The sequence below is a fragment of the Telmatherina bonti genome (assembly GCF_933228915.1).
Source record: "Telmatherina bonti genome assembly, chromosome: 17".
NCBI lineage: Eukaryota > Metazoa > Chordata > Actinopteri > Atheriniformes > Telmatherinidae > Telmatherina > Telmatherina bonti.
The window spans coordinates 15,782,440-15,900,304 of NC_136615.1; the positions used below are offsets into that span (position 1 = coordinate 15,782,440).

General features: G+C 37.8%; 2 protein-coding genes across 10 annotated transcripts; one reads left to right on the forward strand and one right to left on the reverse strand.

The window, feature by feature from the left end:
• Positions 1-15,436: 15,436 nt before the first annotated feature.
• On the forward strand, positions 15,437-40,075 carry mapk10 (mitogen-activated protein kinase 10; the record flags this gene model as incomplete). 6 transcript variants are annotated; one of them, XM_079256250.1, is made up of 13 exons in its annotated part: positions 15,437-15,508; positions 19,500-19,669; positions 24,006-24,135; positions 24,605-24,663; positions 25,123-25,261; positions 26,471-26,636; positions 27,183-27,254; positions 32,510-32,692; positions 35,245-35,369; positions 36,073-36,099; positions 37,193-37,256; positions 37,458-37,535; positions 39,933-40,075. In XM_079256250.1, the coding sequence occupies 13 exons, from the start codon at positions 15,443-15,445 to the stop codon at positions 40,073-40,075; spliced, it is 1,422 nt and encodes a 473-aa protein (XP_079112376.1). The 6 variants fall into 6 exon arrangements, with proteins under 6 accessions (XP_079112376.1, XP_079112378.1, XP_079112377.1 ...); XM_079256251.1 differs by lacking the exon at positions 27,183-27,254 and adding an exon at positions 31,354-31,425 and having other exon boundaries at positions 15,443-15,508; XM_079256252.1 differs by lacking the exon at positions 36,073-36,099 and having other exon boundaries at positions 15,440-15,508.
• A 4,463-nt stretch (positions 40,076-44,538) lies between these two features.
• Positions 44,539-110,634, reverse strand: arhgap24 (Rho GTPase activating protein 24). 4 transcript variants are annotated; one of them, XM_079256657.1, is made up of 10 exons: positions 110,209-110,634; positions 100,339-100,554; positions 86,970-87,057; positions 56,373-56,495; positions 52,131-52,338; positions 51,003-51,135; positions 49,907-49,980; positions 49,707-49,828; positions 48,439-49,618; positions 44,539-46,570 (listed from the first exon to the last, which is right to left on the reverse strand). In XM_079256657.1, the coding sequence occupies exons 2-10, from the start codon at positions 100,537-100,539 to the stop codon at positions 46,306-46,308; spliced, it is 2,394 nt and encodes a 797-aa protein (XP_079112783.1). In that variant the 5' UTR covers positions 100,540-100,554; positions 110,209-110,634; the 3' UTR covers positions 44,539-46,305. The 4 variants fall into 4 exon arrangements, with proteins under 4 accessions (XP_079112783.1, XP_079112786.1, XP_079112785.1 ...); XM_079256660.1 differs by lacking the exon at positions 110,209-110,634 and having other exon boundaries at positions 100,331-100,390; XM_079256659.1 differs by lacking the exons at positions 86,970-87,057; positions 100,339-100,554; positions 110,209-110,634 and adding an exon at positions 71,682-72,077.
• Between the last annotated feature and the right edge of the window lie 7,231 nt (positions 110,635-117,865).

Below are 117,865 nucleotides of genomic sequence, written 5' to 3' on the forward strand. Positions count from 1 at the left end.
TTTACCTTTCCACGCAGCATTTAGCTAAACAGAAAAGTCCTCCACGCTGTAGATATATCTGTTTATGAGTCGCTACAGTTAAAGTAAGATATAATTTAAAAAAAAAAAAAAAAAAAAAGCCTTCTTGCGTAAAAGTTGCGTTTAATGGCCAGTGTAAAGCTCTAAGTTCTCCAGCTAAGCAGCCAAGTTACCATTTCTGTGGAGGGGCGGAATGAGCCCTCCCTCCGCCAGTTAGCGTGGGCTTACTGGGAGTAACCAGACACCTCAGCTCAGCCGCCCATTGGCTCTCTGCTGGGGGACTGTCATTTAACCGTTTCTATGGTAACGCACAACTAGGCGTAAAATGTACAGCGTTTCTGGATCATGTAGGCACAATTTGACCGATTAAATGTGATTCCCTCCCCCCCTCCTTTTTTTGTTACTGCTGCCCAGTTTGTTTTGGGTTCCACTTGATTTTTTTTTTTTTTTTTTTTTTTAAAAGACGACGGTGGCCCCGAAGTACTGAACAAAATAGCTATGTACAGGGTAGCAAAACCAAAAACACGACAAAGTCATATACAAAAAAAAAAAAGATTTAATAATTATTCAATGACAAAAATATTTTGGAAATATTATTTTATACCATGTTTAGAGTTTTGTAAAGTTTTTTTTTTTTTTTTCCTTTCCTGCATTCTTTTTATAGTGTGTGAAACAGCTTTCTTGTTTGCTGTATTTCGGTTGTGTTATGTTTGTTAATACTTTTTACAGAGATTACATTAAGCCTTAAAGGTATATATATATATATATATATATATATATATATATATATATATATATATATATATATATATATATATATATATATATATATATATATATATATATATATATATATATATATAAATATATATATATATATAAAATAGATAAATAAATGAAACAAAAATACAATAATTATTTTATTATTTTACCAAGAAGTTCAAGAACAACAAGAAATAATAAGTATTTTTGCTTGTTTAAATCAATGGAATATTGAATGTATGTAATACATTATTGTTATGCAATATGGGAAGTATATCTGTTATGTAATATGTTTTATAAGATGATAATCATTCCCTTAAATCAGAGCAGAATAAAGATACTTTCTAAACTCATATGTTTGCATCATGTAATGTTCTTTAATCCTGTCTGTGTGAATGTGTGTGTGTTTTTTTTAAAGGCTAACATTTCAGAGAAAAATCAAGATTACCGAAATTTTCTGTTTTCCCACAGCTTCAAACTGAATCATGAAAAGAGTCAGGAAGCAATTCATTGCTGAAGGACTTCCTTCCTATAGTTTCGAAGCTCAAACGTTTATGCTTTATCTTGCGCCATCTAGTGACTACATTTAATAATTACATGCTGTATGGCAGTAACGTTGACTGAATGTAGTGAAGTTTTTCACTACATCCCTAGATAGCCTTAACCCATTGATATAATTTTTGTTATCGTTCTTGATGAGGTTGATGATTTTTGCATTGACCTTAAGATAATCAGATCTAAAATTAAATATTCATGATCTCTAGTCCAAATGCTTCCTCTTTGACACAAAATCTTTTGAAGAGTTATAAAATACGATAAAAAGTTGAATCAATACTTCTATTAGAAACCATTAGCACCACTAGATAACCTGTGTGAAGCTGGTCGCCACATTACTTTGCTTTTGTCTCAGTAAAATAACCGAATAGAAAGAGAATACTTTTATTGTTTTTTTTTCAAAGAGTCTAATTTCAAAGAGTCTAATTTTTTTTTTTTTTTTTTTTTTGCATACAAGCTGCCGTAAATCCTGAAGAATCTGCCAAGCTGTGACTTCTACTCATAAAGCTACTGGCTCCTTTTGGGGTTTAAGACGTTGAGGGTTTGACATACTGCTGTCAGAGTGGTCCAATGTGTGCTGTGATCCCTTTGACTCTGCTGCCTCTAATCTTTTCACAGAACCTGCAGCAGAGATATCCCCATCAGGAGGCAGAGTTTGGAAAAATAATGTTTCATAATGTGTAACCAAGGGGATGTAAATTTTAGTTTTAGCCTTCCTTCTATTTCTGTCTGTCCTTAATACCTCCTCCTCAGGTCTGGTCTGAGCCCCCAGGGCAATTTGCACTAAAACCTTGAAAGAGCAGATATGCCTGTCAGGGCAGTCTTGGATACAGTATGTGAGGCACCTGGTGTTGTTAAATGAAGACATATGTTTAGCTGGAGCATTAAAATTTTTTCTGAAGCCCTTTGGCACCAGCTTTGAGATGAAACCTAGTGTCTGCACAAAGTCTAAATATAAAACTCGCTGTTGATGACATGAACTTTCAGAAAAGCTGAGATAATGTTTGTATAATCCTAAAAAAACAGCCTCTGGCTCTAGTTCTTTGTCAGCTTGCTTTGCAAAGCTGCAGAATTTTCTTCAGTTTAATCAGGTAGGTTTTTTTCCCCACTAGTTAAGACAGAAAATGTCAAAAGTGTGTCAAAAGACAAACGTTCTGAGGCAATTATCTATTTGATGTGGAGCAACTGCAGAGCTAGTACCCAGCGGGTGGAGATAGGCAGATTTAGCAAGGAACACATCTTTCCACAGAATTTGATGAAGACCAAAACATTGTGATTAGTGTTTATCTTTTTCAAAACTTACCAAAGACTTTTAGAAACAAGATGATTAAAAAGTATTCATCAGACTGAAAACATGTTCAGTATTAAGGGGTGAGGTGAGCAGAGTTTATTGATAAATGTCATGAGATTAATTGAAAACGAAAGATAGTATTGCAAAAATATTTTCAATATAGGAGCCAAGCTGCCTCTCAGAACAGCAGCTTCTTACAACTTTCTGATTACATCCCATTTAGAAAATTCATCAAAATCATCAAAAATTCCTCTGAACCGAGTTCAAACAAATGTAATCTTCAGTAAAACATTTTGAGTGGCGGTTTCTATTAACAATGTTATCTTCCAACAAAATATTGTTACCTTATTATATTTTAGATGGAGATTACAATCCCAAGTGCTACTCAAGACTTTACACTGCTGAAGTGTGTGTGCTACTTCTAATCTAACGGGACATTAACTGACTGCTTTTTCTGTTCCCTGTTTTGTCTAAACATGCAGTGACAAAGGATAAAGGATAGATAGAACACAAAATGAAAACAAATACAAAAACAAACTCTAAGTGACAATAATTCAGATACAACTACAGCTAACAGTTTCCAACTCTATGGTTTTAGAGTGCATGGGGAAAAAATGCAGCATGACCAGAAAAGTGTCATGAGAAGAGTGATACCACTGTAAAAAATGAGCAAGACAATGTCACATAGAAATGTTATCCAAATATTTGCTGAAAGTGAAAAAGAAAAAAAGTGAAAACTACACAAAATTTAAAAAGTATCTTGTATCTAAAACTGATTGGAAGCAGGCTCCTACAAACAGATGACACACACAAATATAGTACAACATCATCGATTTGTTTGAAAATTATTTAGATTCTGACTCGATACAAATCTCTTACTCTGTGTAATACAGAGGAACATATTTTATATATATATAAAACATATATATATAAAACATATTTTGTTTTATATATATATATATATATATATATATATATATATATATATATATATATATATATATATATATATATATATATATATATGTGTGTGTGATAATCTCGTGATATGTCATAAAAATGTCATGAAAAAGACATGATAATGTCTTTTTCACTTTCTGAGAATCACAAGGAAAGACATGTATTTGCACTTCTACTGTTATTTTTAACTTTTAAAATGAAAATAAATTATTTGTATTGCAGTCCCTCATTCAAATTTTTTCTTTTTCAAATTTCCTTAGTGTTTTATTTATTTATTTATTTTCTTAATGATGATCATTTGCTGATGAAAGCATTAATGGTTGAGGGATGAGAGACACACCTAAGTGGCGACAACACCCTGCTCCGCGCTTCTCATTGGTCCTCGTGATCTCAGCAGCGGGACGGTGCAGGATGGGATCAGAGGGATGTTGCATGCGCCTCCTCCCATCCGAGGAGACAACAGCATCCATGTGATCACTTCCTCTCTCACCCTCTCTGCCTGGGCTTTGACGTCAGACGTGCACAGGAGCGGTTACCACGGTAACAACCCCCCCACCCTCTCATTCTCTTCCCTCCCTCTCCGTCTCTTAGCTCTGGTAGGTCCATAATGGTACAGCCAGCATCTTGCAGCACAATGGTTGCAAGGTGGTGAGCTGGTAGAGTGATTCAGCATCAACAAACCTCGGTTGTTTTCACCTCTGCTTTTTTATTTTTATTTCTTCGTCATCTTCTTTTTTTTTATTTTTATTTTCATTTTATTTATTTTTTTTGGGTCATTTTTGCGCCATTTCGTCATCCGTATGAACGGCTTCATTACGCCTTTAGCGATGGTCGCCGCAATATTTCTCGTCGGAATGTTTTGAAAGGAACTGGGACCGGACTGGGATCATCATCAGCTGGCACGGAATGGTAAGGCCGCTTGATGTGGATGCGATGCTTGGACCATCAGCTGCCAGGAGGGTGGAGAGATGAACATTGATTGGAAGGGAAGGTTAATGAAGTCTGATGCCTCGGTGGGAAAATAAACAGCAATTTAAATAAGTAAAAAACAAACAAACAAACCAAAAAAAAAAAAAAAAAAAACCAAAAAAAAAAACCAGCCCCATCTTGATAGTCACAATCACTGCTGTTGTTTTCTAACAAGTAGCACCATTATGGCGCAAGTCCTGACCTAACAAGATGCTGCCATCCTCCTACTCTCCCAGGTGCCCTATAATTACCTAAAATATCAGCTGTGTCCACACAAAGGATAGCACCTCATATTGGGCCGATCACCAGATACCTCTTTTCAATATTTGGTTTGAAAACAGAGGAATATAACCATGCATTTATGTGAGGCATGCGCACATATTGCTCTGGGAAAATAACTCTTGACTGCTTTCAGGGACATTATACATATTTGATTGGAAGTGCAAATGGATGATAGATGAACGATGCTGTTCAAAACACAAGCTTTACATTGGCTACATTCTGTGGGCCTACATGCAGGGCTGGCTCGGCCCTCCTCCTCCTCACAAGTCAGCTGCGCACCTTGTGCATTATGCAGAGCGTTGCCACTTCACCAGGGTATGGGACCGGCCTCAGATCTGTCATAAGTCCGAGGAAACCAAAAGTACTGTTTTTAGATCACACACAAGTATTTTGAACTGGTAGAGATGAATTGGTTATATTTCAGTTTGGCTTTGGATGCTGGGGATGTGTTTGTGGTGCGTGTGAATGGAAAGTTTAAGGGATCTTTGGTGACTTTGTCCATTCTAAATGAACTTGAACCATTCTTTTCAGAGAAGAGCTGGAATGTTTCGCACGCTAATGTGGGCTACACCGTGCTGGATTAAAAGAGGCAGAGTTAACAGAGGCAGGTTGATTCTGTAAATCAGCTTTGTTTTGGGCATCTGTCTGCACATCACTGGATCACTGGAAAGGAACCTCATTAAACTGTAAACCCATCTGACCTATTACACTGATTGCACAAGTATGCAGAGGTAGACTGTGGTGCATCGTTTAGCTTTCAGAGCTGCTTTGGGCTTTTCCTAAAATATTAAATGCTTCCTTGTGCGGCGTAAGGTCCAATCACAGACTAATTACTGGTGTTGGAGAATGAAGTCAGTAAAGGTTTAAAGGTGTCACAACAAACTCTCCACATTAAAGACAGAAAAGAGGGAGGTTTGAGTTCTGTGACCTTGGGTACTGAATTATTCAGGAGCGGGCTTCCATGCTTATGAAAGCGCTGCAGGGAACAGAGCTTAACAATTAAACAAAGCTTTATGTGGGTGTTTCTGCAGTGGCTGAAGAGAGTGACATCTCTCTTCAAGATGGACACTTTCATGTCTTTATTTTTTGTTTATTTTATTGTTAGAAGAATGTGCTTATGTGCAAATATCTGAATATTTCAGGTAAATGCCAAAACACTGGCGACATCAAACTATCTGCGCCTATGTAGCCATTGCAGATTTATACAAACTGATAATGAATGGTATTGATTTGCTGAGAGGTTGCTTGTTTATATGATGAAGAATCATCAATGGAAACAACCGACAGCAAACTCATGTTATGTTGAACTATAACACTCATCTTTCAATTCCATTTTGTTTGGCAGAGTAAGGAGCATCACTGTGCTAATCCGTTTGTTGTGTAATAATAAAAAGGGTTTTTTATTAGGATTAGACTGTGCTGGAAAAGTAAAGAATCTTCTTATAAAATGATTTAAGTGGGCAAAAAACCACAGTCCAAGGCAATGCCATTTAATATTTGTCTTATCCAACGTGAATCCAAATCTCAAATATCTTTATTAAAAGCATGTGCAGGACAAAAACAAAACTATTAAAATACCATTAAACAACATTTACATGCTACTAAAGGTCTGATGGGACTTTCTGCAGTTACTGTTTTAATTACATGGAAGGTCAAGGTCATCATTAGGAAAGGATGGATAGGTGCAGACACTGTCGTCCACCACCTCCCACTTGGCAGTCTAAACATATTCTGGCTCCTCGCTGTGCGTTACTGTAATCTTAATTATCCACCCATCACCCCCACCTCACTAGCTCAAAAGTTGTTTCATGATAGCCAGTTAAAGTAGGGGGGGAAAAGAGGATTGCAAAGGGATTCGGATAAGCTATGAGGTTTTATGAGAGACATTAAGGAGGCAAACAACCTCAAATAAAACCTGAAGTTGATCGAAATGTCTTGAAGATATTTGAAAACTGTGCGCATGATCAAATATGTGGTATTGCACAAACAGGGAAATATGCCAGCAAATGAAAATGGACAGTTACATAATTGGATTTAATATGGCAAACATGCAGATTTTTACATGCTTTTGCAGAAAGTGGAGTGTGAGACTTTAAAGCTCTGTTAGCTTTGGTTGCAGTCTCCCAGCTGTCATCTGCAGAGAGAATTAAAAGTGCCCAGAGGTCAGAGATTGTTGCAGCTCAGGGCCCATCAAAGGATTTTAGAGGGGGAATGAAATCCAGACAAATTACAATGTTCGAAACTTGCTTAATATCACTAAATGTTCTCTCAGTGCATTTAGAGACATGTATAATTAAAACATCTTTTATTTTTCATGTGAGCAGCTACACCAGTGTAAAATCCAACAACTTAATTATTAGGATGCATATTTAAGTGCTTTGCTTATAATATAAAAATATGATACTTTACAGCAGTTTTCACTTTCTGAAATCTCAGGTGAGGTTATTTTACAGAAAAAATGTGCTCTACAGCTGAACTCTTCTTTTAACCTACTAAGTATGGTTCATATTTAGTAAGAAAAGCTGTAAATCATACGAATGTGCTCAGCACCTGCCAGAGCCGTGCATGTTGTTACCATGTAGCTTGTCAGAAAACTGCAGAGTAAGCAGGTTTTTTAAGCTAATGTGCCTGTTGTTTTCTTGAAATGAATCAAGGGAAATAAGAGAGACAACAGATGAGCAGAAATATACTGTAATAGAGAGGGAGGTGGGTTTTATTTTATTTTATTTTTTCAGCGGTGAATAAACAAATCAATAGATGCCGGAGAACATTCTTGCAGCCTGGAAATGAGCTTGGGAGTCTGAGCACTGCCTTGTTTTCCTGGTTGGGCCTGCAGCTTGAAGTGCTTCCCTTCCCCTCCCCTGAGCCCAAATGGGAGGCTGTGCAGCGTTTGGCTCAGGCTGCACAGTAACAGCAAGGCAACGCTGCATACTGCAGGAGTGAGGCTGCTGAACCAAGCACTCACAATGGAGCTCAGAGGTAGGGGGAGGGGAGGCGGCTGCAGTGAGGCTGGGAGCCTGGGAGCAGGAATGGTGGGAGCGAGGGAGGGACAAAAGGGAGGGAGGAAAGCGAGGTTCTCATCAATGCCAGGGATGGAGGGGAGAGCAGAGACATAGATGGGCATGGACAAGGTTGTGGTGTTCATTGTGTGAGATTCATGTGGAGCGGAGCTTTCAGGCTTCTGACAAAGAAAGAAAGAATGATAACAGGAAGTAAAGATGAATATGACTGTGGAGGCCGATGATGTTTGGACCTGTTTTTTTCTGCTTCATCATTACCACTGAAGCAGTCGAGCAACTTCAACGCAGACATAAGACGTTGCCAGTTTCAATTCTGTATGGGCTAGACCTGAAAAACCTATTTGACAAAATGCGAGTAAGCTTGGTCAGAAACAGCCTTTAAAACACACTAAAACCCAAACAATTAGAGGCAGCAAACTGCTTCTTTCATTTATTGCCTCAAAACACCTGAGCTCTTGTCGTGTGAGGTTTCCTTGGACATACACCAATCTCCTATTTGTTGACATGGCAACAGGAGATGCTGATGCTGTGCTTGGCAAGAGGACTTTAGAACCATTTAATCCAACGAAAAAGGCATCAGAAAATGCTAAAGTGGTCGATGTTATGAATGCCAGTATTGGATGAGACTCTTTTAGACCTGTAGATGTTGTTTTGTTGCTGCAGAATAATGAAAGAATTTTCTCTGTTGTCTCTGAGTGGAGCTTCACACTGAGGGGAAGACACCTTTGCTCAGTGCTGTCAGAAGAAATTCACACTGAACTACTCTGCCGGTGAGGGGAGACCAGTATGATGTGAAAATGTATATGCATTTGGCTTGGTGTTAAAAATGATAATATTCAGCAACTTGTTATTTTTTGGTGTTGTTTTGGTTGTGTGATACTTTTCTGTTTTTTAAATGGCCTGGATGTTATTAAGGAACACAAGGGGAAAAGCCCTGTGTGTTAAAACACTATGTGTTTAAGGACTTAGACAGAGGAAAATGTTATTTTTCCCATGAATCCTTGCGAAACCAATACATACCTGTCATTTTTTAAATATAAATTTCTATAAGTACCAGGGAGAAAAAAAATAGAAAAAACAATAAAGCAAACATTTCCTAAAAAAAAAAAAAAAAAAAAAATCAGGTGCAATATTTAAGAAAACATTTCATTTTGTTTGTTTTTTTCCCCCAAAAATCCACTTTAGTCTTTCAGCTCAGTGCTTTTTGAAACTTTTTGTTTCCTGCAGTGATGTTTTGGTCTCTTCTTACGTTATACTTTGTGAAGTGTTACCTGTTCTTATTCCATCCATCCATCCATCCAACCATCCATACATCCATTTTCTTAGTCCAACTAAGAGTCCCGAGGAAACTGGAGGGCATCCTAGCAATCACTGGGCGAGAGGCAGGGTACACCCTGGATAGGTTGCCAGTCCATCACAGTCTGTTTGTTTTTGTGTGTGTGTGTATTTTCTCAAATGTTGTTTTATTTTTGGACTTTCTGGTTTTTTGCCCAAGCTTTTGCTGTTTTCTGCCTGCCACCTCTGTGACACTGAGTTGCAACCACACCTTTCATCAACAGAGGCTCTCCTTGCTGTACATATTGGCATTATGTCCCCTGACTCCACTTGTCCAACATGTAATGAAGTGGACTCATGACACACAGGAAAGAGTGTGTCCTCTCACTGCAGTCTGTGGGATTATAAACTTAAGAACAGCTCTAAGTTAAGATAAATGGGCCCAGATGCTCTTCATAGGCAGCATACAGACCGTACAGGACACAGTAACTAATCTATATTGCATGGTGATCTATTTTTTATTCCCAGTCACAATGTTACTACTGAATAGACTTAAAGAACCATAACTTTGTTATGTTATATATATATATATATATATATGGGCAGTTTGTGTTTTGCACACAATGTTTGGAAGTTATGTCCAATTTTAGATCATATTAAATCTTTATCCATTTTTTTTGTCTTTGTTTTGTTGTAATATGACATTTGCTTGTTGTTTTTCTTCACCAACAAACCATTTTCCATCATTTTTTTCTGTCATGTATGCAGACGGATCACAGATTAACCAATCAAAACAATGTTGAGACTGTGTTGCCATGACCAGTGAACCAGAATGCAACAACACAGCCTTAAAAATGGTGTGTTTGACAACAATTCGGTGACTAGTGAAGATGGGAAAGAAATGAGTAGAAAAGTGAAATAATTCTTAATATAATGTAATATAGTAGAAATCCATGATTTAGATTTCATGCAACATGAAAATATTAGTAAAAATCTTCAAGTTGGCTCAAACTTGTGAATATGGAATAGGCAAGAAAAGACAGGCAGAGAAGGTCAGATGAATAAAGCAAAGGTGGTGGGGAAGGTTACTGGATAAGCCTTTAATAGAAGCTGAAATTCCAACCATCAGCAACGACAAGTATTTTTATGTTGCAGTGGGGTTAAGAGCTGCAGTGGTAGAAACAGAGTCTGCCCCTTGAGTATGTGGGATGATCACTGACCTACCTGAGCCATTGGCTATGAATGTGGATGCAACATCACGTGTTGAATTTCAAATAACAAAAACCAGCAACAAGTATCGCAGAAAACACAAAATTACTGCGCTCAGATGTATTCTAAGGCCGTGCTTGAATTTCCTCAATTTTCTCTTGATCACAGGTGTTAAATCAGCTCTCCAAGCCCAGATTTTTGTAATTCTACAGTATTTGCTTTTTCACAAGAGTGACTCTGTGTCTGTGAAGGCAGCAGTGTGTTTCTCTGTCTGAGGCACAGAGCTGCAACTGCAGTTTTTCTTAACATGACCCCAACTTTATATTTCTTTAATCTGCATTAATAATATTTCTTTTGGTGTCATGAAGTGATGTTGTTTGTTTGGGTGTCATGTCAATCCCCAGTCTGGGTGTAAATTGTCCCATTTTGTTCAGTTATTCATAATGCTTACCCACACATGGCACAGCAATTACATGTTCTTGGACTGGGCTCGATTGGCGCACTTGGCTTCACTGGTTCTGCATGAAATTACTTTGACACAGGCTCGGAGTTGTCTCCTGCTGACTGGGGAATTGAAAATACACGATATCAGACATCAACAGTCAATTCCAGAAAAACAACATGGCAGCTCTACTTGCATCCTTCTGACCGCTACAAATTGGCACTTTTATGCAGTGGCTAGTAGTCAGAGTTCTCTTCACCCTGCTGCTGCAGCCTCTAAATTTTGATGCAACACTAAGCAATGCTCTGAAGCAAGCCTCAACATTTTTAAATGCTTTGCTCATGTCATGGAAAAGTTGTCTACTAATAACTTGAAAATATAGTGAGGAGCAGATGAGTTTAAAAAAGTTTAGCTTTTTAAAAGTGAAAACTTTCTTACTTTGATCTACATTCACTAAAAGCAAAATATCGCCAAAGGTATTTCTATCAGCAACAGTCTTGTATTCACAGAAGCACTGAAAAGATCATCAGAAAATAAACAAAATTAAAAGTTGAATGACTTGAGAGAGGGACTGAGGTGTAGCTTTGTAAGAGCCCTGATTCACTGTGTGTTCCAGTAGATTTAAGCTGAACAGCAGTTTTTAATCAGATGTTATAATGAGACTGAGACTACTCATACTTCCCTCCCACCACCACACAACACTTCCAGCAAATCTTCTTTACAAGTGAAGCTTAGAACATTCCCATGTTATTATTTATTGTAGACATAGTGAAAAATTACGTAATTTTTTAATGTTAATTTTTTATCTACCTTATTGCTAAAATGATTTTAAGAGAGTTTAGATCATGGAATTAATGATTCATTAGTACCAGGATACATTTTTGTTGACTTTTTTTTTTCTTTTTTTAAATAAAGAGCCTTTCATGGTCTCGGTTTTGAAAGCTCTAACTCTTCTGTGAAAAGTTTAAATTTACCGTAAACATCAACAGTGTAATACCATCCTTTCTTTCACTGCTTCTTTTCATGGTTTTAACTCAGAAGAAACTTATACAGAAAGAATCTAAATCAAAAGTTTTGGATGGGTATGAGTAATTTTTTGAGTTATTTGTGTGCAAGTAGTCAATTTCTCATAAAGCAGTCTTGGAATATGCTGAACATCAGCCTTTTTTTTTTTTTGCTTTTTCCACCTCTCAGTCAGCTTACTGATGAGACATATTGCAGTCAGAATGATGTATGAGCAATTAAAGGAATGCTGCTGAGTGTAGTTTGTGTGTAGCTTCAACCAAAGCAGCATTTTAACCTTATCAGTGGGATCCATTGGATGAACACACACAGACTCAGGGTGTGCTGTTTTTCACTTCCTGTTGGCTTCATAATATCGGATTTACAGGACAGCAGCAAAATTAATTATTTTCAACTTTTATGTAGTAATTTTAAAGATCTATTTGTAGCATTCACCATATTAGCCTTTTTGCTTTTACCAAGTGATCTGATATTTCTGAGATGCCCGAGAAGAAGAAGAATTACTTCTGATCTAATTCGGATATTTTTTCACAATGTTTTTGGGCTATGCATTGTTTACATGTGTAAGACTGGATCGAACTAAACAGAATCCAGGTTTAGATAGGACTGTCTCATTGCAGCATTGTGTATGTTTAGCCACCACACTGCTTATAATTTCCTTCAGGGTGGATGATATTTGGTGTTTGAATTACTGTGGTGTGTACCACTGGAAAACATCTGGGCCTGAGAGGGATTTATTATATTCTGTGCACAGATGGCTCAAGATTATAGCACTAGCTTGGTGCCAGGGCTGATCCAGCGTTGACCTGTTAGATTAATAGCAAATTTTGTGGTGGCTTCTGTGGGGACTTTGTTATCATGTCAAACATATAGATGTGATGTGACATTACTATAGCGGCTTGAGGGACTGTGAATGATGTATTGATCGCGTGTCCTCATAACCTCATCCTTAGCTTTGCTTTATTTAGCAGTTTTTATTTACTCTGCTCCCTTCCTGTCTCACATCTTCTTCTCTTTTTTTTTTTTTAGCTCATTTGATGAAATTTGAATATGTGAATGATTATTAATTCTAATGCCGTGCTTTAATTGGACACACTGAAATGGTTTGTACAAGAAATTTGGACTGTAGGAATCTCCTGCTGTGTAAAAGATGAGGAGAAATAAGCCAAACTAGAAATTTCCATCTTCTGTGTCCCAAGTAGCTTAAGTAGTGACAGTCTTACAAGACTGCTGGAGCTACTGACACATTTATGTCCAGAAAGTTATGGATATTCCTCTTTATATGAAACTGTACAGCTCTTATTAGCTATTCTACATTTTGTGAACATCCTTCAAACTCTTTTGGGACATTTGTGGGGGTTTTATGACCACACATCCCAATGCTGTCATTAATATAATGTACCATTATGTTGAGGAGGCATGGTCATTAACACATTGTGAGCTTCATTACCTAAAAAAACCCTCAAGTCATTTTGTGTGAGAGCTGCAGTCTATCTCACTGTGGCTTAACGTGGTGCTGCCTACGTTCAGATCTGTCTTTCATCCTTCTTTTCTTCCATTTTGAAAAGCTCTTGAAAATTTGAAAAGGTACATTTAGATCAAATAGACCTGTTAGCTGTTTTTGCACCATAGCCTTTCAACTTGCCAAAATTATTATGCAAATAACATCTCTGAAACAAGCTCTTTAAAAGTTTAATACTTTGGGGAAAGAAGAATTGAATATATATCTCTGAAGAAACTCTCTTATAGATCCATCATGTTTTTTTACATAATGTTCAGACATGACTTTGGATTAGTGCTCACCATCATACTGGATAAATGTCATCCGTTTGCATTGTGCATTTTCTGCATGTCTTAAAAAAATGAAAGTTTTTTACTGCTGTGATGCTGATCTATATTTAGCTTGGCTCGGTTGTTGGTGATCGGTAGATTTTTTGGCATCATTAACTGAGGTGTATCCTGTTTCACTGAGGACTTTGGTGTAATAATCCTTTCAGAAACTATTCAAATCAAATCTTAAACCAAATAATGTTTTTACACTTGATGACAAAGGCCTTTTCTGTGTTCAGCAGTTATTAATGTGTATTGCTGATTTTCAGAACTGTCATATTTATGCTTGGGAATATTGTTGTCAAGCTTTGACAGTGAAATACCACCATCAGCTTTTTCACCATCTGTGGATTTATTCTCTGACACAATACTAGAAACAGTGTGGAAAATTATGTAAATATTATAATGACATGTAGTTTGTCCTTCACTTGTTGGTATACTGTTATAAGGTATGACTCTGAGGTACATGGCAATATTTATTGAATTTGCACATGCTGTAAGAGCCAGAAATGCCTGTGTGTAAAATATATCCTTAACAATATAATGCACAATTAAGTTAATTCCATTTTTTTCAATCAACACAACTTGGCCTCAATTTTTTTCTGTTGCAGCAACATAAATGCAAAATTTTAAAATAAATAAGAAATCTCACAGAACTGCCTTAGGTTGGGGTTTAGTCCATGTTTTAAATAAAACTAAATTATACATTATCTTTATTCATTTGTTTGGTATCACTGTAGCATATGGCTGCATTACAGGATTCCTCAACATAAAAATGTAAAGACTTTGAAGATCCCACCATACACACTATATAACATAATCAAAAGATGAAATGAGATGAAAGAGAGAATCAGGGAGGAATCTCTGTAAGCGTGGGTCAAGGCCAAAGGTTAACTCTGGATCTTGTGATCTTTAGGTCCTTGGGTGACATTAAATTAAAAACTTAATTTTCAACCTCAAATCAAAAATGCTTTAAATTTTACATGGCATCCCAACTTTTTTACAATTGGGGTTGTACTATTAAACGTCACTTTGAATGGATATAGTGTACAGGTTTGCTCTGCTGAGTGAAGCAGACTGGCTTCTTCTCTATTTCCAGTCTTTGTGCTGAGTTTAGCTGAATGAGAATGTAGCAGTGTCACTACTGTAGGGATTTTTATTTTAACATGTGAGAAGAAGACCAGGGCAACCAGCCAGGTTGTCTCAGCTCTGAGTGTTTTCTTAGGGCTTCGGCATTGTACTGCAGATGAAGACAGATCATGATTAGACATAAATGACTTCACCGCAAGTCAGCCTCACCTGCCACTGCTCTCTGAACCAAAACCCCCCCACTCCAAAACTGAGCTAGAGCCACGCCCACCACCACAGACGGACACGATGCCAAGTTTTTCTTGTCACCCTGCTGTCTCAGAATATGGGAACATTGGTCATCGTAGTGCTGCTGTATTGTTCTCTGATGAAGAATTGACATATCGGTCTGTTTATATTTATGGAGGGGCGGGTGGCGTTGATTTGCAGTTTTTCTGATTTTTATTGAGAATGGTGGCAACAGAAAGAGAGAAAATGGTTGTGAATTTACTGGGAGCATTCAGCCCCTGCAGCAGGTGGGGGTTTAAGTGACTGAAATGACAAAGAAAAGGGTTCTCAGATGGACCACAAAGAAATGAAATCACTTTCTAACATATTATTCCGAATGGAGACAACTTTATGTCATCACATATGTAAAAGAATTGCGACAAATTCCTGCCACTCATCTCCACCTCTCTCTGGCTCTGCTTCTCCTCTGTTTGTGTCTTTCAGGTATTTATGAGCAGACATTTCTTATATAACTGCAGCCAACCAGTCCTGGATGTAAAGATAGCCTTTTGTCAGGTGTGTGTTCCTTACAGGTAAAAAAGGTACAGTACCGATTCACTTCCATTTCCCCTCTTTGCTCTGAATGCTGTTTTTTCTGTACATACAAAGGGATATGACTCTACAGTGGCTTGTCCTCACAAACATTAGAACAATTTAATTAACAACAAAGATGAAATCCAGCAAAATAGTTTAATTTGCTGTAAATATCCTTTGGGAATTTGTTTTCCAAGGTTGAAGAGCTTTTAGCCTTGTGTTAATTATTAATTATGCAAAAGATAAATAATTTGCATCTGATTTTTTGATGAAAGTTCAGTACCTCAAATGTTTATCTGGAAGAAAAATATTTGCTAAACTGAAGCTTAATTGCCTTCCTCTGTTTGACATTTAACAGTGTAAATGCCAAACTCATTTGAAAACTATATCTAGTATGCATATGAGGACTACTCGTTACTGCACTGTAGCTTCAGTAACTCTTGGCTTTGCATGGGACGCTTGCATTATACGTGCATGTGTAGCTGGATGTTTAATGATTACTGTAGATACCGCTGCCACTACAGTAAAGGCTGTAGCCCAATGTATAGAAATAATTAGATTATTGGTTTGGATGACCTGTCAGCCACGTTGACTGTAAATGACTTTCATTATAATGTTTATTTATTTCATAAATACAAGAGATTTTCTTTCATATTTTGTAGTTTAGCATCAAGTAGTTTGGCTTCCTGAGCAGTAGCATAATTACAAAGGCTGTAATTAACTTAAATGGTAATTTTGTTGTGCCGCTATTTGCACGTCTGCTCTACCCAAGTAATTACAGCCTGATAATCATGTGTGTATTTGTAGAATAATAATGTCTGTAGCTGAGTGAAGACATTAGCCACACTAATGTCATTTCATGGCTATAACACAAGTTTACATTTCTGCATGGAAACAGTTTGAGTGTAAACTCAGCTGTGTGTACTTTAAGTCTGTTTATACTGATCCATAGTTTTTTATTAACTACAGTCATGAAAAAAGTAAGTAAAGTTTATTCATTACAAAGGTTATCCATTACAAAGGACAGAGTAAACAAAATCAGCTGGTCCTTAAACAGTATTAAAATGAGATCAATAAATAGAAATGAATGGCAAGACTTAACCTATTAGACCACACTGATATTTATAAATATAAAATAAACTTATAAAAAAAAACCTTTTGTAGCAAGCATTTGAAGTACTTGGTTTTGTTTGTCATGTAACACATCATTTTGAAGGAATTTTAATTAATTTTTCTTCACAGTGTTTCTTATTGTTGAAGTTTGCAGGGATTTGTTTGGGAACATTTCAGTCAGGTTTGAACTTTGACTGCACCACTGCAACTCCTCGACTCTTTGCTTTTTCAGCCACTATGTATGTTGTAGCTGCGGAAATGATCGTTCTCCCATTTCAGCCAAGTTTCAGCTATATATGCTCAAAAAAATAAATGGAACACTAAAGTAACACGTTGTAGATCTGAATTAATGAAACATTTTTATTAAATACTTCGTTCTCTCCATAGTTAAATGTGTTGACAACAATATCACTCAAAAATTATTGATGAAAATCAAATGTATCAACCCATGGAGGTCTGGATTTGGAGTTATACTTAAAATGAAAGTGGAAAAACACACTAAAGGCTGATCCAACTTTGATGTAATGTCGTTTAAACAAGTCAAAATGAGGCTCAGTAGTGTGTGTGGCCTCCGCATGCCTGTAAGACCTCCCTACAATACCTAAGCATGCTCCTGATGAGGCGGCGGATGTTCTCCTGAGGGATCTCCTCCCAGACCTGGACTAAAGCATCTGCCAATTCCTGGACAGTCTGCAACTTGGTGTTGATGGATGGAGTGAGACATGATGTCCCAGATGTGCTCAGTTGGATTCAGGTCTGGGGGAACAGGCAGGCCAGTCCATAACATCAAAGCCTTTGTGTTGCAGGAACTGCTGACACACTCCAGCCACATGAGGTCTAGCATTGTCTTGCATTAGGAGGAACCCAGGGCAGTGCTCCTCATGTTCCTCCTTGCACAAAGATGGAGGTAGCGGTCCTGCTGCTGGGTTGTTGCCCTCGCACGGCCTCCTCCACGTCTCCTGATGTACTGGCCTATCTTTTGGTAGTGTCTCCATGCTCTAGACACTACGCTGACAGACACAGCAAACCTTCTTGCCACAGCTCGCATTGATGTGCCATCCTGGATGAGCTGCACTACCTGAGCCACTTTTGTGGGTTGTAGGCTCCGTCTCATGCTACCACTAGAGTGAAAGCACCGCCAACATTCAAAAGTGACCAAAACATCAGCCAGAAAGCATCAGAAATGAGAAGTGGTCTGTGGTCACCACCTGCAGAACCACTCCTTTATTGGGTGTGTCTTGCCAATTGCCCATAATTTCTACCTGTTGTCTATTCCATTTGCACAACAGGATGTGACTGTTGCTAAACGATAATTGATTGACAATAATCTAATTGTCAATCAGGGTTGCTTCCTAAGCTGACAGTTCCATTTCACAGAAGTGTGGTTGACTTGGAGTTATATTGTGTTGTTTAAGTCTTCCCTTTATTTTTTTCAGCAGTTTTTGGATGCACTTTCCCATTAGATTCAGTGGAAAAGTGTGTTAAACTTCTGACTGGTACTGTATATGGACTTACTCGTGCAAAATGTGTATACGTTCTATGAAAGTGGTTGACGTTTTCAATGACCTTGTGGACTTAATAGTGGCACATAAGTGAAGATTTTTTTTCCTTGATTTAAGAATCATGAAAGTCATAGTATTATTATTCGCATGTAAAAAAAATAAAAAAATAAATGGTATAACCCATGTCCTTATTATCAGATAGATTAGGTGCTAGCAGTGAACGAGGGGTGAGCTCTGTTCTGTTTGAACCCATAACTTATACATCTACTAAGAACATCATCAGAGGAATGGATTTGGAAGGATTAACAATTGATCCGGGACTTGCCACCCCAGTAAATTACGGCCGTGATTCAACTGTTTGATGAAAACAGTCTCAAAGAAGCTGAAAATTTCATTGGAAGATTTGCAGAATTGGTGCCAAATGTTAAATCTAGAATAAGAATTAATATGGCAATAACTTTCTTTTATGTGTCATTTCACATCTGATGTTACTCAGTTAAATAAATGAATAGTCTAAATGTTATAAAGCTCTGTCAGATGATAAAAATAATATTTTAAAGTCGTGCAAATAAACATCCCACCATGTTATCTGCTTGTCTTAAGACAGTGGGCTTCAGTAATTCAGTCTCTGACCTTGCTTTAACATCCTCTGCAAAGACAAAGCAAAAGTCTTGAAACGTGGAGCATAGAGGTAGAAAGTTTTGGTTTGAGGTAGATTTGCTGCCTTTGGGACAGCTGTTGCTATCATTGAAGAGAGAAATCTGTGTCATATCACATAAAGACAATGCAACATCATCTGTCTGAAAGCTAAAGTGGAAAACTTTAGGAAAGTACAAGAAACAGAGCTAAAGGACTTTTGCACAAAGTAATTGTCAAAAGTGTTTAAACAAACAAACTGTTGTTGTGAAAAGCAGACAATCACCAGGAGCACCTATAAGAAGGCAAAGTGGAAAAACAGGAATAACAAAAACATGAATAATAGCACCACCAGTATTGTTAGTGGAAAAAAGCATTCAAAATACAAGTATTATCTGACATCTGAGTATACTTAGATTTTTGTCCAAAAAATTAGATAAAATGAAATAAAATAAAATAAAATAAAATAAAATACTTGATAATTGGTGGCTTCACACATGTCACTTTTATCTTTAACCTTTATTTAAAAAAAAAAGTCTGCAATTTTTTGTCTTCAAATATGTTGAAAAAGTCAATAGTTTCCATGCAGTGTGTTTCCTCATTCACATAACGGTATTCTGATTGTTTACTTCCAGATTTTTTCTTACGTGTCAACGAAGATGGCTCATGAATCTTCATCAGCATCACTAACTGGGTTTCTTTGTCATGTTTTTATGATGCAGGGTTTTGGAAAACAAGTGGATGTTTCATATATTGCCAAACATTACAACATGAGTAAAAGCAAAGTGGACAACCAGTTCTACAGCGTGGAAGTGGGAGACTCCACCTTCACAGTTTTAAAACGTTACCAGAATTTAAAGCCCATTGGCTCTGGAGCTCAGGGAATTGTCTGGTGAGTTCTCCACTGTGTCTCTCTTTACTGTCCTTTTTATATTGGATCAAGCTGTTTGATGAGCCTCTCTGTTGCATTTAACATGTGATTGTCTAATTTAACTGCTTGTCTTATTGTTATGTAGCTACAGGAGATTATGAAGGAAGGGGCTGTCACACATACTACTATATAACATTTCCACGATTATTGTATTCATTTTACAAGGGGAAAGTCTTCTTTTCATTTATTGTGTGCTTCCATTAGGCTTGATCAACAAAAGTAATAACCATGTGACTAAGATTCTTTAATAAATACTTAAAAAAAAAATTTAAATTTAAAGAAGTGAATTACAGAGAGCTTAAAAACAGCTGTGTAGTACAAAATTTATAAGAAAAATACACTATTAAGAGGAAAATTGTTATTTTTGGGGGAGCTAAAGAATAATTAAAATGGCAGGGTTAATGGCAGGCACCCAACAATAACTAGTCTTCAGAAACGTTTTCTAACATAGTAATAAAAATTCATGTGTTTTATATTGTGTTAAGATGACACAGCACATTCATTTTGTCTGTGACAGTGTGTGATGGGAAAGAGCCCAAAGAAAACAGGTAGATGATGGGATTACATAAACAAAAATAAAGTAAATATATTGCTGCAGGGCAGGATATCAAAACTGGTAAAAAACAAACATAATGATAACAGAGGCAAGAAACAAGGCAAAAGCAAAAAAAAACAAAAAACAAAAAAAATATATATATAAAAATAAAAAACTAACAAAAACTAAGAAACAGATGGGAAGAAAAGCATCTTGCAATTAGCAAATGAAACCTGGTAGAATATTTATAAAAACCCAAACTAAACCAAACAAAACCAGAAAGAAAATAAACACTAACAAAAAAAAAAAAAGGAAAATTACTAATATGAAATAAAAGAAACACTGAGATTTTCTTTTTGTAAATATTCTGATTTTTCAGCAAACACCATAAACAGGAGTCTGAATGAAGATAAAATGTTTTTGTTGCTGCATATATTCATGTTTGTGTGACAGTTATATGCCATTTCTAATGCTTTCTTAAACACTAAACATTTAATCAACTTAGGGAAAAAAAAGACTCAACAACATTAATTATTAGGGTCAAAACCAGCATTTCTGACATAATTTCATTGCAGGTATGGCGACTCCTCTCCTGTAAGCTCCTTCTGTGTAGAATATGCATGAACAGGACATAAGGGTCTAACAGGACAGACTCTTAAATGAATCCCTAATCTAGATTGCAGAGTTTGTATTCATTGTGATTCAGCTCACGCCTGCCCTGTCAGGATGCTGTGGAATGGCTGCCAAGGCTCCACTTAAAGGAATGCATCTATGTCAGACCAGGAAACAGATCTATAAGTCATATTCATGGTAATGTGTCACAGTGATGTACCTCTCAGAAGCCTTCTCTCAGATGATCTCACTTAACAAGTTTAATTTCAGTGTGTCCTCTGCTGTGCATGAAGACTCATTGGCTCCTAACACCCCTGTCCTCCACTTCCTCCCTTTTCTTGTCCTTTTGCTTCCCATGCCCTCAGTTCTTCTTTCCTTCTGTTCCAAAGCAATTTATTGCTGTTTAAAGGAGCTTGAGCAGACTGTGCTGCTAATGCTGGGATTTGTGCCCATTGGAAGGATATTGTAGAGATGAATAACAGGGAGAGCAAATCAAATTGAACCTGGTCGTCTGTGTGCTGCTTGCCTATGTCCACAGCTGTCATCTGGTGTCATAAGGTGTTGGTATTAGTACAGAGAAGTCACATCAAATCCCAGTGACTGATACATTATCCTGCTGATCTTAATGGTCAAGCATGAAAGAAGTAATTTTGATTTGTTAATAAATATAACAACAAAATCTGACAAGACTGTGTCATGGACTTATGAAAGCTTGAAAAATGGTTTGACTATAATATGATGGTAAAATATCTAAAAAAAAAAAAACAGGTATTGTTTGTACTTTTTACTATACAACTCACAACTGGGTCACGTAATCACATTTACGTAAACATCTGTCTGACTCAGATCTAAATGACATCACAACGGCTAACCGCAAATAACTAATACGCAAACAAGCAGGGATCCAGAGGTTTATCTGAACATCAGAAAGCAAGCGTTCACTTCTTATGCAATCAGACTCGTCCCAGTATAGCCCAGGAGCATGCTAATGAAGAGACACTCATTCTCGCTTGTTTTACTTAAGACTCATTCTGTCAATGTTGTGGCCCACGAGCATCCCAATCTGCACACATCTCTGACTCCTGCACTTGATCAGGATAAGCTCTCACAAGCATCTTAGAAGGGAGTTTAGCTGGTCATGACATCATCTTTCACTTAGCTAGAAAAGTGATGACTGGCTCAACTCCCCATTGGCTAGATGCTTTTATGAACGTTTCACTGTTTCCATGGTCACAGATCATCCCTTGCCTGCAGTCTCCGTAGAGACTCTACAAACCACAGCACATTATTCCAGCCATTCCCAGTAAGCTTGCACACAGATGCCATGAAACTCAGTTTACGGCATCTTGACAGGTGAGTTTATCTGAAAAGCCACATAATATGTTGTGGCATAAATATGGCTGCTTTTTTGTGCTGTTGTTCTTTGAAAGCCAAACAGAAGCTAAAATCCCAGAGGTTATCAGGATTGTTTGAGCCAGCAAAGCAATTATCTGGCTGTATTGGTCAACAGAATGGTTTGATGGACTTTATGGCAAGAAATATGACTCCCATTCCTTCTGGACTTAGTTGGGTGGCATTGTTTGTTTTTTGCTTATAACATAGCAATTTGGAGTCAATTCATTGAAAAAAATATTTACCTAAAGAAATTGAAGGTAGCATTTGATTAGTAGATCGGTAACTATAGCCTAATAGCATGCTAATGAGAATGCTAAATGAGAGAGTATATTGTAACTACCTGTACCTCACACTTACGGGTTACATTGGGGTTGGATGTAGTACATACACATATATCTCTATCATGATATGTTAAAACTGTTTTCCACTTCTTTCTGTGACTGGTAAAATTACCATTCAGACAGGTGAATAAAAAGGTATGGAGGTAAAATATAGAAAAGCAAATCTTGTATAATATTTCTTTAAGTAAGATAAAAATTACAGCTAACTACTAAACATTAATTAAACTATAGAGACAGCTAGCTTAAAATTTCCCAGCAGCGTGTTGCTGGTTTGAGCACATTGTGTCAAAGTAGATTGCTGGGGGATGTATGCTAATCAGTTAGCTGAAGCTTTAGCTAGCCTGCAGCCTAAGCCATTCATTTCTCATTGTCTCTCACAGGAACAAGACTTTGTTTAATATGAGTTTATTCAATTTTTTTGGTTATCTTTTCAATAGTTAATATACCTTTCAGAAATATTTTTCCTTTAAGTTTTAAGTTCAGAGAAGGAAACTAGCAGACTTTCTGTTCTCTAGAGTTTTGAAACTGGGTTTGAATCACTGAAAGCGCTCTCATTACATGACTTTTTTCATTGTTACTTTTTGCTCAGGTAGAAACAACACTTTTCATATCAGTGATGTCAAAAGAGTTCAGTTCCCTAAACATTCTCTAGATATCAGCTGTGCAGAGTGCCAGCTGGATCAAGGATGACTCGACTGATGTGCAGGCAAAAGGGATGTGTCACCTTGATGTAGACACAATCTCTGCGCCCACAACAACCTTGAAACATTGCAACACCCCTGTTACCATACAGCGATGCAGTAAATGCAGCATGATTTTGAAGTTGTGGTTTGAAATACAGATAACTCACTGAAAAGTCTCAACTTTTAAACCTTTGCAGGTAATGAACCCCCCCACCTCCCCCAAAAAAGTGACAGGATGGTAATATTTTCAGACAATCTCAAGTAGAGAATAACAATTTTCATCTTAATAGTGTATTTTTCTTATATATTTTGTACTTCATAGCTGTTTTTTTAAGATCTCTGTAATTCACTTCTTTAAATTTAATAAAGTATTTAATAAAGTGTGCTAGCTTAGATATATAAAGCCAGAATCACTGGAAAATTGCTTGCCTGATTCTATCCAAAGTACCAACTCCTTTACAGCAAGTAAATGAAGAAATCTAATCAAATTTATGTCTGTTATAGCTTATGTTACTTAAATATATAAATTCACATTTCATACTTTAATCAGACATCTGTTTTGCTTTGTTTTTGATTCCTTAGAGATGTGAAAAATCCTTCTTTTATGACCAATGACACTCACCATGGAGTGTCAAGAGTGTGATGCAACAAACAAACAGAGACACTGGCAATAACTCATCTAAATGAATGCCGAAGGAAAACTGATGATTGCATTTTTTTTCTCTCTGCAGTGCGGGCTATGATGCTGTCCTGGACAGGAATGTAGCCATTAAAAAGCTGAGCAGACCCTTCCAGAACCAGACCCATGCCAAGAGGGCATACCGGGAGTTGGTGCTCATGAAATGTGTCAATCACAAAAATGTACGTTTTTTTTTTCTTTCTTCTTTGTTTTGAGAAAAGGAAGGAAAATATTGCTCTTGTCCAAATGAAACTGATTTTTAAACCGTACCCCAGCCTGTGTCTATTTCTGGCTCCCACTAAATCCCTCCGCAACAAAACGCAGGCCAGATCCAGCGATGTTGTGACCGTGCTAAATTCCATGCCTCCAGAAATACACCAAACTGGCAAGAGAGTGAAACAGAGAGCACTTCAAGGCATGAGTGTAATAATCTCTGCTGCAGTTTGTGCCCCTCTTTTTTTCCAGCAGTTCACATTTTTCCCTCCTCGTTGGTTCCATCTCATTTCTTTGTTTCTCTTTGTCTCACTAAGCAGTGTCCTTCACGGGGGTCATTAACAACTCTCAGTTCTTAGCAGTCCCTTGCTTTGATTCATTGATTGATTTTTTCCAAGCATAGTATGATAATCCTCTACATGCTCTTTTCTCTTTCAGATAATCAGTTTATTAAATGTCTTCACGCCACAGAAATCATTAGAGGAATTCCAAGATGTGTAAGTAAAGTGAAAAAAAACCCAAAAAACAAAATTATCTAACGAAACAAGCACCAGAAAGATCTTTATTTAACCCATAAATCGGATTGCAGGGAGAAGAATAGATTTTATATGCATCATTTGTTTGTAACTCCTTTGCAGCTGCATTTGTGAGAAAACAAGTGCTGAAGTGTTGTCAGTGAAAGTACTCTTGGTGTAATCTGAAGCTGCTGGAAGTATCAAGTTGTCATGCTGAATGATAAATAATAATGTCCTCACTTTCAACAGCATTTTTTTACTCACTGAGATTCATGCATCTCAGTGGAGCTTTGCATTTGTTCAGGCAAAAATGTTAGAGACACTGCAGTTTTATGATGTTGCTAGCAAACATGTAACACCTTGAAATGGAAAATAACTCATCATTTACTCAGCCAATTGCGTCTGCCTACCAATCATGAAGAAATATATAATTTTTCTCAGGTACCTAGTGATGGAGCTTATGGATGCCAACTTGTGTCAGGTGATTCAAATGGAGCTTGACCATGAGCGAATGTCCTACCTGCTCTACCAGATGCTGTGTGGCATCAAACATCTGCACTCAGCTGGCATAATTCACAGGGTAAGAAAACAGTTCAGCTTTGTCACTTTTGGGCTTTACAGGCTGTATCTGGATTACTTTGTCTCAGTCACCTTATCATGAATATCATCTTTGCAAAATGTAATCTGTAAATATGCAAAAAACAGCATCAAGCTAAATTTGCATATGGTTTGCATTTCCAGAACAGCAACCGAAACACGAATAAAGTCGTGTTCAAATCTTTTGATACATAACAATGATTTGTAGAGAGGAGAATCACTTAAAAAAAATCTGGGAATGCTGTCACCGTTACAACACTAAAGATAATTTTTAGTATTTTTAGGAACAAAATCTTACTTATATCAGGTTAAAGTTTACATATAAACTAACTAGTATGTAAAATCATTCAGACAAAATATAATTACACAACAGAAAATTGTTAAATATATAAGACTAAGTATTTTATACACGTAACCTCCAAACTACCCATCCAATGAAGAACTGTCTGTTTTGGCGTTTTCCTGGGATATAATAGCTATAATATGTTATTACGGGTATATTCTGGGAAGAGTTATAATATATTATTTGACTTTTCATCTGTAGGAGGTTCTTTTTTCCAGTTGGTGTCTTTTTGTTTTACTCTGTGCTTTATAACACTTTATGTGTGCAGTATGTTATAGACAGACACGAGAAGAAATATCTATCTTCTGGTCTAAGTCGCTGCCAAAAGACAGCAAACAAATTCTCCAAGATGATGAACCATTCCTTTAAATGAAAAGTCTAGTTATTGTGCAGTCTTAACTTTAATGGCTTGCAGCTGCACATCAGTATTCACTATTTTTAGCTATTATTTAACAGTAACCAGTAAGTCCAAAATGGGGATGGCTGTGGCTCAGGTGGTAGAGCCAATTGTCCTGTGACCTGGAGGTTGATGGTTTGAGCCCTGCTCCCTTTTATTGCAGCCCTGAGGGGGACACAAGTGTTCTCCGAGGGCTGGTCTTAAGCCTGGATAAATGCAGAGGTTTGCATCAGAAAAGGGAATCTGGCATGAAAGATGAACCAAATTACACCTGTGGAAATAGGGCTTCTGTACCGGCTTGGTAGTTGGAAGCCAATGATTTGCTGTGGCGATCCCTTCAGGATAAAAAGCCGAAAGGAAAACAAGTCCAAAAACTGTCAGGAAGACTTAACTGGAAACAGTCTGACAAAAGAAAGGTTTTGTAAATTGTATATTCTGGTCTTCATTTCCAGGATCTCAAACCAAGCAATATAGTGGTGAAGTCAGATTGCACTCTGAAGATCCTGGACTTTGGTCTGGCCAGGACTGCAGGTACCAGTTTCATGATGACCCCATATGTGGTGACACGATACTACAGAGCCCCAGAGGTCATTCTGGGAATGGGATACAAAGAGAACGGTGAGAATCACTGATAATTATTTGGACAAAAGCAGATCACATTCACACACAGCTGCACGTCTCTGATAGCCATGTATATCTGTAGGACACCAGGACCCAAAGTTTAATCTGTACTAACTAGTTGAATTTACTGCAAGAGCTTCTGCCTCTCACTCCTGTTTCTTTAAAAAAAACACACTAATTCACACCCTTTTCAGAAGTTTTGGTTGAGCTACAGTGAACTGAAGTGTTTGAGGAGTGAGTCACTCAGAATGTCAAGACGTGACCGAACGCCAGCCTTACTAAAACACATTACAGTCACATACGCTCCAATGATTTGAGTTTCCTGCAATTAGTTAATTCTTCTAAAGCGCTGCTTGATCTTTCTCCGTTTTCCTGTAGCTCTCTGTCTAAAGGTGCATTTCATATGTAACAAGCTTCTTAATAAATATATCTCTCATTAAATAACAGCTAATCTCTAGGGCTCACAGTGGATTACACTAACCTCTGCTTTCCTCTCTTTTCTTTGGCTCCTTCTTTGTCTCACCCTCACCTCTGTTCTTGCAGTGGATATTTGGTCGGTGGGGTGCATTATGGGAGAAATGGTGCGCCACAAAATCCTTTTCCCTGGTCGGGACTGTATCCTTGTTAACACGCAGAAACGCAGTTATCTGGTAACCATATGTACTTGTGCTTCTTTGCTGAATATCAGCAGGAAAACATCTTTGTTTTAAACACAAGCATACATGTTGGTTTACATTTACGTTTTTAATTTCACTGATTTTTAAAGACTGAGATTGGAGTTAAAATTCATTTGTCAATAGCTTAAGCTTCACAGCTTCATGTTTTTCTAGTCAGACTTTTATTAGCAGCCCCAATGTTTGCTGTATGTTACAGAGGTGAACTGCGCCATTCCCGTGTCTGACTTACTTTATAACGCAACACCAGCAATTCTTCTCTTAACATTTTTCATATAACCGCTGTAACATCATGAGTTTTATTCAGTCTTATATTTTCTGGTAAAAGAGAAAACTTCTGTCTGTAGTTACATCCCTCATGCTGAGTTTTCACAAACATGCAGTATGGTTTCTACCTTGGAGGGTTTACTGTGAGTTTCTGCTGATGAAAAACAACAAAAAAATACTGTAAGAAAAATTATACTGAAAATTCAGGCCACGCTTTAGAAAATCTTTACCAGAAGAACCAAAAAAGATTACAAGTCCGGGACTTGCTAGTATTAATTGGAGGGAAAGTGATTGGACAAACTGAGTACCAATCAGAACTAAAGAGGATGTCCTCTGATGCCATGAACATTACACTCTGAAGTGCAGATGAACTTGTGCTACATGCATTTCACAAAGATTATCTGAATTTTTGTGGCAGTTTTGACATCATGAAGGAGACCGCATGAAAAGCTTCCAAAAAAAAAAGAAGAAAAAACTTGCACCTTCTGCCAAATGATGACGTCAAAGTAAATTTCGTCCGCTTAAATGGGGTCTTGCATATCGTCAGCTTCATAGCATAATTATTGTAATAATAATCATATTTTAATGTTTTATCGACAGTGATGCACAATCTGAAATATGAGGAGAATACAGTTTGACAGATATCACAACTTGGCCAAAACATGACTTTTGTATATGACAGTGACAGCCTAACAGTGTAACATTAACTTGGACAGGATTAGCGCACTGAATGCACAGAAGTGGGAATGGGACGATATAGGGCTGCACAAGTGCAGAAGGTGTTATAAAGATACAGTATAATGTTACATCCAAACCAATGTCCTACATATAGAAAAGAAAAAAAATCTAATATTCAGATTTGGAATAATACACCTGCTGTATTTGACATTTGAGGGACATTTCCCAGAGGTATACACACTTATGTTGAGTATTATATATTTTTTAAACTGAAGGATGGGGATATGTGTGTATTCTATGTTCAACTAAATGTCAACTTATCCCATGGAAATACAAATAATAATATCTACTAAGATGATATTACCATGCCCTAGACCAGTAGTTCCCAACCTATTTTCTCTGAGAACCTTCTTTATGAAACTAAAGTTGTGGACTCCTCCGCCCGTCATGTGTTGAAATCCCATTCCAGGGATCTCATGTTGGAAAGCATTGTCTTAGACTTTAACTGCTATCCAAACCTTATTAAGACTTATGAACAAGTCCCACTGTTACGCTGGTTTCTTTAGAGATTGACAAAGATTAAACACACGACAGCTTTCATACTCATGGTATAAATCCATCCAAAAATAACCCTAAAACAAATTCAGCATTTATAGATAAAAAGGGTTTGTATACCCAACGTTTATTTGATTGACACAATGAGCTTATGGCTGTTCTTTTTTCCTCACAAAAACATTAAAGTGTACAGCAGCATCCAACTTTTTGCAAACCCCACAGTTTCTGCAGTGTTTCATCTGTGGCTGATGTGTGCAAAAACTTTTTTATTTTTGAAATATCACGGTCTGTTGCTGTGCAAAATGTGTGTCTTTCGTTGCTGTGTTGGAACATCACATGAATCACTTATTTTTCACTTTCCTTTGAAACATCACAGACGGTCAGAAAACCAGTGTATTGATAATGGCTTAATGAAAATTAAAAACAAGCTGAAAACAGCACATATGCCAAACAATGGCCTCATACAGTGACTACAAATGCTTTAAACAAGAAGCATTATGCCTTTTGGCTTTAGAGCAACCTTCATGTGCACCCCCCGCAGTGTTTGACAGAGAAAAAAAAGAGATTAATGGCAATCGATGCACACTCCGCAGAAGACTTCACATGTGGGTGGCAGCATGCAGGACCCCTAAGGGATTTTTTTTTTTTTTTGGTCCCTTCATGGCATTGTCAATAAGAAAAATGAGCGGCCTTATCCCTGAAAATGGTGATGCTAAGTAGTTAAGAGGCCCATTGGTGTGTGTGTGCAGGTGTTTGTGGGAATACTCCGCTCTCTTCAGCTCTGAACATGCAGCTCCTAAAAGATTAATGCTCTGAACAACTAGAAAATCTCGCAATGAGCTCAGCAACATCTCTCCCTCTCTTTCTGCTCTCACCGAAATTCCTCTCATCTAATACTCCATCCTGTCCTACTGCAGATGAATGAAGTGCACTGACACACACAACTGTCCACCACAGATAGTACCTTGTTGTTAGTTATCTTAATTCACATCACAGATGTTTCTTATCTGTGTAATGATCTAGCCAAAATGATCTACATCTTCCTGAGTGACAAGAGCTGATTTGGAATAGTGGTCTGTCCACGAAGAGAGGTCACAGAGCTGTTGGGTTAGTAGCTGTTTGATGTTGGATTCATCAAGAAGCTTGTTAGCTAAATTTTTATGGATGGCATGGAGACACAGGGCTCTTGTGGTGGATGGAATGGTCAAATGCAAAGGCATTTGGGCCTTGTTAACACCTTGTTATGTGTTATAAAAGTGAGTTTCTTTCAGTGTGTGGATTATATCTCTAGGAAAGATGATTGTAACTCTGCCTGCAGTGGTCAGTGAGCCCATACATTTCTCTCCCTTTCCCCAGCAATCATATCACACACCATTACCCTGCAGCTTTTAGGAAAGTTTCAGGATCCTTTCTTAAGTTTCAAACTGTTTGGAGCAACTTTCTTGTGTTTTTGAATGGATGTCTGTGGATCTATTTTTTTTTTATCTTTGTTTTTCTTTTATCTATGTTTTTATCAGGCCAGAGGGAAATACCTTGCGTGAGAATAGTTGCAGTATGTGGCATTACATGTGGGTTTATAATGTATCAAAACACTTCTTGTTCAAACATGAGTGCTCTAAGGGTATTCCTACATTTGTATCCTTTGTGCTAACCTTGTATGAAACTAGAACAAATTGGCTCCTTTTTTAGTTGCATATTCACAGCAGCTCATAAATAAAGGAAACATGGTGCAAAGCAGCGGCGGGGCTCCTGTGGAATTACCTTCCTGTATGATGTTAGTGTTAAAACCTGATTGATTCTGATTTGATATAATCTTTAAAATGATCTATTTAGGTCATTCTGTATTTGGAAATTCAAGTTAAGGATGTGCTACACTCTCCAAGGTGCTGCTAATTAAAGTGCCCCATTATACTTGTTGAATGGTAACATATAAATCAAAACGATTGTCTACACTCTATAGGGTTTGCTCATGCCTTTTTTATTGCCCCACAGTGACATTTTGAGCCCACTGGTTCTTCATTAGACCTCACCAGCTCAACATCTTTTGATGAAGAGCTGTTCACGCTTGAAACGTCACCTCAGTGCAATAAAGTATCTGTGAGCGAAGCCCTGCAGTGGGCCAGCTGTCTTATCAATCTTTTTTGTGAGGGTTCAGCCACATCTCTGACTCGGCAAATACCACCTGGCTTTGGAGGTGATGTGAGTGTTTTATACAGGGTTTTAAAACAATAATGTACAAATTTCTATGTAAATGCAATGAGAAAGAGAGGATGACAGAGAATCATTATAATCTGCTTCTTTGACTTTTTACAGTTTGATTTGCTGTTTTCTTTCATTCACGCATCTGGTTTACTTTTATGGTGTGTTTTTAGTGGCAGCAGGTAGATTTGTTCAACAAAAATGTAAGATCAACCTATTTTTAACTTTAGCTAACCAATTAGCTGGTGATCTTTGAACTCCTGAACAAATCTTGAACCTTAATTATACTTGAACCTTAATTATAGTTAAAAACATGTTTGTGCCTGCTTGTGTGACTCTAGTGGACATGTGGTCAGTCGGCTGCATCTTTGGAGAGGTGGTAAGAGGAACGGTGCTGTTCCCAGGGACTGACCGTATCCTTCCAACCTTCAGTCCTATCTTCCCTCTGTTTCACATGGAAACCCTGCAGCGTTACATCAGGAGTGCTCTTGCTCAAGTGCATAAGGTTATATTTCAGAGAGCTAAGAACTCTAAACAGAGTGGAGCGTCATGCTTTTTGGCAGCGACACTGAGAAATAAACACCTGAAGCTGTCTGAGTGAATCCAAGCTCATGTTGAAGAGTCATGGATGAAAGCTGTAGAGGATGAAAAAAAAAGTATTTTTTTTTAGTACTGGATGGATCTTAGCCAATGTGCAGTGGAGACAAAATGCAGGGGTGGAACTGTGAGGAATTCCAGCAAAATGAAGCAATAGGGATCTCTGGTGGCTCTGCGTGTGTACTGCCTCAGTTAGCGCTATGTGTGAGCACATGGAGGAAGGGGGTTGTTTGCACCGTGTGAAAGGGAAAATGTGGAAAATGCTCTGTGGACCCAAAATACTGTAAGCCATCTGTACTTACATACGGTGTACTTTACATCTCCTGTATATCAAAAACAACATAATATTAATAGTAGGTTGATCTTCAGATCTGTAGTCTTATGAGGTCCCTTAAAGAAGCAGCACCCAAATTGAAGCATGTCAGATTGAAAGTGGTAAGGTGATGCAATATCGAACAGTTTATGGTAAATTCATGATTTTTTTTCTGATTCCACATGACAAAAAGTCCGTTTTCAAAAAAAAAAAAAAAAAAAAGAACTGGTAATTTACTGCTTTTAAAGCCCAGTGACTTCAAACAAAGTAAAAGTAATATTTACAAGTGAAACATATTTAAAAGCATGTTTGCAATGATTTTTGTGTGGATTAGTTTATATTTTTAATAGCTACTTCCTTTAAAATGAATTGCAACATATTTTTTTATTAGAAGCCATTTATTTATATCCTTTGTTAAGAATTGCACTCCGTAATGATTTTTGTTCATTTTGAAAGGAAGTCATTACCATTAGTTACATTTTTATTAATCGTTCCACTAAATCCAAACTAAATCGTATTAGTATTTAGGCTGACAGGATGCCACATACTAGAGGTGTGTTTCTCTTAACCTCGACCTACCACACCAGACATTGACCAGTGGAACAAGGTGATTGAGCAGCTGGGCACACCCTCACCAGAGTTCATGAAGAAGCTCCAGCCCACAGTGAGGAACTACGTTGAGAACCGGCCCAAGTACGCAGGCCTCACCTTTCCCAAACTCTTCCCTGACTGCCTTTTCCCTGCTGACTCTGAGCACAACAAACTCAAAGGTGAGAGCTCGCGCCAATGTGCTTTATTTTAGCCATTTTATCAAATGATGGTGCCTGAACAACAAAAAGACACTGCTCTGTTCTTAAGTCATGTAAAAGTAAAGCTGTTATTGCTTAGTACTGTGTTTATTCCTACGCAATACTGCAGGTGTTACTGTCTGTCATGTTTTTTCCATGTGGCACATCATGTCACAAGTCATTTTAACTGTCCTAATTAAGTGTTATCATTAAATATCTGCAATTTAGATAAGATGCTAAATGGAATCATGTAAACCATGCATATACAAAATTAATAACACAACGACATCTTGTGATTTCCTCCTTCAGCTCAGAGAAGGCAGCAGTCTCTCTGGACCAGTGTATTCCTGCTCTTTCCCTTCATGGCCAAATTCTAATTTATATTTATGGATTAATATTTGTTACTCACAGTGTTACTTACAACAAATACAGCTTTGCAGTCTTTCAGTGTCCATCCCATCATTTACAATTTTATTGTTGTTATCAAATTAAAAGAAATTATTTAGTTTCAACATTTAAAGTGTTGAAAAATGAACATATCTTCAATATAATACTTTAACTGTGACAGTCATTTCCCTCTATTTTAATGAACATTTTACCTAAAAATGGGCCTCTTATTGGCCAGCTGTACTTAACTGAATTGTGCAATCCCCCTCCATAAGAGCTAAATTCTCACTACTTCCTCTTTTCAGATTATGAACTAGCACATCACCACTTTCTGCTGTCTCACCTAAGAAGTAAAAAAAAGTAAACAATTTTATGTGATTCAACAAACAAAATATGACTGTTTTTTCCAGTAATAGCTCAGTGACAGAGTGGGAAGGCGTGAGAGCCAGTCAACATACTTCTGTTGGTTTTGTACAGTTTTAGGCAGGAACTGAGTCAGACATGAAGTAAAGAATCATTGTGCTTTGCTTATTTTGAACAGTAGGAGGAGAAAACGGCAGACGCTGGTGCCAGAGAGTCAGAAGCAGATGATAGGCGGAATCACAGCCATAAAGGAGGGATTTTAAAGATTTGATCACTTTTTTTAATTAAAAACAACCCACTGACAGGCATAACAAAGGTTGGGCTCAGCTCGTTTCCATCCCACTGTTCTCAGTTGAGTTTCTTCAGTTCAGAGCTGCTGCAGAGCTATTTATAGTAAAGGTCAGTGTGCGTAGGAGAGAAGTGGTGTGTGTTTTAAGGGCACTCAACTCAATTTCAGATCCATCCTAAAGGACCTGGGGGCATAAAGACGACTGAATGTCTGATGGCTGCATCTTTTTTCCCTAAAGTCTGATGTTTGGACATATGCAGACTACATTTTAAAAGATGCCTGCAGATGCAAGTAAAGCAGAGCAAGATAGCAGAATTAACTGTAAAACCTTACTATTACTCTTAAATTGATAGTATAGATATGAGACAAAGCTTTAATTAATTATAAAATGTAAAGTTATCAGAATAATTAAGATTAATGGAGGAAATTAAATGAAGTAATTAATGACTAATTTTTCTTATACTCATTTTTTACTAACTTTTTTTTTTTTATCATTAGTTTATCTGATTATTGGCTTATGCTACAATTCAGTGACATAGGACATTAGCTTCAGAGGCAGAGCTAGATTGTATGGCCAGGGTGATACTTGCATACTGTATATGAGGTAGTCTAGATGTTGGAAGTTGCAGGAGACAATCCATGTAGGAAATAATAAACGAACATCTGCCATGAAGTCAACCGCTGCACTTAATCTAAAAATTAAACATAAGTGCTCCCTATAAATATAAAAGTGTCCCAGAAGTAACCAACAACTCCCTTTTGTGGTTGTTTTGGAAATTCAAACCATGGTTTCAATTTTTGCAGAATTTACTGTCTCATTTTTAAACATTCAGAATGTAACCTGAAATGATTACAACACAGATGGACATTCAGCAGATAAACATGCTGCAGTTATGAGTTAACAAATCATTTTTGTTTAACATAAAAAACTTGATTAATGTAAAAACCAGTGGATGAATTTAACAGCCACATCAAGTATATACCACTGTAATCTGTGTTTTCCATTTTTTCTTCTTTTTTTTCTTTGATGGTTTGCTAAACTTTGATATTTTATTTAAAATAACATTTTATTATCAATATAATTGATAGTGGATATAGTTGCAAAGCTCCTCTGCATCAAATAGAGGAGCAAAGAAAGTGACTAGCAACGTGAAGAAGATGACTTGCTGGATTTGAAGCTAAAATGTTCAGTCAAAAGATGCTACTAGTGCTGATCCAAAACTTATGATGGCAAAAGATAAAGAGAAAATAATGATAAATTCAATCATTCCGATCATATTTAAGCTGCTATAAGGCGCTGATTTTCTTTGAGTAGCTGCTTATTTAATTATTGTCTTTCATTCCTGCCAATCGCAGTCTTTTGTATTTCTCCTCATCATTTTCTGTCATGTTCTGCATCAGTTTTCTTTCTTTCCACATCAGGGGCAGAAAGAAATATATTTTATTTTCTCATTAGAACAACTGATGCCATTGCTTTGTGTTTTTCACACCACAGCAAGCCAAGCCAGAGACCTGCTGTCTAAGATGCTGATCATTGACCCTGCTAAACGGATATCAGTGGACGAGGCCTTACAGCACCCCTACATCAACGTGTGGTACGATCCAGCTGAGGTGGAGGCGGTAAGTAGGCGGCGATGTGTATCAGCCATGAGTCCAAGCTCATTCCTGTCCTTCTGTGTCTGATTGGTTAGCAAAGGCTCTCACTTTGTATATAAATACGATGACTCCCACACTATTTCATTTGTCCCTGAACAAAAACAGCTTGGATATCATTAAAAATGCTGCATCTATGAGTGTGCTTTACATTTATGTTCCCATCTCATTCTCATTCGTCCTTTACTTCCAGTTTTATTCATTAGTTCAGAACTGAATTATGTGTGAATTTAGCAAAGTAACCTGGAGTTCTTGCTGATTAGTGCATCATTCTGTCTTGTACTGTCAGAGAAGTGTTGTTTCTGGTTCATTTGCTGAAGTCTAATCTCTTCATCTGGACCTCATTAGTATGAGGTGACACTGAGATTGGGAAAAAAAAAAGCCATCTGCAGGTTGACAGAGTTACCACTTCTACATGCAGCCGCTTAGTAGTGCATGAGTAGTGAATGGATAATATTATAACTTCTGCTGTGTGAAATAACCTGCAGGCTAATGGCACCATTTGTATTTATTACTCTTATTTTGAGAAGATTTCATGCATTTGGCCTTGTCAAGTTGTTTGGTTGTTGATGTTTTTAATAATGTGGCATGTGTAGCATGGCTGTGAATGGCATTTCAACACATTTTCTGCTGTTTTCCCCTTCTCTGATGTCACCTCATGCAGATGAAGGACAGAGATCTCTTCCAAATATCCATGGTAAATAACAACTACCCCTGCATTGAAGAAAACTGTGCAATTGGACTTTCTTAGACTGCACATGAAAAGAAAAGATTTTCTTAGAACATATTTTTTGCACTCCTTGAAGGCTCCCTGCAGATGTGTTTGAACAAAGGTAAAAGGGATAATGTGTATAAAGATGGAGGAATTATAAACGTAATACTAATCGTGAAAGAAGTGCACAAAAGCAAGTTTATAAAAATGTGTAGATATTGTTTGTCTGCATATCTGCAAGACTGCATGAACACCGTCTTAGGAAATCTAATATCTACCTTATAGGCTAATTAATTTAATTTTTAATAAGAATTAAACATCTACCCTACTGTGGTTGCTTAATGTGGACTTGTAACGGTCTCTCCAAGGTCATATCCGAGTTTTAGAGAGGAGATGATAATGATGTTAGAGTCTGGGCCAGGATCTTTATAAATGAGTGATAAGAAGTGTTGACTGGATGCCAGACAGCATATCTGCTTCCTGGTTGATGAAATGGAAATCATGTGTGAGAGGCACAAAGCCATTTCAGCAGGACAACACAACAAACAATTTAATCATATCATTGCCTGTCAGCGTTTTAGTGCCAGCTGTCTATTATGATACAATTTGTGTTGAATGTTCTGGAAATTATCCTAATTGTATGTATTTAGATATAAAAGGTGCTTGATGTTGATTTGAATTCATGTTTCTTCTTTATTTTCTTCATGATCCACATGTGCTGACCTTCAAAACCCAGCATGTTGGGTACAAGTTGTCTCACCACAAAACTGACATCATTTCATTTCCTGCTTTCTGGAGAAATTACGAAGAGTAATCTCAGCCTTTTTTTTCTGCATCAGTTTGAGCTGCAAACATGTTTTTAAAAAATTAAACAAAATTCAAACTATGTTTGGATAAACGGTACCTGAAAATTTGTTTCTTTAATATTTAGTGTTACAGAAATGCAGGAAAGTTTTTTGGCTTTTAGTTCAGCATTCAGATTTAAATTTAAGACATTTTTGTGTGGATGTTCTGCTTATTTTTCACAGGCTTTTTTAAAACCATGACTAACGTGGAGTTTGCTTTCTCTTCACTTTAGCCTCCACCTCAGATCTATGACAAGCAGCTGGATGAACGAGAACACTCTATTGAAGAGTGGAAAGGTAAGAAGTGTTTACTCTAACAAAAAATACAAATGACAAGTACGTGAGTTGTTTATATGAAAGGAGCTTGTATATTGTATGTTCGCAGAATTATTGACAATAACATTCAGTTACTGGTATTGGTGACATAAGATGTAGATTTGACACTTTTGTGTATATTTTTTTTTATTAATTTTATGCCATAATTGCACAACTTGGCAGAACTAATCTACAAAGAGGTGATGAACTTTGAGGAGAGAACGAAGAATGGCGTTGTGAAGGGACAACCTTCACCTTCAGGTACTCTCAGTGCATAAGCCTAATCGCTCTGTAAGTGAATTTACTATAAACTTAATGGAGTTATCCCTTGTAAATAGAGAAACCCATTGTGTTGTTGACCATGTGTCTGTGTTGCTTGCATCTCAAGTTAAATGTTGTTCAGTGATGTTATTTTGGTCTATTTCTTAATAATCAGAATGTATGAAGCTAAACTAATTTTGCTAAAATGCTTTCTGTCATAGAATAAGTGATAGCAAATGTTTTTTATGACTGTAAATGTACACATAACATACCGTGATTTAAGGTTTGGGTTCTGCAGTCCTTGAAAATGCAATTCCTCAGCTGCAGCTGACATTTCATACTACAGGGAGGGGGGAAAAAAGTCTCTAGGAGACTATATGTTTTCTCATTATTCACCACCAGATGGCAGTAAAGAGTCACATTAACACAGAGACCAGAGCAAATGGCTTTTTGTTGAGAGCAGCATCTGTCACACAGACAACCAAAATGTAATCCAGATACATGAGATTCTGACAGCCTTAGAAATATTTCAAGACATCTTCTTATTTTTGTGATCATAAAAGTATAATTTCTGACTCCTACTTCATATTATTCAAACTCTGTAATACTCCTCTTACTCACTGGATAAAATATTACAGAGTAAACAAAAAAGGTGAATGATTTCAGTCCATTAAACAACAATTTGCTTTTTTTTTTTCTCCCTTTGCTTTTTTGTCTTTCTCTTGCAAATTCACAACCTCCATCTTTTCTCATCCCTGTATCCACGAGTAATTAAGTAGATGGGCTTGTCTGTGGTATCTGATGAATATCAGACGCAGTGCAGGCGAACTGCAGACGGCAGTGTTTCCCTGCAGCAGGAAAGCTGAGGAGCTGAGAGTGCACATTACTCAGGCAGAACCTGTGTGTGTGTGTGTGTGTGTTCAGTTTGACATTTGTAATGCAGATGATACAGATTTTACTCTGTTATATATTTTTTCTTGAGCTTTTATCAATCTTTGGGTGACTTTTTATTTTTTCCAGATCAAAATTATGACAAAAAGATTAGATTATTATTTTTATCTTTCGTTTACAGTCACGCCTGTTTGCTTCCACAAAGGTTTCTATCATTTATGTCTTTTCAGGCCCTTCGGTCCACTTTAAACAGCTGTCCCATTAATGGACAGACGTACAGATTAAATCAATATATTTGAGCTGTTTTCCACAACCAAACTGCTCTGCCATCTTTTTTCATGGCTGGCATTTGATGAAGCTGAGATGGTACAGATAGGCAGTGAATTCTTCACTTCATAACAGCAGGGTAGAAACAGCTCTGAAGTAGAAGTGAACTGAACTCTGTAATTATACACGATTAATGTAAATGAGCACAAAGACTAATGGTAATATCATAAATCAGTCATATTAGAAACAATTAAAAAAGATATTTGTTTGAATTTGACTTCATAAATGTCTGATATCATTAGCAGCCAAACAGAAATGGCTATAATATGACATTTCTCCCCAAATGAACTCATGTTCATTTGGGGAGAATTGAGCACTCTTCAGTCCCCTTAATTTTTAACACTGACTCATTGTTAATGGCAAACTGACAAACCTGATTGAATAAACCCATCTTAGGTAGTTTAGTTTTGGAAAGTTTACTGCAAATTTCAAAATGAGGTCAATATCAGATAATTGGTTTCTTGAGGAGTGCCATTATATTTCCATTCAGAAAACTTGATAGTCCCCAAAGGACAATTCATTTCTGCAGTCAGCCTGTCTGTAGCGACAGAAATACAATATAGCAAAATATAGCAAGGTATAAACAATGCAACAATTACCAGTCGCTATGGAGCATCACCACATCAGCACAACCACCACCAGGGACGGCACAGCAAAGAGGAATGCGAGATAATTCGCAGAAGTTACGTATAAGTTCCCAAATCACAATAACTCATGGCAAAATAATCCATAGTTTGTTTTGTGGTTGTGTTCAGCAGCCTTATGGCAGACTGCATAAAGGAATTTGCATAAGTGCTTGTTCTCTGCACCAGTACATGTAATGTCTGGATATGATGGGTTAAGTTATGTGTTAATAGAGATATAAGTCATAATATGATAATATACACAACCATAAAAAAGCTATATTGTAGCATGTACTTTATTACAGATCCTGTGTATGGATTGCTAAAACAAACCCTTCTATGGTGCTCACTGAACCCAAAACTTAATCACTTTTGTCTCATTATACACACACTGTGATTGTGCCCCTCAGCTGTTGTTAATGTGGATGTCTCAGTCATAGTAAAGTAACTCTACCCTCTGTGTGCGCTTGCAAATTCTGACTTCTGTTGTATTTCTGCCTCTATTAGGACTCTTTTACGTTGTAACCCCCCGCTGCTGTTGATTCCCTTAGCACAGGTGCAGCCGTGAACAGCAGCGAGAGCCTCCCTCCCTCCTCCTCCATCAACGACATCTCCTCCATGTCTACCGACCAGACCCTGGCCTCAGACACTGACAGCAGCCTGGAGACCTCTGCAGGACCCTTGGGGTGTTGCAGGTGACTAGCCGCCTGCCTGCGCAACCCCATGTTCTTCCAGAGATGAAGAACCTAATGGATATGACCAACTAAAAAAAACATAATAATAGGAAAAAAAATAAATAAATAAAATAAAATAAAATAAATAAAAAGAATGAAAAAAGAGCAAAGATCAAATGAAAATATTCTGAACAAAAAGATGAGCTACGGAAACACAGAATCTGAAATGATGAAATTTAAAGCCTGTGCATTGTCATTCAAAAACAGCAGTGGTATTTAAACAGAAGTAAATGAGCTGAGGTATATGTTAATGATCTTCTAGTTGCTTTGCTTATGTAACCCCACATATCTTGTATATGGCATCGAAACAAAAATGACCAAGTGCTCCGACTTGCATCTCCTGTAAAGTGCATATTGGCTGGCTGCTGTTCTCCTGATTCCTTCCAAAAGCATTTATGCACTGATCTTTGTGGCAAGGTGGTCATCCACTGTGCTCATAACTTCTAAAAACAAAACCTTCCCCTGCTTTGGTGTTCAGCTCTGATTTAATGACATTGCTGTGTCCTCAGCTCAAAGCTTTTTCCTTCATATTTTCATGTGGTAAACCTGCAGGGATGTGTAGTCGCTTTCACCTACAGCGGCGCTCTCTGTGTTATTGTAAATACTGTGATACTGTACAGCTGGAGGGCAGATGAAGTGGGACTGACGGCCAGTACACTGGGATATATTTTGTTATTTTGTCATTTTCAATCTTCCTGACTAGAGCACACCTTGCCACATCACCACTGTCCACCTTGGTTGCCCCTGCCTCTCGCTGTAGTCCTGCATGATTAGATTTAAACAGCGCTAATCTCTCACTGTATGCTAAAAAGAGTCTGTATTGAGACTTTTGTTTATGTACCATGTAAACTAACTCCACTCCAGACATGTGGGGTTGTGTCTGGTCACAGTAAGACATGTGATAACTTAAGTAAGTGTGTGTGTTGGTGGAGCACAGGCAAGCCAAAAAGAGTTCATGTCAGGTTTGAGTTCAGGACTTGGGGTCAGTACACTTAGAAATAAATTATTTTGATTGTGCTCAGACTTCCCAAGAGGAGTCTGATTTGTGAATAATTTCCCTCTCTTTTCCTTTGGCAGTGTATCAGCAGCCCCTCCTCAAACCCCACGGGCTGACCGACAGCCCTGCATGTCATTGTGTACCATTAACCCCTCATGAGCAAAGGAGGTGGATATGTTTTAGTGTGGTTTGACCACAGGGAAACTTCTCTGTATTAATTTGACTCTTGAAAGAAGTTTTGAACAAAACACAAGTTATACAGTGGAGAATTTAACGCTGGTGAGGAGTGTTAACTTTGTAGCAAAGATTTCTTGATCTGTAAAACTGTGCATCTTGTTGCTACATACTACACAATCTTATATCATAAAAATGCAACAGGATGAATAACTGCCTGATTTCTCAGCTGGATGACTCACCTAATTATTTATTTTGATAGAAGGAACCTGAATATGGCAAGTGCCTTTTGGAATGAAGCATGCAAATGCAGAAATTATATTATTTTTCTGGTAAAATTTCCTCAACTTTTCCTCTCTCTGCCTTAAAACTGTCCTTAAAATTATCCCAAACGGTCTCTCTGTGACCAGATTTGCTGAGCAACAAGTGTAGATTTTTTAATGCACTGCTTTGCATCACAAGGCTTATAGCAGACCTAATGTGCAATTTCTCTCACTGAAGTATTTAGATATTACGTTACTTCAGATTATAGCTAAACATAGAGTCATGTAAACTCTTTTTAAAGTCCTCCACTATGTCCCCATGTTCCCACAGGACCACAGGTTCATCCAGTGATGGGTGTACCTACCGAGAAGTCCGTATTAATCAATGTACGTGATGAATAAAGAACTGTCAGCTTAATTTGTTAGAACGAATTAAACAGATAACTCCATCCTAACAGGCATCGTTGGCAGAAATAATTGAATTACTTGGGTCATCATGTTGTGGCTTGTGACAATGACGAATGTGCTGACATTTAATGAAACATGTGGACGGCTGTGTATTAGAGCAGCATGAAAACACCTTTACCTACAGCTATTTCTATCAATAACGCTATTTTTTTCTTAGTTGCTCATGTGCCCACAATTATAAATCTTTAAACCCAAACATGGTGGTAAGGAGAAGAGGAGGTGGACTGTTAAAGACTTATAAATGAATCTGGACAGTCCCAGCTGTGGTCCAGTTGCTGCAGCACTGTGATCCTCTTGTTCTGCAGACATATAGATGCAATCTATAACAGTCCTCTCCACATCATACACTTTAAAAAAAAAGCTACTTTGTTAACACTCTTTCAGCCTGCGGCTCGTGCACAGTACAGGAACCACACACAGACTAACAGTACAGTCACAGAGCTAAGAGGGTGACTGAGGTTGGCGTCTCCAGAATAAGCTACGGCTAGCTTGGCTTTCTGTTCAGGGTCTGGCCAGGGCAATCTTTAAAAAAAAAAAAAAAAAAAAAACTAACAAAAAAAGAAGAAAAAAAAACAAAACAGGGTGCAACTTTAAAATTCTTTGTGTTTTCAAAACCTTCTGATGACTTTCTCACAAAAGGGGTCCAAAGCTTGAATTGGCTCCTACACCACATAATACACGTTAATGTTGCAGGTTTTCTACAGGGCATTTTTATCCATGTTAACACACTCTTCTCTCCGTATCTTGACATGTTCCTGATCACTTAATACAAATATTGACACATAATAATGTCTTTTTTTTTTTTTTTCCTTTCTGAATGTGAAGCGTTGATCATTTTTTATGAGACATCCCTCCAAACAATTCTGTTGTGATAAAAGGTGCTTTTGGTCCTGGTTAATGCGCCTGAAATAGGAGAACGGAACACACAAACAGCTGGGTTGTCAGCACTGAATGTAGAAATGAATGGTTTCACACTAAAGCATGCCATTGCGACTCCGCTCATCAGTGTGTGTTCTTAAGATTAACCAGCATTCACAAGAAACTGTTGATTTGACGATCGGACATCTGTACCAACGACTTTCCGGTACATGTCCATAAGACTTTTGTGCGAATGCTTTGAAGAATGTTGATGGAGAGTCGGCACGGTTGTGTGTTTGGAAGTTGTTCACGTGTTTACTGATGTTCAGTCACATTAACCACTGAATAAGAAAAGTCAACTATCAATCATGCTCCTAATTTTTGTCATGATGATCTTGAAGAGTATTCAGGATTAGTAAAGAGTACATGCATTTCAGCCAGTTATTTATAATCTGAGGATGACTGACTTATCATTTAGCTATAATATTATTGCCAATATGAAAAGAAATGACTCCACGTCACAGGCTAGGATACATCTTGTACTATAAAATCCTTGGACTCAGTACTAGTGATTCCCAACTTGTTGATTTTTCTCATGCTTTCTCTCAAGTTATACTGTAAATAATAACAATCCAACAATGCAATAAACATTTTATTGCACTCAGACAGGGAGGCAAGCTACTGCAAGGGTCATATGATGGTAAAATGTTTAGAGTCTTAAATGTGGAACTCTACGACGACTGAAACCCTGTATAGCTCATCTGAATCAGGTGACGATGTTCTTCGGTTCTTTTCTGACTCCTTCTCTCTTGTTTCTTTTACTCTGTGCTGTTTTAATGAATCATTCTTTTGACATTGTCAGGTTGGAGAAAAAAAAAAAGAAGAAAAAAAACAAAACAAGAAACTATCTGTTTCACGCTGATCTCAAAGCTTCAGCCTATAGCGTTTCAAGTAAAAGTCAAAACAAATGCAAATTAAAAAGAAGAAAAATACTGAAAGCTGTTACTGTAAACACAACATTTTAAAGGAACTGTGTATGTACAAATAGTATATGTATGTGATTGAAAATAAACAAAATCTTTGATCTTGGACTATGGTTGATCTTTTTTTTTCATTATTCCAGTAGTTTTTCCACATTTGTTCCTGGTGTTTTTCAGGCAACATGAACAATATTAAACACTTGGTGAATTAAATACGTGCATTCACAATTATAAGGCAACTTTTAACCATTGGGAATTGTTTGAAGGAATATTTAAGAAGGAAATTCTGCATTTTATCTTTGTCCGTGAGCAAATATTAGGTGAACATTACAGGAGATGTGTGGAGAATTTCTTCCTGCTTCCAGTTTGTTTGTGCAAATGTCAAACAAAACCCTTTCATTTACACAACCTTTCAGCAACTTTATCTTCTCCCAATCAACTTTCCATGAAACAGCAGCCACAGTCTATAAAATCCTCTTCAACAAGATGTTCTTGTCCCTAACTTTTAATTTACAATCAAGTTTTCAAAAGACTCTTAATTAACAACTTTTTATGGACTAATTCAACCATTTTCCATCAGTGCCACCAATTGGTACAGAACTTAACCTTACAATTAATGGAAAAACATGTGTAAGCTCTCACGTTCACTACAACTCTGAAAATGCCTCTATATGAGGCCACCGCACCCTTGAAAGATACATTAAAAATAAAACAACAAAGAAGACTCACATGGAAATGCACATTTATTCATATTTAGTCTTTTAAAGGTTCCTTTCAGTATCAAGTATCTCATCTTGTAAATATTTCACAAGCCCAGTCCTCTCCATCTTTGCTCTTTGTTCATAATCTGCTCTTTTGTGTGGAATTCACAGAATGAAGTGACACTGTCAGCGTGGCATAAGCCTATCATTTCCCAGTGAAGGGTGCAAAATGAAAAGCGCATGTTCTCCTCCCTTCTTCAGTCATCCAGGCACTTCCATGTGCACATTCCAGATGTCCTGCAATGACCAGCAGCAGGTTTATAAATCTGAGTTTATCTCCAGTGAAGAAGCAGCCAGCAGCAGGTCACCGCACTCTGACAGACACCCAGACCCAGTCTGGTCTCAGATGCTTCCTGCTTTGTACCCTATTAGCAAATCCACACTGTGTGCAGACATTTGGTTTAAGGCTACATAAATACACTGCATTAATATAAAGTCACTTGGTTGTTACACTGATCCTTGTGGACTCATGCACTGACATGCACTCACAACTTGCTGTTCAATCTTGCAGCTGGACTTTTTAAATCCACAGTGTTAACAAGTTTGACGCCCCCACTTTGGTTTTGTTTTTTTTTGTTTTTTTTTTCACATTTAAACACAGCTTTGTTGGTACATTTTAGCTACAGCTTGTCATCCTGTGCTAAGTTACTGCAATTCCCAAGAGCATTCATGATAACAGCTTAAACATGTAAACATGAAAAGGTACAATTTGTCACCCGAAATTCTTAATTCAGGACAGACATCTTTTTTTTGTTTATTAATTTGGAATTTAAACCAACAACCTTTGTGCAAGACTTTCACACTGATTTTTTTTTTTTACAAGCTACAAAACTTCAGTCGGTATCAGCTTAATTCGGGCCATTTCCATTGGAACATGGGTCAAACCACAGTGCAGACTAACAAGTAGTGTCTATGATCACCTATAAAATATTTACACAACAGGCTCCTTATTTTCTTTTGGTCATGAGTAAATGTAACAGCACAGAAGCACAGGCACATATACAGCATACTCTGCAATTTAAAATGGTACACTGACATAACATTCAGTACAAGCTTGTGGAGGCTAAACAGACACAGAAGTGCAAGGAAATACCTTAATATAAAATACCACACATTGATAACTTTGCTTAAATATCATAAACATTTAAGGATTACTTTTATTTCACTTTACAAACATGACTGTATTTTTCTGCATTGTTTCCCTCGACGTACACAGAGTTACACTGAGCATTAACATTAAGGTTTAGTTTTTATTTGGTTTGATGGTGAAATTGATGAAAATCCACAAGAAGTTTGTCAGTATTTTCATGTCAAAGTTTCCTAAATTTTCCACCCTTTTTGAAATTTGCCTTCTCACCCATCTAATGAACCCTGGGAGATAATGTAAAGTAGGAGTACCATTTGTCATCAGAGACTAGAGCGAACTGGTCTTTTGTTCCACTCTCCAGGTAGATGAGTAAGCACCACGTTGGATTATGAGGAGGCTAAAGAGTGTCCAAAGGCTCTTTAAATAATGCTATATACAGATAAAGTTACTGTAACATCACTCCAGGTGATGTCGGCTGATCCCAGTCAATCGCCCATTTCTTCAGTTAAAACTCAGCAGCCAAATCCTGTATGGAGTCCCTTCAGTGTTACAAATGTCGTATTTCACAAAACATTTCCAGCCTGCATTGGCATTTCTCAGCCTTCCTTCATTGTATCCAGATGGTATTGTTGCGGTCCGGTTGGCGGGGATCGGCGGCAGCCGTGTTGCCAGCGCCTGTGAGGTCACTAAATGTAGAGAAGAACTGCTCCATCTCTTTCTGTAACATCTGGTTTCGCCGCTCAGCATCGTCCTTGGCACGCTCAGCGTTGCGCAGCTTGATCTCCGCCATGGTGTACTTCTTCCTCTCCTGATCCAGCTCCTCATGGAGGCTCACCATCTCCGTCTCCAGCTCCAGATTACGCTGCTCCAAGCTGCAATAGAGGTTCGTACTGAATTAGCAAAGGGAAAAGAGAGGCTTGAGAGCACTAAACACTGAGGGAGCGGCAGCAGTTTGTGTGACATTTTAAATGATAAACACCAACTTGGTTGCAAATTAAGCACACTTGACATCTGCAAGGCCTTGCCTGGATGTTTGCACTGATTTTAAGCAGCTTCTAAACCCAAACCAGTTTGGACCCAGCACTCAAATACTGAAAAATTGAGTGGTTTAGACTTTTGGGCAAATTACAGATTTTTTTTTATGCTTTTATCGTCATCAGAAAAATAAGATGAAAGGGAAGGCAAACGGAAAGAAGTAAACATATTCCTTGAAATTAGCAATACTCATATCAATAATGTCATTGTTTTATCATTATAGTAATCCTGAAAATAATCTGTTCATTTTCTCCCACCATTCCATCTAGTGACAGACAAGCGATACATCATCAGGTAAGGGGAGGCAGAGCCTGGACTGATGACATTAAAAGTAGATATTTATATATATATATATATATATATATATATATATATATATATATATATATATATATATATATATATATATATATATATATATATATATATATGTGTATATACATATATATCTATCTATCTACATATATATCTATATATATCTATATCTATCTATCTACATATATATCTATATCTATCTATCTATCTATCTACACACATATATATATATATATATATATATATACACACACGACACATGTTGTGGTCGTGGGAAGGATGTTAAACTGTTTCAGAAGGGTCAAATCACCGGCAACAAGCAAAGGTAATGCTTCTACAATAGCTTTAAGTGTCTCATACATTATTAAAATCTGGAAAGACACTGGGGGACCTTCATCTTCCAGGAGAAATTGTGGTGAGAGAAAACAAATCTTGCATGATGGTGATCAGTGATAAGTTAAACATTTAAGTAGAATTCAGGGCTATGTTTATTAGTGAAAGTAGGACCAAATAGTGCTTTTCGTGGTGCATGATTTTACAATATTTTCTTTTATTTTAAAGCAACTTCAGTCATGGCCTTTTAATTTCACTGTGCAGCTGCCTGAACAATAAAAATAATCCTTATCTTACTGCCACGTGCACAGTGTGAAAGGTACTCAAGGAACAGGGATTAAACAGCTGCGCAGTCTGAAGAAAACCATCAGTGAGGTTAATTGTAGAAAAAAAGCTTTAGTTTGCTTGGGAGCATAAAGACTGGAGTCTGGGGCGATGGGAAATAGTTGTGTGGGCGATGATCCAGATTTACCCTGTTCCAGAGTGATGGGGAGCATCAGAGTAAGAGAAGAGGCAGAGGAAGTGATGCACTCATTATTCCTGATGTCGCAAGCCTGAGGAAGCAGACTGCGATCTGTGGATGCTGCAGTTGGTCAGGGGGTGGGTTCAGCAGCATTATATACCCAAAGAATGAGGTCAGCTGACAAACCTGATGATTATATTGTCCTATTTCATCAGTGGATTTGTTTTTCTTTCATTCCAACATAACAATGCCAGGATTCATCAGGCTCAAAGTGTGAAACCACGAGACATCCTTCTAACACATGGACTGGCCACTACAGAGTCCAGACCTGAAGCACATTGAGCATATGTTGATGTGCTGGAGAGGGCTTTAAGCAGTGGTCTGACTCCTCCATAATGACTGGAAATAAATGTTGTAAAATTGATAAGAAGCTTATCAAAACAATGTCACAATGAATGTGTGCCGTAAAGTTACACACTCTTGGATATATTGTGTATATATTGTGACTGATGATAAACCGCATAGAAAACTTGCCAAAAGCCTGACATCCTGATGTCAGGAAGCTCAGAAAATACTTTTTTTTTTTATTCTTACCTTTTTATCCTGGCCTCGTACTCTGCCTTCTGCTTATGCATCTCCTGTTTAAGACTGGCCACGAGACTGTGCAGAGCACTGTGGCTGCCAGGTCCATTACCAGCGAAACTCTCACTGGTATCACTGTTGCTGCTGCCCCGACTGCTGCCCCCTGCTCCTTCTCCGCTTCCTTCTCTGTTGCTGCTCCTCCCACCTCCCTCTCCACCTCCACCAGACTGGAGAGGCTCACTGTCCTGTGTGGGCCCATCCAAGTCTTCAAAGTGGCCTCCGTAGAAGTCCTGCTCTGGGCAGGTGGTGGTGGAGGAGCGACAGGAAGTGGAGTTATCAGGGAGAGAGATTTCACAGGAAGAAGTGGACCAGGTGGCGCTGTCCACGCTCTGCTTGTCTTCACAGCTGTTCCTCAGACACATGTTGGTGATCTGAAGTTGCTGCTGCAAGTTCTGATGGTTTAACTGGACATTATCATATGTGGACAGACGATTCTGATTGGTTGTTTGATCCCCGCTGGAGCACTCGCGTGTTTTGTTGCCTTCTCGTAACATGACGCAACCGTTTTGGGGCCAAAGACTGTTGCGGCTGTTTAGACTCCCCGTCACCACATCAGAGTTGGAAATGCCCAAGCGCATGATGCTAGTCCCATTCCCTGCCGGACTGCCTCCACTTGTCACACCACTGGTGCCCATTTTTGTGCCCGAGCCTTTGAGTGTCCCACTGCGACGCACTGGTAAACAGGCACCTCCAGTCAGAGCCTGGTTTTTATCTAGAGTGGGATCTGACGAGGGTGAGGAGCTAAAGGAGCCATTTGTAACAATCCCGCTGCCTTTACTGAAGGCCGGGTTCTTTTTCACAGTCAGCGGTGGACTGCGGGTGATGTCAAAGCGTCCTGTGACAACATTACGGGGGCTCACAGACCGCGGGGAGCCAGTGTTGTCTGCATGCTGTCGGTGCGGAGACTCGGGTACTTCCCAAACACACTGCCGCACCACCTGTGTGTTGTTGTTCTCGGCATTTTGAGACACTGTTGCAATGGCGGAGGTAGTTGTGGTGGCTTGTCGCCGTGTCAGTTCTATGTTGTTGTTGTTGGCAAGTTCAAGTGCGGCGGGGCTGTCTTCATCTCGAGGAAAAAGCACATCATGGCGGCCAATCAAAACAGCCATGAGCTGCTGGACAAGAACGGTTCCTGACAAATAAAAATGTACGTTATTATTAGAACGACACGAAGATAAACGAATTAGAAAGACGCATAACTGATGCTTCTGAACACTGACCTTCCATAATCGTTACTGGGTCCTCAATCTTTGGCCTCAAAATATTTGGCCCAAAGACTGTTGCCAAGTTCTGGACACTCATTTTATTCACACCTGAATATGACTGGACTTCATCAAGAAATCTGCAGCAAAAGGCAAAATATGAACTTTTTACTGGTTACCGTTTGTCACAAGGTGATTTTTATACACCTCTGACTTACCTGCAGATGTACTTGAGGAGGTTGTAATTCACTGGAGGTAGACTTTCCACAAGCCTTCTCAACTCCTTTAATCCCTGAAGATGAAAGATGGATGTTTGTAACGGCAGTGGTAGTGATAATCGTTAGGGGTGGGAAAATCGAATTGAAAAATCGAAAATCTGGATTTTTTTGCTTCACAATTTTAAAATAAATTTTTTGTTTAAAAAAAAAAAAAAAAAAAAAAAAAAGATTTTTTTTTTCAAATAAATAAAAATAATCCTTTATATATTTTATTTTTGTTATTTTATTGTTTTTATTGATCTTTATACTTGTCATCTTGGGCATTATAGCAGCAGAATGATGGTCTGGCTACGTTGTTTTTTTCCCTCATTGAAATTAAGAAAAATGACGAGCAAAAAAAAAAAAAAAAAAAAGTTTTATACATTTATTTTGTTTTTAATCTATAAAAATCAGCAATGTTGAAGAATTGTGAGAATCGCAATTTAAATCGAATCAGCACCCAAAAAAATTGGAATCGAATCGGGACAAAAGCATATCATCACAGCCCTAACAACCGTGCATGGATTAGATAACCGGTTCTTTTACGCTGACAACAGCAGCTTGTTTTCCATAAATGACCATTTGTTTGTTATCTTAAGTACGTAACGCTGAAACTGAAGTGATCTCAATGTGATTACAGAGAAAAATAGTCCCGTGATGCTTAAAAAGGAGGGAAGCTTTTTTCCTACATTAAAAGGCAGACAGTAGTTTTGCCCCCACATAAACAAAATCATAATAACACACAAACTTCTTAAAGGTTAATGAAGGGGAAACTGTTTTAGGTAGTGTGAGGCAGCATATGACCGAGCCCCTGCTGCTGACTGTGACTTATGAGATCCTACTCCGATGTTAACAATCAAGAACCCACAATGAGAGTCATTGTGTGAGAAAAATGTTCAGCAGAAGGCCAGATTCATGCCACCAAACAGAACTTACAGTATTTGGGGACTTTTTCAGGTCTAACTTTGGCTGACATGTAAGTTGAACCCAGCAGATTTCTGCATACAGGACTAAAGTGCGTGACATGGAATTTCTGAAAAAAAGTCGTATTTCTCACCATTTCGTCATCTTTGCCGAGGAGTTTGGTGCAGGCCAGGAATTCTTCATACTTCTGGAAAGGGACGACAGGCTCCGGCAGCTCTCTGAGATACAGCTTCAGTAGGGAAGCTACTGTGTGCACATCTGTGTTACTGTTGACAAAAACAAGACAGATTGCACGCAGGGCAAGGCAAGTCCTGAAGAGAGCTAAACACGTCTACTACTGTAGGAAGTAGGTGACATTAGCAGAAAACTTAAAGGATGTTTAAATCTTTGAATCACTTCTAACATGTTTGATTTAAACTTTATGTGATCTGATAAATAGGACCACTCAAGCATCGGTAGATTATGGAAGAATCAGGTAGACTGAGGTCAGAAATTAAGACCTAAACTACAGAGGTGTGTAATAGGAGCGAACAAGGTTCAGGCAGTTTTGATGATTTAACAAAAAAAAACAAACAAACAAAAAAAAAAAAAAACACAAGAGGATTTCCAGCATGGGCTTGGCAGTGGGAATAAGCCAATGAGGGGGCAGCTGGTGAGGCAGGCAGGGGGTTTACAAGGGCTAATGAGGGAATCAGCAAGTGAGGGGGCAGTTTGGAACAAACAGGCATTGGCAGAGGAAGTGGAGGGTGTAGTCACTACTACCGTAAAGCAGATTAAGGAAGGTGGAAATGTGTGGCTGACATTAAGAGGGATTTTATGCTCCATGTTTATAGGAAGTGTAGCACTGTGTTGATGTACAGCCTGGATCCACATAGTCCTATGTGGATTATATTTATGGTTCTCAGGTAAGATGCAGGGAGTGGTGGTAGGATTAAAAGATGGATGAAAGGCTGGTGTGTTCCATCACTCATATGTTTCTCTGTTGACTTGAAAAATGAATGGAGGCATGCTGCATTAAAAAAAAAAGGTTTTATTTCTCAGTATACACCACCAAACATGAGGGGAGACTATAACCTCTGTTTACTAGCAGGTGGACTTTATTACAGATACAGAGAAGCTCTGCCACTCAGTTCTCTGTAGTCAGAACATCCGTGTGTTCACAGAGGAGCAGAACTCAGTTGCACAACGACCAGAAAACATTACTCTGATTATTTATAAATTTCACTGCTAAAATATAACATGCTAATGTTGTTATGCTTACCTATCAAAAGAGGGTTTCTCTCCACAGTCAAAAGCGTCCTGCAGCTCTTTAACCAGGTTAGCCTGTCCCGGCAGCCTGAATAGACCCTCTTCTCGAAGACCCCACTGCCGGATGAAATCTACACACTGCTCAACCAGCATAGGGGCAAGCTTGTTCCCAAACCGACGCTCATACCGTACAGTCTCCTCCAACTTCTGACCGAAGATCCCTGCAAAACATTACAAAGTCTCTGATGATGGCGGTGATGTCTATCCCACAAGACAGTAGTATAAAAAGGTTATTCATTCATTTTCTGAACCGCTTAATCCAATTCAGGGTCGTGGGGAAGCTGGAGCCTATCCCAGCTGGCTTTGGGCGACAGGCAGGGTACACCCTGGACAGCTCGCCAGTCCACCGCAGGGCCACACAGAGAGACGAACAACCACTCACGCTCACACTCATTCCTAGGGGCAATTTAGAGTAACCAATTACCTAACATGCATGTCTTTGGATATAAAAAGGTTATGTTGACCCATAATTAAACATTTTTTTCAGAAGGATTAGGCTTCGATATTAACATAGCTTCCACTGCAAAATCCAGCTGGGCAAGTGCTCTTTCTGCATCACAAAGGCTGTCCATGAGCAGCTTGTAGAAATGGAAGAGAAATGAAAGATAGTGATCTGGCTTCTGAACCTGCCAGATCCCAATCTGATCTGCAATCCACAGAATGAGCAAAAGCAGTCTGAAAAAAACAGAGGCTCCATCCCATCCACAGGGTTCAAAGGTCATACATCCACATCCTGATGGAAAACACACCTGGAGGCTTCCACATTGATTGGTGCATAATTTCATCATTTCCTGATTTTGGGAAGCAACAAAATCAAATACTAAAATAAAATAAAATAAAATAAAATAGAATAAGCTTGTCATCAACACTTAAAGCAACATAAAAAAAAGAGCACTTGACTCAATGGCTTAAAAAAAAAGAAAAAAAAAAAAAAAAAAAGGAAATAATTACATTAAAGTTGTCCAGACAATGTTTAAAACACACACACCCACTAACACACATAGAGGCTTAGTCTGATGATCAAATCTCTAACTTCCTGCTGAACACCTCTCGCCCTTTGTCCAAGACCAATTTCCACTTGCAGCAATCTCATGTGGACGCAACACAAGAGGGGATTATGAGGCGGCCTTCCTGTGAGATTTAGATCTGCATACTTTCCGGTCTCCAGATAGAGAATAGTCAAACACATTCACACAAAAGGTACGGTGACTGAATTTAGAACAAGCTTATTGTGGACCTCGTGCACTTGAAAGCATTTCACGCAGTAAGCTGCCACCTTAAATTAATTGGACAAAAAAAAAAACACACACACTAAAATTGATTCTGAAAGACACATTTTTGCATATATGTATCAGTGAATGCTATAAAATCAGAGCTGACGTTACTGAATTGAATGCTGAACTAGAATTACTACAAAAGAGCACAATTTGGATGAATTACGCATGTTGTCATACTCACCTTTCTTGAAAAGGATGCATCTAGTTATCTTCTGAAAAAGACGTCTATTTATGAGTTTTTGATAGGATAATATTCCAGAAGTGCAAAATTTAAAGCGTTTGTATGCCAGCATCTTCTAAAAACACATTTCTTTAATGTTAGGACAGTAGATAAAAAAAAACAGCACAGCTGGTTAAAAAAAAAAGAAAAAAAAAAAGATGTTGTTGAGCAGAGAAGTCAACCCGCTTTCATTTCCATCTCTAATAAAATGGCCTTTGTTAAAAACAAGCGAGCTGAAGAGAAACTCCCAGAAGTCCTTCGCTTCGATCTTCACAGCAATCCAAACAAGACTGAACATCAAATACTTAAAGAAATAGTTGAAGCTGTGCGTCCATATTTCAAAAAATAAAGATTAAAATCTCAGTAAGATGATGTCCAACACAGAAAACAATCATTTGTATTCTCATATAAGCCGTCCAAGAAGGAATGAGAAAAAGTGGCTGAATGAAAATGAGGTCACCCCTCCAGACATTCGAGTCATGAGTGTAGGAATGCTTTCCAGGGTCACATGTAACAGTGTGTGTGTGTGCACGCCAGCTTATGCAGAGTGATGTTTTCATGCATGTTTGCTATTCCCACTGGACTGACTGTACCATAACAAGACGCGGGAGTGACACCTCCTAACGTTCCGCAATCAACTCTGCTGTTTAGTTGCATACTCTTAGGTTCTTTCAGCCATACAAACACACTGCAGCTCATGCATATACACACAAACACGCACACACACTAGACTAATTTCTCTTCTTCTAAATGTATAAGCTAATATAGATCGAAGAATCAAAGCCCATCAGGAGAACAAATACGGAAGATGAAAAAAAAGTTTTCATGATGTATACTGGAGTGAATGCACTAGAGCTGATACTGGAGCTGGATTTGTCCACACTCAGTCTTAATGTTAACTTAACCTTTCCACCTGTTTACACATTACATATTAATAATCAGTCACGGCAGGACAAGTAGCTGAAAGTGGTTGACACAGATGTGAAAATATTCCATTTTCAATCTCATGATAAAAACTGTTTTCAGCACCAGTGTGTCCATTATTCTTGGGTTGAAGATTCAAAGCTCCATTTTTCCTCATTTCTTTCACAAATCAATGCTTTAAGTTCTTAAAAAGACTTGATTTGATTAATAAAATAATAAGAATAATAATTCCTTCATGCTGCTGAACAAAAGAAACTTTGATTAGGTTGTGTAAAATGATTCAATGTGTCCTTAGTTTATATTAAATAACTTGAAATTCAATGTGTTTCTTTCTTCGTTTCTAGGGATGGTTCAGTTTTTCACCTGCGAGTTTCTGCAGTGCAGCAGCAAGAGGAATGAATGCACCCACACTGAGATTCATGTGTAATCAATGCCTATTCAATAACGACTGGTTAGGACACCATAAAAAGAAAACAGAAAAGCATCAGTGCCCTACAAATTCTGCACAATTACATAAAGACATGTGTCTCTAGAGTTTTATACAGTAATCGCAATGGGATTGAACTTAAGACAACAGTGAATGTGGTCATTTGCCTTCTTGAGTTCTTTCTTCCACATCCTCTAAATCAAACTGCAAATACTTCCACCAACTACAAATAAACATCTGGTATTTACCATGAAATAAATCTCCAAGGATCCAGATGGAAAAGCCACAGCTGCACATTTTAAAAAGGTCTGTCTTCACACGCTCTCTTGTCCAACTGTTTCTTCATCCCAGCTTAGGAGCCTTGATCAGCCAGTTGGGGCCGAGTTAGTCACTGCTGCTACAGCAAATTGCAAAAGGCTCATGTGTGTGCCGTCTGTATATGAAAAAGTGTGTGTATGAAGCTGGGGAAGCCCAGCTCCGGTCCAACATGGAGCCACCTTTCCTGTGGCATCTTTGACAAATGGCTCGTCCTTTTGAAGAGCAGTCAACTGCAATAGACATCAAACTCCCTGCACTGAAAACAGAGGGGCCAGCTCTGTCTCATCTATTCACTTTGTCAACGAAAGCTGCCCGAACTGCCTGTCTGGGCACAAATGCTGCGCTTGTGTCCCGCTCATACACAATGTAGGCCAATCTCTGCCAGGACAGTCAAAAACAAGCTACAGCAGCACAGCAGGAGACTCAACAATCTGCACATTAATTCCACCAAAGTCGGTAGTTACTTCACTAGAGCAATTACAGCATCATTTAACTTATTTCATGACACATGCATTATTATTTTGTTGGCTTATCTGATAAATGTAACTGATGTAAAAACAATGATTCATTTGTTTATTACCAACAGAGGACCGTTTCTACAATTTCTACTATGTATTTCTGCATTTTGCATTCTTTGCAACCTGTAATACTTGGTAGGATGTCATGTTCTTTGGTGAATTTCCACCAAATTACCTCTCCTTCCAAAGCTGGTTCTAGTCAGGGTCATGCCTGCTGATATTGTTAGATTTCAGAGTTCACACAAACTCATTTTTAGGAGCAAAGATATGAAGTGTGGTTAAACACATTTTATTGTGGAGGAAAAGTGACTTTAACAGGAGCAAAAAGCATTTTTTAAAGTTTCATCACAGTTGAATATTGTTTCTGCACATAGTTTGTCAAAATTTTGTCAGAATTAATATAAACAATTGTTCAAAAATTACAAACAGTATCAACATTGCCCTGAAGTTTTTGTTCCAATCCACAATCAACAAGCCAATAAAAACAATGTGTAGGTTTACACCAACTAACCTCCACCAAAAGGTGCCCAGATGACTCTCCGGATGGTCTTAACCCAATCCTCCATATCATTCTGGGTGCTGGCCATAAGAAGGTAGGTCTCATGGTTGGCTGTCATCCGCTCTCTGTCTCCCCCTGTTCAGATAAAGGAGAGAAAAAACAGCTCTGATTTAATACACCACAGCTAACATATGATCGAGGGACTGCAAGGGTCCCACACGTATTATCAGGCACATATGAAAAACACAGCTTTGTCTTTTTTTCTAACCCCAATATATCCGTCCATCTTATCTAAAATATTCCTATATTTCAGCCTTGGTAGATGTTATTCTTATGCTAACTTCCAAATGTTTCAAGACACATAAAATGCAAGTTAAACAACAAGTAGTGTCCAATATTATCTTTAATAACACTTATCGAGCCATAAATCCTGGAAATAACCTCTTACTCACAAGCAAGTATAGTTAAAGCATACTTTTTAGTCACTGGATGGGTGGACTGATTTATAATAATTAGACTCAAAACTATTTATGAGGCAACAAAGATGATCAAACTCAGACTGAAAATGTCAAATCCTGCTAATCTGTGTAAGAACAGCACAATTCTACATGAAAAAGATGTCTTAAATATGAGCTACAAAACCAATGTTTCAGTAGAATTTGATTCTAAAGACAACTCTAAGCAAGATCTGATCGCACTTTATGCGCCATCAGCGGGCAGCTCTGTACCCTGGTTCAACCTAATGGTCACCAGCACTCTGCTGTCATGTGACATCAGACAGGCTGGAGTGGAAGCTCTGCACCTCTTTCACATAACAAATCTGGCTGCAGCCGTCACTATGGCAACCAACCCATTTCCACAGCTTCACTTCGGCTTGATCATAATGACACAAACAAACAAATGACCTGTGGCATTTCACAGGGATGCACCTGGTGTATTACAGGAAGAGAGGAGCCATTAAAAGACAAATGGAGTGTCGCACTAACAGCTGAATTATTCATGCCTTTGACCACCAGGAATCCCACTCTATTGATTGTATACCAGGATGAAGTCTGTGTGTTGCAAGCATAAGTTATTTATAGACACAAATGCAATATGACAGGACAGCGAAGGGGTCGCGTTTAGTTTTAAGGTCCTCACATAAAGCAAAAGTTGTGTCATGTCAGTGCAAATTTTGAAAGCAAACAAGTCAATTACACTTCGAAAGCTGTATAATGTAAACTGGTTAAACCCCTCATTTGTTTGGATCCACAGGTCAAGATAAGAATGAGTGAGTAATTGGTCGTGCTGTTTAGGTGTTCAAAGAAACCGAGCGGTCAGAGAGCAGGACTAAATGCTATCTTTGGAGCTGAATGTTGACAGTGAGATTGATGCTCCCTGTCAGTCTCCATGAGATCTCATTAGCAGTTAGCAGATGCCATGTGTTTTCCCCATGTGGCATTCAACAAGTCCAAGATGTTTACCGACCCCCTTTCAAAAAACACACACAGTAGTAAACCCTTTAAAAATAATAAATAATAATAACAATAATCATAAGTAAATGGTATTAAACAGTTTCCATCTGTCATCTGTAAAAAAGAAAATTCAGATAATAGATATCTAGAATGTCTTCTTTTCACATGAAATGAAAACAAAAAATAAAACAACTAACATTAACGACAGCATAGGGTTTAATGTTACAGCTTTGGCTCATGAGGCAGACAAAAAAAACAAAACAAAAAAACAAAAAAAACAGGTTTTGTTTCCTGAAGACTTGAATCATGAACATACTGAGCAAGTATACATGACACCATGTATCTGTTTGGGTGAAGATGGTGTGCACTTTTCAATGCCTCCTCTCTTTCCAAGAATATCTGCTCGAGATGTTAAGTAACAAATTAAACAGATGAACCTTGAGCTGGAATGGTTGGTCAAGTAAGAAGTTAGTTTGATAACTCAAAGATAACTAAAGCCAGTTTTCATGCACAGGTGCAGTCAGTGATTATAGCTCCTCAAAGACAAGTTTGAGCTGCTTTTAAAAGCGGAAGAAATTAGGGGGAAAAAAGTACATCTGAAGTTATGACCCTGGCAACTGGGAACCTGGAATACGCATTAGATATTTTTATTTACATGTTGGCTGATGTTTTGCATACATTCAAAGAAAACATGCTGCGCCCAGTCATAAAGAAAGTGCCTGTTTTATGCGTAGAATTAAATTCTTACTTTAAAAATACAGAAGTTTCCATCCACATCTTATTGTTTATACAGCAATAATATTTCTTTTTCTGGTCAAATGAGTCCACTTTTGCTTGCTTGATCAGGTTACATCCGACATTGACTGCCCTTTAAGATCTCATTAATTTCATATTAAATAATTCAACTTAATCCCGATCATGCTTTTAGCCTCTTGGTAAGACATCAGACCTGAACTCAACTTTGAAATCATTTCCGCTAATATTTGAACATGTTGATTCACGAATAAAACATAAACAGAAAGCAACTTCGGCTCACTTCCCGATTACAGAAGCACAGTCCATGATATCATACTATATTTCTTTAATCCACGGAGAGTTTCAGATGTGCCATGAAGCAACAACAAAGCAGCAACACCGTGCACTAACCGGTAACTGAGCCGCTTCACTTGCACCCGCACATGGGAGGGTTTCCTCCGTCAGTAGAAGAGCTCCGTCGCTTCTAATAGTTTCAACTCCGCGGCGGACCTTTCAATGAAACCGGAGTCATCTGTGTCACAAACTGGATGTTATGGCGCAAAAATTAATGGATTTAATCAAGTGAGAGAAAAGATCATTTTTCGATGTGATAGCGTGCCCACGCTGTGTCTGTCCGACACATTGTGTGAGCTTGGTAACAGAGCCGTGCCTAACTTTTTCGGGGTCCAAGACCCCCCCAACATCCCCCCTTGTTAATCAACCTGTCCTTCCATGTGAACTAAATCTTCTATAATGGCTTTCAAATTTTTATTTTTATTTTATTTTATTTGTTGAAGAAATAGTATCCTAAAACAAATAAGCATTGTCATTGTTCCCTTCAATGTCTACAGACATTGAAGTCTAGTTTGTTCTGGGCCAAGCACTGTTGTAAAGAGACAATCAACAAAGTGATTTTCTAAAACTCTGTCTATCTATCTATCTATCTATCTATCTTACTATAACTGCTAATTTAAATCTGCTGTCCTTTGTTCTAGTTGTTACTTTATAAAATGTATAGTTTAAGTGTAAGAGTTAATCATGAATTCTGAATGGGACAATTATTTTTCTTTTATATTTGAAAACTTGAAAACTATACATTTACATAAAGGAAACTTTAACAGTTCCCTTGGAACAAACACAGTGGTGACAAAATAGATTATATAGTTTAATATAATCTCTTTGGGGATTTTACATAAATAAGGGTTGGGATAATTTTCACTTAAATGTTTAACTTTTTACATTTACTTATTTAACTCTAACCAATGACATGGACAGAGAGCCGTGGTGTGTATGACAGGATAGTATCTCAACTAAGGTAACTATAGCTTTAGCAAATAAAACGAAGCATGCACAACAGATCTTGTCATCACAGTACATTTATGATATCCATAAAAGCTCAGCTGCACATGCAATATGGTACATGCAATGAGATTTACATTGCAAGCAGGTTCCTCCACGCTGCCTTCACTTTACAGACAATGGCGCAGACATAAGTTCAGTTACAGTTGATCTTAAAATATGTTAGAATGTGGATTTTGGTTTTTTTTAATTATTATTATTGTTTAACACTTAACTATGATTATATTAGACAGAAATAGGTGTACGTTTCAATAAAATTCCTGCATCATCCTTAATTCACTGAACTGCCCGGGCTCTTTTACACATCTATTTAAAATTGTGAAAAGCAAATATTTTGTTTATTCGGCTACTGATGGATATCTGCCATTTCCCAGTTACACTAAATACTCACACTGACCAGTTTGTCACGTGAAAGTTTCTCACTCTAGCCTTCCAGCATTGTTTGTAATAATTGCAATGCAAAGTCATTTTACTGATGTGCCTGTGAGCTTCTTTGGCCACATTTAAAATCAGTCCGCCCGTCCATTATTTGCATGGCTAGATAGCATTTCCTACTGAAAACAACGGTTGTGAAGCTGTTAAACAAGCACGCACAGGATTATACAGCATACCATGGCCATTACAGCACACTCCTGTTCCTCATGCCATTTCCTGTTGATGCTCAGTTCTCCTCCACAGTGGCTGAGTCAACTTCATGGTCTTTAAAGAAAGGATGGGCTGACACATTTACACAAATAACATGAAAAATTCAGGATTCAACACTGAATGTGTGGGCTCTGCTGTTTAGCCTGACAGGTGAGCATGACCAAACTGCATCTTTCACATTTATAAAAACTTCACTAACTTCCAAAAGATAAGCTATTGTAGTTTAAATTTAATCTTGGTGCCTGTGAATGGACTAGAAATAAGAGGCAATTTTTTGAGTCTATACTGGCTGTGGTTAAGCTGTCTTCACATATTATTTTCCACCATAAAATTTCTCAGACTGCCTTCGATGTGGCTGGCACTACGTGGCTAAAAAAACATTCAGTCATCAAACCAGGAGCACACAAGCATACAGTCAAGAATCTTTACAGAAAGCATGACTGTACCTAAAGAGACAGCTGTGACAACTGTCACAATCACCGGATTTTCCATGCTTCCATACACACCTTCAAAGTTTCATTCAGTACTGAAGCAGATGCATGCAGACTTTTACCTCTGAGGACAGCTTGGATTAAAAAAAGGAAATAGACTGAATGATTTTCAATGAAACTGAGCTTAAAAGAAAGAGAAAATGCCACATTTCTACATTTGAACTGCAATTCTGCATAGGATATGATCCCATGTAACACCTAAACTGTCAAATACCTTCTGCTGCTGCCATAGAAACAACTTTACTGTAATTACGTAATCATCACTACAGCACAAACAGCTAGACTAAACAATCCACACACTGGATACACCCCAGAAGCAACATTTCTACATTTAATTTCAAGTTGGTTGTCTTTCGAGCAGCACACATTTGAATGCTGCATGTCCAATAACCCATTACTAACCAATTGACATCATGTTAGATGACCTCTACCATGATATAATTGCCATCTGAGATGGGCTGAATGCAAACTGCCAACAACTGTTCATTCCAGTTGTGACCACCAGCTTTAATAAGTGGCCAGCTGCAGAGCAGTCTTTAACTAATGGTCCAAAACAGGTGGGAGACAACAAAGGAGCCCACTATGCCAAAATTACTCACACATACCTGAAGCCCTCATATACTTCACTCAGATCTATACCTCTGAAACAACCTGTAAAACCACACAGAGAGCCCACATTCTGGCGCACATTGAGCAAGGCACTTGTTAACAAGATCACAGTTTAATTTTGTGCTGAAAAACATCCTTAATCTCCAACCACCTGCAGTCTTTACCCTCCATCTGCAGCTACACATGCAGAGGTGGGAATCTGCCATTTCGAGGGAGTTTCATTGACTGCTGAATGTATGAATGTCACATGGATATGAACTCTAACCTTTTCCACAAGCTTTAGACCTTTTGGTTATTTAGGCATTTTGGATTTCAATTTTTCTTTGTTAAACTCTTCTTTGCTCAGCTCTATTGCAAGACTGTAAGAAGTCTACTGTTCCCTAATGAAGTAAACTGCAATGCAAATGCAAAATGTCTGCTTTTTACACAAAGTGCAGTGACCAGCCAATCAAAATGCATGGATAGGTAACATGTTTGTTGTTTTTTTTTTTGTTTTTTTTTTTTTTCTCTCAGCTTTTCTAACATCAGGTGTGCACACAGAACTCATTCAATCATTTTAGTCCAATTAAGGGTCACATCACATGACCTATCCCAGCGATCATCAGGTGCACCCTGGACAAGTCAGCAGTTCATCACAGGACCAAACAACCATTAATCCTCACATTCATTTTTACGGAGAATTTAGAGTGATTAATTAGACCTAACATGCATGTCTTTGGACAGAGAGAAGAAGTTAGAAAACAGCTTTGATAAAGGTAATGTGGATTATCTAAAGTAGTAGATCTCAGAAAAATCCAGCTACTTTATGAAAATGCAGTCTACTGTTATTTAACAAATTCCCATTAAATTCTGTCACCAATTAAGCAATTAAGAACTTTGTTTTAAAAACTCTTAAAAAACTTGAAAATCTCAAACAATTCTCTAAAAGTTTGAATGATTCACCCTCCTTAATACGTAGAAAAAAGAAATAAACACCAACAGCCGTTATGTCGGACTGACGTAAGAACTTTGCATATTAAAATGTCAAAAGAAACTATTCTTTAACATAAACACTGTGATGCATTACAGCATTATGCTTGTTGTGTCAAGGTAAATCCGGGTTTACTACACAAGGCAAAGAACTCAATGCTACAACGTACAAAACAAAATTCTGATAAATGCTAGGAAAAGGTGACTTTACTGAACCTGAAACTTACAGCCATGGTGACAATTCTGTTGCATGTCAGAACAGCTGTTTCCTACTTTTTAGTCTGTGTGCTGAAGAAAACAAACCACATGCTAACTATAACTTCATAAAAACATAAAACCAGTGTCAACTGGTTGTTAGAAGTACAAACCATCCAACATATTTCCAAAAATGTTTAACTGTACAGTTATTATTTTGAAATATTCAGATCGAACAGTGGAGATCTTGTCCTTCCCATTTTCAAAGCAGTTCAATGGAGTCCTAATTCCAGGAGTCGGTCCACAGATATTTGATTTATTAATCACTTCTACTAGCACCTAAAAATGGAGTAAGGTGTTACAGGGTTCAGCATGACCTGAATTATTTTGTATTTTTAAAGCGGAAGACGTCTTGTAAAAATGTTAAGTTCTTCCAGACTTTGACTGTGTTGCTTGCCAAGTGGAGGAAACAGCTGCTGCTGGCCTGAAAACAATGCAGACACTGTAAGAACCTCGTTTAGCTTGAAAAGACAAAAAATATATGTCATAATTTTCCCAGCGATCATGTGTGTCTGTACGATAGGAGAGTAAATGAATGCATTATTGTCTGCTATCTTTTGTCTGTGAGTTTTGTCTGTTGCTGCAAGTAGGGGCAAGTTGAGATTCAACAATGTGTCTAATGATAGTCTTCTTAGAAGTCCACACATCATAAATACCTCAACATATAACAGGAAATCACACACAGAGCAACAAGTCGCACTGCAAAATGTCTGTCCTGCATCTGGAAGTATGATTAAACATGAATGAAACTGATACTACTACTTTTTTAAAAAAAACTTTTGTTTGAAATACACGGACTTAACACCAGAATATCTAACCCCTTTGCAAAATGCAGATGTTACAGCAAAGAAGTCTTTAGTAAAATGCTGTGGTTCGAATTTAGAGTAGTAAAGTCATTCTTTGGCAACAGAGAGATTGCATGCTTTTCAAAAGGCTGGAAATAGTTAAAAATGTGAAGTTATTGATGTTACCTTCATGTGAGGAAAGCAAATCAGATAATCCATACTGTGGTAAACTATGAATCGCCTGATGAACCACTTCCATGCCTCGCTCCTGGTCTGAATCCAGAAAAGACACTGCCTTTGAGGGTTACAGAGTCCCGGCTGCCTGCCTGACTTAACTTGAGGATGGGAGTCCCTGAATGGAGGAGCTGCACAGCCGGTTTTTGGCCTGGCCTCAGAGTGAGTGAGTGAGCACAGCTGAGAGGGTGTGAAAAAGAAAGGGAAGGGGGGAGGGAGGTGAGGTTTGAAGAGGGGGTTGGTGACGATTCACACACACTCACACACACACACGCTCTTTTAAAGCACTTTATGGGAACAATGGGCCGATCTCTCTGAAGGCTTGGGTTTAAGAACGCCACAGTTTGACGCAGGGCATGACCCCCATAAGCAAACATGAGACCTCCTATTCACACTGCAATGCTTTGTTAAAATCTACAACTGTTAAGACCATAAAAATGTCAACATAATGACCTTTTACATGTGGAATCAAACAAAACCTATAACAGGAATACACTGAGAGCATATAAGTTTTACTAAAATCTTACAACACTAATACTTTCTACTCTTGCATTGCATGCAAAAGATAAATTCAAAATTATTAGATAGTATATTTTGGCTTCAAGATGGAAAATATAATGTAGTCAAAGCTTTGGCTGCACAACATTGGATTTTTTCCTAACCCTGTGATGTATATTGCAATATGAAAATTTTCAACAAATCACTTGAATAGCACTTTAAGCCATGTTGCACTGGAGCCGTCGTGTTGGAAGTTAACCTGCACTGATCTCACCTCTTTTTGTAAATACTACAAGTATTTTTTGTCTATATTGAGAGTTTTTCTCATTGTTATCTTTTATTGCTTGCTTTTACTGCACTAGTTCCTGAGTAAATGTTTCATTCTGTCATTCATTTTCTGAACTGCTTAGCCCAGTTAAGGGATGCTGAAGTCTATCCCAGTAATCATCGGGTGAGAGGCAGGGTACACCCTGGACAAGTGCCGGACTATGTTTCATTCTATCATGTGCAAACATGTCATCTCCACCCCAACCAGTCGAGGCAGATGGCTGCCCTCCCTGAGCCGGGTTCTGCCAGAGGTTTTCTCCCTGTTAAAGGGGAGTTTTTTCCTTCCCACTGTCGCCGCATGCATGCTCAGGATGGAAGTCATGACTCGATTCAATCAGTTGGTTTCTATTATTGGATATGTATGAATTGAAATGATGTGTATGTTGATTCGTGTATGTAAAGTGCCCTGTGACAACATTGTTGTGCAGTGACAAATAAATAAAGTTGAAAGTTAAAGTTGAAACGTGAATTGTGTTTTACCATTAAGGTTTGCTTATTTCTACTGGCAATAAGCAAAGAGCTAACCCTTACAATTGAGAACATGTTAAGTTAATGTGCCTCTGATGACTATTGCACATGTTGCAATGATAATACTCAAAGGAAATATTGTCCAGCTTTTGTTAAATCAAAGTTAAATGCATAGTTACATTGTTCAGCTCGCCGTGTAACTGAGGGTTCACTGATACTCATGCAAACGGCTTTAAAGCTTAAATTAAACTTCATTGCCAAAAGCAAGACAGAATGCTTTACACAATAAAAACAATTTATGTATAAAAACCAAACCAAACAAAAAACGGCTCCACATAACAAAGTAAACAACATAGGAATGTAAAAAACACACTAATCATCATCATTATCTCTTTCATACAGTTACACATGCACCCACATGCATGCACATACAGAGCAGCCCCCAGCTACACAAACACAAACTCCCTAAATCCTGAATTCTGTCTCTTATTTTAAATAATAATAGTGAAAAAAATATTAAAAGTATTAAAAATCTGGCTTGACATATTAAAATGGAAAAATGGTTATTGTGCATATTAAAGCAACAGTACAAAACTTTCCAACCAAAAAACTCTGAGCTTCACACCCTTTTTACAGCCAGCTCATTCCTGGAGCTACCATTGCCCTGAAGGCCTTAAAGCTGAGAATCTGCACCTCATAACTTTGTGCTTCAGTGTGGAGCATTTCATGACAGCTGTATTTTGCTTTATGGCATTGCACATGTCATCCATGTTGGAAGTGCACCATGGTCAATTCAGCAAAGAAACACAAGAGGACATTAGTGGAAGACGTGAGAAAAAGAAAGAAAAGAAGTGACAGAGCAACAGGAAAAACAGGAGTCAACATTAAACTGACTTTTGCTGGTTGCAGAGAGGTTAAAAAAAGAGACTGGATAAAGGTGTCATTGCACAATCAGCTTTTGATAGGACACCAGAGTGAAAAAAAAATCTGCTTAAGTTCAGTGGTGTTTCTTAAAGGACTACAAAATTTCTAGTAAAAGTGTGTTTTCTTATAGTTTATAATGTCGTTTTTATCAAAAGTTATTTTGAAAACTGTAAAAATAGTAACAAAATATGTGCAAGTGAATTCCACGCATCACTGTAAGCCTTCAAATGACAGGTTATGTGTTTATCTGTGCTATTAAGGAGATGGAAAATGAATTATTTAATGTTCTGTAGGATTAGTCTCTGTCCAGCGTACACAGATTGGAGGGTATAGATATCAAGTTATTTTGAAAAAGTCCATTTTTTGTAAATATGCTACCTAACTGAAAGCAATATTAGTAAGGAAATAATTAATATTAGTTATCTAGTGAAGCAGTTGGAAATCTGACAAAAATAATGGCAAGTTGAACAAATATTCTTATTTTTAAAAAAAAATACTTGTTAAACCTATACGTTCACCACAACCTCGTCACACTGCACAGCTCCTGGTATGTCACTCCTTCCTCTGCAGATACATGCATACATCTTCCCATGTGTGTGACAGGTGTCCCATTTCACCTGACCCCCTGCAAGGTATCCATGGCTAATTGTCTTCCTCATGTCATGGTGGTCCCTGCCTGTCAATAGACATATTCTGAAGACAGACACCACAACATTAGTCTCCACCTGAGTCCCCAAAGATGTTATCTGCTGGAGAACACAGACTCCATAGAGTAACCATAGATATCCATTACCATCTGATGCTGAATGAAAAACAACATGAATAGCAGTGGTGAGGTCAAAGCGGACAAGGATTATCTAGCTCTGCTGTCTTTTCGCGGACCCCTATAGGGGGGCGGGTAATCATGGCACATAAATGGAGAGTTATGGCCATATCAACTCTGGGAAGTCTGTGTGCTTTGGTGCTACTACATTTACATGATACCTTGACTTTTTGAGGGTGCAAGATTAAGCACTACAGTCCATTAAGTAGGGAGGCACTACTTGCAAATCTATATATGTGTTGTTTAGTTTTATTTTATTTTTAAAAAAAATAAATCTGCTTTATAAACTTGTGCTCCTCTGTTCCGTCAGTTGTCAAATGCAGCTGTTTAGTAATATGAGCAAAAGTATTAATGAGTTGTTATGAGGACAAGCAGGGAATCATTGGGTCAGTCTGTTCAGGGAGGTCACAGGGCTGTCAAAGAGCCAAGTGTCTCCTTTCTGATTTCATGCCAACTAAATAAAGAGCCATGTCTGTGTGTCCTGCCAGGGCTGCTGTAAATATACTATTATGTAAGGGGACTCAGTTTCCACTTTAGAAAAAGGAAACATAGCTTGAACTGGACAAGCTGGCATGATAATCATAAAGACTCAAAATCTCCGACAGAGGTACAGTTAAAACATGCTTTAAGGAATAATGTCATTAAAATGGCATTATTCACTTCATAATAAACATTTCCTACCAATATGCTTCTTCTAGCCTCATAAAAGAATAAATCTGATTTACTATAAAGATATTTTGCATCTGAAGCTGAGGTTCATACTTTACTTAGATAAACCACTGTCTGGTTTCTGGGAAGGAAACTTGAATCAAACAACCTAAAATAAACCATGTTTTTGCTATGGAAAACTGTTATTACAGGATGTTAAGTTGGCGTGATTGGTAGCAAATGTACTGAGTTTAAACTCTGACTTGTCTAAAATGTCTAAATACAACAAAAAAAACCAAAACAGGCTATTGTAAAAAGAAGTCACAAGTGACATTTATGAATGCCTTCCAAAAAGCAAAACAAAAAAACCCCACAATAATTCAGTTGAGCCCATTCATTTCTGTGGTGATGACGAGTAAAACATAAGATTGCTATAAGACTAAATCCAGACAACACTCAGAGGTTTGTTAAAATGCCAGAATCTATACGAACCAACCCTGTCGAGCACTGGCATCCTCAGTGGCTGCTGACTGGGGGATTAATATCCCTTTAAAATGTTAGGAGTGTTGACGTTTTGTGGGGACTGGCAGCTGTTATCACTTGAACACTTTCACGCAAGGGAGGCTGAAACATTACATTAGTGATACAAGCATACTGATAACTGTGGAAGCTTCTGGAAAGCTTTAAAGATCAAGAGGAAAAACTTGAGTGGGTCTACATTAGAGCTCCCTAAAGGAAAGCCTGATAGCACCACCGTGCTGCAGGAGAACATGTACTTTGTGCATATACATCTGATATACTTTTGGAAAACAGTTTGGCTGTAACATGCATGTGAAGACGTCAGTGTAGGAGTGTGTGTGTGTGTGTGTGTGCATATAGTGTTTGTATGAAACTTGTGGAGAATAACATAAACATATCTCACTATGACAGATCGTCAATGTATCATGCACCCATGGCCGTGAGACTGTAAATCTGTATCAAGCTTGTGACAAGAATTTATTGCTGTGAACTCTGCGAACCCCAAACAAATGATCTTATGTTTATCAATTATAGGGATGTTTTTTCTGTTGGATAAGACTCATAAGCACACAAGCAAAGATGTTATGCTTCAGTGGTAAAAAAAAACACAAACCCAGAAGAGCAAGGGTCAAGCCGAACTGTTTGCTTTTTCTACTTGACATTTTTAGATATGCTTCGATATTGCTCAGACATCCTGTGGCAATGAATGAAACTGATACAGACAAAACTCGCTGTGGTTGAAGAGGGATGTAAACCCTCTTTTAGCCACATCAGAGAACGAGACAAGGAGTGGACTTGACAAAGTACTGGTTGCATTGCCTAATAATACCTTGTAATATCACCATTCAGCACAGACGAGGGCTTCAGGGTAGATGCACACCTGCACTCCTGGCAGTCAAAATTGATGGTCTGAGTCAGGTTGGCCTTTGGGAAGCCCTTTGAAAAAGTTGTAGTAATCTAACTTCTTGGCTGTTGTGTCTAATAGAAGGAGAGGAGCTTAGTGACTCCATTTTCTTACTGAAAGAACAGAGCTAGCTTTACTTTAGATTTGCAAGATTTGTATTTGCTTGGATTTATATTCATGACCAAAACAACCACAACAAGTATTGCTTACAGTTTTAAATCTGCAAAAGAAATCACATTGTAACATGAATCCACCACATTTATATTTCATTTAGGCCTTTATCTGCATTTTCATTTGCTTAATCGTTGTAGGAGATTAAGAAGCCTGTTAACATTATTGAAACATTACTGATAAAAACAGAGTTAAATCTGCCATTCATCAGTCATTATGCCTCCTTATGAGACTTTTATTGGTTCAGGTAGAGCATAAAACATTACAAGTAGGGTGAAGCAGAAGCATCTGCGGCACCGTGTAATATCCTTCAGCTTGTGGCTGAACTCGGAGGGAGATGATATAAAACCTATTTGGATCGCAGCAGCTATTTGGACAGCCAATGCTTTTCAGCTTCAGCAAGATAAATGTTTTCATTTTGCCCATCACAGCAGTGCTGTCGGCATTGCCACTCATCATCGTCATTGTTTTCTCTGACAAAGCTGTCCGAAGCATTTGTCTAAGGGCTGCAGTGCGGGGGGGGGGACAAGCTGGTCACAGATGACTGCTGGTGATGTAAGTGGAGAGACGGAGAAATGCTGATGGTAAGGTTGGCTCTGTGTATGTTTCAGTATGCGGAGCTGAACTTTTGCTGATGCTGTTCCGTCTGTTCTTGAGGTTCAAATCAGCGTTAATGCTAAAATAATAGCTTTTTATTGAAAGTGCAGTGGTAATGAAGAGTTATCTTACATACAAGTGCTTGAAATCTCTAAGTAATCTTCAGTATGTCTGCCTAAAGGTGTCTTCAGATTTGCTTTTAAAATGTAAAGGAAATGGGCAAATCATGAACTTATCACCCAGAATTACTACATGGTGATCACAACATTGTGATTTAGTTTCCATGCTCGCTGGCATCCCTCATATTTCTGATTTTATTTACAGCACAGTGTTTTGGTGGTTCGTTTCATCATCTTGCAGCAATAGGTCACTGGTTTGAACCTCGGCTGGGGAGCGGTACGAACCGAGCCTTTCTGTATGGAGTTTGTATGCTCTTGCTGTGTATGCTTGGCTTCTCTGTGGGTTCTCTGGCTTCCTTCCACCGTTCAAAGACACGCATGTTAGGTTAACTGGTTGTGTGTCTCTCTGTGTTGGCCCTGTCTGGTAACTTATCCAGGGCGTACCCTGCCTTTCACCTGTTTTGCTGGGATCAGCTCCATTTTGACTCCGACTTAGACTAAGTGGTAAAAGAAAATAAATGAATAACTGTTATCAATCTGTTTGCAGATTATTTGGCTTGTCAGTAATCTTGGCTCTTCAGTCATCACGCCAACTAACAAGACAGATAACTGGATTTCACCCAACAAAAACTACTTCAGTATGAGTGACCTGACACAGGTTGTTGGCTCTCCACAGGCTTTCACAGAATGCGAATTGGTTAAAGTTTTTCAAATCTTTATTATTTCAAAAAGCTGTGATTAGTACATTTATAATGAACATCTTTCAGTTCTTCTGAACTTTTACATGCTGTTTTTGGCCTGTTTTTTCTCTCTAACCTCAGTCTCTGCCTGCCTCACCGCCAACACCAGCTCTTGAAATCTCATGTCTGCTGCAACATTCTGTTTAATTTGTATTTTTCCTGCCTGCTTCCTCTCCCATCTGTTGCTTTAGATTTTTCGCATGAGAACGTCTCGACCAGGATGGATTTACAGGCAGGCTGGGAGCTATGAATTCAGCAGTCTGTTCTGTTATCTGCCTCAAGCAGCCAAGTAAAGTGAAATTTGACCCAGCCAAGAGAATGCTCTTTTAGAAAGCATGATTTTTCTTCCTCTGGCTAGATGATTTTTTTTTTCTTTTTTAGAGCCAACTTCATGGAGCAACCAACCAGGTTGACATTTAAACCCCACATACAATTTAGACTTGTGGTTATTTTCATTTGATGTTATTTCAGAGGTGCAAACATCTAATTCAGAACGAGCTTACTGTAGAAGGAAAAACTGATGAACTATTTATGTTAAGAAGATGTTATACATATTTGTTCTTTCAATTCCCCTCTTTAAGGAGGACATGTATTCTAATGCTCATGAGAAAATTGATGATTAATTAAGCTGAGAAATCCAGTTATTTATTTTTACTTAAATAAACTCATTTAGGATAGTATAACCTCCTCTCAGAAGGAATGAAGTCTATGAAATAGTGCTGTTGATGTTTATTTAAAAATGTACTCAAAGTATTTGTATATGCTAGGAAAGGAAGAGCATATAAGTTAGAAAAAATAATGCAAACTTATTTTAAGGTTTATCTGCTGATATGCTGCTAAAAAAGCCCCTTCCGCCTCACATTGCAACTCATCTGCAAGTAGCTTTGTGTTTGAAGACAAGCAGTCCAATAAAATCCTTTGACCCATCACCTCAGCTGCAAGTGAAACTAAATCCAGTTTTTGGTCTAATAATATCTCAGCCATCGTAACAGTCCAAACCAGCTGGACATGTGTTAGTATGTGCATCAGCTCTGCAAAAAGACACACCTGGGTTGGAGTTAAGATCCATGGGAAGCAGACGAAGACGTGCCCCCTTCTCAGCTGAGGTTTGAAGGAGCAAAAGCCACGCTCTCGCTGCAGATCGCCGGCCTCCAGCTGCCACTTCTTCATCTGTTCTCGTTCTGCGCCACAGATACTGTAAGCTTATCTTCTCTTGCTTCTGCTAAAACACACTCCACTGAGCTTGAAACTCTCCTCCTCCCCTGCCTTTGTTTCTACTCCACCTCATCCAACTTTGGCCTACAACTTCATTTTGTTAAGTCAAAAGCAGGTCAGCGTGACACATCGATCAGCAGCAGCAGCAGCAAGGCGAGGTCAGGCCGAGGCTGCTCTGTCTGCCTCTTGGGAAGCTGTTCCTCTAAACTTATGTCAAAGGAGCTGAAAAAGCAGAGGAAGCATATTTCAGAGACAAGCGAAAGAAGTGTAGGACAGAGAACAGGGAGAGAAACGACAAGCCAGAGGCAATGTGGTGTGTCTGCTCTTTTCTGAAGGAAGGGAGACGGGTGGGAGCTATTGGTGGAGGGAGGTGGAGACAACATAAATCAAGCAGCCCTCCCCAAAGTGGGGACCTGTAAATCTGGTGAACGAAGAGTGGGCACTCAGCCAAATGACTCATCCACAGTGCTCTATAAATACTGCTGTGCAGGGTCGGCAATGCTGTTGCTACTGGTGGCCAAGAAACCCTAAGACACTGGGGCTTCTCCCCTGGAAGGAAAGTCTTTAATGACTTCCTTATCTTTAAGTCTTATAGGTGGACCACACATCACTGGGAGCACCTCTTTCAACTTGTCTTCAGGAGGTGATATGACCAAACTAATGTACCTGATGGAATAAATTTCAGGCCAAAAAAGAGAGGGATTATAAGGCAGAAATTTAAATATTTATCCTGAGAAGAAATCTGTTTACATACCTCTGGTCTGGACATTGAAATCAAGAGTCTCCGTTAGACAAACGTACAGTAACAGCCAAGCAGAGACTCTTCAGTGGAGGCCCAAATGTGCTCTCAGTGAGACCTGGCCAACCTGATACATGAGGGGGCCATGGGTCGTGCATGGGGGTCAGAGTGGGAGGCTGATAGTGGAGATTGGAATGCGACATGTCAAATGCCGATCCTCTCAATAAGGCTGTTATGAAAGCATCTGAGCTTCCTGTCCCGTTCCTCTGCCTCTGTAACTTGGCCTGCTTTCAGGCCTCTGTGCATTTCCTCCTGAGGATCTTACTGCACAGGAATAGTGATGCATGGACACAAAACAGGAGAAGGAAGAAGGCCTGGACTATGTGCACTAGAGCATAAATGAGAATGAAGCAGATATTTTAAGCATCATACAAAAGGTATGCAGCTTATTGTTTGGATGGCAAGGAGAGACTCCTGCTTTTTGTCACGTATCATTTTTAACAGCTGTAAAAAAATTTACATACTCATTTTCATCCCCTTATTTGCCGTCACAAGCTCCTAATCATTACAGCACTGTATAACAGCTATGGAGTCAGTGGAGGATGCAACATTAAGTGAAAGTCATCTCTTGTGCTTTATGACAAATGTTGAAGATGTTGCAGCTATTCCTATTTAGTGACTGATCAGTCATGACCTAATGAAAATTGGCTTTCATCCTCCTAACAAATCACCAGAACCATCATGTGAACCCTGTAGAGTAAGTTTTTACCACTAAAATACACAAACTGCTCATATTGTTATGGAACATGTGTGGGCTCCAATCGCCGATCACAATACTGATGACATCACACACAGGATAGAAATCATGTTCACATAATACAGCAAATCTGCATCCTTCATCCTGTTACACAGTTTTATTTACCATCAAGACTGCTACATCCAGCAGAAAAGTAATGAATGGTCTCCTTTCTTGAAATGAGTGTGTTCTCTTGTACCATGAACCAAATGTTTATGTAAAGAATTAATGCAAAACACAAAAGCATATCTTACAGTTTAAGCCTTTTTTTTTCCAGAAACACTTTCCATTTATTATGATATTACAGCCAGAAATTATTTAGATCAAGGTACAGGACAGAAAGGTAAAAATAGAAAAAAAAATATTGCAGTCTTTAATTGTAAAACAGAGGTTGGGGGGAGAATTTTTCAGGCTCTTTGAAAGGATCTCTGTCAGTGGACTGTGACAAAAATGAGAATCCTTGTTTAAAGTGTTAGGGAAAATCATGAAAAAACTAGTGTAAGAACTACAGTGGTGTGAATTTAGTACAGTGACTAGCAGTATATACAGTGTATGTCATGAGGGATTACAGTAATTCACTGCTTGTAATTCATTGTACTGCAAAGCATAGGAAGAGTTTACTTGTATGAGCTGTTTTGTTAATTTTTGACTGATTTTAGTTATTTTTTTACCCAACCTGTAATATACAGTAGGGGCAAAGACAGTCATTGCTGTAAAGCACTAATTAACACATTACATGACTTCAGTAAGCATAGCAAAGGGAAGCTGTTGAGGACAGGCGAGGTAACAGCTACACTAATTTTTGCCATGAGAAGCACATAAAAGTCAGTTTTTGTAGCTTCATTAGTTTGTCTCTTGCAGTGACTCTTCAAGGAGTCACAGCACACCGGCAAGAAATAGTGCAACACATAAATCTCTTCCTAAACCCACAACTGTCGCTCTTTATACTAAGCAAAGATAACCAGCTGCTGCTTTATTTTAACATATAGATGTGAGTTGCAACAATGTTCTCATCTAACTTTAGGGAACAATATATCAGTTGTTTTCCCAAAAGGGTTTTAAGCCTTTATTGGGCAAAGAACCGTATTTATACACTTCTATTGGACCTCTAAAATCCTTCTGCGTACTAGTCCATGAACTCATAGAACCACACTGAGTTCTCTTCGTCAATCAGACCACATTGAAGCTATTTTATTGATTTATTGGTTTGTTTTAAGCAAAAAAAAAAAAAAAAATTAAAGCTAACTCTTAGTACTGAAAACTTACAACTGTATCTTTTTTTTTTTTTTTTTTTTTTTTTTTTTAAAGTATCCTAGTTTGAAAGTCTTGTAATATCTTCCAGTATTATAAAAACAGTCTTTTCTTCTGTTGAAGATGTAAATTTTCTAGAATTTCATGGTGCCTGATTAAAGCTCTACATGTATTTGATGACACAGAAGGCCAATCTCATGATTTAAGCATCATTCCTGAGTAGAGCTGTGAAATGAATAATTAACCAGTGAATCCATAAGTAAATAGTGTTCCTCCTCCAGTTAAATATGACATCTCATATATCTTTTCGGCAATACAACCTTTTACAGGTATTACCCATCTCATTTAATAAATGTGTATGTTGCTCACAGATAACAGGAAAAGGTCAGTGTGTTATACAAACTTCCAATTTCAACTTAAAGTCCCAGAACCAAACACGCTCCAGACATCCTACTTTAATTAACAATCTTTGGAAATCCCAGACACGCAATGCTTCCTTATCAGGGACACGGAAGCTCATGCTAACCAACCCGATCATTATGAGCATGCAAGTAGTCTTCACAGTCTATGATGACGAACGGCTTGCAGCTGCAGCTCTGACAGCCCAAACTCCTGCCGCAGCTCCTTTAAAATACCTCAGGAAACCTGCTTGGTGACCTTTTTCTAATCCAAAAAGACCATATGAAGTGAAGACTAACACGATAGTGTTAATTATATATAAATAAAGAGATGGTGAATTTCTCCTTTTGATAGTTATTCACTTTTTTCCCCCAACCACCTTGTCAAAGGCTTGAGACAAAATACATTGGAAAACCTTATCCAGACTTCAAAATACTCTTTTTTTCTACAACAGGAGACAACATTATCCTGGCAAATTGAAATGGAGCGTCCTTGCTTTCAGGAGTGGTTTATTCATTTAAGAATGGAAGCATTCAAGGTATTGAATCATCATTTGTTCCTTTGTATCAACTTGTGTGTTTTTCATGCAATCATTAAAAGTCACTCTGTGACAATTACTGTAGATCAGATACAGGTCCCTGTTAATAAATTGCAATATAAAGATTTCTATCTGTGCAGAACTTGTAGAGCACAGACCTCCACCTAGCAGCTCATTTCCACCCAGATTGTGATTCCCCCCCTATGTTATAGTCCTACATCTGTGTTACATGTATATACTGTTAGATTTCTAGATTCACTGACAATGAATCCACAGTGTCTCGGCTATATTGTGGTGTTTGTTGCATGTTTTTATCTGTTTTCTTGCAGTGATGAAAATTCCAAAGATCCCCTATTTTTCCTGTTCTGGATCACAGTATCCAGAATTTAGCTGGATTTAGCTTGTTAAAGACATGACTTTAACAGTAAAAACAACATTAGAGATTGATCTTATATTATTTCCTTTGTGAATGACCATGGTATAAGCAGGATAATGCCCTCCGAGGTGTCCATTGTCATAAATTAATGCACTTTGTGGAGGCAACCGTCCGACGCGAAGCAGATTTTAGCCTCCTTATATGTACAAAAAATAGCCCTATCTCGCATTGATAGAGAACCCTTCAAAAATTCCTGGATCCAAATGGTGATCTGGATCTCTCCCAAAATCTAAGACAATTTAAATTAAACTTAAGTTTAAGAACCAAGACCCATTCAATAACAAAAAAAGAATCATGAAGATCCATCCATCAGCTTTTGCAAAAAGTCAAACAGGGAGACAGATAAACACCAGTAAAAACATAACCTTCGCTTCCTCCTGTGATAAAGTACTGAAATATAAATTCTTTTTTTGTTTTCAAATGTCAAAACCGGAAAAGTAACATGTGACTGAAGTTTTCTTTCTTGTATAAAAAAGAACAAGATTTTTTTTTTCTAAAATGAATTTAACTAGATGTATGAAGAAGCTATATTTGGAAATACCCAGATAAAACACTCACATGTCAATTTGAACCTTTACTGGAGGATTTTCACCACTGCATTTTCATAGTTTGTTTTCCCAAAACAATTGAAACCTTACTTTAAAGAATTTCTTCCAGCGTAACCATGAATTACATTAGCTTCATATACAGTATTGATGTCATTCTCCATTTTACTTTACTCAAATATTTGATTTTTTCTATTACAATTTCAGCAAATTGTTGCAAAATAATTTCCCTCTGAATAAAATATTTGCCAAGTGATAATCTGCAACTACTTCATGGATCTTTTGCTGATTTTGAGTCAATCTCAGAGCTCCAGGAAACATCCTAAAAAGGCGCAACCTTTGTTTTCTATAGTACTTTTGTTTTCCAGGATTAAGTGAGGAAAATCTCCAAATCCTTCCTCTCTCTCTCTCTCTCTTCAATATCTGCTTTGAACTAAAGTTTCTGCCTTGGAAACTAGGCAGCAACAGCCTTCCTAGCCTGCAAATAACTCTCAGGGCAAGGGGAACCAAACAAATCCAGAGCCTCCTATTTTAAACTGACAGCACCCTTCTTTACTGGGAGGAGAAGCTTGAGCTCCTCGGACCTACAAGCCTCTAAATACCAATTAGCCATGCCCAGAAAAGGTTTGTGTACCGTGTTAAAGATTTGGTTTACAGCTAGATCTGGTTCGGGCTTAAATTCTACAGGTTAAGTGTGATTTTACAGCTGCTGCTTCTGTTTTTTTTTTATTTTCAGATAAACTTTAGCCTTTACTCATAAGTCAGTTGAGACTCTTTTGATAAACCACAACTAATGACTTCAAAGTGGTGCAGAATAAAGATCAAGGCTGAACCAATGCTGAAATTATAAGGGATAATGATTCCCTTTCAATGCTTTTCAGAGGCAGCAGGTCCTAAGATTATCCTCAGCCTTTTGGTTGACCTCATTGGGACTTGTCATCAGTACAAATCAAAATTTGTAAAACTGAATGGATATTATCAAATGTTGCCTGGACTGTACAGATGCAGCTGCAACGAACTTCGATGTGGAATTATTAATAATTGTAAATACCTGTTTTAATGTGTTTACAGATACCCACACTATATTGACATGCTGTATTGATGTACAATACTGATTTCCTGATTTTATATTTAAAGATTACAAAACAAAACAAAAAAACCAATGAAAACTCTGCTGTCTGGTTACATATGCTATGTCTAATCAGAAGCCTGAGCACTGAGCTGCTGCGGCAAACGCCCCCCCCCACTGTGATCCATCCTGGGGGGACTGTGCCTAATGAAGCAGTTGGCAGCTTTGAAAATCAATGTTTGAATGTTGCCTGCGATGAAACTCCCCAGTTATTAAAAAGTGGATTTGAAACAGAGAAAGCAACATAAAACTGTCAGTATCTGGGATAGTTTCTGTCCTTCTCTATGTGTTCACTTTAAAAATGCCTACAAGATGTATATTTACTTTTGAGAGGGATTGAATCTGACATTAAATAGCTGAGATATTTTTGGAGCTTACTTCATGCTGCCATGACAATGATGTGCGATGTATAGAGATGGTGAGCATTGATTATGTAAAAGGAGAAGAAATAAAGATATCAGCAAGGAGAAACATGCTAAGCTCGCAAGCTAAGTTTGAGAAAAACAGCAGCAGTTTGCACAGACACAAACCTTCCAGGTGGCTTGCAGTGATGCTGAAATGATATAGCTGATTTATCTTTGGGTGGATACTGTTTTATGGCAAAAAACATGTAAATAAAACTTACTAATGGTGCAAAGATGTTGGTATACAGAGAGAAATGATCATGTGTAAACAGCCCAGCACACAAGCACATTCACAGAGATTAAGATGCGCCAAGGATGAGAGAGCTGTAAAAGTTCAGTTTCTGACCTTTCTGAAAATGTCAGAAAGAGAATTCTTAGAAAATGGAAGCTAAAACCCACCTAAGGCTCAGAGGATGCACGACGAAGAGAGGTGTGCAAATAAAGATAGTCAACACATTAAAAAAACAAGTCTTTGTTATTCCAGCATATTTATTTTACCACAGTGACACCCATAAAACCAATTTAAACTCCTAATGCAGAGCTCAATACTGTTGCTCAAATTCTCCCTGATTTATGAGCACTAGAAGCTGAGTGGGCACTTCAAACACACCTGATAATTAAGCCAATATATCAGCTTAGAAACACAGACTTATTTATGCACTGTGTGTCAGAGTAATGTGATCAAACCCGTGTGTGGTTAAACATATTTCAGCCATGACAGTAAAATAGGAATGAGGTTTTGCCTGGAAAAATTATTTTATATTCAAAGGCTTTTTGTTTAATTGTTCTAAGTGGACCTCAAATTATTCAGACAAGGTATTTTCCAACTTTCCCAACATGAGTTGTTTCAGCTAAAAGACATGAGTGGACCTGAATAGCTGTAATAACTTTTCTGGATTTAGGAATCTGCTATGAGCTACCAGCTTGATAAGTACAGGCTCCAGGGTGATAATCTTTCTGCTTGCAACAAGTTTGTTTTAACCCGACATAATGCAATGAGAAGCTTCTAACTTATTAAACAGCTATATAGAAAGACACATTCTGTGGTTGTGGAAAACGTGTCCAAATCACTGGCATGCATCAAGCAGAGAAAACATCTGAGGAGACTGCAGAAACTGCTGAAAGAACTGTCCAATGTCTTTGAGGGAGGAAGGAATTGGAAAAAGATCCTGAATGATGGTGATCGGAGATTACAGATGAGATATTTTCACACATGGGTTAGCCACCACAGAGTCTAGACCTGAAGCCCTGGAGGAAGGTTTGGGATGTGGTTGGCTTTGTGCAGTGGTTGGACTCTTCCATCAGCTATAAGATCTTGGTGAGAAACTGAATAGAAACACTGAATGAAAACAAATCTTGTGACCTTGTAAAAGGTTATTGGCAGTAAAATATTAGGGTTTGTTTTTTCTTTTGTTTGGGTGGAAGATTTTTCTGTTGTTTTGGCCAGACAGTGTATAAACTCCTTACATTTTAATTAATTCAATGCCCTCACCAAAATCAATTTAATTTTAAATCTTTTGATGCTTTCTTCATATAAAAATACTCTTTCTAGCTGTCATACATCATGTTTGTGTTTCTTCTAATAGAAATAAAAAGTTGTCCACATCTTTAATTTTTTTTCTTTTATTTTAATCTAATTCATGGTTGAATTAGGACATCATCCACAAAATTATCACATTTTCTGCCTGTATTCTAACACAAAGCCATTTATTTGCACATACAGTTATCTTTTTATGATTTTTTTACATAAATGAGCAGAATTTGACATGTTAAGATTAATTTAACTCCAAAAAATAATATTATTTCCTTAGATGAGATATACTGTATATCTTTGAATCTTTTCAGGCCTTACATGCAGTTATATTGTAGTATTATCTCTTCAGGCATGCAGGGATTTGGATAAAGTAAACATCAAATTTACATATAATTTTAAAATGTTCTATATAGAGATAGAGCTATCAACATTAAAATGTAATATTGAATATTATCAGCATCAGTTATCACTAATTTAATGACACAATCTTTATTACAACGTGCACAACTCTTAGGCTAAGTCTCATTTAACTCAAACTGACAAAATATAACAAGATGCCATGCATAGTTTTCCAGATATTTTTGTTTGTTTAGAACAACTCGCTCCAAAAATATTGTTGTATCGGAATTTAAGAGTTGGATAAAATCTGCATATCTGTAAAAAGCCAATATGGAACATCCCTAGTTCTGTACAATTTTATAATTTAGTAAATCTTAACACTGACAGTAAATTAATAAAAGAGAAATTCAAGCTTTTTTTTTCTTTCTCTTGCAAAATAATGATTATATGACACATTTTTTATTCACATCAGCTGCTCCTCTCAGGATCACACCTTGAATTCCAACTGCAGACAGACAGCAGCTGTGAGCGCATTATACGGCTGAACTAGTGCAAGGTATTTTAGACTCTTCAGGTCCTTTCCTAGGTCCCAGCAGAGCTGCAGAGGAATTTATAAACACGAACTGATGAAAAACAGATTAGTTCTGCCAACCCCATACTGCTAAAATGTGACAAAGCAGCAGCAGTCACTGGACTTTTAGGCATAATAAAGTGAAGGTGGCACACTGTGTTTACTCGTGTAGAGCAAGTGCCAACAGAAATTATCAATAAATAATGTCACATAAGGGCCTGTTTGACTCTATGTGTCCTGACAGTAAAATGTCTGTGCAACAGATTAATAAGTTTTCCTTATTACGCTGCTGGAAGACTTTTAATTTGAAATGCTGTCGTCTGTGGGGTAATGTACTCGGCCTATCGGAGTAATTAAAGGGTGCTGGTTTGTTTAATTTAAAATCATCTACTCACCATTCATTCATCACCTTCAGGTGCTTACTGTCGACACGCCTGATTAGTCTGCCTACAAATGACCTCCTTTAGAATGAACAGTACTCTTGACTGTGGCCACAAAATTGCACATCTGTCATCAGCCTCCAATAGTAATCTGTTGTGTTAGCCTGAGATTCAGTCAGTTTAATGTTCTTCAATAAGAGAACTGACGTGTAGGTTTAGGATTTTGTTTCCTGATAAAGCACATTCCAAACAAACTAAAATTTGGATGTTTCTCATTAATTAAAACAACAATGGTCCTATTTACACAAGTCATGTCTGTTGTCAGCCGAGCACAACCCCAAGTTTCGTTGTGTAAGTGTGACATACACCTCAGTGACTTGCAATACTCTGCAGATGGCAAATAATGATCACTCTTATAAAAACTAAAACAAAACAGATTTAAAATTATGATTCGACAATTTAAACATAGATCACATTTGCATTGATTGCAAAGGAAAGATTAAACCAAGTTTTTATATTAAGTAATGTAATGCATAAAATCTCACTTTGTGAAAGACACACATATGACATATAATAATGATAATAATATAACATATATCAAATAACATATATACAACTCATATCACAAGCATGTGGTTATTATTTTTTTGTCTCTATAATATAATCATATAACAAATGAACTGCAACTAAAGTTTCTATTTGTCTTCTTCTTGTTCACATTGCTCTATTTACCAAGACTGAATTACAGTAATGTTACACTGTCATCCTTTATTAAGTACATGAAATCACACTTCTGACATAAAGCGTCTTCTTTTGCATTGTAGTATCTTACAAAACCACATGAGGGCGCTATAACCTTAATTTTAAAAAGGCCTTCCTCATTTTACTTTAGCTAAAACTTAAAATGAGGAAAAGCATAGACATTATTGTATGTCAGCAGAGCAAAGTAATGATGCTGCTAGAGGAGGAAATTCCACTAATGCAGCACATTATTGTGTACTTTTTATGCTTTTTATACGTAAACTGAAGTTATACTTGAGGCCATCTGTTGCAATATGACCCCAGGGTTCTCTCATGTAGGAAGAGATGTTGACCTCTAGGGATGAGCTGGGAAATCTTCCCATAATGCAGAAGCCTCTTGCTGTGACTAGACCAGCAAATCCAATCAGAAAGACAGAGACACAGAATCAAAGACTGGGCCTGGGGCTAAGAAAAAAAAATCATTTTAGAGCCAAAGCCTTGAGTTTATTGGTGCTTGGAGGAAGACATGCACACTGTTTCTCCATCAAAAACACAGCAGGGAGAGCTTCCTGTGTTGATTCTTGTTTTATGGGAATGGAATGATTAATCACAATTGGATACCAGGGAGTGACATTTAGCAACAGGTATTTATTCAGCTCAGGCAGGTAAAAGAAATTAATCCTATGTGCCATTTGGACTGAATTAATAATTTGCTGTTGGCAGGCTCTGCTTGCTCTGCTCCACTGTTCAGGGCTTATATCAGCTGTATTATGATGACTCCTGACATTCTGAAGAGGATTCGGCTTCAGATAAATCTGTACAGAACCTGAGCGACAGGAAGTTTCAATGTGTATTTCAGATATGTGCACAGAGAGAGACTTCTGGTTTTTAGTTTCATTCTTTTATGCTGACATTCATCTCTCCTTTGTGCTTGCACATGTTGTAACATGTAAGTCTGACAGGGAACAATGTGGCTGGAAAACAACCTAAGTCTTGGTTCAGGTGAGCAAAACAAGAACTCCATTGAGTCTCTGTCATACATACAGACACAACCATGGTTTCAGTCTAAATATTGTGTGCAGTGTAGTGAGTTTGGCCCCTTACGGCTGGAGACTTTACAGCAACCAGATGTGCAGAGGCAAGAGACAAGAAAGCCGAGAACAGGAAGGAGGAACAGAAAAGGCATCAGAGAGGGCTCAGAGCAGGTGAATGAAAGTTGCAGAGATGTTTACCCCCCAACTTTTTCAGTTTCTACGCAGTGACTAAATAAAACTTCCTAAAGCAGCTGAAAAGAGAGACTTGGTTATCAACCAGAGTAGTTTCCCAGTGTTGCTTCTCAAGCCCCTGGTAATCAGCAGACACTAAAACTCATGTTTAAACCTCATCACAACTCCAACAAGACAACAAACATCTCTGTGCAACTCTCCTTTCCATCTGCTTCCCTTGCAGCCCCCCACCCCACCATACCCCTTCACTTCCAGTATGTTGTGTTCTAGCTGCAGTGCCACATTTAGAGCAGTGGAATATATGTGTTATGTTTTCCTCTCATTTGCGCTCTTAGACTTCTTTATTGGCTGCCTCATAACAAGCCATGTCCTTGTTTTCCATCAGTGTGAGTGTGTGGAGGATATGCATGAGTAACATTACAGCATCCACATCGTCACAGACAGCTCAGCCTTTGACAATGTGAAGGAGAAATTGCTATGGACACGGAGATCATTGGAGTGAAGCAAGAGCCTGTTTGCAAACCAGACATACAGAGCTGAATAAAACTTGTTTTGCAATGTATTTAAAGCATCAATAATGTGCTCATTTACGGGTTTAGAATTAAATTTCTGTCAGCTACATTATTTTTAGATGCTTCAATGTCCATAAGTTACATTTTCTACAGTAAACACAGGCTTATTTATGTCTTATTTATGTCTGATGTGTGTTGATTGTCTGAAATAGCTCCAGTCTTTTTTCCCTGCAGTCTGTCTGACTGATGAAAATAACAATTTGATGGTCACTTTGTCAAGTACAACAATTAATCTATTATAAGAAAACAAGCATTTCTGCTTCCCAAAAACAATGTAAGAAAGAAAGGAAAAGACTCCAAACAACATATTAACACCTTAATGAGTAGCTTAATAGAAAAATGCTTATTAGTTGATCTTGATATCAAAGATAATGTCATTCATTCTGTCAGATATTAATAACTGGCTGGGCTTAGCTTCAAGGAGCAAAGATGTTAAACTCTATTGATTAATTCAATGAACTTTATTCTATATAAGAACGCAAACAAGCAAGTAAGCATATAGGCATATAACAGGTAATATAATATAACATAACACATGTATTCCATATACAGGTGAACATATAAATATGCTGACCTGTTGACCTGCTTCTTAAAAAGCTCTTGATATAAATAGAGGCTTGTGTTGTATATTTCAGGGTATTCAGGCAAACAATAGCATCTTCTACAATGCATCCCATGAGGTAAGTGCAAATTTGTCACTGTGCACCTTTTCAATTTGCTTAGTGCAGCAAAAATTTTCTCATTGCCAACAACAAGCCATAGAAAATAATGGGTTTCAGATAGCTGCTGTTGTGCTGTGTCTGACAGGACTGTTAGGCCCCGTCTTTCACAGGAAAACACCGGCAATTCATCAGATCTGCTCCTGTCACAGCTATTACAGAAATACTCAGATGGGATACTTTTGGTTTTCCACTGGTTTACTTGGTCATGAAAACTGTGACACTACATAAAGCTGCATCTTCTTTTGATAACACTAAATTATTTCAGAACTGGAACAATATATAAACTGCATAAGAAGTTTTAAACTATTTGCTGATAACTACATTTACTCTCACTATGGAGGCCATACGAACCACAACAAACTGTCACAGCAAAAACTCACATGGATAAGCAAAATACTCCAATATGACTTATCCTTCTAAGATGATGCAAGTATGACATGGTAGCTGAGCTTATTATTGCATGAAATTAAATTAATGTCATTGTGCTGGATCATTGTAATTGCTTCATAAAACATCAATCTGTTGTCCATATCAGCTTCTACAAATCACTGAAGACAGTCCCAACAAACATCCAGTTAAACATCACAGATAAGGAGAATTTAGAAACACTGATTAACCTGAAACACTTGTTTCTGGGCTGTGGGAGGAGGTTGAAGTGTCTGGACAGAGCCCAGGCATGTACAGGGAGAATATGCGAACTTCACACAGAAAAAGCCCCAGCCTAGGAGAGGCAATGCTGCTAACCACCACACCACTGTGCAGCCCACATGGAAACATTATATATAACATAGATTCAAATCCATCCAGAGAACATGGTATTTTACCAAGTAATTATGCCACACACACAAAAAAAGTATTGCACTTTACTGGTAAATATGTCACTTAATTCCTCATACTTGTATGACATTTTATGTGTCTATAGACCACATAATTTCTCTGGAGGGTTAAAAAAAAAGCTATTTCACATTCAGCCTCAGAAGTAATGCTGGCTCACAAACTTTTTCACGTAAAAGTAATTAGATTTCACTCCCAGAAGTCACATATTTCAGTGTGCAAAGTCACAGAAAAGGAGGACTGAAACTGAGACTGCAAAAGACCACAGTAAGTCATTGAGGCATGTGATTATGTCTGCCTGCTAAAATAAAAGTCTTATAACAAAATACAAATTGCATTAGAATGATTAACACAGCTGTGATGAATATTTGCCGACACTAATGCAAATTGTCCTGGATATCACTGATCTTCTGCAACTTTAAATACTGTGCTACATCTTGTTAACACTGAGTAATGTCTGGGACATGATAATTCACGTCAAGTTTAATTTCTTTTGATGAATAAGTGTTATTTTTGTACCTGCAGCAGTTCAGTCAGCAGTTAAATGTAGGTATTTTAAGTTGTACTAAAGTTAGAAACAAGAAGTGAAACTACAAAGTTTTGTTTTTCAAGCTTCTCTTTTTTTCTTTGATGACAGATTTCTTTTTAGCCATCATTAGAAATGTCATTTTTTGCACAAAGCAGCAAATCATTGCCAAATTTTCCAAAACCCAAGTTAACTTGAATAACTTTCCAGTCTGTCATGCAGAAAAGAAGCAGCAAGTTCATGAAACAACCTCTGTAGTAAACTGCTTATCCTCATCTGACGCTGCAACTGTTGCATAACTAGCAATGCCATAAACAGACAAAAACACAATCAATGGCTTTTTTCAGCAAACTTGAAAGACACCAGGACAGTTCTAACCAGCTGCTTAAATAACTTGTGAAACCTTAGCTCAGTTTGAGCACTTCCTGATTGACCTTTCACTGACAAACGTGAGATTTGTTGGTGGACCTGTAGCCGTCTGCTTGTGCATGTGTCTTCAATGGGAGTTCCCCACAAACCTTATGAGCAGAAGCTTTAGTCGTTGTGCTTTGGCTCCTTCTTCAAGAAACTAATTTGGCTGCACACCAGGGGAAAGACATATACAAATAAAGAACAAGAGGTTGTAGCAGACATCCTGTGTTTTCTTCTGGGCTTTCCAAGAGCTTTGCCACTGACATCTGTGTCTGTTTTCTCTGTGTTCATGAGTGTTTTAAACATCTGTTTCTTACACTTTGACTCTCTACATTGCACTAAAGGAAAAAAAAATACCCCATTTTTCATTTGCATTGATTTGCATTGTTTTTATTCAGTTGTTTTATCTTTATCTGCCCTTATCTGGTCAGTGATTCAGATTTAACTTCAACACAAGCTACAAAAATCCTAAAGACACTAAAATATAACAAAAGTTAGAATTACAACACATTTCTGTTTAATATTCAGAAATACCTGAAAATGTGAGACAAATACAAAGGATGATAGTAAGAAAAATGATGGTAAGATATCAATCTAACAACTATCTCTTTTCCCTTGTATGTCTATCCAGTCTACCCATCAATCACAATGTGGCATCGTCCAATATCTGTCTTTTTTTTTTTTAAGGCACATATTGATAAGCACATAACTGAAATAAGAAATACCCTTTTTAATAGAAATAAACCATGTTGAGATGCAGTATCTTCTCAGCTAATAACAGGAAAAATGAAACCAGATACAGATGAATTACAGCATATAGTCTGTGTTATTATGTAAAAACTGAAGGACTGTGGATGTAATAACTATCCCAGAAAAACAAACAAACAAAAGAATAAATAAAAACCCAAACCCCTACATTTTATTTTTTTTTACCTCATGTTTTTGATTCTTTTACCTCCCAGTGAGCATGGCTACCCTTATTTTTCCCTCTGTGAGTTCTAATATGATTTAAGTTCTTTAATCTTACCTGGAATGACCTCAAAGAGAAATTTCCCCCCTTCATCGCCACTGGTTGGATGTTCTGTAACTTTGTTTCCGGGTAAAAAAATGACTCCCTGTGGAGAACAAACAACAAACTCATCAGAAACCATTAGCTATGTGCTGTTGCTGGAAAGTCATTCATTTTAATAACTGACTGAATATTTTATGTTACAATAACATCAAGTTTCAGATCCCAGTGACCATTTGATTTACATGAGTCATTTATAAGGAACATAAAACTGTTTACAAAGACCACAAAACTTATCCAGCCGTTCTCGAGTAACAGCTGCACTCCTGAGCTCAGCAACATCCACCTCTTGTATATCATGGAAAAATGTACTTAAAAACTGACATGTTTGCAAAATGTTTTCACACTGACATGATGTGTATAGGCCCCCAGGGATGCTTCTCAATAAGGGGTTGTAGATGTGGCAAAGTGGCAACATTACAGAGGATCACATCTTTCCGCCTCAGCTCTGTCCACAATGATACATCACCTGCACCACCCTCTGCTTTAAATAGCAGGAGCATCAGCATCTTTTGCAAAGTCGAAGTCACAGTAACCTTACAGTCAGTAACTGGACCAAAGATGACACTGATATAAACACAGAAGAGGTCACACTTCAAGTTCAGTTACTTACTGTGAGTATTTTAAATATAATGCTTCTGTAAATTAAAACAGACATTTTGTTATAAATGTGACAAAACAATGATAAAAACAATGGTTTAAAAAAGGTACAAAATACATTAATCAAATGTGTTAAAACTGTGAAACAATTAGTTCATTTTTTATTTAATGCCTGTTATTCATTGCAGAAGGGCTGCTGTGTCAGGCATGCAGAGCATGGCTTTAGTCACATTTGTGGATGCAGCACTTCTAAGAAATTTATCGTGTGGTCATTCTCTGAAAAACAATATTGTCTAGCTATGAGATCAATCTGGATGGCATTAATTTGGCTTCTCGTATTACAGAGAGGAGTTATTTCTGACCAGGATTTGTCCTTCAGCTGGTATTTGAAAAAGGTTTCTAGAACCGCTTTCTTCCACCTACATAATATTGCACAAATAAGGGGCATCCTGTCTCAAAATGATGCAGAAAAACTAGTCTGGGCTTTTGCTACTTCACATTATTGCATTTCCTTGTTAATGGGCTGCCCCAAATATGCCCTGAAAAGTCTCAAAAGTGGTCAAAAATGTTGCAGCGAGGGTTCTGATGAGAGACCATATTTCTCCACTTTTGGCGTCTCTTCATTGGATTCCTGTTAAATTAAACAGGAAAAAAATTAAAATTCTTCTCCTCACATTTAAAACTCCCCATGACCAAACTCCATTGTACATGAAAAATATAATAGTTCCATATATTCAAGTTAGAGCACTTTGCTTTCAGACTGCAGATTTACTTGTGGTTCCCAGAGTCTCTAAGAATACGATGGGAGGAACAGTCTTCGGGTATCAGGCCCATCTCTTATGGAACCAGCTCCCAGTTTGGGTTTGAGAGGCAGGCACCCTCTCTAACTTGCAGATCAAGCTTAAAAGTTTCCTTTTTGATAAATCTTAAAGTTTGGTGGTGGGAATGGGAAGGTGGATAGTCATCCCTCGACTGCTGAGGGACGTCCAATCATGTACTGATTTCCTTTTCATCTCTCTGCTCATCATCTTCCATGTAGAAATGTATGACAGTATTGACATCACTGACATATTTTTCTTCTCTCTGCAGGTCTTCCTGGATAAATGTTTCAGTGCATGTTGGTCTCCCTTTCCTGTCCTCTCCATCCCAACCAATGGCCATCTGACATGGGTTCTGCCGGAGATTTTTCCTTACTGGTAAAGTGGAGTTTTTTCCTTTGCAGTGTCGCCTCGTGCACGCTCAGGATGGGAAAAATCAAAATCAAGATTTGATGAAATCTATTGCTTTTCCTTAACTAGGCTATTTATTCAGAACTGGGTTCAATTAATGTGTCTGTAACGTGCCTGATATGACTTTGTTGTGAAGTGGTGCAATACAAATAAAGTAAAATGACATTGAATTAAAAAAAAAAAATCTAAAACGTCCTCTTCTCTTCAGACTTTCTTGAGAAAATGCACAAATGTTCTGTATCAGAGACTCATAATTTTTTGCAGAATGTCAACAAGTCCTAACAAAGTATTTGAGTAATCCCACCAGACTGATAAGTTTTGGCAATAACCATGTAACTTCTTCTGCTTTGCAACTGAATAATTTGCCCTTAACTTATTACAGAATCAGCAGACTTAACTTTATAAACATATTGTTTCTCAGTGCAGCATCTTACAGTCGTTAGCCAGACCTCTAGCTAGATTATTGCTAATATGGACAAGATGTTCATGAGTGACAGCTTAAGTATTTGGGACTCGTGCACAGTAACAGGATCTAAGCAGGAGTTGGTTTCCTCTTTAATGAGCCATAACTGTGACAACTTGGAAGTGGAAACTACCTGAGGCCCCAGATGAAGTACTTTAAAGGGGGCTATAAAGACGGGACAGACATGCTCCAAAGTAGAGGAGAGAGGAGGGAGTGAGCTTATTTGATGTGGTTGTCAGTAAGAGATTCTGCTTTCCATCACTATCTCCAGCTTAAAAGAACCTTTAAAAGCTGTTTTTCATTGAACATGTCTTTTCATCATGCATATTGTATCGATTGTTGGAAAACAGTAGATGAATGAGTTCTGTGCATGTGAAAAACAGAGTTATGCTCTATTAATATATTCTCTAAAAAGAAAAAAAAAAGAAGCTCTGTATAGGTTTTCTATAACCTAAAACCACCATACCACAGATATTCCTCTCTTCTGTTTGAGGCTATAGCCTTACTTTCCATACGCCCTCCCTGGTGCCCTGTTGTTTGCTGCAGACAAACGCGACCACAGGCGGAGAAATATTTACTCAGTGAGGACGGAGGCACCATCCTGGCCCCACCCAGTGTGACAAAAACCCAGCCTTTTTGTGGAACTTGTTTTGTTATTTTAAATACTTTGACTTGCCGTTAAGGATGATGTCATTTTTGGAGCCTGGGCAATGACACAAACCCAATTATCTTTTATTTCCAAACAAACAAACTACACTTTCTCACTCTGCTTACACACACACACACACACACACACACACACACACACAGTGTAGAAACACGAAGATCTGAGAGATCTGTCACAGAATAAACTGCAGGGGGCTCAAGCTTGAAAGCCTGTTTCTGAAGATGTGTCCAAAATTATGTTCCCTGTTAAATTAAATGTCGTTTTTGTCAGATTGCAAGTAAATACTGGAAAACCAGCTCTGTTTATTCGATGACATATTCACAAGTTTGTCTGAGCAGCCTTCATACACTGCAACAATAAAATCCATTTGTGACCTTTCTGGTGGTTAATTCAACATTTAACCTCCACATATGTTATAACTTTGGATGATAGGATTTGTGTCTTAATGGGATCTTCAGCAATTGATACAGATCATCTTTCCTATTAAAATAAAAGGCTTTCCAGTTAAGTTTTTTCCCCCCAAACCTTCATCTTTGCCATGGTGATTAAAGACAGTTTGAGGGAAAAGCAGCTGCTTTGGACAGACCTACATTGTTAAAACCACACACAATGGAAACCATTCCCATTTCCATAGTGTGAAGTACTGCAGTTTTGTTCTACTCCTTGCCTGATTTCTTTGGCATATTACTGGATTGGCACTGTGATGCACCAGCTGCAGCTATTCTTGATGCAGGGAATGAACATTTCAATGACATTTGCTGTTTGAAGATGAGCATGAGTAACATGAATAAGAACCAGTGGCAGTCATTAAACTCCCATACCATCCACTGTCTTCTTACTTTTTGCATTTGGATCAGGTTTAGGGTGCCTAACTACTTTGTTGATATCATCCTTTCATAATATTAATTCTGCACAATAAGATTTACGCGCAAGGGAGGTAAAAAGTACATTCAACTATGAGGATGAGGATCCTTCTCATCTCATGGATCTTTGTTTAGTGTGAGTCTGGCCTTCAAGTCACATTAATTCGTCACGATAAATATATTAAGTTTGATAAATGTGTCTTGCATGATAAAACAAATTATATATATATATATATATATATATATATATATATATATATATATATATATATATATATATATATATATATATATATATATATATATATATATATATATATATATATATATATATATATATACTTATACATGTAAGTATATGTTTTTGTATATATGTTTGTATATATATATATATACACTGGTTCCATTTGTGAATTATGAAATAATACCCTTGTTTTACTATTTAAAAAGACCACACCAAAAGTACATTGTAAAAAATTCAGTAAAACCAAATGTATCATTAATTGAAATAGTAATATTCTAGACAGCTCCAAATCCATACATATATCCATTAACTACTAAATTATCTCCTGTTGAATAATGTGAGAGGTTAGTTAAGATGAATTATACAAATTATAATTATACAAAAGAAGCATTAAATCACCGAAAAAAATGACAGGGACCATTTAACAAGCTCTGTGAGCTTGAAACAGGCAGGAAGATATGGTGATGTTATGAGCGGTGAGGTTTCCTTGTTGGATAAGGAAGCCACATATCTGATGCCATTATCTGAAATCATTATCTACAAATGACAAGATAAGTAATCATATTGTTAAATTTTAATACAGGAAGACTTTAAAGGAAGTCTGGGACAGAGCTGAGGCCTTATCTGCATGAATTACTTCTTAAAAGCTGTCTGTAACTACGCAGCATGACATCAGGCCTCCAAAAGAAACATTTAAGCACGAGCCGTTCATTTTTATTTATGGAAACATTCTGAAAGACTGAACTGTTCTCAGAAACTGATCTTAGATTGGTTGATTTTACTCTTTAACACAACCTCAGAGCAAAACCAATATGCAGCATCATATAAAACAAAATAATACAGTTTTACAGCCATATACTTCTGTTGATATATATATATAAAAAACTGGAAATGTGAATTTTTACTGTGATCAACAAAGCAAAGAAAAAGGGAACCAATAAATCTCTTGTCAGCAGTTCAGAATGTTCCCAAAACTCATTATTTAACCTGAGAAAATGGGCAATGTAATTTCTTAATGTACCTTTATTAAAATCAGACTACCGCTTTGACTTCTTGGAACTAATGTTCTAAAGGATAAAAGTGACTTTGTGAAGCTACACTGCTGAACAAACCAAATACTGAAAGGGAATAGTTCAAGTTTCTCTTGAGTTGTGATGAAACAATGACTGTGAAGATATCGAAGACTGTGGAGGTGTGAGCGTGAACTGAAGAAAGGTGGTGAGTAATACCTTTTCTGGTGAAACCACTTATTCTGATGAAGTAAAGTTTAGTGTTGTTTTAATCCTTTAAATCTTGTATTAAACATTGGCCTTCCACAATGAACAAGCTCCCAGTATCCAAACATTAAATAATAAATGATGCTATGAGTCATCCCTACATTAAAAAAAAAAAAAAAAAAAAATGGTAGAGGTATCATAATCAATTCCCCAAGAATAAAATGGTTTACAATTCACACTTTGTAACAGTGTTGTTCTATTCAGCCTTAAGACAATACACTGCTTCACACATACAAGGAACTGAACTCTTCATATCATGTTAATAGATAAAGTGTGAAATTGATGGCAATGCCAAACAAAATTACTAAAATTGGTTGAAAGAGCCTCAGAAGTTTGAATGATTCCAGTCTACTCTCTGTCTACTCTACTATTCATACGGGTCATTTTATCGCTTCATATAGGAAGTCATGAACCAAATGAAAGACATCAACCTGAAATGTTCAAACATGGGGAACAAATGTGATTGTACAAGTATCCACAAAATAAAAACAACAAATTCCTACAATGCGTCCACTGGGGAGCTTAAATTCCTCCAGAAAACATAATGTTACTGAAAACCTTTGAGACATCTTGTCACACACCAGTCTGGGTTCAGGGTAATACCAGCTGGCAGTTTTAAGTATATGATTGTTCAGAGAACTAGGATTTATGGCTTTAATAAGAACTTACTTTCCAGCCTGTCAGAACAAACATAATTTACAGTCTTAATTTAATGTAATAGTTTGTATCGGTCCAAATGCTCTGACACGATTAGATTTGTGTCGGTACCCAGCTTATAAGCGACATGGATAAAATGATAACAGTGGACTGAAATGACACATTTGTAACAGGACTCTTCAGGATTTAAGCTGAAATATATTTACTACAGGAGACAGCGTATACAGGATATTTCTATTCATGTAAGTTAGCATGTAATGTTAAAAGCATCTGATTTCTAATTTTTGCATGAGCAATGCAACCGATTCCTAACTAGGTTCACTCTTAAGTGTAAGTTTGTGAAACTTGATCAAGGGTTTATGCCAATTGCCAGGACTGACTCCGATTTACTGGACTGAGCTTTCATTCACAGCTTCATAAAACAGATTTCAATATGATGAGGAAAAATGAGCTATAGCTAAACTGTTGGCGCCTATAGTAAAAAAAACAAAAACAAAACATGAACAACTGAAGCCAAAAAGGACAATTGCTTAAAGTTCGTATTAAAATGGTTGCACAAATGACACATCAATACAAAGCTGATGGTGCCATAATGGAATAAGGTAAGACTTTCTTTGTAGTGGTGTGATTTCATTTCTCCCTGTACCACAAGATGAACATTAGCAGTTAGAGGAGAGTTAAGATAAGCTCAAACATGTGTTCAGACCATTCACATGAGGACATGCTGATCCATGATAACTTGCTCATTTGTAGGTCAAAATAAAATGACACCACTAAGAGCTGAGAGGTGCTTAATCTGTCTCTTAATGATTTCTGTGGAACCAGGATGGACTCTGGGATTATAAATATTGTGTACGGCTAATATTTTCATGTATTTCAATTGACAACAAACAGCTCCTAGATTAGCTGCATACTCTCTTTATGCAAACACCACCACACCTAAAATCCATAATCTTACAGTCTTACCACATTACGTTTTGGACCATAGGGTGCTTATAAAACAAAGCCTGTGCAAACTTGTTGTAAATTTCCCACCCAACAAGGCAGAGCCATAAGAAACATGCTGTCACTGAACAAAAATAAATGGAAACAGTAATTAAACCAAGTGTGTGCTTTAAGAAGACGCAGAAGTTTAATCTGATAATGATTCAAATTCTTATCAAACTTTTCTTATGTAGCCTTTAAAAAAAGAAACAACAACATTATTCTACAGTACAATTAAGTATTTTGTCATCACAGTAGCATCCAGTTACAAAAATAATTGCTGACTATGGGACAATGTCTGGTATGATTTAAATGCTAAATAAGGGGGTGTTTGGACCGTGTCCACTATTTTGTTCTCATTCTTTATACATTCCTGCAGCACGTCTCAAAGTGATGTTGCCACAAACCTGAACTCATCTCAAGGGTTTTCATCGCTCTGTGATAGCATTATACAACAATGTAACTGCTGTCTGTTTGTCAATGTCAAAACTAACTACAGAGCGACTCTTGTCATCCAAGCAGCAGTAAGAAGCCGCAGTCTTTCATAATGAACAATAACAGAAGCAGCAGCATTTTATTGACTCCAGTTAAATGCCAGGGTCAATTAGTTTTCATCCTATGCAGGCTAGATAAGGGACACCCAGTGCATCGCTGTGCTGTTGAATTTTTTAAACTGAAGCACTTTTACATAAATAAAACCAACTACCATTTTTTTGTATGTGTTCAGATCTTGCCTCCTGAAGTTATGAATATTGATCGGCTTACTCATAAGATTCATTATGGCTGGAATCATAATAACTTAATTAGATTTTAATATGCCTTTCATTTTCAATTCAGTGAAATTGGTTCAATGTATTCATTCGCAATTCTCTCATTCATTCTTAATGTTACCTTCAGTACTTCACTGGCATAGAGATGTAATGCTTAGTGATTTAAATGGCAACAATCACTTCATGAGTACTGTCTTTGTTTAGGGCTCAGCCAGATGAAATCTGAGTCCATGTCTGTTTATCCCAGAATGCGAGGGTGTACATGCATGCTTGTGCGTGCATACATCTCCATGGACGAGTGAGGACAGGCAGATGGCATGTTGACGCTAAGCCCACATGTCTTGTACCCAAGACATGCTTGTCAGTGACCCTTCACCTCCATCTGACTCCCATTCTTCAGATTCCACACGTTGCTCTGAGAGGTTTGGCTCATGTGGAAATGACACAACATGGTCACTTTCATTAGAAATATGACAGTTTTTCAAGTAATCTTATCCACAAATGTCAGCGTTCCTCTGCACTGTTGTGTTTAAAAATCAGTGCTGGATCTTATATTTTTTTACTTGGTAGTTAAGCATCTTACATATGTTACTAAACAACAAAAGTTTTTACTCTTCATGCTCAACTAATGCAATGTAAATATTTGCACAATAAAGGATCAAATGAGTAAGAACTGAAATTAATGCTGAGGAACAGTTAGCTACTTTCAGGCCGAAGATTTCAAACTTGTTTTCAGCTGAACATATCCTGCAGCACCTTTTAAAATGTTTTGAAATGAACATTTCAAATGGTCGTTCCAATTTCCTTTAATCTGTCAATTGTATCTGCATGTTAATATTTTCTTGAATGTGGCACAAATAGAGTATCAGTAATAATAAGTAATAAGTATCAGTAATAACATAAAAAGATTTATAAACAACTGCAGAGATGGAGCTACTAGGACAAAGAGTAAAGGAAAGACTGTTAGAGCTAATTTAATGGATATATTAGGTGATTCTGTCATCCATCCATCCACCCATCCATCCATCCATCCATCCATCCATCCATCCATCCATCCATCCATCTATCCATTCATCCATCCATCCATCATCTATCGAAAAACCCAAGGTCAACAGACATTTCAAGACATCCTAAAGCCTAAATTTGAGCAGTAAAGTCATCTGTAATTATGAAAAGGAAAAAAAAAAAGCTATGGTTCTGACTTATTACATTCCCCTAATAACGTTCATTCATCTGGAGACCGAAAGACATTAGAGATGCAGATGTATCTGACTAGTCAGTCTGTGTTTCCACAGGAAACAGAAAAGGGCAGATGTTCTTTCTCCCACTGTGGAAACAGCAATTAGGGCCAATATGACAGGAACAAATGGCGACTTTGCAGCAGGAGAGACAATTAATTAATAGCTGGTCTAGATATAGTCTCACACTTCTACATTATGAGTTTCTTTGCTCAGGATGGCCACGACACAGTCTAAGGAGAGAGATTTGTTTTGATGCATTCTGTTTTGGGATAGAAGAGCGAAATTAGAAGCTATAGGAATAATTTAAGTCAGTGGCGTCTACTCCTTGTGTTCCATTCCGGGGTGCAGAAAGCCCCAGACTAGTATATCTCAACTCTTCTCTTGTTGGATTGTTGCATTTGTGATTTCTTTTTATTGCAGCGCTGTATTGGCAGTCAAGGAGATTTAAGGACTTTGAATAAACCCTGTACCTGACCTAGTTTTACTGAAGCTCCCCATTCTCTACAAAAAGTAGCAGTTTCAGGTATTCCTTGGTTGAGAAGTAGGGCAGGGATGTAAAAATGCAAAACTTATAGAAGTTAAGTGTTTGTCTGGTGACCTGTAGGGGGTTGCAGGTGCATTAATGACTCTTTTATGAAAAGATGAACATAAAGGCCATGATATTTCAGGAAGACAAGCTCTCTTCTTTCATTTCTTGTAAACAGCCACGAAGAGCTGCTCCACAAGACAATAACCGCACAGAGAACTGAAGCCAAACAGTTGGCATTCCTAATAAATATTCAATAATCAAAGCTGATCAGAAATGGTAGTGAATAATATATCCTTTCCTTGCCTGGCCAGTGGCCCACCTTCAGGTCTGGAGCTTTAACCTTCAGAGACTTCCCCTCCTGCTGATGTGGCTTGAGTTTGGCTAAGCTCATGTTGCTGGGAAATCAGCCAGAGAAAGGAGTGTGGGTAGATGATCAGAATAAAGATTTCATCTGTGCTCAACCATTCAAGTTTCTCCTGGAAAAAGAGGATATTGTTTCGAATAGATAATAGAGAAACATGTGTTTTTTGCTGGAAAAGAGTGCGTCCGGGGTAAAAATACCTGCCTGTGAATGCAAAAGTGTGCACTTTATAGTAACTGATTCCTAAGATAGTGTAGAGGGAAAAAAGAACAGCTAATTGGATGTAAAAATAAAAAAGAAGAATTTAAATGAATAATAAATTAAAAAAATAATGACATTCCTATGTATTGGTAATAACTTATTATTTTGTAATATGTTACACAGCTAGTAGTTGTGCGAAGTAAATAATGGATTCCCACAGATTCACTGACAAGCACAAAAAATAAAGGATCGCCCTGATCATTAAAAACTTCACAAGAAATCCTTAAGAATCACTAGTAATTTAAAGGTTTTCATTTGTTATTGAGGGGCTTGGAAAAGCACGCATGAGCTGGTAATAATTTAGCTTCAGTAGCCAAACAGAGCTCTCTCAGTTTTGGTGAAGCAGAAGGGAAAATGAAAGGAAAACATTTCAGCTACTTCAAATAATGGACTGGAGAGAAGCCCATTTCTTTTAGGCATTTTGATTTGTTGTTGCAATGTGAGCGCAGATCAACAACATACTGTTTGTTTATGCCACAATAGAGTTAATGAGGTTAACGTTGCTGCATGGCAAACACTTAGTTGTTATTACCTCCACCAAGGTTGAGGTTAAGTTTTCTGCGCCTTTGGCTTGTCTGTCTGTCTGTCTGTCTGTTAGCAGCATAACTCAAAAAGTTCTGGACAGATCGTGATGACATTTTTTATGGAAATCTCAGAAATGGAATAAAGAGCAATAGACATTTTGGGGGGTGATTGGGATCACTGTCTGGATCCAGAAATCTTTTAAAAGGATTCCTTACTTTTGCTGTTTGCTTCATCTTGATGCCTAAGAGAATGTTTGCATGGTAAATGGTCTAAATAAGATGTGACATCTATCCTGATGACTGAAATAGTGGTTTGAAGTATACATAATAGAGTTGGCATGGGGTTGGTGACAAGTTGGGCTGTTGGGCCTTTGGGGGGTTTCTTGTTTTGTTTTGTTATGATTTTAACTCCTTGCTGAACTTCTCAGTCAGCCCCTTTCAGCCCCTCTCAGTTCTTCAAAACTAATGGTCTCTGGCCATTGTCTCCTGCAGGATGTCATGAGAAAAACACAGTTAAAGCCAAAATAGTTCAGTTACAACCTTTTTAATTGAATAATTAGCCCCATCTGTCTGCTAAACTAAATAAAATGAGTGAAAAACAGCGTGAACTGTCCTTTTGAACTTAGCATGTGAAAATGATAAATTATCCTTCTGTTCCACATTTCTGTGTTTTCTGCTTTGACATGGGAACCCAGTCTTTTCTGGTTGCTTCTTTGTTCTGCTTTCAGTTCAGATGCTTTATAAGATGGCCTGCCTGGTAACAGTAACGTTAGAGATGGCCTGACTGTCTGCATGATGGAATTACTCATTCTCCCCATTCAGGAGAGCTTCATATGTGGGCTTCAATAAATTCAACATCATGGCTTTTTACTTTGATTTGGATTTGACCAGCCAAAACTGTCTCACTCATCAGAGTCTGACTTTGATATTTTATCTCATTTGGCTGCACAGCAACTTGTATCTGCATGTGCTGACGGGGGCCCTGAAGGCTCAGCACGGTTCAGGTGAAGAAAACAGGTGACGTGATAAACAACAAAGAAAACTTCTCTACTCTTTAAGTAACTTGAACAACATTTAGGAAAGCATTACAAAACCTTCAGAATGGTATTAAAATGACAAAATGTGAGGTGGTCCTGAGGCACAAAACACAACAACAGTAACTTCATAGTCCAAAAGCTAAACAGCAACCAACTATGTTCAGTCTATACCATACTGTTTTATTTTTTCATGACTATCTGTGATCACTTGGGTGTTTACTGGGTCATCCAGTTTATTTGCACCAGTTATTTTTTATTATTACAGAAATGCAGAATATTTGCAATGACGTCTCATTGTTTCAGTTGTAAAATAAAATCTCAGGTTGCGTCAAAGAAAACATCCGACAATGATAAGGATTTATTCATCAGCTGGACAAAGAGCTGCATGCTCCAGAGTTAGTGGAAAGTAATCACTATTCTTGGAGGTATAATGAAGCTAAGATGCACCCAGCCCTGCACTGCCACCTCTATTCTGTTTATTTAGTATAAAAATAAATGAAATGAATCACTGAGGCAGATGGCTGCCTGTCCTGAGCCGGGTTCTGCCGGAGGTTTCCTTCCTGTTAAAAGGGAGTTTTTTCCTTCCCACTGTTACCAGTGTGCTTGCTCAGGATGGGAGATTGAGTTGGACTCAACTCAATCTGTTGGTTTCCTTATATAGGCTATCATGAATTGGCTTTCATTATGTTTTCTTCTCTGCCTGTAAAGCGTCTTGAGATGACATTGCCATGATTTGATGCTATATAAATAAAGTTGAATTGAAGTTGAATTGAATCATGTAATAACCTGAGACTCATATTATTCGCAGACAACATATATTTATTTTGCAGTATGGAGAATCTGCAACTGCTCCTGAATGCAGTGGAGAGAGAACTGTCAGTTTTGAAGAGATGGTTTGATGACAATAAATTGACATTGAATTGAAATAAAACAAAATGTATCATCTTTGGAAATTGTCAAAACAAGAATCTGAAAATAAACAGAATAGAAAAGGAAAGAGTGACAGCTATCAAGTTTCCTAAGTTAAACCACATATAAGTTACAACAAGGCAAAGATATCCAAATCAATCGCAATGTTACTCCGAACCCAACTCAGTTCAACTGCATTATATACTTCGTACTGTTCTTTCATCCTCCCACACCTGATCTATTGTGTGGAAGTTTGGGGTAGCTCATACAGAACAAATACAGATGTGATTTTTATTGGTTTTGTCCAGTTTTATGTTGCTGTGCGCATGTGAGAAATAAAACTGTCAAACAACAGAGGAAGTGCAGCAGTTGTAATGGGACTGGTAAACTAAAAAATTCCCAAACATTTTTCAGCTGCAGCAAAAATCTCTGATCACTTCAGAAGTATTTAATGTGCACAACATCCTTTCAGTGAACTGGATTCATGTGGGTTTGTCACCAGGATGAGTTCAGCGGAAGTTGTTGGTTTTTGTTAAGAGAAATTTAGACATGATATAAATGCACCCAAAGCTCAGTAATAAGCTGTATATGAAAGATATACAGTATATGAAAGATATACACTATATACAGTCTATGGTAATAAGTCACTGTGTCAATGCTACAGTTATAAAATTGACAAGGAACAACCCCTCAGTGCACTTACAGCCTTACCAAAGCTTTGGTCTCCTCCTCATCTTTGTAGTAGTAGAGTTGATCCCCTTTCAGTACAAACCAACGATTGTGCCAAGTCTTGACAAAACCTCCTTGCTTCCTGAGCCACCCACACCTGATGACATTCAGCCTCTGAACCTCAGTGCTGGGCTGAGCTCTGCTGTGCTGAGGACTGCTGTGTGACACACACTGGTCGTCCATTACAGCAACTCCAATCTGAAAACAAACAGACATGATCTTCATACAAACTGAAAATATTTCAACCTGCAGAGAACTGATAAAAAAAAATTGTGTTAAGTGCCATAAAAAACAAAAAAATAAAAAACATATTTTAAAGAAATGATCTACATGGACCTTTTTATCAGAGTTTTTTCCTTTGTTTTTCATCTGTGCAGCATGAGGCGGTCAGATAGGTGTAAATGTTGCAAGGAGACAAAAACAGAAGTAGTAATGCAGGAGGAGGAATTCACCGGCCAGATAAAAAGTTTAAATCTCTTCTATCTTTTTTCACTTCACTCACCTACATACTGTATGCTAGCTTACCGGGCTTGATCTTCCTGGTGTTAGATTTGATCTCTCAGAGCCTTAGCACTGGAGTGGTGTGTAACAAGATGAGTTTGCTTGAAACAAAGAATTCTCACTTTTCTTGTAAAACCCCCTGAGTGAATTTAACTAAACATTTGATTTAAAAGAATTTACAAATACAGACTGAAAGAGCACTGGCTTCGCGACTGAAGGAAACATGTGAAACTGCATCATTGATATTTGTATTATTACCTTTTCTGAATACATTCCCAGATTGTTTTTGCATTGGATGTGATTTATTGATGTTTTGACTGTGGCGGATTTTTGGGAATTAAACTGTTTCAATTTACCTTATTTGACTTTAACTGTGAATTAAAATAACATTTTTGCATTTTTTTCTACTGAGGCTTTGACTGGCACATTGACTGAGCAGCTCTAGACTACTGCACCTGCTCTTCAACCCCACAGATGTTGATAAATGACAGCAGCCTCTGCAATGGACTGACGACCTGTCCAGGATGTACCCCGCCTTTCGCCCAAACACTGCTGGGGTTGGTCCCAGCTTCCCTGCGACCCTATATTAGACTAAGCGATTTGGATAATGAATGAATGAAAGTGGCAGGAGCCTTCCTTTTCATGTAAACCAAATCTGATCTGAAGTCAGCCCTGCGTGGTAGGACTTTCAAAGTCAGATGTTGATGAACTACAGATTGACACAGATGCTGTTTTCACACCAAAAACAGCATGTTTTAACAGGTTTATAGTACATGTAAAAACCCAGTGAAGGAAGGAAGGATAGCAAATTCTTTCCATTTCCAGAGGACCAATGAGTCAGCTTGACAACATGAAGGGATGGTATTAAATCCAATCTTGCTGGCTGTGTTTCTGAAAATCACATCTTTCTGGGATTATTGTGATGGTTTACTATTTCTGATTGAACCATGTCTGTACACCAGAGAATCAATTGCCAGGTGTCTTGACAACGGGCTAAAACAAGAAAAGATTGATCTCTTTTTGTCTGCAACTTGTTGCTGTCAGCCTTCTTGTGAGACTTTATGGTCAATAAATGTGTTTTTGTGAAGATAGCATGAACTGTGCCCACTTTGCTGAGCCAAAATAGAGCTGAGAAAAACCTGCATCTTTCAGAGTCATTTTGACATGGGACAAAAAAATGGCTTTAAACTGTTTTCTATTGTACTCAAAAGCCAGGTGTTAGTGGCTGTTCTCACCGGGGTCAAATAAAACATGTCTATGTAGAAAAATCTTATTAATGCTAAAAGGAAAAAAAAGAAGCAGCATGCCAATCACATCCTACTGTCTTTTGGCAACTCTTCCTCTCTCCCAACCGATGACAGATCCTCAGACAAGACTCCATGGTGTACTGATTAAATCCACTAGCTTCACCGCTTGAAGTATACATAAGAGTTTTTTCTCCATATCTGAAACAGATTTCCATGACTTGAACCAAAAGTATAATGGGACTGCGCTCAAATTTTTAATGTCATGGGGTGTATCTTGATCACAGCCAAGACGGTGGAAAACAGGTATATATATATATATATATATATATATATATATATATATATATATATATATTTTTTTTTTTTTTTTTTTTTTTTAAAAATATATTTTATATGTTTTATATATTGAGCAAATTTATTTTGCCAAGGGGAGCTTTTATAGATATAATGATCCCCTTGTATTTCTGGATTTTTATTTTATTTTTCTATTTGTTTTGGATAATTGTTCGTATTACAGAGTTTATGGTGCTGGACCAGACCGGACCGGAGAGGATAGAAAAGGGACAGAAAGAGAACAGAAAAGAAAACAGAGAAAACAAGAGAAATAGATCAATGCATACACGTATATGCACATACATACCCACGTACATGCATATGTATATACACACACACATACACACAGGTATATTTTTAAAGGGAACCAAAGGATATGAAGCTAGTTGACTATGCGTCATGTAAAATATTAGGTTAGTAGAGTTCGTCCAATGAGATGTGTTACCAAGAACTCAAGTACTGACACATAATAACATTACATCACATTACATTTTATCTCTCCTGGTTGCCCCAAAGCACTGTACAGTTAAATATCAGTATACAGATGAATAAAACAAATGTACTCAGCTTCCCCCTTAACACTGCTATGCTTACAACAAGACATCCCGCACATCTTGTTTCCATATAAACACACACACCTCTGCTCCATTCAATGACATGTGCTCAGACTGCTGCTGTCAGCTTTTAGCATGTTGTCAGTGGCTCTCATTGTGCTTGGCTTGGTGGAAGTCCAACCAGCCCACAGGTCCAGATGAGGACCAGATGCAGCTCAGCGGTGTTCCAGGCAGCACTGGAGCAAGTGCAGCGAAGCTGCGGAGGTGAATGCAAAAACCTTCCTCTGGTTCTGTGCAGTTTAAGTATGATGTGAAAACATGCTCAAGCACAAACATGTTCACACTTCTGCATTCCTGTAAGAAATGACTGTCTTTAACTTCAGTATAGGCCTCTGACAGTGATAAGGACTTGCTCATCAGTGAGAAATATCTAGATTTAAAATAAAGAAAGAAAAAGAAATGAAAGCAGGTGGGAATCTTACAGAAACTTAAACTTATAGGAGTGAAGCTGTTTTTATTGCCTGGGATTATTTAACACTAATAGTGGAGGGAATATCCATATGTTTGCACACTTATAGGATGTTGATGCAGTTTCTTGTTGTATTTTAGGGACAGTCACAGCTCCACAATGTCATGCTTTAGTTAACAGCACGGCAAAGATGTTCCTGCGCCACACTATGATTTAAAAACTGCAAATTAGTCCAGGATTTCTTCATGTAAATAACTTGGACGTGGAAGACAGCAAAACACTATTTAAAATTTTCATCGCAGTGTGGTTTCATCTGGAGGAAATAAATGACCAAACAAGGAGTGCAGTGATAGTCATGACTAAACTATAAATTACCAGAAAAATGGAATCCACTTAAAGGAAAAGTTTATGGTGTTTTAGCTCATACAGGATCAGCATGATAAATTGTGACCTTCAGGGAGTTGCTCATTATGATTTGGTTCCCAATGAAAAAATACCCTGTGGGTTGTATCAGACAAGGCTGATAAAATCACAGAGTAATAATAACTACAGTTTTTTGTGTTTGACCCAATAAAAAAAAAGACATTTTGACTCTTTTCATAAAGATGACATTAGTGTAATCAGAGATTTTAGTTGGTGTTGAAATAACATCAACTGCATGTATAACATCGACTAGTTTGGTGACCCGTCCAGGGTGTACCCTGCATCTAGCCCGAGGATTGCTGGGATAATCGCCAGCTTTGTTATGACCCTCGCTGCAGATTTTTTAGATCCAAAATGATGATGCAAATATGAGCTAAATAAAGTCAAGAAATAGTCATTGGACAGGAGAGATTTGCTGACAATCATGGTTAGAACTGCACCGTCAAACCCTGCCAGCCACCTAAAAGGATACTTTCCAACTTTTAATATTGGTAAACACTCTTTCATCATATGATTACTTATGATATGATAATATCTGTGTCCTGCGTGCAAAAAAAAAAATTAATCATTTGATCATGTTTTATGACAGTTTAATGAACTGCCATGAAACAGTTTTCGAGCTACAAAAATGGCAGGCTTACGGATTCTTTTGCATGTTTTTCCACTCCGCGTGGGTTGCCTCTTTCTCAATCAGTCTTTTTATTTGCACAAAATCTTGCGCATATGTTTGTTCAGTGTATCATAATGACTTGTGACTGCATAATGAAGCTATTAAACCTGACAGCAAAGCAAATAGTTGTTTGAATGAATAGATATAATGTTGCGTGAGAGGGAACAACAGGCAAAGGCAAGATGGATGACCCATTTTCCAAACCTAGATTTTATATGTAGCCATTTTCTTTTGCAGACCCATGTCCCATGAGCCTTGCTTACGGTTCCAGGTGTGGTTCTGAGCACATTTTTAGAGCAACTGCAGAAACACATCACTGTCCGACTGTTGTGTCCACTCAGCACACTGAAAACAAGCTTATCCTGTGTCTCTTTAAACACGTGTGTAGATATGTGTGTAACCTATTTGTGTCAGTGTTTTTATCCCTTGAGAACAGTCTCCAAAATAGACACTGGAACAAGATAGGTTGTATTAATGATTTTACAGTAATAGAACAAGGTTTACAGCAAGATACACAGAACACATTGAAACAGAATAGCTTTCAATGAAAAGTTGCAAAAGTTAAACTTTTCATGAAAAGATAGTGAGATTCTAAATATATACTACTTGTAAAAATGTCATATTTAAGGTCAGATAGAGCTTAAAGTGAGGGCTTTAGAATCTCATTTTCCTTGTCAAGATTAGTGATGAAATCAAGAATAATTTCTGCAACAATGACTTTAGGAGCTTAATAGGATGCATTTATTTTCAAAGCAAAAATTTGTAGCCTGAGCTACTGTTTTCATGTCTCGTCTGTTTTTTCAATGTTTGATTCAGTATAAGATATCAAGGAAAAGTCAGGACATGTCGAGTTTCAGCATATTTCAGGATGTTCTCACAACAAGCCTGCGAACTTTGACCACTGAACAGTCAGTGGGAAAAGACACTCTAACCTTCACTGTAAACAACAACAGCTCAGTGTACAGAAAACACTGCACACCCGGAAAGACAACACAAAGATAGTTACAAATCAGCCCTCTGTGGTTTTTTTGGCATGCCATTTCTCAGCAGGGTGTAACATATCTGTGGCTCTGTGGCAGTTGCATAAAAATGGATGAATCTAAACTGCTGAAGTACAAAAGAAAAGTGGTGGGATGGACTTTTTCTGTGAGGCTTACTTATCTTTCTGACTTCTATTTGAGCACAAGGGTATTAAAAACAAATCTTTGTCTCACGGCCAGGCAGTCCCAGGTTTAAGGATGTGTCGTTGTTGGTTTAAAAATAAGCATCTGTCAGTAAAATCATAACTACAGCTCCTTAATGACCTCCGAATAATGAATGACAGACAAGATAGATAAATAAATACATTTGCTGAATCAATTCAGAAGCCTGTTTGATGTAAACTGATACTTTATTGGAAAAAAAAAGTATGTGTAAGGGTAGTAGGCTAGGTAAAACACACCATGCCTTGACCACATCCTTGGTATCATCATACCCCAAGACTATGGCAAAAACAAAAAAAGATCTAACCACTAAACAAGAAAGGGAGTCAGATGAAGCTGAAATATCTCTGAAAAGTGATACCACAGACTGTCTTGTCTGTGCAGGACTACTCTCACAGCATCAGGAGGTTGCCAGCTTTCAGTGCTTACACAGACTGTTTGTTCCCCATATGAGAAAGTACTGGAGCCAAGCTCCCAACATAAGCCTGAGCTGCTGTTTGACACATCTTTCTTTTGAATTGAGTAGCTTTGGAGAAAAGCAGACAGAGGCCTCTGTGCATAACCCAGATTATTTCTTTGGGAGGTTCTAGTTGTAAAAGCAGAAATGCACAACAGTACAATCAAAGATTTGTGCTATAAACACAAAGATCATTAAATGGTCTGCTTATTGGGACGGTTGCTGACTGTCCAAGGCATGAAGAGAAGAGAAGCCTAGAATCGATCCATTGACGACTCTTCCTTTTGAGCTTCAGCTGCCCTTAAAAACTATGATAACACATTCATATATGTCTATATTTTATAATGAATTTGACCTTTTTAGACTCTAATGATTCACCAGTGGATGGTAGACATGATCTTTTATTCATTGTTTGTGAACATGTGGCAGACACAGCCATCATCATCTGTGTGTCATCAGTCCTCCGTTCTGCATTTTCAGCATTCGTTGTATTCCACATCAGCCTGGAGGTTACCAGTAATTCCCATGGCAGCATCCCTCGCACCGTGGAAAGATCAAAGTTGCAAGTCAAAAGGAAAGTGACAACAGAACGTGAAAACAATGTCAACATTGAAATACTCACCGATTCGGATACAATCCCCACCAACACATTTAAAATAAGAGAAGCAGCTCATCATATTGGGCAGCTGACTTAACCCACATGGCGCTGACAGACCCTCTCCGAGCTCCGTCAGCAACTTCACAGCATGTTAACCTCCACAAAACATCACAAAACATGCAAGTGTGGAAACATGAACTTCACATTGCCAGTCAATGCTGTCAATTCTTTAAATATCCCCGAATAGCTTCCCCCCTCCCCTTGAGTGCGCACAGTATAAGGCCTCCATGGTGCACATGTGTTAAAGACAAATATAACCCTCGCCTGCCAAAGCTGCAGTCTGTTTCTGTTTGACTCCTCTGCCATAAAGACGCAGAGGTGAGGGGAGGGCAGGTTGCTGGCTGTGCTGTTGCTGTGCTAATAGCTGGAGAGGATGTGAAAGAGGAAGGACTTCAGAGCGGCCACATATGGAAGAACTTGCACACATGAAAAAAAATGTGATACATCGCTCCATCCAGCACACACATGAGTCAGGTCTATCATGATTTAATGAAGGATCGGGTTGCAAGGAGGTCAGGTCTGAGAGGCTGTCCTTCATTAGGGTGCAAGCTCGCAGCTCATGATCAGTCACAACTCACACAGCTCACTGCGAATCATAGAGAAAGATGGATAGATGCAAGCAGGAAGAGTTGAAAGGAGGTGAGGTTGGTGATATCACAGACACAGAGGGATCAATTCATGGAGATAAAGTCCCCAATAAGCTCTCTGGTGACTCACTGTCTGTTTTGTCTACGCACTGATTTAGACACCATATGTGTCCCCTTGATACTCTACAATAGCACTCTGATCCCCCCACCGGCATCACCGCCTCTCGCTTCTCATTTTCTTTTATAACCATGTGGCGCAGCATGTCTGAGAACTGAACAGTGGCCATGCGGCGAGATGAGGGTGAAGACTTCACATCAGCTGCTGACTCATCCCACATGTGTTGGACACACAGCTACAACTAAGCAAGTGATATTGTTGATGTGGGAATCTGCTGTAATGTGAATACCGGTGCACGCAGGAGGAAATCTACATGTTAAAATAAGATACTATGGAAGATTGTATCATTTGGCGATAAGGCGAAAAGAGAGACTGGAAATGCACCCAGTGATCATTATTTCATGAAAGATGAAAGCTTTGCATTTGACTTTTCATAAATATGACACATGCCGCAGTGTCAAGCGACACAATAAATTAGAAATTATGCTCTGCATTGACACGTGTCTCAGAGCACTGATCAGTCCCCGAAAACTCTGTTTATTAGAACTACATGTTTAAAAGTTTATTTCCTTTTTTTTTCTTATGAAAATAACTAATTTCCCTGGAAACTGAGACAGATTTACCATTTGCAACGGTAAGTCATGTTGACTTCACTCGTCCCATCTCTCATGCTATTTGTCCTGATGGCCTCACGCTGCACCATGTCACTTTGTTTTATTTCAGTTACATATATGTATCTGTGTTTCTAGTGCCCTCATTCTTCTATTTTGTGTTCCCCTTGTGTTTGTCTCACTGCGAATGTAACTTTTTTAATCCACTCAGAGCTGGATATCTTCTACCTGACCATCCATTTACAATACTCGCTTATTCCAATATAAGGTCACGAGGCCACTTCCAGCTGCTACTAGGTGAGAGACAGGGTACGCCCTGGGCAGGACCACCAGTCCACTGCAGAGACTGAATAACTTAATGAATGCTTTTCCCTGTGATTCTCATGACTGGGGAATTCACATTACACAACATACAAGGCTGCTGAGGGGAAAACGCGTATGGAGTCAAGCTGTGCAGAAAAAGATCAGAGAAGCAACCCAGCAGAATCATTAGAGACTCTCACTCCAAGCTGCAATCAAACTCTTTTGTCTGTTTTATGTACCGTGATTGTCATGCTTGATGTATCGAAGCCCCATGAAGCTTTCTTAAAATTAAAGTTTTTTTTATTTTTATTTTTAAAGAAGTCTTCTTCCAGCTCAAACATGTTCGTGAGCTCACACTAATTCACCTGGTTTACTAAACCTATTATGCTCAACCAGTCTAAACTACTGGCTGTGGCATAACATTAACATAAAGAGTGCAGTAAGTCTTCCTCACTCTTGCTTAATGACGTGAAGCAAATGTATATCATTCAAAATGTCAAACTTTCTTTGATCGAAGACTTTTGCAAAGTGTTGCAACTTTAGCTTTGCTGCAGCCTCAGTATACCGCCCTCTTCCACAACTAATAAACAGATATCAGAGAGTTAGACCAGGGAACAGTTGAGAGCAGCAGCTGACACGGGGAACCTGATCCCTGGGCTTTCCAGCAGCACAGCTTGTGCGCTGCAGACATTCCTGGCACACATGGCTCCTCGTCACTCGTTTTACCTCAGCTTGTGCCTTGTTTGCTTTCACATCTTCCTTTTCCATTAGCACACCATTCAGGGAAAACGTGCTGCTAAGATGTCATCTTGGTCTTTTCCCCCATTTTATCAACGTTCGGTCTTCCTCAGTCCTTCTCATTTCTTTAATTTGTGCTGCGAACAGTTGCAACCCATTACATCCTGGCACATGCAGTTCTACCACCACTTTACAACAGATAATTGAGTTTTAGTATATATGATCAGACACAAACCAAACAAGAGGTCAGGATTTTGGAAGGCAGAAACAGGGAATTCGCCAGCATTTTTACTGCACCACAGTTATAAATAAAAAGCCTTTGAAAATGGTCTGTTGCTCTGCAGGTGCAGTAAGTTTCGATTACAAGAAAACCTATAAAACTACACGTATTTTGAGGTTTAGCTGCTTTATTGTTTCTTTTTATGGGTTGAGAATGTAATTAATACTCTTGTAATTAGGATAAATGCTTTAAGTCATTGCAATTATTTCCCCATTACACCTCTGCTTCAATCCCAGCATGACACTTACTGCAGGTGACACCGCTGAATGAGCTTTATAGCTGATTTAATATGACACATAAACAAAGCAGTGGCTGTGTGATCAGGTCCATTAGACAGTGAATGAGGTGCAGCGTTTATCTGAAAGGTGAACTTGTCAACCTTCTCTGTTTAACTTCAGCTATGTGTTAACAATGTAGAAAAAAAAACACAAACAAACTTTAAAACAAGCTACACATCATGTAATTGTAAGTAATTCCGTATGCTGCCATGCTACAAATCTGTTGTCATCGCTTCAATTGTTTAAAAAGCTGAAGTGAAGGGATACCTGATATGAATAGAAATTACTTAACTTTGCTGCTCCAGTCCCACAACAAACTGTTTGCCTTCTAGACCCCAAAACATGGAGAGCTCTATGAATGTAATTGTGGAACAAAAACCACCAACATTGAGACAAAACAGCCTCCAAGAGCAGCAGACTCACCTGGCAAACAAAGAGACCTGTTGGCTCCCTCAGCTCTAATACGTGATGCTTGTCTCCAGTCCAGCAGCAGCTGATGAGTCAACAACAGAAATCCAAGGCTGAGTAAAGACCAAGTTGGAGTCCAGCTCAGTTGCTGTCGCTGCTGTGGCTGCTGCTGCTCCCCTCCCACACCGGCTCAGTGTGTGCAGAATGGATTGAGTTAACTGAGGCTCAGATGAGCTGCGAGAAACTTTTCCCTTGACTGCTCACACCATCTGCATGCTGAGAAAGTCTCCGCTGTGAACAGGATGACTGTCGCGGTCAGGGCAGACACACATGGGCCACCATTACAGCTGGAGTCCGCCCAGACACATGCACACCCACGTGCACTCTCACCCAAAACACACACAAATCCGCACACACTCTCCCGACACTGCAGTCTATGCAGTTATTATTCCTCCAGTCATCCTGACGGTGAGACGCTCACACTTAGTCTGAGAAGATTGTGTGTGTACAGTGGTTGCACAGAGAAGGAGGAGGAGGAAGGAGAAAAGAGAGGGGAGGGGGGTGCAAGTGTGTTTGAGGAAGTCTCAAGACGAGGGCTGGGAATGAACCATACACCAGCTGTGTAGAGGACTTTCTTTTTTAGTCCACATAAAAGACAAACAAGTAGCAGCTTTTAAACTCTCATATGGTGCTCCATTTACTAAAAGTATCAAATGTCGAGATGTCTCTGTTCCTGTTGCTCATAATGAGGAATGAAAACCTGTTTTTTACCCCCCCATAAATCATCCATGACTTATCCAGCACACACACTGAGAAAGCAACCCCAGATGCAAGGTGAGTTTAACATGACATAAACAAATGCGTGAATGCAGCTCAACAAACATTTATCTAGTCTCTCCCTGTCCTCACTTCGGCGCAAACCCAGCTGTGTACACGCCACGGAAAGTGCATTTTTGTTTATTTGGGACTGGTCTAAATGATTTCCTTTTCTACTATGCTGTAGCAGTTTTTTCCCCTCTAGAAAATTCAGTCTTATTTGAGAAAAACTACAGTATTTTCCACTTTAGTTGCAGAGATTTCTGAATGTATCAAAATGCACATAGATATTGGTAATATGGGTTATATTTGGGACAACACTTAACTATTCTTTGTCAGTTTTTCTCCACACAGAAAAAAACAAAACATTTGTAGTAGTTTGCTGAGATCAGTCATGACACCTTTAAATTTTTTTTCTTTACTTTATCTAAAATGAAATAAAAAATAGTTTAAAAATCCCCAAGAAAAGTTATAATGCATATAAGATAAACTATACCCTAAGAAACACTGCATGTTTTTGGTAAAAAGAAATCAAAAGAAAATCTGTTCATATTTAACATTACAAAAGAAAATGTTTGGCATTGTTTAAAAAAAAAAAAAAAAAAAAAAAAAAATCCCCTTTAATGTTACAGAGTTGAGCAGAACTTGTATTTGATCAGTAAGTAATCATTTCTTACCAGATGTGTGTTTCTTGTATCTTACTGCTGAACTGGTTTTCTGACAATCTGTGAACTCGTTTTACTCCAAAATATTTTGGCAATATTCTGATGTCTTTAGTTATAAAAATCTGACACATTCAGTGCGTCCTGCACCAGAGAAGACTAAATTCTGACTTACAGCTTTCTAGACTTCCATCATGTTTTGCTGTAAATAGGATTGTCTTTCCTTCATGGGTTTTAATTATGTAGTGTTTGGATTTCCAAGTAGCTCCACGTTGGTGTGTTCCAGGACATTATGTCAGTTTCTGCAAGCTACCAGCTAACACTTTTCCTACTTGTTTTCCTTTTTCCCTTTAGCCTGTGTCAGTGTTTTCCCGGGTCTGTCTCTCTCCTTGCAGGGTCCTGGCAGCCTCCTTGGCACAGCTTCAGCTCTTCACCTCATCACATCATGTCTGCCCTGGTTTCCTTACCACTTGTTGTCCCAGTCAGTAAAACATTTAGGCCAAGAATTTTAAAGTCTGATAGCTTTTGTACTCTCTCAGTTAATCATGTTTTCCCTGTAGTACAGGTCCCCTGCTGTTGTTATTGTCGCCAGCTCAGAACCAGCCTCCAATGTTCAGCGTTTAGATCACCAGAGAAACCTAAAGCAGCCCCATGTTCCTGCTACGTTCATCCTCAACTTCTTGATGATTTTAAATGATTAAATGATTAAAAGTTTTACTGAAATCCCTTATTCATAGGCATCTGAAGAAAACAGAAACATCAAATCAAAGAAATGTTTGTCTCTTATAATAGACTTACTCTTGCAATGCAATGCAATGCTGGTTCAGGTGTAAAATATTAAAAAACACATGATGTATGAGGTCTGGCAGTTTTAGTCACTACAATGTTATTTTACTACAATATACATCGGTTTTCTTATACATCTTCAGCTGAGTGTCTTCACTACTTTGTTATTACAAATTCTTCAAACAGGGGTCTTTGGTTTCTGTTGTTTAATCATTTATTAGGTTAAAATATAAAGGCCATAAAACTGTTGAGACATGGTGGTAACACTGCAAATGATCACTACAGGCCACAGATAGCACGTTTGTACTATCTTCGTGTCCTGGGCACGTGGCAGCCATTCACTGAGCTTGAAAATTGTGCTCATTAATTTCAAGGGAAAGGAATTCCAGTGCATGTAGGGGGTGGCTGGCATGTCAGAAATAATTACCTCCTCAAAACTAAACCATTGGGCTGGTTTATTGACAAACTTGCATATAAAAGAATTAGGAAAATTTGGCTGGTGAAGTGATTATTGTGGCAGAGTCCCCAAGGAGCTGGTTGGATGAGCTAATGAAGAAGTGTGTGTGTGTGTGTGTGTGTGTGTGTGTGTGTGTGTGTGTGTGTGTGTGTTTGGTGGATGGTGTTGGGTGGGGTTAAGTAGTTGTGAAATACAGCAATGTTTCTGTGTTTACACAACAGAGATCTTGGACCAAACAAATATATCAAACATGCACCTGTTTACATGTATTCCACAAACATGTGGCATTAATTTATAGAGGCATTTTTACACATTTACACACTTTCTTCAAGTCCTCTGGATGGTGGGTTAGTTGTTCCATAGCGAAACTCTAAAACCTCTAAAACGTATTATATTGATGTATTATAACATATTCTTTTTTCTTTTTTTTCTTTTCTCTTATAATTCTTCACATCATTTTTTATCCTGATCTGTTGACATATATCTATCATATTATTACAGGGACATTTTCATTTATGATTTATGATTTTCCTTTGGAATATATTGTAACCCTGTTTCTAATTTACTCTGTAATTTACACTTGCTCTAGTTTATGTCAGCTATTACATTATCAGGGAAGCACTTTGAACTGCAGAACTGTCACAGATTATTATAATAAATTTTAATTAAGTACATGATTAATCATTCGAAGAAACTGGCAAAATGAAGTTAAGTTTTATGATCCCCTGATTTTTATTCAGGAACATGATATGGCTATGTTTAGTATAGGAGGTTTTTTTTAAGAAAATGTTCCTCCAATAATTAAAGTAGAAATAGCAAAAAAAACCCTCATCAGTCTTTTTTATTGTTAAACTTTTCTTCCAAAAATGTTTATATATATATATATATACACATGATACACATGATACAGATTTTGTTATATGTATGTAAAAGATATTTTTTTAAATTCAAAGAGCAATTATATATATATATATATATATATATATATATATATATATATATATATATATATATATATATATATATATATATATATATATATATATATATTTAATTTAGATAAGTAAATTGCTCTTTGAATAAAAAAAAAAATCTTTTACATACAGCACCATTAAAAAAGCAGATTTGATTTATTTGAGTACATTATAATCATTGAAATAAGGAACAAACAACAATCGACTGAACCATCTGTCCTCAGCCATCCTGCATGTTTTAATATATTTGCAAGACGAGGAATGCTGAACATGAAACACTGTGACCCTGTGACGTAAGAAGTAGCCATCTGTAAATAAACCGGAAATACATCTTCTCCCATGAGACTCTGGAAGCCCTAATCTATTAGACAGCTAATAGGATTAGTATGGGTGAATCTTCACTGAGGAAGCCTTTGGGAATTACATATTTCTCAATGACGCTGCTGTTCTCACGGCCTCGCAGTCAGAGGTTCTGGACAGCGACTTCTGCAAAAATAATAAAAATCTTTAGATAAGAAGCAGGAATGAGACTCTTATAATTTACTGTAACATTTACAGCTTAAAGAATACTTTTTTGTCTCTGAAAAATGTTTACTTGTGATGTTTGCTGCAATATGAAAGCAGTAGCTGAGCATAATGAAATATGTTGTTTGTGTTTACATAAAAAACAGCAGTTTTTTAATTGATTTAAATCTAGAGAGTATAGACAAAAATGTCTAAAAACTTCAGTCCATGTTAATTATAAAGAACAAGGACAGATACATACATGCTTTTAAATGAATGCTCTGTGTGGAGAATTGTATCCTCTGTGTAAAACTGCTCAGTTTAGCCTATTGATTGATGTGTTTGTGTTGAAATGTTGTTTCTACTGCCATCACGTGGTCAATATTAGCTATTATTGGTTTAATAGCAAAGTAGGTAACTAGAAAGAAAGAAAGAAAGAAAGAAAGAAAACTATTGAAAGCTCCTGTCGAGGCTGTCATTGACGAGTGTTTCTAAACAACTTGTAAAAGGTAATGGTGTACATACTGACACACACAAACACTCACCTCACTTAGATTTAGTCATGAAAAAAACATACTTATATGTTGACTTTTCCATCAAATCTGATTAAGCCACTCTTTCCTGTTTAATAATCAACACACTGAAGAATTGCATTCATTTTATTCTATATCTGCTTTGTTCAACTTAGGGCAACTGGAGTGATGGAAAATGTCCCAGTTGCCAACAGACCAGAGACATGGCACACCCTGGACAGGTCATCTATCAGACTAGATGCCCATAGTAACTTCTATTGCCAGTTTACAATAACTAATAAATTACAAATGTTTTCTTTTAATTTCTGGATTTAATTCTAAATGATTGAATGAATAAATAATTCCATTAGAAATTATATGAACTCTATATAACATAAGCCCTATATGTATGTACATATAAATTCTAATGTATTACACTTGCAAATTCAATTGACCTTGACTTTAACATACATGAATTATCAATAGATTTCTATATATGGATGTAATATTGATCCTATCTTAGAGATAAGCTTTCCTCCTCCAAAAGCATCTGCTTTAATTTTCTTTGTGATGTAAGAGTGCTCTCTGCTGGTTGATTCTAACAACTGTTAGCTGGATGTTTGTTTTTAACGCTGCTCAGGCACACATTGATACCAATAATGTCTCATTGGAAGAAATTAGTTAGTTGAACACAAACAGAATTTCCTTTTTAGCTCCCTTTTTCTCTATATCACTGAATACACCAACTTCTACATCCTCTCTAAAATTTTTGGGTTTTAATAAAATGTTGCAACTGCTTTTAAGCATTTCTGAGTAACTCAAAGGCCTGTCTATCTCTGTATCTCACTTGTCAGTAGCCTTTTTTGGGTAAGGTGGATAATGTTTATCCAAGAGATAGAGAATCAATTTTAAACTGATATTTAATCTTTTTTGTCATGTCAAAAAAAGTGTGCAACAATATGCAAACATTATTAACTTATTTTGGAGTCAAACAAATATAGAGTTCTTCTCAGGGTAAATAACACTGTAAGTTCATCCATATGTCTGTTTTTTATACCCCAGTATGGAGGGACTACAGACTTTCCCAACTGCTAGTATCAGCCATACATGTTCACTCCTATGACACAGGGGACCCAAACCTGGTCCTTGAGGACCCTCCAGTGCTTCTGCTGGAACACACCAGATTCAGACTCAGACAAGCTCTGCACATATCTGCTAAATACATATTGATTTGTGGTGCAGTGAGGACACTTGGAAGGCCTGCAGGACACCGTTCCTCGAGGACCAGGATTGGGGATCCCTGCTATGAAGGATTTAGAAACACCAATTAACTTAACACACATTGTTTTGGACTGTAGGAAGAAACTAGGCTACCCAGAGAGAAATCACGAATGCATGGAAATGATTCTGAGTTAAATTAAGATATTCTATGAAATGAATGGATGTAACAACAGTGAAATGGTTGAAATTTGAAACAGTCGTGTGATAACAAACACTTTTTTGGAGTTTTACATTTTCAAACCAATTGGTAGAGATGGTTCAGGCACGTTTATTTCACTTTTTTTTTTTTTTTTTTTTTTTTTTAAAAAGCTATTCATCAAAGTCACAGCAAAATTATCTCTACCACATGGTAGACCAGGATATTATAGGGTTATACAGAAGTTCATCCTGCTACATGAACCTTCACAGATGCAGAAAAGTTAAAATGACATTTCTGTGAATGTGTTCTTAAATTTACCAAAATTTGGAATGATTTCTTCAGGTACACAATCCCAGCCTATTTATTGGGTTTAATTTATAATATCAAATAAGGTTACTTAATCAAAAATAGAACATATTTATTATAGATACATTTGAGTTCCTAATTGTCACTACATCACAGTTTCTAATAATAATCTATTTCAACTCTGCACAATTCTTTTTAACAATATAGAAGATTTTTTTTTTTTCAAAATATGTATAATATCATGGGGAGACTCTGGAACATTTTACTTTTCTACTGGCTACTAATATGAACTCCAGACATTTCTAACGTGTGACGATAAAGCTGCTTCCTTACGTCACTCCATCGGGGGGAAAAAGGCCATCCTTCCAGGGTCAGAAATTTGTCAGGTCACCGAGGTCAAGGCTTTAACATTTTGTTTTGCTTCTTACAACATTTCTGAGAAGCTGAAGAAAAAGGGAGCCAAGGAATTTATCCATCTTGACTCAATTCCCATTCTAAGAACAGATCAACGTAACATGACGCACTTCTTATCACTTCTCATTAGGCTTAGTCTTGATATTTTGCAATCAATGTAATCAATCACATCTCTTAATTTCCTTGTTTGCGGTGTTGATGTGTTGTCTCCAATAAGCCCTTTCAGGCTACAGTAAACAACCTGTTGAGGCAGGGCCAGATTCTAAATACCAGAACATCTATTAGCAGTAAATCAGTGTTATTTACTACTCCATTCACGCACCTTTGTTTCTGCAGAGGCGGCAGTGACGTGTTCAGGGAGTCAGATGAAGGGTTTTTCTCACCAACTCTTTCCTGTTATTTTCCAGGGTCCTTTGTTTGGTTGCGGGACCTGTCCGTTCTCAGGGGAATGAGAGGAACACTCAAGCCTGAACGCTTAGGAACAGTCCTGTCCTTGTTCACAGCCTGCTCCCATACCTGTCTGCATCATTGAGCGTGTATGTCTATGTGTGTGTCTCCTTGGCCTTGGATTGAGGAGTGGTACCATTTAATGATAGAAACTAAGAATTCTTCATTTAAATAGTGTGTCTAAAAACATTTCTGTACAATAATGAGTATATTTTCATTGTTTCCTATTTTGTACTTTTACTCAGCCGTAGTTTAGAAGAAGCAAACAAAAAAAAAAAAAAAACCCCTAAAGAAACAAAGAGATATGACAGTGTAATTCACATAAAACATTTCTGATCCACAAGTTAAATAAATCATTTTATGATTCTTTAAAG

What these genes read in the sequence shown, in the direction of transcription:
- arhgap24 (XM_079256657.1), bottom strand. Translation starts at nt 100,539, where the DNA reads ATGGACGACCAGTGTGTGTCACACAGCAGTCCTCAGCACAGCAGAGCT. An exon ending in CTCCTCAAGTACATCTGCAG is followed by an intron (nt 49,829 to 49,906) that starts GTAAGTCAGAGG and finishes CTTTTGCTGCAG; the next exon opens with ATTTCTTGATGAAGTCCAGT. An exon ending in CCCAGTAACGATTATGGAAG is followed by an intron (nt 49,619 to 49,706) that starts GTCAGTGTTCAG and finishes TTTATTTGTCAG; the next exon opens with GAACCGTTCTTGTCCAGCAG.